At 40.8% G+C, this 144,179-nt stretch overlaps 1 protein-coding gene across 1 annotated transcript; it reads left to right on the top strand.

Moving 5' to 3' along the window:
• Window positions 1-10,225: 10,225 nt before the first annotated feature.
• Window positions 10,226-76,230, top strand: LOC126481857 (outer dense fiber protein 3-like). The gene is made up of 4 exons (XM_050105815.1): window positions 10,226-10,295; window positions 41,672-41,890; window positions 42,644-42,845; window positions 75,969-76,230. Exons 1-4 carry the CDS (start codon window positions 10,226-10,228, stop codon window positions 76,228-76,230), a joined length of 753 nt encoding a protein of 250 aa, XP_049961772.1.
• The last annotated feature ends 67,949 nt before the right edge of the window (window positions 76,231-144,179 follow it).

Genomic DNA, 144,179 nt, shown 5'->3' on the forward strand with positions numbered 1-144,179 from the left:
TGAAGAATGGACAAGGAGGCCAGTCTCCCCTCAGACGTAGGCACGGTTCCAGTCTTTTAAGAGCCAAAAACGAGCATTCTGCCGAACAATTTGTAAGCGCCATACATAGAAATATTCTAAGAGCAATGTCATCACTCGGAAACATGGACTGTAACCTCTCCTTTCGTAAAAATTTACTCATTTCGACTGGTATGTACCTATGTCATATGAGACTAGGAGTTTTGCTGCACGTTCAGCAATATCGTCAGGTGAACTGTTCTTAAGATAACTGTAAACGGTGAAGGAGTCCAACAGTGTTCTATAGCTTTCCTTCCTCCTCACTAATTCTGCGTACAAGTTGTCGATTACTGGGAGAAATGATTCGACTCTAAATTTTTTCCTTCCAGTCAGAAAAACTTCTTCAGAGTCCACTTCTTCGTCATCATAAAGTTTGCGTTTTCGTGATATTTTATAGGTGCATTCATAGTCTACATCAGTCACAATGTCCAAGCGTTTATTTTTATAATAGTCGAACATGCCATGAATAGATGCAATAAATCCTATAAGTGATTCATGTAATTCATGCACTATTTTAGTATCAATATTTACACTTTGCAATTTCAGATTTACACTATTAAATTTCTGGAGTATGCCCTTCCAAACTTGTCATCGTGAATACTGTTTCGAGTCTGCTGAGTTGCTTCAATAAAGCTGAAGCCTCATTTCGCACAAGTGGTCTTTCAAATGTATTATTGGCAATATGTGTGATAACGCCCTCCCAGTTTTCATATAGACTTACCCACGCTTCCTCTCTTGCTGACAAACGTGCTTTTGATAAATTTTTTACCGTTTTGCTTCCTGGTTTCATGAAAGAAACAAGTTTATCCCAGCGCTGTGTAGAAGCAGGGAAGAAGCTATAAAGGTTTTGCACTACATTGAAAAATGAACATGCTTTCCTACAACAGCTTGCAGAACTAGTGCCGACTAAATTCAAAGAATGTGCTGCACATAATGCGCTTTCAGATTTCGTTCTTTAATGCATGCCTGCAAACCAGTGTAGGTTTCCGGCATATTGCTGGCGTTGTCATATGACTGGCCTCTACAGTCAGTAATATCAATGGAATTTGTAGAGATGACTATACTACGGCCTCAGCTGAGCTTTTGGACTTGTGTCCCGGATCTGGTAAAAACAGAAGGAAACGTTCAACAGGTTCACCATTCTCGTTCACATAATTATCTTAATATAAAAGGTAATTGATCAATATGTGAAATGTCCGCCATAGAATCTACTGTTGTAGAGAAATATTTGGGCTGTTTTATTTCACTTATGACAATTCTTTTTATCAGTTCAGAAAGAAGCTCTATTATTTCATCACCGATTGTTGAAGAAAGATAACTTGTATGTCCCTGCCCTGGTTTTCCATATCGTTCAATGTTCTCTGAGAGGAACGGATCAGACTCGGCTATTAGTTCAAGAGACATCATAAATTGACCATTATATAATGAATGGAATCTTCCAACCTGTCCACGTGGGTAAGTCCACGACTTGTTAGCTTCTTCACTACTGCAGGCACCCCTTTTCAACACATTACGCCAGTACATTTTTTCTGTCTCAACATATGACTTGAAATGTTTATCTATTGTTCCAAGTGACTTTTTGCTTGTAAAGAGCGGTAAGTCATAGTTTTTGTGTTCAAGTGAATTCTCATGATGAGATATTTTTCCAATCACAATACCATTAGTAGCAATCGTGGCCTTACCTCTGAACAATTTACATGGTGCACAAAAAACAGCACCGGTGGTACAGGAGTATACTAGAAAATCATGCAAAGTTGATTCACCACTGAAAAGTTTATAATGAAATACACTTTTGTTCAAATATCTGGTCTCATCGCCTATTGGTCTTCTTGAATTAGAAAAATTACTTATAATTCTGATTAATGCCACCCATTGTAAGAGAATGTCGGTTGTTGATTCATTGACACACCATTCTGCAGGATCATCGCTAATGAGGTTATTTCTTTTTGTAATGTCTGACTCGACACTTACTTTTTCGTAAAACTCGAAATCAGTAACAATTTGCTTTTAATCTTTGTTTCATGTGCATTTACTTCTTTTACAACAGCTGCAGTGCCAGAAATATCATCCATAATACTTGAACTTGAAGTCGAACCAGCAAAATTTTTTGCACAAAATTTATCTACTCTGCCAAACGTTTTTTAGAACATTGACTCCTCGTTCTCGCCTTTCCTACGATACCGGTAATTTCAGAAATGCCGCCCCACTTGATTTTGCAATTTGGCTTTTTTCACTATTATTCATGTTAAGGCACTTACAAGATTGTCAACCAAAAGTCAAAACAGAAGAAAAAATTATTTTAAAAGGAAAGAAAGAAAGACTGTACCCAGTTCCAATCGTACTACAACGCCCATGAGCACAAAGCTTTTTACTTTACACACGGCACACGAGCAGAAAGATTTTTCCTTTACACACAGAGCGATGAACTGACCAACTGGGATTACTCGACGCAACTGTGCTATGAAAGAACGATAATGCAGAATAATTTAATTTCATTGTCGCCTGTTTCTCTTTTGTCGGTGAACAGCAGAAGCACACCTGCCGGCTGGAATTCGTCACGTGCAGAAAATGGGACAGTCCCTTTTTTAGCTTCTGTTTCCCGTGTCGCCGGGATTTTAGCTGGGACGCAAATATGTTCTGAATTTTCCTGACACTGTCTTTCTAATTTAAAAAGCAAACAATTTTTGCAGCTTCTAGCAGTGATGTGTGCTGGAATGACTCTCATAACATTTCAGCAGTTTCTGTGGGGAGAAGGCAGACTACAAAGTGTAAGTAATCTTATTGGCAGTTGATGTGGTGTGTTGTCATTTGTATGAATACTGCTGTTATTTCTACATGCAAATGCACCTTTTGTTCCAACATAAAGTAAAAATAACCTTTCCTAGAAGGAAAAAAATCTTACTTAAAAAGTGTAATACAAAATTTGCAATTGCAGGTACTACTCAATTGCACAGAGTGAGAATTTTGATATTGTGCAAGCTGCAGCACAATAAATGAGACAAATGAAGTTGGTTTCTTCTTCTTTTTTCACCAAAAAAGTAACGAAGTAAACAAATAAAATTTTTAAACTTTTGTGAAGTGTAATTCACACATTATTAGATATTTTGCTTATGTTCTTTTCGTACAAATGTGTGTTCAAAAATGTAAAACATTCCCAGTATCAACATGTTTTGTTAAACGGATGTCATTAAATCAAGTTCAGATATTGAAGACCACAGAGATTGCACATTAATTACAGTAATGGAGTGTTGACTTGATACCTCCCCATAATTTTTACGAGAAATTTAATTAGAGTCGGGTTTTACATACTGAGGCCCACACATGTTACAGTATTTAAGAAACTGCTGTTTAGTTAATCACAGTTTTTCTCAAGGGTCAGAGGTCCTGTTATTTTCATGGGGAAAATACAATATGGTTAAATAGAAGTTTACAACATTATCGGAATAATACCGTTTTAAACATTGTATTGTAGACTGCCGACCTGACAGCTTACTTCAAAACATTTTGAAGAATCATGAAGATGATACCAGTCAGAAACCCAATGTTAAATTAACATTCAGTCACCAAGTAAACTATGAATATTTCCGAGCTTGTATTGTCGATTATCGTTCTTAAGGCGTATTTAAACTAGCAAGTTGTTTAACAAAATTAAAAAATTTTGTCGTTTGTAAGCACAGTTGTTTTAAAACATAAAAGGTTAAAATGAGTACAGAGCAAAAAATGCCACCCCCGGTAAGGTGCCGCCCCTAGGCCCGTGTCCATTGGACCTATAAGTAAATCCGCCATTGTTAGTATTCACACAAACAATATGTTTTGACTGTCAGTGTTTTCGTAAAGAAAGACTGTAACATTGTTTTGCTCATTTGTTTTAATGATGTTTGATGAAAAACTAAGGAATTTCTTCCCTAAAATTTAAAATAAAGAAAACACATATTTTTGAAAATTTATTTTTGAGTGTGTACTCTTCATTTCAGAGACCACATTGCCCTTTGGTTACACTTTAGAGCAGAGGTTTTCTACCTGGTAGTAATTACCCTGAGGGGTAAAAACCATACGAATCAGTTCTGTTTCAGTCAAGAAACTAAATTATTTTCAAAAGATCATTACTATTATCACAATTTTGTAAGACTACAATATTGATTATATAAGTTATCAAAATTACTTTTTCTCAGGTAATAGCATTAATGCAGTGGTGGTTACAGGTGCCTCACAAAGTCTGCCCGCTACCTAGATAGTACCTGCATTACCGGTAGTCCACAAACTGCTACATTACTTGTTTCCAAACAGATGAATGAATTAATTGACAACGCGGCACAGCAGTAACTACAAAGGGGCTTCTATAGTGCTGTTAGTGGCTGTGGTCAGACACAAAGCATTAACAATCTGAAGTCATCCAATTCCTGCCAGTTCAGAAGTGGGGAGTGCAACAATCAAGGGATTTACAAACAGTAAGCTTAGTGCATTCATTTTAACTTTGTTGATTTTAAATGGGATTACAGTGTGTATGTCAAACAAGTGCAGCAATGAAGAAGAGTGATGCAGAGGAGATATGTTTTGTAACACCTTCACTGTGGATAGTTAGCTTTCTTATCTGAGAAGGAGTCGTGAGTAGCACTTGTGATGCACCCCAAATTCTTTCTTCATTCAAACACACACACACACACACACACACACACACACACACACACACACACACACACACGCACATGCGTGCTAAATATCATTCATCTTTCATCATTCTGAAAATAAAAGTGTTCCGAGAAAAGTCTTTTATTCCATGGTTTAGTAAGGTGCTAAAGTTGGTGGTATTGTGGTGGAGGGAGGCTGTACTAGTTAATGTCTGATTGCACTCAGGGATAATGGTCTAAGAAAGGTTGTGAACAACTGCTTTGGAGTCTTCCTGAACATAACGTTAACGTGGTGACATCCAAAATACCAATAAAACAATGGTTTCATACTGTAGATAAAAATGACCCATGTGGCTATTCAAGGAATACGTGAAATCTGGCACTTCTAGCGTTAAAACGTGTATTTATTACTGCTAGCTACAGTAGTTAACAAATTTTTGTAACCTTTAATACTTTGGTAAAAGCTGTTGCATGTTACAAATTTCAAATTACGTGTGCGTAATTCTGCTTTCACCATATTGACACACAGTTTGCTTCTAGTGTCGAACCAAAAATGATTCATGTCACTGAAGACTCTTCCACATAGGCACTATTGCATGGAACCATCATTATTCTTTTCATAATTCAGTATTATGAATGGAGTTCTAAAAATACCGAACCACTCACACTTCGGTATCAAATACTGAACACTGGGCTGATATACCGAACGATTCTGTAAAAAACCAAACACCTCACAACCCAGGCCACCATCACGTTGACAGGTTTTCGGGAGCGGCAAAGTCTATTTATTTATTTATTTATTTATTTTATCCATCTTTCAGCACCTACATGCAATCGATGTCGTCAGAAGAGTTACAGCTATTTGTACATTATGTTTTACATACCAAAATATTACATAGTAAAAATATGGCAATGTTGTAAACTATTAGCTTACAACAGCCTCTACACCTAGATCCATACATAACAGTAAGCCATAATTTATCAGCATTAACATGCAATCAATGTTGTCAGAAGTATTACAGCTATTTGTACATTATGTTTCATATAGCAAAAATATTACATGGAAAAAAAAAGATAGTGTTGTACCCTATTAGCTTATAGCTAGCTGCCTCTACATCCATAACTATACATAATAGTAAGCCTTAGTTTATCAATAAATTAGATCATCTTTACAACTATTCTGAAATTCTTCTACACTGTAGAAAGTATTTTTCTTCATCCACACTTTGGTTTTAGTTTTGAAAATATCCATTGAAACCAATTGAGCCTGTACGGGTAAAGTGTTGAATAATTTTATGCCTATGTATTCATAGCTCGATTGGGTTTTCTTAAGCCTGGTTGTGGGTATATCAATCATATTTGTTTGTCGAGTATTGTGTTGATGAACCGATTTCCTTATAGTGTAGTTGTTTAAGTTTTCTTTTATGTTTAATAGGCAACAATATACGTAAAGAGATGGGACTGTGAGAATTTTTAAGTCTCTAAAATAAGGTCTACATGAGGTCTTGTTGTCTGTGATTCCGTACAAACGTCTAATTGCTTTCTTCTGCCAAGTGAAAATTTTTTTGGCTCCTGGAGAGTTACCCCATAAAAGAATGCCATATTGTAGATGGCAATGAAAGAAGGCATAGTATGACTGAAGCAATAAATCTTGTGTAACACATGTGTGTAGTTTGGCTAGTAGGTAGATAACTCGTGATAGCTTTCGACATACATAATCTGTATGTGTGTCCCAAATTAATTTTGAGTCAATGTGTATTCCTAGTAGTTTAACAGATGATAACTCCATGTTACTGTTTGATAAACTGAAGATTATCTTGACAGTCTTTTCATGGTTCATAGATAAGTCATTAGCTTTAAACCACATATTAGATATTTTGAGACACTCTTCACTTTCCTCCTTCAATATGTTTATATCCTTTCCAGAATTAGCTAATGTTGTGTCATCAGCATAGAGGATAGATTTACAGGGTAAGTTGTTCGGAAAGTCATTTACAAACAATATAAATAGTAGAGGGCCAAGCACTGAGCCCTGAGGAACACCTCGTTTTATACTTAAAGTCTGTGACTGTTGGTCATTATGCTTTACTATTTGTTTTCTATTGCTGAGGTATGATTCAATTAGTGAGAGTTCCAGGTGTTTGATTCCATAGCAAGACAGTTTATCTAATAATAATTTGTGGTTAACTGAGTCGAAAGCCTTACTCAAGTCAATTAGAATGGCTTCAGCAGATAATTCTGACTCAAATGCACTTAGTACAAAAGAGATAAGGTTTTCAACTGCTTTGACTGTTGATAAGTTTGACCTGAATCCATACTGAGAATCATTTAATATATTATTGTCTGATAGGTGTATGCATATTTGCTGCATTATGCAATGTTCTATTATTTTTGAAAGAATAGGCACAAGTGAAATTGGTCTATAATTATTGATACAGGACTTGTCACCCTTTTTGTATAATGGTATGACAACTGTTTTTTTGAGACATTCTGGAAAGTGTCCACTCGAGAGCATCCAGTTTATCAGTATGCAAAGGGGGTATGTTATGAGATCTACAACTTTTTTAATTACATAGTTTGACAGGCCATACACATCTTCAGATCTAGAGTATCCTAATTTAGAGGTTGCTTTAATTATATCAGTTTCTTGTACTTCTCTCCATTTACAAGCTGACACTATGTTTGTAATGTTTTGTTGAAAATTTCTGCCAGATATGGGGTGAGAAATAGGTGTATGTGTTGAATTGGAATTCTGGTTGCTATGGGTTGGAAGGCTAAGATTGGCAGAGTTGACAAAAAAGTGATTGAAATCATCAGCAGTGACGTTAGCAGCATTTGTGTTGTCTTTGTAGTTTATATCCATACCTAGCTCTGCTTTTATTACTTTCCATGCAGCCTTACATTTATTGTGTGATTTTTTAATGAAATCACCATTTGCCTTATACTTGGCTATTTTAATTTCAGATCTATATTTTCTTTTCAGGTTTTTGTAAGTTTCTTTATCTACTGCTCCCTTTTTGACCTTATCGTGACAAGTAATTACCAATAGTCTCAGTTTTTGTAATTGGGGTGAAAACCACTTCTGTAAAGTTGAGTGGCTAGGTTTCCTAACATTTTTGTTTTTTTGTTTTTTAACCAGTGGACAGCATGTGTGGAAGATTTCAGAAATGATTTTGAGGAATGTGCTGAAGGCTTCATCAACATTTCTGGAGGAATGTATAACAGTATTCCAATCTATAGACTTAAGTTCTTCTCTATACTTGCTAATATTTGTATCTGTAGATAGTCTGACACACTGAGTTTGTTCCTCATCTTCTTTTGGTTTTTTAGTAATTAGTTTCACCCATATACCTCTATGGTCTGACAGGTAATCGACATTAAGTAAGCCTAGCTCAAAATCACATTTGTATACATTTGTTATTAGATTGTCAAGACAGGAGGAGTGCCTTGGAGGACTTTCATTAGCACAAAAGAGATTATAGGATCTTAACATATTTACTAAATTAACATTTCTGGCTGTCATTTTCCTAATGTCTATGTTTAGATCCCCAAAGATTAAAATTTTGTATTTAGTATATTTTTGTATACTGATCACAAGTTTTTCTAAACGTTCTATAAATTGTTCTACATTACTTTCAGGAGTGTGATATAAAGACACAGTTATGAGCTGTATACTAGGTATAATAAAAGCAGCTGCTTCAAAAACACCTTTAGTGCATAGGTCACTAACTTCAAGAACAGAAAACTTTAGGTCTAGATCATTGCTAATATATATGGATGAACCCCCATAGGATTCACTGGGTCTGCAGAAGTATGTAGCTAATCTGAAACCTGATGGTACATGCAATTTTATATCCTCTTCCTTTAACCAATGTTCGTTTATACATAAAATCATTCTTTTGTTACTTTTTAATAGTATACCAAGCTCATCAGCTTTATTTTTCAGAGACCTGACATTTAAGTGCAGAAATAAGATAGAGTTACTGTCACAGGAGGGGAGGAGTACAGTATTATGGGGCAATGGAGAACATTTAATTGTTTTTTCAGCCCTGGAATCTACGTTAGGTGGCGGTTGGACTTCCTTGGGGTAAACCATAAAAAATCTTCATTTCTCTTAGGTAATTTTTTGGGTCTGTTTGAAACACGGTTGGAAGTTTGTTTCACTTTACTGTCCACAAGTTTTATAGGAGCGTGTTTTCCCAAATCATTTGGTATCACTTCATCATGAGACAAAGATGATACTTTACTTACTGTGACTGGTCTATTCTTTTCTGCTACTCTTGAAGGTGATGGAGGAGGAGCTTGTACTGTGTCTGCTGTTGGTGAAGTTGGTTTAGTTGCTGCTGGTGGAGGAGTTGTTTCTGCTATTACTGGTAAAGGAGTTGGTTCTACTACTGCTGGTGTGGGAGATGGTGCTGCTGCTATAGGAACTAGTTCTACTGCTGGAGGAGATGCTTCTGCTCTTAAATTTTAATATGGCTCCAAAATGATGAATTAAACAAGACAATGAAACTTTTGCATAAATGGACAAATGTGAGAATAAGTTAGAAATACAAATCATTCACAAAATCTAGTGTCTTACTGGAAATTATCTTCAGTTTTATGAAACAGATGACATGAAGCACTGAGTGAGGTATCGCAGTGGTTAGCACACTGGACTCACATTTGGGAGGACAACGGCTCAGACCTGTGTGGCCATCCTGATTTAGGTTTCCCATGATTTTCTGTAACCGCTTCAGGCAAATGCTGAGATGGTCCTTTGAAAGGGCGCAGCTGATTTCCTTCCCCATCCTTCCCTCATTCGATAGGGTCAACGACCTCGCAATTTGGTCCCCTCCCCCAAACCAACCAACCAACCACCATATGAAGCTCTGGACCTCGGCTGTGTCTTTCAAAACATAAAAGGTTTCTAGTGGCAGTATTGCCAACTGAGTTTCTACCATGTGCCTACACAACACTTGAAATGTGCCTACATCAGTTTGAATGCCCTTGCAGAATTGGTAAACTTTAAAAGAAAGAAATAAAGGTAGATGTCAGCATATGATGGCGTAACAGTTCCTATACAACAGCCTTAAACACTTCGTAACAAATAAATAAGTAATAAATTAAATATGAACTGCCCATCGCCTGCTAGTAGCGGGCATTGGCCATTGTCTTTTCAACGCACATAAAGTGATTAAGCGGCATTTACATTGCATTTATGCAAGTGAAGTGTGATGTAGTGGCAGAACTGTGGTTTGCGTCACTGATTAATCTCTGAACATGCTGTACTTGTTAGAAACATATTTCATTTGCTACACACTTTATTTATATCTATTCACATGGAACAATAATCATGTACGTGAAGAACATTATGTCACTGGTTTTATCACACCTTTTGTAGGCTGTCCAGTAAAGAAGATAGCAACTATTGTTAAAATTAATATTTACACGTTCTGCTGACAGTATTCAGGGTTTGGTGGTTTAATGTGAAAAGGGTTACTCACTGTGCTGTGACATGTTTTCATTAGACTATATTGCGAATGTTGTAAACTCTTAGAATGTCCGACGGCAGGAAGCGATTCAAAGAATGTCAGTGTAGGAAACGGCTCGCTGAAAGAGAAAATACAGGTAAAAAAAAAAATTGAAATTTTCTATGGAAATCTTTTTTTTTTCCGACCTAAAGAATCTTTTGATCTAGATGGTCCACGCGCAAATGCAGATGAAGCCTTTGATACTTGAAAATGTAGCTTCAATGTCACGTCGTAAATTGGACATTATGTGCGAGCTTTCTAATGAATGCGAAACTGTTCCAGCCCCATCCAGAAAATGTGCATCTCACACTCCAATTGGAAGTTATGTAGTTGATGCAGACTCCGCAAAATGGCCTGACATATATGATTTTGTTAGGACTACTTTTGTCAAAAGAGGCCCTCCAAAACAAATAACTGAATTTGACAGCTGTCCTAAGGATGGTTCTAGTCGTCGCTTTACTTCTAAAAAAATTGTACAATGGTGAAATTGTTCAGAAAAAATGGCTACTTTATTCTAAAAGTGCAGATATTTGTTTGTGTGTCTTCTGCAGACTCATTCCTAACATAAAATGTTATTCACTTCAGGCGCTTCCAGTAACAGGAGACACACACCTGAGACATTAACTAGCCACGATAGACCCCAAGTGCACTTACAATCGCACGTAAAGTGAGCGAGCTAGCCAGAAAATTAAAATTTGGCGATACTGTCGATGCAGGAACTCGGTAGACATTAAATGTGGAAACCAACACAGAAAGGTATAATCGAAGTCCTTATAGCAATTCTTTATTTTTTTGGCTGGTAGTATCTTCTTTTAAGAATAATTTCAGACAAACCGTTTACTTGCTACAGTGGAAATTTCGTAGTTGGTCCAATTATTTGGAAGATTTAATTTGGTTCTACGAGAACACACTCATGGTGAAAATAGATCTCGTCATTATCTGGGGCAAAACAAAATGAAATAATTCTCAGTCAAAAATTTAAAATCAAAATATTGTCTTTTCTGAAAGCTACTAAATATTGTGGTATAATTTTGGGCTGTACCCCAAATATTTCTGGCGCTGAGCAAAGGTAGTGCATATCGTTAATTTGGATTCTACTGATGTTGACTCTTGTCACACAAATAATGATGAATTTATTTGGCTTCGTATCTCTTAGAAATACATATTGTTCGGGGCTTGCAAAGGTGGTTATAAAACAGTCAGAAGAATTGAAAATACTGTGAGGACATGAGGGGAGGCAAGGCTATGATAAGACTAGATGTACACGCGGACAAAAAAATTCTCGGATTTTTCTTGGATTTCCCGATTAGAAATACACTTTTTCCCAGGTGAAAATACTCTATACCCTGGAGGAAAGTACATTTTTTTCTGTGTTAAGTGGCAATATATTTTCCCTCAGAGCCGTAAAATGTATCAGGCCTTTGAATGGTAAAGGTTTTATACTATTGTGTAGAATTTCTCTGCGGTTTAGGAAACGAAAACCAGCAAAAAAAAGTTTTGGAAAGATATATGATGCGCAGCAACATGTACAGTGCATATTTTCGTATTACGAAAGTACAAATACGAATTCTACCAAATTTAGCACGGTAGCTTCCGAAGCGCTGAAATCGAGAGTGCGATGCGCTTTTGCCAACCAATCATAGCTCACGTCACGCGATCTTGCCAGCCAATGATCGCAGACGTTCAGAGTGCAGGACCACGGCCGCCAGGCGGCCGTGGTAGGACACGAGACCAATAGCAATACCACTGTTAAGCAGTGTGAACTCACAAATAGGAAAAGTTAATGGCTTAAATTAATATACATACTGTATAGTTACAAGAAAAGCTAGATTTCACAAATAATTTTGCCCGTTAAAAATTTTTTGCTGTTTTTTTTTTCGAGTGTGTGGGTAAGAATGATCCTAAGAGCACAGCTTAAATTGCAGCAGCTGAATATTTCTGACAAGCACGATTACAAATTTCACAGCTCTGCACTGAAATTTCGTGGGTTACCTAACTGAATACATGTTTCGTCCAGCACTTTAACTTTTCCATAGAAAACCAATTACGTGTGAAACTGCTTCTGAGGTCACCTAGAAATTTTTTACAGGATAATTACACTTTTTACCATCGTTATTGCATAATTTGTAATCTACGAAAGAACTAGAATAAATTTGATAAACTAACCTTCAAGCTTGGTCTTTTTCAGCCTGTGTTACCCTTTAAAATATATCAAACACAATTGTACAGGAAAAATTTTAAACAATGACATAAAGAGCTGGTCTTCTGTGCCTGAAATTTTTGTAAATGGCTGATCCTTGAAGTGTTAACTTTTGAACGAGAGTCACATGATTCGTGATTTAAGAAGTGCATCTTCCGTAAAAGGAAATTTACTTTAAAAGTAACGCGTCTCACATTTTGCTGTCGTAGGCGCTTGTGTGTGCCCTGTTTTCTGTTACAACTAAATTTTTATTTTGCTGTTATTTTCTTGTTTGTGTTTTATTGGTCCAGTATTATTCTGCAGTAACAGGCTACAGTAAAATTCATTGTTAGAGTATCAATTCTTACCGGTCAGAATTACAAAGATTTAACCGATAACTAAAACAATCAAAAATTCCCGGAATTCTAAAAAAAATCCGGTCCGTTTCCCTTTTCTCACGTGACATACTGAAAGCTTGAGATAAAGGCAGTCAGGTAGATGCTGTATTTCTTGATTTTCGAAAAGCATTTGACTCGGTACTACACCTACGCTTATTGTCAAAAGTACGATCATATGCGGTGTCAAGTGAAATTTGTGACTGGATTGAAGACGTTTTGTAGGGAGGACGCAGCATGTTATCTTGGTTGGAAAGCCATCGTGAAATGTAGAAGTAGCTTCGAGTGTGCCGCAGGGTAGTGTGTTGGGACCCGTGTTGTTCATGTTGTATATTAATGACCTTGCAGACAATAGTAATAGTAACCTCAAGCTTTTTGCAGATGATGCAGTAATCTAGAATGAAGTAGTATGTAAAAGAAGCTGCATAAATATGCAGTTAGATCTTGATAAGATTTCAAAGTGGCGCAGAGATTGGCAGCTTGCTTTAAATGTTTAGAAATGTAGAATTTTGCCCTTCACAAAACAAAAAACGTAGTATCCTATGACTATAATATCAAGGAGTAACTCTTCTAATCGGCCAACTCATACAAATACCTGGGTGAAGCACTTTGTTGGAATATGAAATGGAATGATCACATAGGTTCAATTGTGGATAAAGCAAGTGGTAGATTTCGGTTTATTAGTAGAGTACTGGGGAAGTGCAATCAATCTACAAAGGAGATTGCTTACAAATCATTCATGCGACCGATTCTAGAATATCGTTGAAGTGTGTGGGACCTGTACCAGATAGGACCAACAGGATATATTGAACGTTTACAGCCCAGGGCAACATGAATGGTCACAGGTTTGTTTAATCTATGGGAGAGTGTCACAGAGATACTGAGCGAACTGAACTGGAAGGCGCTTGAAAATAGACGTAAACTGTCCCGATAAAGCCTGTTAATAAAGTTTCAAGAACGAGCTTTAAGTGATTACTCTAGGAATATACTACAGCCCCCCACGTATCGCTCTCATAGGGATCGTGAGGATAAGATTAGAATAATAACAGCACGCACAGAGGACTCAATCATCCTTCCCGCGCTCAATACGTGGATGGAAACTCTAATAAGTAGTAAAATGGGACGTATCCTCTGCCGTGACCTCACAGTGGTTCGTGGAGTATAGATGTAAATGTAGATTAAAAGATTCCCGCGGTTTTCCCGGTTGTCCTGAGGCATATACATCCCGTTGTTCCAATATAAAAGGCAAGAATGTAGGAGTGCAAATGCGGATTTTAGATATAAATCATAAGGCATTTTATGTTCCCTTCAATAGTCATACCCTAAATCTAGCTGTGGATGATACTGCAAAGGCATCAGAATCTGCAGTTTCATTCTTTTGTTTGGTGGGAAAAATTTATGATTTTTCTGCGTCTACGTGACGCTAGGCAGTCTTTAATACTCATCTATTTCCCCTGAAGTCAAGCCACTGAGTACATCAAGATGGGAATTAGGGTTGGTGCAATCGGCCCTCTTAGTATAACGTAGGAGAGGTCTGTGATACACTGATTGAAATAAGCGTAGTTGCAACTACATGTAGGATGGTTGCACTTACGGCAGGCAGTTCAGCAACCCTTATCCGTGATTTTAAGTTCCTTTGATCAATGGTGGTATGGTATGATACATTACTCTATTTTAATATTGTCAGCTAAAACCTACAAAGTATTACCACAGATAAATCGAAAGCTATTGACTTACTCGAAAAGACAACAGAGTATTTCACAAACTGCAGGGAGTACCTCTGATTCCTAATTACGTACTATAAGCTAAGGAACTGACAGCCCAGCTCGACGTAGAAAACCCGACTGTACGTGGACCAACGCAGATACGGAACATACGAAAGAAGACCCAGAACTGCCGCGAAAAATAGATTTTTACTTTAAATTACTGGATGTTATATTATGTGGTGTGAATGAGAGATTTCGACAGCTTTAAAGTCACATTGAGCTACCTGATTTTTTTGTATGACGTCAGTGAAATTAAAGACATGTCATCTGACATTGGTACTGACATTCTAAGTGGTACGTGTTCAGACCGTGCGACTGTTTTATAGTCATAGCCAGATTAAGGACATCATTTTGCCGACTTAAAAGATGAACCTAACTTGGTCTGAACATTGGTTAAGAATGGTGGCTCATCAACCTGAAACTTTGAAACTCATACAAGAGTCTGACTTAGCGCCCAACGTAAGCTTAGCCTTACGAATTTTGCTAGCGCCCAACGTAAGCTTACCCTTACGAATTTTGCTAACACCACTGTTGACAGTGGCAAGTAGAGAAAGAAGTTTTTCGAAGCTTAAACTGGTTAAAACGTACTTGGGGTCAACAGTGGGTCAGGCACGACTGAATAAGCTCACAACGGTGTCAACTGAATATATATGCCACCCGAATGTTTGGATTTCGACGAAGTCATAGAGGAGTTCGCTGAGTCAAAGCAAGAAAATGTCTGTAAATTAAGGTAAGTCTGTAAACTTACGTGTATCATTAATTTAAGTTTTGATTCATTTATGAATGTCTTGCTTTTACATTCATTTACTTTATTAGGATTTGCCAGATATCACCCGCCCGCGCAAACCCATTGTTGGAGGTGTTGTTGCACATACTGAGCTATTTCACATACTGTGCTATTTTACATACCATATAGTCTATTTACGTTTTTTTTCTCTGAGACTCACAGTTCTGGTCGGAATTACTTAATTCAGAACGTTTCATGACTATCGCAAAGTATGCGATCTACCAGTTCTCAGCGCTGCAGTTAGTCGTCGCTGAATGGGCAGTGTACAGGTGTGCGTTTGTTTCTTTGTTTTTGTGGTGTGCTACAAACATCTACCACATGTGATGATAAAGGTGTATGTAAATTCTCGTTTTCACAAAACCTGTCTCCTCTCATTTACACCAGAGCAAGCAATCTGTACAAAACGCAAACTACGCAAGGAACGAGAAAAATTGACCAGATCTAAGCTATATACAGGGCGTTTCAAAAAGAAAGAGCAGATTTCAAACATTTATTTCTCAAAAACTACAAATGATAGAAACACAATTCAAACGTTTCTTGTCAGAGAAAGGTTCAAAGTTTTTCAATGGTCCGCGCAGAAGTTCCATGCAAATCCGCAGTGGCGCTGGCGTTTGTTTGTAGGAAAATGGCGACGACACCACAGGAACGATCATTTTGTGTGCTGCAATTTGCAAAGTTAGAGTCCATTGTTGGTGTGCAACGTGCATTCCGCCGTCAATTCAACAAACAGCCGCCTCGTCATAAGCAAATTTATGAGTGGCATCACAGATTCGTAGAAGATGGTTGCATCTGCAAGCGAAAAAGCACGGGTCGTCCACGCACATCGGATGAAAATGTCGAGCGTGTCCGTGCAGCTTACGAAAGGAGCCCTAGAAAATCCACGACACGGGCAAGTCACGAACTAAACATGTCTAAAACAACGGTATGGCGCGTTCTGAGTAAGCGTCTGCACATGAAGCCGTACAAACTGCAGTTATTGCAAGCATTGCGTCCTGACGACCACAACAAAAGGTTCGAATTTTCAACTGCAATTCTACAGGACATGGAAGAGGACAATTTTGCCGAACGATTAATTTTTTCAGATGAATCAACGTTTCACATTTCTGGTAAAGTTAATCGGCATAACGTACGAATTTGGGCGAGTGAAACTCCGAGGGACGTTATTCAACATGAAAGAGACTCACCAAAGGTTAACGTCTTTTGTGCAATTTCGGTAAACAAAGTTTATGGACCTTTCTTTTTCATGGAGAAAACTATCACAGGAACCATTTACCTGGACATGTTAGAAAACTGGCTATTTCCTCAACTTCAGGAAGATTCAAATCACTTCATCTTCATGCAAGATGGCGCCCCACCACACTTCTCTGAACCTGTACGACGGTACCTAAATAACACCATTCCAGGACGGTGGATTGGAAGAGCAGGAGCACAAGATCAATGTCATCGTCTGTGGCCTCCCAGGTCACCAGACCTTACTCCCTGCGATTTTTATTTGTGGGGGTACATAAAGGACTGTGTTTATGTCCCACCTATGCCCGCTACTCTTCAAGAGGTACAACATCGAATTGTTGCGGCCGTGAATTCGGTAACTAAAGACCAGTTGCGTCGTGTGTGGCAAGAAATGAGATACCGGTTTGATATTTGTCGTGTAACAAATGGTGCTCATATTGAGGTACAGTTTTGATATTTGTTGTGTAACATTTGGTACTCATATTGAGTGAAGGACCGTTGGAATTGTGTTTCTATCATTTGTAGTTTTTGAGAAATAAATGTTTGAAATCTGCTCTTTCTTTTTGAAACGCCCTGTATACTCTACGAGTGATATGATTTATTTTTGTAGTCATGATTCAAAATGTATTACTCTGTAAACGTTTCATTCGTGTTCCAACAACGGTGTCCCTGGTCTTAAAGACGTATTCACGTCAAAAAGACGTATGAATAAGTGCGATATGTGAAAATAAGGCGTCATGAAAAATACTGACTGTGTCTGAAAATGCAAGGATGAAGGCTGAAGGAGAGGGGGGGGGGGGGGCGGGGATTGAAATTTTCGCATGGGATATGGTGGAAAAATCCCTGGAGCTGGCCTGCTAAGTACTAACCATAATATTATACATTCAGAGTGTCATTTTTAGTATTTCAGACGAATACTTATTTTGCATCCTAAATGGCCTGTCTTTACTTTTGAATTTTTAACTATATTTACATAAACATAAATCTACGTTTCTTTATTGTAGTCTCCTTTTCACTGATTAATAAATAGGTTCATGTCCCTGTTGTATTTCATTCTTACAATTCTTCGTTACGGTACCTATAGCACCTTAAACACAAACTCATATATTAAACGAATACTGTTTGGAGTAATTGCAGTATTGTCCACCTAGTCCCAGGAATCTCCTGACAGACATAAGGAGATATTCACAAGAAGTGACAGCAGATTTCTGGAGACTGTCCAGTTCTTGCCTTGTATAACGAATTGTCTCGTTGTTTAATCCTCTTAGCGACAGCAGAGTCTTATACAATGGTCGAACTTGTGCATTCATTTGCATAGTCTACAAATTTTGACAGCAATATCGTGTTCGGGAAATTGTTCCCATTTCATTACAATGTAGGTACTTATTTTATTAGTGTAATATTTCCACCTTTCTCCACTTGTTGATCAGTTTAGTCTAAGTTAGTGTTTGAAAATTTACGATTGCACTATAACATAGCTCTTAAGAAGACGACTGTTTGGCCGAATATTGGTTCTGCAGGTACACTACTGGCCATTAAAACTGCTACACCAAGAAGAAATTCAGATGATAACGGGTATTCATTGGATAAATATATTATACTAGAACTGACATGTGATTATATTTTCATGCAATTTGGGTGCATAGATCCTGAGAAATCAATTCCCAGAACAACCACCTCTGGCCGTAATAACAGCCTTGATACGCCTGGGCATTGAGTCAAAAACAGCTTGGATGGCGTGTACGGGTACAGCTGCCCATGCAACTTCAACACGATACCACAGTTCATCAAGAGTAGTGACTGGCGTATTGTGACGAGCCAGTTGCTCGCTCACCATTGACCAGACGTTTTCAGTTGGTGAGAGATCTTGAGAATGTGCTGGCCAGAGCAGCAGTCGAACATTTTCTGTATCCAGAAAGGCCCGTACAGGACCTGCAACATGCGGTCGTGCATTATCCTACTGAAATGTAGGGTTTCGCAGGGATCGAATGAAGGGTAGAGCCACGGGCCGCAACACATCTGAAATGTAACGTACACTGTTCAAAGTGCCGTCAATGCGAACAAGAGGTGACCGAGACGAGTAACCAATTGCACCTATACCATCACGCCGGGTGATACGCCAGTATGGCGAGGACGAATACACGTTTCCAATGTGCGTTCACCGCGATGTCGCCAAACACGGATGCGACCATCATGATGCTGTAAACAGAACCTGGATTCATCTGAAAAAAAAAAAATGGCGTTTTGCCATTCGTGCACCCATGTTCGTTGTTGAGTACAGCATCCCAGGTGCTCCTGTCTGTGATGCAGCATCAAGGGTAACCGCAGCCATGGTCTCCGAGCTGATAGTCAATGCTGTTGCAAACGTCGTCGAACTGTTCGTGCAGATAGTTGTTGTCTTGCAAACGTCCCCATCTGTTGACTCAGGGATCGAGACGTGGCTGCACGATCCGTTACAGCCATGCGGATAAGATACCTGTCATCTCGACTGCTAGTGATAGGAGACCGTTGGGATCCAGCACGGCGTTCCGTATTACCCTCCCGAACCCACCGATTCCATATTCTGCTAACAGTCATTGGATCTCGATCAACGCGAGCAGTAATGTCGCGATACTGTAAACCGCAATCGCGATAGGCTACAATCCAATCTTCATCAAAGTCGGAAACGTGATGGTACGCATTTCTCCTCCTTACACGAGGCACCACAACAACGTTTCACTAGGCAACGCCAGTCAACTGTTGTTTGTGCATGAGAAATCGGTTGGAAACTTTCCTCACGTCAGCACGTTTTAGGTGTCGCCACCGGCGCCAACCTTGTGTGAATGCTCTGAAAAGCTAATCATTTGCATATCACGGCATCTTCTTCCAGTCGGTTAAATTTCGCGTCTATAGCACGTCATCTTTGTGGTGTAGCAATTTTAATTGCCAGTAGTGTATTATAACTTTATGAATTGCAGCGTTTTCCCATAATTTAATAAACACAACAGATACACATGATAGTGACTTAAAGTCATCAATACTATATTTTCCTTAGCTCTCAACAAAAGTCTGCCAACTCTGTGGTAACTTTTCGATTGCGTAACTATAAAACTCACATGGTTTTGAACTCATCGAGCAGTGTTCTGAGTGCATTTTCATCCAGAAAGGAAGCTCCTTGAAGATTGTTCGTTAGAGAGCGGAAAACCTGAAAATCTGAAGGCGAAAGAGCAAGTGAATAAGGTGGGTGAGTGCGGTATGACTTGTCAACCCAATTTCTGTATTGTGTTTTTTGTCAGTCTGGCAGAATGGGGCGGGCATTATCGTGGAATAGCATCACTTCACGCCGTCTTCCTGGTCGTTGTTCTTGGACTGCGTCTGCAAGACGTCTCAGTTGTTGACAGTAAATATCAGTAGTGATAATTACATCTTGGGGAAGCAATTCGTAGCACACCACATCGTCGGTGTTCCGCCAGACGCATAACATTATCTTTTGTGGATGCGCACAGGGGAGTTGCTGCTTTGTTTGGCTCAACCATTCATTTCTTTCCCTTATCTTAGCATATAGACACCATTTCTCGTCACCAGTGACGATACAGGACAGGAAAGGTCAGTGCTGATCACAAGCCAATTGATGACGAGCAAGCAGAGACGCACACATGGTCACCCGCTGATTTTTATATTTTGGCTTAGAGCGTGCGGTACCCATACACCCGATTTTTGAACATTCTCCACTGCATGCAAATGTGGCACGATGGTGGAATGATCACAGATCATCACATTTGCCAGTTCTCGGGTATAGTGACGTGGGTGATTGTGGGTTAATGCGTTTAAACGATCTCCATCAAACTTCTTAGCTCTTTCTGTACTAAAGTCAAAACGATACTCCTTATAACGAGAAAGCCATTTTCTTGTCGTGCTCCGTCCAAAGGCATTGTTCCCACACATGGCGCAAATGTTACTGGCTGCTTGCAGTGCTGTCACTCCTCTAATGAACTCAAAAAGAAGAATATATCGGAAATGTTCCGGTTTCTCCAATTGGCACGGTTTTATAGCGTCCTCAGCTCCATTCACTGTCTCCAAATGATATAGTGACAATATGTAAACTCAAATAGCAACAGTGAACTACAAATAGAAAATGACAATCGGTATATAAACTCACAGCAACCGGAATACCAACACGCAAAACAAAAAATGTTCAAATTTGTGTGAAATCTTATGGGACTTAACTGCTAAGGTCATCAGTCCCTGAGCTTACACACTACTTAACCTAAATTATCCCAAAGACAAACACACACAAACATGCCCGAGGGAGGACTCGAACCTCCGCCGTGACCAGCCGCACAGTCCATGACTTCAGCGCCTTAGACCGCTTTTTTTTTCTATATTGTTCCTTTAATCTGCTCAGGGCGGACGTCCGATGACACCCGTTCAGTTTGCTCGTTCATCCGTTCGCTCAGTTTTTTTTTTTTTTTTGTTTTTTGTTTTTTTTTTTTTTTTGTCAGAAATGGCAGCTAACGCTCTGACCGAACACGCTGAGCTACCGTGCCGGCAGACCGCGAGGCTGCAAAACCAAAAACCTTTTGAACTTAAGCATCAACTTAACATTTGTGTTCCAGGTAATTTTCACCTGTGTTTGCTGTAAATTTCCGCAATTTTTGAGGTGTTTAGCCAGTCTGTTGGTTAGCATAAACTCCTCAGAACCAAGTTCGGGACAAGGGATTCAGAATAGCTTCCGCGAATTAGCGAAGTTGAAGCCAGGTTTTCCACTTGTCTTATGTGTTGGTAGTTTCAGCTTCCTTCTATCTGACAGATTTTATCTATTAGAAAAATTCCTTACTATGCCCAATAAGACCATAACTTTACAATAATGTACGGTATTTAGGTACAATTTAATATTAAGCACTCCGTCATCGGGCCACAAGTGGCCCATCGGGACCATCCGACCGCCGTGTCATCCTCAGCTGAGGATGCGGTTAGGAGGGCCGTGTGGTCAGCACACCGCTCTCCCGGTCGTTACGATGGTTTTCTTTGACCGGAGCCGCTACTGGGACGTATTAATTAGCTAAGCACGTTGACGAAGTCTGTTTAATTTATTTAGGCCAAATGATCGTCCAGGAATCTAAATCTGAAGGAAACTTGTATTTTCACCATAACAGCTCCCGACTTTAAAAAAGTTCAGCGAGGTTAATTTTAAGTTATTTGTTTACTCTTCACGAAAGCATTACACCACCTTAGTGCAGCCCAAATCTTAATGTTGCTCTTGAACATGAGACGATTTAGTGGCTGTTTGTAAACAGGTGGAAATCACCAGGATTGCTGGCAAGGGATAAGTAGCTGCTGGGAGTGGGTGTGCTGAGACAAGAACTGACGGTCGCGTACCAGAGATACCAAAGTACCTCTTCGAGTATGTCTCCCCTAGAGGCTGTACATGATTTATCCACTGCTGTTCACTTGGCTTTAAGCGGCGTGGCAGTGGTTAAGTCTAGGGACAGCGTACAGGGGGTCAGGAACAAGAGATAACTTCCGGATCTACACCCACTCCCATAACATTAAATTTCATTTGCTGTCTTGCTCTGATACTGAAACTAAGCCTGTGAGACACACTTAATCACTATGTTCTGTATCATTGAGTAGCAATAGGAAAAGGGTAGAGGTGTGTTAATCACGGGCAGTTCAAACTTAAAAGTGAATAATGGTATCCCATTAGTAAATGGCAGCAAGGAATGAGAAGGATCATCTAGTACAGCACTCTGTATCCCTGGACGACTCGTTCAACGTGTTGAAGAGGCTGTTCTCGAGCAGCTAAGGGAAAAGGGTGCAACTAGCAGCAGGTTGTGATGTTGGAACAATTAATGCTTTATTGTTTGCACTACGAGGTTATACTTGGACCATGCCACTGACTGGCAGAGTAGCTTGAGAATCTCACCGATTTTCAATGAAGCTCACGTTCTGCAGAATTGTCCCCAAAGAACCCTAGATATAACGGAGTACTCCAGAGAAAACTTAAGCTCGCTAATATAAGTAATATGTTCCCTACTCATGCCGCCATCACCGGAGGAGACTTTAATTATCCAACGATCGATAGGGGTAATTACAGTTGTGTAAGTTGGTGCTTGAAAACGAATCCTGGTAGACAATAGTAAATTCTTTCTTTAAAAACGACTAAATTGATAGTTTGGAGCCCACTCATGATGGAAATATCTTACATCCAGTGAGAAAAAAAAATGACCTGGAAGATGTCCACATGGAAACTGTTATCAGTGACCATGAGGCAGCTGTAGCAACAATAACTACTAAAGTACGAAGGGCAGCTCAAGCATGTAGAAAGATATATAAATTCAGTGAACTAGCTAAGGAGACAGTAATATAATATCTCAAGGAGGAACTCAAAAAGTTTATTCCTGGGGAGATGTGTGTAAAGAAATTGTGAAAAGTTGACCAATCAATAGATAGAACAGCACATACATTGAAGAACCAAAGACTCAAACGTTTATAACGGGTGGCAGGGACAAAGAATCCAGTGAAATTTTTGAAAGTGCATTATCTGAAAATTACCTTCAGCAGTTAAACAGAGAACCGACTCGTGGCGATAACATATTAGACCTCCTGGTGACAAAACAGACCAGAACTATTTGAAACAGTTAACGCAGAACAGGGAATCAGCGATCATAAAGAGGTTACTGCATCAATGATTTCAGCCGTAAATAAAAACATTAAAAAAGGTAGCAAGATTTTTCCGTTTAGTAAAAGCGATAAAAAGCAGATTTCAGAGTACTTGACGGCTCAACATAAAAGTTTTGTCTCAAGTACAGATTGTGTTGAGGATCAGTGGACAAAGTTCAAAAACATCTTACAACATGCATTAGATCAGTATGTGCCAAGCAAACTCGTAAGAGATGGAAAAGAGTGACCGTGGTGCAACAACCGAGTTAGAAAACTGCTACGGGAGCAAAGCGAACTTCACAGCAAATATAAACATAGCCAAAGCCTTGCAGACAAACAAAAATTACACGAAGCGAAATGAAGTGTGAGGAGGGCTATGCGAGAAGCGTTCAATGAATTCGAAAGTAAGATTCTATGTACAGACTTGGTAGAAAATCCTAAGAAATTTTGGTCGTATGTCAAAGCGGTAGTTGAATCAAAACAAAATGTCCAGACACTCTGTGACAAAAATGGTACTGAAACAGAGGATGACAGACTAAAGGCCGAAATATTAAATGTCTTTTTCCAAAGCTGTTTCACAGAGGAAGACTGCACTGTAGTTCCTTCTTTAGATTGTCGCACAGATGAAAAAATGGTAGATATCGAAATAGATGGCAGAGGGATATAAAAACAGTTAAAATCACTCAGAAGTGGAAAGGCCGCTGTACCTGATGGGATACCAGTTCGATTTTACACAGAGAACGCGAAAGAACCTGCCCCCCTTCTAGCAGCGATGTACCGTAGGTCTCTAGAAGAGTGTAGCGTTCCAAAAGATTGGAAAAGGATGCAGGTCATCCCCGTTCTCAAAAAGGGATGTCGAACAGATGTGCAGAACTATAGATCTACATCTCTAACGTCGATCTGTTGTAGAATTTTGCAACACGTATTATGTTCGAGTATAATGACTTTTCTGGAGACTAGAAATCTGCTCTGTAGGAATCAGCATGGGTTTCGAAAAAGACGATCGTGTGAAACCCAGCTCGCGCTATTCGTCCACGAGAGTCAGAGGGCCATAAACACAGGTTCCCAGGTAGATGCCGTGTTTCTTGACTTCCGCAAAGCGTTTGATACAGTTCCCCAGAGTCCTTTAATGAACAAAGTAAGAGCATATGGACTATCAGACCAATTGTGTGATTGGATTGAAGAGTTCCTAGATAACAGAGCGCAGCAAGTCATTCGCAATGGAGAGAAGTCTTCCGAAGTAAGAGTTATTTCAGGTGTGCCGCAGGGGTATGTCGTAGGACCGTTGCTATTCACAATATATATAAATGACCTTGTGGGTAACATCGGAAGTTCACTGAGGCTTTTTGCGGATGATGCTGTAGTATATCGAGAGGTTGTAACAATGAAAAATTGTACTGAAATGCAGGAGGATCTGCAACGAATTGACACATGGTGCAGGGAATGGCAATTGAATCTCAATGTAACAAATGTAATGTGCTGCGAATACATAGAAAGAAAGATCATTTATCATTTAGCTATAATACAGTAGGTCAGCAACTGGAAGCAGTTAATTCCATAAATTATCTGGCAGTAGGCATTAGGAGTGATTTAAAATGGAATGGCCATATAAAATTAATCATCGGTAAAGCAGATGCCAGATTGAGATTCATTGGAAGAATCCTAAGGAAATGCAATCCGAAAACAAAGGAAGTAGGTTACAGTATACTTGTTCGCCCACTGCTTGAATACTGCTCACCGGTGTGGGATCCATACCAGATAGGGTTGATAGAAGGGATAGAGAAGATCCAACAGAGAGCAGCGCGCTTCTTTACAGGATCATTTAGTAATCGCGGAAGCGTTACGGAGATGATAGACAAACTCCAGCGGAAGACTCTGCGAGAGAGACGCTCAGTAGCTCGGTACGGGCTTTTGTTGAAGTTTCGAAAACATACCCTCACCGAGGAGTCAAGCAGTATGTTGCTCCGTCTTACGTATATCTCGCGAAGGGACCACTAGGATAAGATCAGAGAGATTAGAGCCCACACAGAGGCATACTGACACACTTTCTTTCTACGAACAATACGAGACTGGAATAGAAGGGAGAACCGATAGAGGTACTCCAAGTACCCTCCGCCATACACCGTCAGGTGGCTTGCGGAGTATGGATGTAGATGTAGATAAACTGGTACACGTGCCTAGTATCGTGTAGGGTCCCTGCGGGCACCCACAAGTGCTGGAACTCAACATGGCATGGACTCGACTAATATCTGAAGTAGGACTGGAGCGAACTGACACCACACATCCTGCAGAGCTGTCCATAAATCCTTAAGAGTACTAAGGGGTGGAGATCTCTTCTGAATATCACGTTGCAAGGCATCCCAGATGTGCTCAATAATGTTCATGTATGGGGAATTAGGTGCCCAGCTGAAGTGTTTATACTCAGAAGAGTGTTCCTGGAGCTACTCTGTAGCAATTCTGGACGTGTGGGATGTCGCACTGTCCTGCTGTAACTGCCCAAGTCCGTCAGAAAGCACAATGGACATGCATGGATGCAGGTGATCAGACAGGATGCTTACGTACATGTCACTGGTCAGAGTCGTTTCAGAACGTATCAGGGATCCGGCATAACTCCACCTGCCTATGCCCCATACCATTACCGAGCCTGCACCAGCTTGAGCAGTATCCTGCTGACGTTCAGGGTCTATGGATTTATGAGGTTGTCTCCATACCCGTACGCGTCCATCCACTCGATACAATTTGAAACGAGATTCGTCTGACCAGGCAGCATGTTTCCAGTGATCAACAGTCCAAAGTCGGTGTTGATGGGACCAGGTGAGGTGTAAAACTTTGTGTCGTGCAGTCATCGAGGGTACACGAGTGGGCCTTCGGCTCCGAAAGCCCATATCAATGATGCTTCGTTGAATGGTTCGCACACTGACACTTGCTGATGGCCTGACACTGAAATCTGTAGCAGTTTGCGGAAGGGTGCAGTTCTCTCACACTGAACGATTCTCTTCAGTCGTCATTGCTCCCGTTCTTGTAGGATCTATTTCCGGCCGCAGCGATGTCGAAGATTTGATGTTTTACCAGATTCCTGATACTCACGGTACACTCGTGAAATGGTCGTATGGGAAAGTCCCACTTCATCACTACCTCAGAGATGCTGTGTCCTATCGCTCGTGCGCCAACTACAACACCACATTCAAACTCATTTAAATCTTGATAATCCACCGTTGTAGCAGCAGTATGCGATCTTACAACTGCGCCAGACTCTTATCACACATAGGCGTTGTCGACCATAGCACCGTATTCTGCCTGTTTCCATACACTATGTGATAAAAAGTAACTGGACATCCCAAAAACATACGTTTTTCATATTAGGTGCATTGTGCTGCCACCTGCTGTCAGGTACTCCGCATCAGTGACCTCAGTAGTCATTAGATGTAGTGAGAGAGCAGAATGGGACGCTCCGCGGAGCTCCTGGACTTCGAACGTGGTCAGGTGATTGGGTGTCACTTATGTCATACGTCTGTATGCTAGATTTCCACACTCCTAAACATCCCTAGGTTCATTGTTTCCGATGTGATAGTGAAGTGGAGACGTGAAGGGACACGTACAGCACAAAAGCGTACAGGCCGACCTCGTCTGTTGACTGACAGAGACTGCAGACAGTTGAAGAGGGTCGTAATGTGTAATAGGCAGACATCTATCCAGACCATCACACAGGAATCACAAACTGCATCAGGATCCATCGCAAGAACTATGACAGTTAGTCTGGAGGTGAGAAAACTTGGATTTCATGGTCGAGTGGCTGCTCATAAGCCACACATCACGCCGGTAAATGCCAAACGACGCCTCGCTTGGTGTAAGGAGCGTAAACAATGGGAGACTGAACAGTGGAGAAACGCTGTGTGAAGTGACGAATCACAGAACACAATGTTGCGATCCGATGGCAGGGTGTGGGCATGGCGAATGCCCAGTGAACGTCATCTGCCAGCGTGTGTAGCGCCAATAGTAAAATTCGGAGGCGATGGTTTTATGGTGTGGTCGTGTTTTTCATGGAGTGGGCTTGCACCTCTTGTTGTTTTGCGTGGCACTATCACGGCATGGGTCTACTCTGATGTTTTAAGCACCTTCTTGCTTCCCACTGTTGAAGAGCAATTCGGGGATGGCGATTGCATCTTCCAACACGACCGAGCACCTGTTCACAATGCACGGCCTATGGCGGAGTGGTTACACGAAATTAACATCCCTGTAATGAACTGGCCTGCACAGAGTCCTGACCTGACTCATATATACCACCTTTGAGATGTTTTGGAACGCCGACTTCGTGCCAGGCCTCACCGACCGACATCGATACCTCTCCTCAGTGCAGCACTCCGTGAAGAATGGGCTGCCATTCCCCAGTAAACCTTCCAGCACCTGATTAAACGTATACCTGCGAGAGTGGAAGCTGCCATCAACGCTAAGGCTGGGCCAAGGCCAACAGCACACTGAATTCTAGCATTACCGATAGAGGGCGCCACGAATTTGTAAGTCATTTTCAGCCAGGTGTCTGGACACTTTTTACCACATAGTGTATTTCTGTATTTGAATACGCATACCTATATCAGTTTCTTTGGCGCTTCAGTGTAAAAAGCAACTGAGTGAATAGATCCACTATGAATCTGAACTGGTGTCATGGGACGCCCGCCCCAAACAAATGTAATGAATAATAACGAGCAACATGAGATTAAAAAAAAATGTGATCGTGGTGTTGGACTACAGAGAGAGAGAGAGAGAGAGAGAGAGAGAGAGAGAGATCCGTGTTCAAATCTTACTCGTGCCCAATATATTCCTTTTTCACAAAATTATGAACATTCCGTCCTTGAAGGATTAGGGTTTAACGTCCTGTCGAAGCACGGAGAAGCACGTCATTTGCAGGAAAAGTTAACACAACAGACTGTAGACGGTTAGAATAAGCTCTTCCTTCTTACCGCTCAAGCCATGCCGTTCAGGAAGAAAAAATGGTTCAAATGGCTCTGAGCACTATGGGACTTCACATCTGAGGTCATCAGTCCCCTAGAACTTAGAATTACTCAAAAACCTAACTGACTTAAATACGTCACACATATCCATGCCCGAGGCAGGATTCGAACCTGCAACTGTAGCGATCGCGCGGTTCCAGACTGAAGCGCCTAGAACCGCTCGGTCACTGCGGCCGGCCGTTCCGGAAGAACTATCGTCTCATGTCATTTCATAATACAAAATATTTTGCATGGATCCAATGAACGGAGTCAACGGTTTAACGTTCCACCGGCGAAGATGTCGTTGGAAACGGAGTACAAGCTCGGATCTGAAGCGTCGGCTTAGATTGAAAGCCTCGAATATCAAAAGTAAAACAAAACAAGATTTTTATTGCATTAGGTCTTATTAGGTAGAAAATCTCGTCTCTCAACTATTATTTAAGACCCCTACACACGTACCAACCCACAAACTGACAAACTGAACGTCTGTAGGTGTTTTGCCCGACCGACCGACCGACAAACTGAACGTCTGTAGGTGTTTTGACCTACCGACCGACCATTCCTTGTCTGGATGTAGGAAGGGAAGGACCACCCGACAGCCGAACCCCTCGTCCCCCAGCCCCTCCCCACCACCAAACCATCCAACAAATTGTATGTGTGTAGTGCTGTCGTGCAAGCCTAGTTCGTCTTCGTCACTGCGCGCGGGATTGAATGCTTTTCTCACGACAGCGTGCGAGGCGACTGAAACTTAAAAGACAGAGTTTCTGGAGAAAATTAAAGATTGCAGTTATTTGCGGGACACATCGTGAGAGGAGTATAGCAATACAGATGCAAGAAATGACGCAGTCTTTTAATTTTTTTAACGAATCCATAACAGTTACACGTGGAACGGAAAGAGAACAGAAGTCCGTAGTCTTTCTGTATTTCTGTTTTTACAGTTTATTACCGATTCTTATCGGAGTGAAAGCCAAAAAGCGAAGTATCAACATTCAATGGACGTTAAGAAATGTACGTACTTCATTGTTATAAGTGATACGAAAGTCTAGCCTACATCCAAGACCTCTGCTATGCCGGCCGGTGTGGCCGATGTCTTGTGACGTCCGCCCAGACAAAAACAAAAAAACAAAAAAGCGGTTCTAGGCGCGTCAGTCTGGAACTGCGCGACCGCTACGGTCGCAGGTTCGAATCCTGCTTGGGGCATGGATGTGTGTGATGTCCTTAGTTTAGTTAGGTTTAAGTAGTTCTAAGTTATAGGGGACTGATGACCTCAGATGTTAAGTCCCTTAGTGCTCAGAGCCATTTGAACCTCTGTTATGAACAGCAAAGTGTGGGATTCTTTTTACAGTTCTAACAGTTGCTAAATGCTTCATTTCTTGAATATCTTTTGCCGTATTTGTTAGATAATGTGCGCCAGCACCATGTATAGTCTTTCTTCATAGAATTTGAAATGAGTTTCTTAAACTTTTGTGCTGAGTATATAACTTAATTAATGAAGTTTACACGAACGTGTTGTGTTTTATTTATTTTGCTTTGGCTTTATGTATTTCCTCAGTCAGCTATAAATCACGTTGCAGGTTTCAGGAATCATTTTGGTTAATAATTATGGGGATACAACAGCACTGAATCTGAGGTAATCTTAGCTTCTGCCAGAGGCAAGATATCATAATGTATCTAACGGATTCCCCTCTCAGCTTACAGTCGTTCTCATTTTCTTTCGTTAACAATAGTTTGATGATATTCAGCAGCTCCGAAATGCTTAATTCATCCATTTTTCCATAACTGCGAATATCATTGGCTCCGAGCTGCTTACGTAACAGAACGTGGATGAATTTCTTTCCTTGCATTAGCCACTTCTTTGCCCAAAGCTTTGTCTTGCTGTTTCTGACCTTATATTACGCTCACTCATGGCCTTAGCGGCAGAAATATACCAGTCGGAAGCGTCATTGGTTTGTAGGAGTACCAGGAAGAAAATCGCCTATGCTTTTTGCAAAGGAACCATACAGACATTTACCTTATGCTGTTTAGAGAAACCACGAAAAACCTATGTCTGGATGGAAATTTGAAATGCTGTTTTCCAGAATGCGGACCGAACTTTAACAATTTTGCTTGTTGCCTTATGATCACTGTGCATATAGTACGAAGCAGTGAGCCCAAAATCACTGAACTCACTGTCATAAAATCAGTTCTCTGCTGCGGTTTCTAGTATCATGATGCCTTCAGTTGTTTTCTGCTTTTGTTATTCTTTTTACTTCACGGTCTGCAAAATTAAAAATCGTATCCGCGTCGTAATCGGTACGTGAGTGAAAAACTTTTAGCGAGTCGAAATTACAGCTCATCAAAATGTTTAACAGGGGTATGTAAAAGATCTTTAAAACTGTTTTCTTTTTACATTTGTAGCCTATATTGTAATTTAGGGAGCAGTCGTCTCTACATTTGAGCAGCAATATTGTCCCTATAATGTTTGGACATTTATTTCTATACGGTAACTGTAGTGCCATATGAAATTATATGGCATGTTTCCAAAGGGAATGTCACTGACTACGGCTGTTTGCGGCATTGTGCTCATGTTGACAACACATTATCGCGTTGAACGCCGCTTCCTCACCCCACCTTCCTTTTCTAATATTTTAGCTATTTCACTTCACATGTTAATTTATTTCTAAGCAGACTGCATCTGTGGTAAACAAATTTGAGAAATATATGATGATAGTTCTGTGACACCCAAGAACAGTCATAATATAAACTTCCAAATTTAGCTCGATGCCAACATTTAAATGAGATTTACATTGCTGGCAATAAAAGTTACAGCTACTGAAGGGCCAAAATGAGGAAAATTTGTCTTTAAGTGATAGTAACGACGGCAACAATTTTAGTTTAGTTTATTTTTGGGCATGGATAATAGTTTATAATGATGTTAGAGACGCACGTTATGCACGTTATACAAAGTGGTCAGAAACAATCTGAAAAGCTTGTAAGGGTGTTACAGGGGAGGTTGTGTTAAGAAATAATTGCTACGAAAAAAAAATTCGATTCACTGCGATTTATTTAGCATTCATTTAGCATAGAAGTTAGCCAATCAGGTGATCGTGAGCGCAAAAACAAGCCCCTTTACGTGCTAAAATGCGGTAAGGCACAGACGTCTGTGGGTCCGTGAGTTCTCTCTTGTTCAAATGCTCATTATCAGTTAAAACGCGGCTTTTTGGAAGTGATAAATTTAAGCTGACTGAGAAGAAGCTATATTTCTTCGGTCTGAGAAAACGGAACGAAGAACACTTTTGGCGCCACTGTCTCTGGCAGATTGCTTGAATTTGTTCACGCGACTACCTGATTGGCTACGTTCAATGTTAAATAATTCGGAAAAAGCGCAACGTATCGAATTTATTTCTTAACAATTATTTCTTAGCACAATCTCCCCTGCAACACCCTTACAAGCTTTTCGTGGTGCTTGTGACTATCCTGTATACAGAACTGCTTACAAATTTGTCACTGATAAAAAAAATCAAAATTTTCTAGGTAATAATAATGATAAAAGATGAGCAATAGTAACCAGATATTGTGCATACTTCGAAAGCATAGCCTTTTAAGTAAACTAATAACCTTTATTTGTCAACACACAATCTTGCAGACATAAGGACAGCAGATAAATTTAATTTACAGGGTGGTCCATTGATCGTGACCGGGCCAATATCTCACGAAACAAGCGTCAAACGAAAAAACTACAAAGAACGAAATTGCCTAGCTTGAAGGGGGGAAACCAGATGGCGCTATGGTTGGCCCGCTAGATGGCGCTGCCATAGGTCAAACGGATATCAACTGCGTTTTCTTAAATAGGAATCCCAATTTTTTATTACATATTCGTGTAGTATGTAAAGAAATATGAATGTTTTAGTTAGACTACTTTTTTCGCTTTGTGATAGATGGTCCTGTAATAGTCACAAACATATGGCTCACAATTTTAGACGAACAGTTGGTAACGGGTAGGTTTTTTAAATTAAAATACAGAACGTAGGTACATTTGAACATTTTATTTCGGTTCTTCCAATGTGATACATGTACCTCTGTGAGCTTATCATTTCTGTGAACGCATGCTGTAACAGCGTGATTACCTGTAAATACCACATTAATGCAATAACCGCTCAAAATGATGTCCGTCAACCATAATGCATTTGGCAATACGTGTAACGACATTCCTCTCAACAGCAAGTAGTTCGCCTTCGTTAGTGTTCGCACATGCGTTGACTATGCGCTGACGCATGTTGTCAGGCGTTGTCGGTGGATCACGATAGCAAATATCCTTCAACTATCCCCACAGAAAGAAATCCGGGGACGTCAGATCTGGTGAACGTGCGGTCCATGGCATGGTGCTTCGACGACCAATCCACCTATTCAGTTTAAGAGAAGCCTAAAGGATTTATTGGTGGCCAACTCCTTCTACTCCATTGATGAATTTCTTAGTAAAACCAACTGATTTGTATATAAGTACAACATAACTTCTGCACCATTTCAGTGCAGTAATGTGTTCATTGTAAATAAGTATTACAGTAGTTGTATTACATGTTTATTACCTTATAAATACACTCCTGGAAATGGAAAAAAGAACACATTGACACCGGTGTGTCAGACCCACCATACTTGCTCCGGATACTGCGAGAGGGCTGTACAAGCAATGATCACACGAACGGCACAGCGGACACACCAGGAACCGGGGTGTTGGCCGTCGAATGGCGCTAGCTGCGCAGCATTTGTGCACCGCCGCCGTCAGTGTCAGCCAGTTTGCCGTGGCATACGGAGCTCCATCGCAGTCTTTAACACTGGTAGCATGCCGCGACAGCGTGGACGTGAACCGTATGTGCAGTTGACGGACTTTGAGCGAGGGCGTATAGTGGGCATGCGGGAGGCCGGGTGGACGTACCACCGAATTGCTCAACACGTGGGGCGTGAGGTCTCCACAGTACATCGATGTTGTCGCCAGTGGTCGGCGGAAGGTGCACGTGCCCGTCGACCTGGGACCGGACCGCTGCGACGCATGGATGCACGCCAAGACCGTAGGATCCTACGCAGTGCCGTAGGGGACCGCACCGCCACTTCCCAGCAAATTAGGGACGCTGTTGCTCCTGGGGTATCGGCGAGGACCATTCGCAACCGTCTCCATGAAGCTGGGCTATGGTCCCGCACACCGTTAGGCTGTCTTCCACTCACGCCCCAACATTGTGCAGCCCGCCTCCAGTGGTGTCGCGACAGGCGTGAATGGAGGGACGAATGGAGACGTGTCGTCTTCAGCGATGAGAGTCGCTTCTGCCATGGTGCCAATGATGGTCGTATGCGTGTTTGGCGCCGTGCAGGTGAGCGCCACAATCAGGACTGCATACGACCGAAGCACACAGGGCCAACACCCGGCATCATGGTGTGGGAGCGATCTCCTACACTAGAAGTACACCACTGGTGATCGTCGAGGGGACACTGAATAGTGCACGGTACATCCAAACCGTCATCGAACCCATCGTTCTACCATTCCTAGACCGGCAAGGGAACTTGCTGTTCCAACAGGACAATGCACGTCCGCATGTATCCCGTGCCACCCAACGTGCTCTAGAAGGTGTAAGTCAACTACCCTGGCCAGCAAGATCTCTGGATCTGTCCCCCATTGAGCATGTTTGGGACTGGATGAAGCGTCGTCTCACGCGGTCTGCACGTCCAGCACGAACGCTGGTCCAACTGAGGCGCCAGGTGGAAATGGCATGGCAAGCCGTTCCACAGGACTACATCCAGCATCTCTACGATCGTCTCCATGGGAGAATAGCAGCCTGCATTGCTGCGAAAGGTGGATATACACTGTACTATTGCCGACATTGTCCATGCTCTGTTGCCTGTGTCTATGCGCCTGTGGTTCTGTCAGTGTGATCATGTGATGTATCTGACCCCAGGAATGTGTCAATAAAGTTTCCCCCTCCTGGGGCAATGAATTCACGGTGTTCTTATTTCAATTTCCAGGAGTGTAAATAAAAAACTTTTTTTATTTTAAATTCAGTGCATTAGTATTTGTAAAATGACTCATAGTGTTCATTAAAAAATGACGATCATTCCACTTGGGTCCTGTGGAATGATACATTAGCTTATTTGTTTTAGTTGTAAATATTTGTCATGTATTGTTGTTTTTCTGACATGTTCCACATCCTGGAGGACCTCCTCACTACGGATCAATTGGAATGAAAGTAAATCTAATCTATCATGAAATATGCTATTCAATACCGCTTCAACTGCATGGGAGCTATGTGCTGGGCATCCATCATGTTGGAAGTACATCGCCATTCTGTCATGCAGTGAAACATCTTGTAGTAACATTGGTAGAAGATTACGTAGGAAATCAGCATACATTGCACCATTTAGACTGCCATCGATAAAATGGGGGCCAATTATTCTTCGTCCCATAATGCCGCGCCATACATTAACCCGCCAAGGTCGCTGATGTTCCACTTGTCGTAGCCATTGTGGATTTTCCGTTGCCCAATAGTGCATATTATGCTGGTTTGCGTTACCGCTGTTGTTGAATGACGCTTCGTCGCTAAATAGAGCGCGTGCAAAAAGTCTGTCATCGTCCCGTAAATTCTCTTGTGCCCAGTGGCAGAACTGTACACGACGTTCAAAGTCGTTGCTATGCAATTCCTGGTGCATAGAAATATGGTACGGATGCAATCGATGTTGATGTAGCATTCTCAATACAGACGTTTTTGAGATTCCCGATTCTTGGGCAATTTGTCTGCTACTGGTGTGTGGATTGGCTGCGACAGCAGCTAAAACACCTACTTGGGCATCGTCATTTATTGCAGGTCGTGGTTGACGTTTCACATGTGGCTGAACACTTGCTGTTTCCTTAAATAACGTAACTATCCAGCGAACGGCCCAGACACTTGGATGATGTCATCCAGGGTACGGAGCAGCATACATAGCATACGCCCATTAGTCATTTTGAACACAACAGCCATACATCAATACGATATCGACCTTTTCCGCAATTGGTAAAGGGTCCATTTTAACACGGGTAATATATCACGAAGCAAATACCGTCCGCACTGGCAGAATGTTACGTGATACCACGTACTTATACGTTTGTGACTATTACAGCGCCATCTATCACAAGACGAAAAAAGTTTTCCAACTAATACATTCATATTTCTTTAAGTACTACATGAATATGTATTAAAAATAGTGGTTCCTATTTTAAAAAATGCAGTTAATACCCATCTGATCTATGGCAGCGCCATCTAGCGGGCCAACCATAGTGCCATCTGGTTTCCCCCTTCAAGCTAGACGAATTTCCTTCTTTGTAGTTTTTTCGTTTGATGCTTATTTCGTGAGATATTTGGCCTGTCCACTATCAATGGACCACGTTAAAGCCGCAACATAAGGTTGCAGCCATGTATTAATTATTACGAAACACGGTTTCAAAACTTCGTTTCATTATGTAATCAATCTGAAACCTTCTAGTGATCCCAGGTTTCTTCCACAATACAGCCTTGTTTCATGATTCTTTGATCATTTGTTTCCTATGATTAAATTGTACTCTGTGTAAAATTATATTGGGAGCCTTCCTCTTTCATTTCCATGACTGGCAATGGATCACCCTGTGTATGCTCCACCATAAACTGTGTGCTGATTGCAGAGTACTGTAATTAGGAAGATTAAGATTTTAATATCCTGTGAACTACAAGTGCATTACAGATGAAACATAAGCTAGGATACGGGAAAACACTGGCAGACTAAAGGAGGGGGAAGGCAGAGGGGTTGACCTACCCGGGCCTTTGGTCCTGGGGGACCTCCGAATCTTGAGGCCCTTGAGATTTGGAGGCCCCAAGGATCAGACTACTTTTAATCAAATTCCAAACAAGGGCAAAATATGTACATTAAATAAGGGGCAGACTGGAGTTAGAGGCCCCATTATCAGACCATACCAATTATCAATGGGAGCATTCAAAATTTTTAGAATTTTTGTGAAATATTGCAAGACACCATTTAAAAAAAAAAACTGTAGAATGATGAGCATTTAAATCACCAATGCACATTTTGTGTAAAGACCATGAAGAAATTAGGGCCTGTTTAGAGGCATATAGATAGTCATTTTTTGCTCACTCATTTTATGAGCAGGAAATGACTAGTACTGGTACAACGTGTCCTTCACCATGAACTATACATTGGCTTGCAGAGTACATAGATTTAGATAACCAGTTGTCAACAAGACACAGCTATTCTACATGAAAAGTTTTTTGATATCTGCATTATCTGTACAGTTGTATGGTAAGTACTGTTACGTTATTATAGAAGAAAATTTTGTGGAAATTCGAGAAATCTTCTTAAGTTATTTTATGTTGGGAAAGACTGAAGGGAATATGTGGAAAGATATTCAATAGCAGCTGGAAAAAATGGGTTGGATATCGCTTTATGTATGGCTCAATATTATGAGAATGCCGCATCAGTGTGAGGTGTAAAGAGTACAATGAAAAATTCGGGAAGTCAATGCAAAAACTCTGTTCAGTCCCTGTGCTAACCATTCTGTAAATCTTTGTGAAATTCATGCATACTTACGTTTTCCCTTTGTTATCACCTGTTTTGGAACTGTGAGGAGTTATATTCATTATTCTTGTCCTCTACATATAAATGGGAATTACTCAATGGAGTGCTCATTGCAATTTAGTTTAAGTCATAAAAGAAAATGCAGAAATAATTGTGAGAAATTTGGAAGTTATGCAAGATCCAATTTAGAAAATCTTGATACCAGATCGTCAGCAAGCTTCCTCCTCCAAGCTGTACATCATTTTACCTCTCTGACCTACATCAATATTTTCCACACAGTACTGGAAGAAGTTATGTTTAGTCCAACAATATCTACAGACTCCAAAAATGACTTTTAATGGAGGATTCACCAAATTAAAAACCCTGAATGAGTTTTTAGTGGCAGAATGAACTACAGTTCTAGAGAATCCTGTTATTTTTGCCACTAAAAAAATGCAGTGGTATGTACATTAACATTGACCGATGAGGAAGAAGGAGGTCAAATAAAATAATCAAATGAACTAAATCATGTCGTGGATTATTGATTCAGAAGCAGTTCAACAGTCAATGTTTGAATGCCTGGACTGATTTATACAAGAATCATCGCAATAATACACAGGCATGAAGAAACTCACCAAAATTTTCCAGACTGTGGAAACAAAGTTTATGCTTCAATCTTCCGATGACATTTTGGATGTAGCATTAAGTTATGTAGCAGATGTGTATGATGTGTTTAATAAGGTGCAGGTGTTGCAAGAAATAAAAATGTATCATAGACATCTACATACAACAGATGTGAGTGTGGAAATTCCAAGGAGTTCTTCAGTTTATAATTACATGGGACTTCTGAATCATTACCAAGTATATCACTTATAATCCAGTATTTCTTGACCATTTATGCCTTAGTTGCATCATATGAGAGAAGTTTTTTTGAACTGAAATTAAAAAAAAAAAAAATCTTTCCTCAGTGATGAATCAAAAACAGTCAGCCAATCTGTACATTTCCTCAATTGAAAGAACTGTTTAAAATGAAATAGAGTTGAACAACATTGTTGAAAACTGCAGTAAAATAATAGCATAAAACATCTAATATAATAATTATTATTAATAACTAACACCTCATGCTAAGATTACAAAACAAACTGATATTGTTATTGCACAAACGTCGTCTCCATGCCTTGAACGATTTAGCAAAGGGAAAAAAGGTCAGGGGGTCACTATAAAGGTAGCAGATATTTACTAATAAATGCATGTCCATGCCTTTAGAATGCTGAGCACTGTTGTAATATAAGAAGACTCATGAAAGCTAGCCTTCATGTTGGAATCTATAGAACACATTCTCTCTCTCTCTCTCTCTCTCTCTCTCTCTCTGTGTGTGTGTGTGTGTGTGTGTGTGTGTGTGTGTGTGTGTGTATTTGTATGCATGCACAAATAAGTTAGACAGAATACCAACAATGTAGGAAAAGACAGATTGCTATTTACCATAAAGAATACACATCAAGTTGCAGACGGACACAATTAAAAGATACTTTGTTTTATTTTAGACAAAATGCCTGCAGATAGCCACTTTAGAAGAGACATTTTCAGAGGCAGTTGTACAAAATGAACATGCAATAACTGATAATTTCAAGATTCTGTGATAAATGGTATAATGACAACAGCAAAAATTTTATTACAATCTTCTTCTTCTTCTTCTTCTGTAGTGGTCAATCCAAGGACTGGGTTTGCAACAGCTACAATGGCAGCTTGTCTCCATTCTGTGCGTCTTTCAGCTTTTCTCTTCATTTCTTTATAGGTGTTACATCCCATATCTTTCACTATTTGATCCATGTACCTCAGTTGTGGTCTTCCTCTTGGTCTTTTTCCCTCGACATATCCCTCTATGATTGTGTTCAGGAGTCCTTTATGTCTTAATAGATGGCCTGTAAATTGCACTCTTCTTTTAACAATGAAACTCCAGAAGCTTCTCTTCTCACCTGCTCTTTCCAGAACCACTTCGTTTGTGACCTTGTCGATACATTTTATTTTGAGCAAGCGTCTATAGCACCACTTTATAGAAGAATTTAGCTTCTGGTCTTCCTCTGTCCCGAGAGTCCATGTTTCACACCCATAGCATGCCACACTCCACACATAATGATTTCAAAAATCTTTTCCTGATTTCAAAGCTGGTGCTCTTAGATGTTAATATGTTTTTCTTCTTGTTAAATGCAGCCTTTGCTTGAGCTATTCTACTTCTCACTTCTGCCTTGCTCCTTCCATCCCTGGTAATATTACTGCCCAGATAAGTAAATTTATCAACTTGTTCAAGCAGTTCATTGCCTACATGAACTACAATCTAAGCAGTTATAAGACCTGACAGATCCACCTACTCACCAAGAGTTTTTACCCATCTCAGCTGAAGTTCATATCTATCTACACGCATTAATTACAGATATAATTCATGTTTTACTTCAGCCTTTTCTTACTTCAACTGTCTAGTAATAAACATTATGCTTCAAAACACCCACACACTATTATACAGACCTTCAGTTTTAGCACCATTACTGAAAATGTCCTCACATCAGAATCCTCACAACAAGGATCCACTTGTAATTATTTAAGTATACAATTTATAGAATAAAGTTAGATATGTGTATTTGACAGATAAAAATATTTCTATAAGCCTTGTCACAATAAGACATCGTTTTGGATAACAGACTTAACAATTGACAGCTTAAATGCACATACAGAATCACAAAATAGTAATAATAAAAAATACTATATAAATTTGCTACTACTGGTAGTGCTACTATTTCATATGTCCTTTGCTCATGTAAGCACTTATTTTTTGATCTTTGCAAAGCTAGGTTTATAGAAAGTGTATGCAAAATAAATATTACTTGAAAAGCAACCTATGGCTGCTGAAAAGTATTTCTATTTATATTATTGTTTACCTGTGCAGACAAAGCATTCAAGTAACTCAGAGACATGTACTAAAATAATTTTGGTCTTCTGATGCTAGATAGTGTCACAGTTTTCACAATAACGTAATAAGTAAGCACAAATTATCTATGACTTATTAATTTAAATAAATTCACATTATAATAAAGCTAATAGTTCTCCAAAATGAATACTGGGAAGTTCAATATACGAGGGCGGTTCAGAAAGTAACCTCCGATTGGTCACAGTGCGGGTTGTGGGGGGAGTAGCGACGCCATCTGTGCGTTCACGCACTCAACAGGTCAGTTGGCATCAAGCCGTGGTCGAGTGAATGTCGTACCTGCGCTAGTTTAGTTTTTGTGGCAGTTTGAAATGTGTGCTGCAATAGAAAACCCCGCCAAATGTGAAGTGCATGCTGTCATAAGGTTTTTTACAGCCAAAGGATATTCTGCAGCAGCTATTCATTGTGAGCTTTGTGCCGTGTACGGACCAAGAGTTATGAGTGAAGGAGTTGTCCGTAAATGGGTACGTTTATTTAAAAGTGGACGAGAAAACATTCATGATGAAGAGAGGAGTGGTAGACCATCATTGGTGACTGACGAACTCGTTCAGACAGTTGATGCAAAAGTTCGTGAAAATCGATGTTTCTCAATGTCGGAGTTGTCTACTGGTTTTCCACAGATTTCTAAGACTCTCTTGTACGAGATAGTGACAGCAAGATTGGGTTGCCGTAAGTTCTGTGCACGATGGGTGCCCAAAATTCTTACCGACCACCACAAAACTCAAAGAATGGCCTCTGCATTAGACTTTCTGTCACGTTATGAGGACGAAGGAGAACCATTGTTAAACAGAATCGTGACCGGTGACGAAACCTGGATTAAGTACGTGAACCCTGAGACAAAAGAACAATCAAAGATGTGGGCACATTCAAATTCGCCTACCAAACCAAGAAAAGCCTCGCAAGATTTTTCAGCCAGAAAACTGATGGCAACGGTGTTTTGGGATGCCAAAGGGGTGTTGTTGGTAGAATTCATGGAACGTGGTATGACCATTAATCAAGACGTGTACTGTGAAACAATAAAAAAGTTACGACGGGCTATACAGAACAAACGCCGTGGTATGCTGACTTCCGGTATCGTTTTTCTGCACGATAACGCCCGTCCTCACTCTGCTCGCAGAACAACGGCCCTTCTTGAGTCCTTCAAGTGGGACGTTATCAACCATCCACCTTACAGCCCAGGCCTGGCGCCAAGTGATTATCACCTCTTCATGCATTTGAAGAAATGGCTCGGGTCACAGCGGTTTGATGATGGCGAAGAGCTCAAAGATGCGGTCACAGGCTGGCTCCAGGCACAAGGGGTGATTTTTATGCAGAAGGAATTTCAAAGCTTGTGAAGAGATACGATAAGTGCCTCAATCGCTATGGAGACTATGTAGAAAAATAGTGCAAAGATGTAGTTGTAAGATGTATATATTAAAATATTTTTATTTAACTTGGTGTATTTTTTTAAATCAACCGGAGGTTGCTTTCTGAATGGCCCTCGTATGTAACGTGTTACAGTTAGCTTGGTTGTAGTTTCATGTTATATCTGTATTTTGCCTGTATAGTGTAGGCCACCTTTTGTTTCCTTAATATGGGAAATTATTAAGAAGAAAGGAGCTGCTGTTAGGTTAAGAATATAGGCTAAATCAGACAATAGAAACTCCAGGATGTAATCCTGTGTGACAGACAGGCACAAGAGAAAGACTGCTAAATAAGTGAGCTTTTGGCCAAAAAGCCTTCTTCTGAATTAGACAAACACACACACACACACACACACACACACACACACACACACACACACACACAGTTCAAAAGAAGGCTTTTTGGTGGAAAGCTTACTTATTTAGCAGTCTTTTTTTGTGCCCGTCTGCAACTCAGCATACCCAGTACATGTGAGTAGTATTCTATCCTCTTCATAATATTCTCATTGTTTGATTATGTAGGTGTGTGTGTATTTGCACTTTTCATATTTTTTAGGTCCTGGTTCTGGAACGTATATGCTGCCACCACTGATTGGTTTCAAAAACCATGATGCTACAAAATACAGGAATCCAGCCTACACTATTTCAGGCTACATTAAACCAATAGATAAGAGATTAAGCCCAGGTCCTTGTTATGGACTGGAGAGAAACTTTACACAACATGGGAGAGATGGGATACCTGCATACACAATGGCTGCACATATAAAGCCATTATGTAAGTAATAAACACCATATTTAAAGAAAAAATTGTACAGCAATTAACAAATAATATTTAAATATTTTGGACATCATAGATGTATTCATTATGTAACAATTTGCAAAAATTTTAATGAATGTAAGAGTTGATGGACAGAAATTAGGAAGCACCATTCAATCTAAAGTTTCTGGTAGCATCAGACATTTTCTTAATCATAAAGGAAAAAGTAGGAACAAGCAAAAACAAAAAAGAAACAATAAAATTTTTAGATTCTGAGGGGATATTAATCACTCCAAAACCCAGTATCTGGAGAGATGCTTGATGGAATTTAATTCTGACTGTACAATGTATAAAATTCAGTCTGGTGTATGTATAAGAAGTGCACCTCTGTGCCAGATCAGTCAGCAGACCTTGACTGTTTTATTAAGGGCTCAAGTTCAGTCCTTGATACTATCAAAGAATTCACTTGTTGGGTAGTTGGGATATGGTCAGATATGCCTCATAACAGTTGAGTTACTGTTTAATTTGAAAAGCAGTAAGTCTTGTATGAGAGTGTTTTACTGAAAAGATGCCATTTCAGTTTCCTCATCCAATGATACTTGAGGTAATACAAGAAGATGCAGTCAGGTGGTGGGACGACGATGTTCTATTAGGCAAGAGAGCTACAGAGCTTGACATAGTTCAAAAACATCTAAAGTGACCTGAAATTAATGTAATTAATGTTTTATGCATTTTCTGAAAGCTATATTTGATCTGTACCTTTGGCTTCAGCTACATGTCGTGTTCCTGGACCTGGAGCATATTGGGTGGAGAGGGTCCCTCCCATGAAGGAAGATCGAGCTCCTGTGTATACAATGAAAAGTAGAACCAAGCAACGACCTGGAGATAAGATACCAGGTCCAAATGCTTATGGTTTACCACCTTATATTGGTCCAAGGATACCAAACAAAACTTCTTTTCCAGCATATACAATGTGAGTTTGTGATGTAGTACAAGTAGTATTTCTATTTGCTCATGGATTATTTTGTACACAGTAGTATAGCTACTAACAATCCGGCATATAGTCAAACATCTGCCACTAGTTGGAGCTACAGTTGTCAAAAAAGACCAGGGTGAAGGGAAATTTAAAAGTGCTAGATGGTGGGAAATTCAAAAAATCAAAATAGTATTATAGTATTGGTGGGGATTTTTAATCAATGCAGTGTGGCATTGGTGGGAAATAAAAAAATCTAAGTTAGTGGAACTAGCCTAGTTGTGCTAGTGGCCATTATGGTGCCCTGTTCAAAAGTATCTGAACAGCCTGTATTATTCATCAAAAAGTTTAACTCAAGTCATCTCACATATGTACACACAGTATCAAAAAAATGAAATTTCACCTGGAATGTTTCAAATGGTACTATGTTAAAAACATTCACACACACACACACACACACACACACACACACACACACACACACACACAAAATAATCCTTCTCCTGTGCCAACCACCTCATCTCAGAGTAGCATTTGAGCACTTGCAACCTACGTCCTCAATTATTTGTTGGATGTATTCCATGGTCCAGTGTCCTATTCCCTTGCAGTCTGTCATCTCTGCACTCCACAATAAGTGCATGGAGTTGTGGGAGGAAGAATGGCTGGCAGTGACGGCCAATGAACTGCGGTTGGTGAAGTCAACAACTCGGCCATGGCGTTCCTCCTGCCGGTTGCTCAGGCGGGATGACCCTCACGCGTCTTCGGATTGGGCATTATCCTCTCACACATAGCTTTCTATTACGGCAGGAGGATCCCCTGTTTTGTTATGCTTGTGGTGTGCACATCTCTGCCCACCACATTTTAACAGACTGCATTTTATACTGTGATGCAATGGCAGAAGCACAAGTTGATGGGGATGTGCCCTGTGTTTTAGCTAATGATGAGACATGTGTCTAGGGTTTTAAAGTTTTGTGATGTGTCTGGACTCTGGCCTAAACTTTTGGGTTGTAGTTTTTAGTGTGTTGCAAAGTGGCTGGCTCCTCCCTTTTTTCCTTGCGGTCAGCCAGCCACTTCCATCTGCTATATTGTTTTAGCTCCCTCTACTACTTTCTTCCTGTGTTGTCCATGTATTACTGCTGGCAGCATGCTTCGTCCCATGCTTCAATGTGGCTAGGCACATATTTTTCCAAGCTTGTTATCTGTGTTTTACTCTCTGTTTTATCTTACTGTTCTGAGTCTTTTCTTGACACCCGTCTCAATCTGTTACTGAGCGGTCTCTGAAGACCTTGCCATCATGCACCCATACAACCCTCTCCATCTCCATCATCATCATCATCTACATCAGTCTCTGTAGTCCTCAGCAGTTTTTACACTCTACAGCTCCCTCTAGTAATATGAAAGTTATTCCATTATGTCTTAACAGATGTCCTATCATCCTATCCCTTCTTCTTATCAGTGTTTACTGTAGAATATTTCTTTCCTCTCCAGTTCTGTGTAGACCTCCTCGTTATTTATCTCATCAGTCCACCTAATTTTCAACATTTGTCATAGCATCACAGCTCAAATGCTTCAATTCTCTTCAGTTCCACTTTTTCCACAGACCATGCTTCACTACCATACAATGCTGTGCTCCAAATGTAGATTCTCAGAAATTTCTTCCTCAAATCAAGGCCTATGTTTGATACTAGTAGACTTCTCTTGGCCAGGAATGCCCATTTTTCGAGTGCTTTTTATGTCCTCCTTGCTCCATCCATCATTGGTTATTTTGCTGCCTATATAGTAGAAGCCCTTCATGTACTTCCTGACCATTAATCCCAATGTAAGTTTTGCACTGTTCAAATTTCTCCTACTTCTCATTACTTTCGTCTATCTTTGATTTACTCTCAGTCCATATTCTTTACTCATTAGACTTCATTCCATTCAGCAGATCATGTAATTCTTGTTCACTTTCAAAATGTGTATGAATTCCTAAGGGACCAAACTGCTGAGGTCATTGGTCCCTAGACTTACACTCTAATTAAACTAGCTTAAAGTAACTTATGCTAAGAACAAAACACACACCCATGCCTGTGGGAGGACTCGATCTCCAATGGGAGGGGCTGCGTAATCCGTGACAGGGTGCCTCAGACTGCATGGCCATTCCATGCGGCCTTCTTCACTTTCACTGAGGGTAGCAATGTCATCAGCAAATCGTATAATTAATATCCTCTCACCTAGAATTTTAGTTCCAATTCTGAATGTTTCTTTTATTTCCATCACTGCTTCTTTGATGTAGAGATTGAACAGTAGGGGCAAAAGACTAAATGCCTGTCTTACACCCTTTTTAATCCAAGCCCTTTGTTCTTGGTCTTTCACTCTTATTATTCCCTCTTGGCTCTTGTACATGTTGTACATTACCTGTCTCTTCCTATAGATTATTCCTATTTTCCTCAGAATCTCAAACATCCTGCTTCATTCGACATTATCTAATGCTTTTTCCTGATTGGCAAAGCCTATGAACACGTTCTGATTTTTTTCAGTCTTGCTTCCATTATCAACCACAACATCATAAATTGCCTCTCTGGTGCCATTACTTTTCCTAAAGCCAAACTGATTATCAACTATCACATTCTCAATTTTATTTTCCATTCTTCTACATACTATTCTTGTCAGAATCCTGGATGTATGAGCTGTTAAGCTAATTGTGCAATAATTCTCACACTTGTTAGCTCATGCAGGGTTCGGGATTGTGTGGATGATATTTTTCTGAAAGTCAGATGGTATATCACCAGACCCATACATTTGACACACCAACATAAATAGCCATTTTGTAGCCACTTCCCCCAATGATGTTAGAAATTGTGATGGAATGTTATCTGTCCCTTCTGTCTTACTTGATCTTAAGTCTTCCAAAGTGGTTTTAAATTCTGTTTCTAATACTGGATCCCCATCTCTTCTTATCAACTCATGTTTCTTCTTCTATCACATCAGGCATACCTTCATGCTCATAGTTGCCTTCAATTTACTGTTTCCACCTCTCCACTCACTCCTCTGCATATAACGATGGAGTTCCCAGTGTACTCTTTATGTTACCATTCTTGCTTTTAATTTCACTGAAGGTTGTTGTGACTTTTCTACATGCTGTCAGTCCTTCTGACAATAATTTATTTTCAGTTTCTTCATATTTTTCATGCAGCCATTTAATCTTAGCTTCTGTGCACTTTCCATTTATTTCATTCCTATGTGACTTGTATTCCTGAATTTCCTTGAACTTTTTGTATTTCCTTCGTCCATTGATCAAATTAAGTATTTTTTCTGTTACCCATGGTCTCTTCGTAGTTCAAGTAAAATGACATGATACATGATTTCATGTCATATAACATGTCACATGCCATAATGTCATCCAACATGGCATTTGTCTTGCTGTGCACTATGACACAGGTTAGGATGCATGTATCCCCACTCTGGGATACTTCCTATTATAGATGGACCCCCATTCTCAGATACTTCTTGTTGCAGATACATCCCACTCCCTAGAAGCACATAAATTTGTGTCCATTTGTTCTTACACCCCTCACCATACATGTAACATGGGGGCATTTGAGTAAGCAATGATCCTCTCAGAAGAAAATAACCCATCCCCAACACAGAAATAACAATAATAATAATAATAATGATAATAATAATAATAATAATGATAATAATAATAATAATAACAAAGTTTTAGAGTCTCCCCTTATACAAATCCACACCCAGGAATTTTATCCTCCCAGAAAAACTTCTGTAGCTGTTACATGTATTCTCTTCAGCCATATGTTATGATATATTGTTTACTATGGCTGTAAATCTTATGGATTTTGGGCACTGTATCAGAGGCTTAACTTATAAATTGCAAGACTGCAGCTAAGAGAGCTCAATGTGTTGGGGAAGTGGGATTAATGTAAAAAAGCACGAATATCTGAAGATGGTTGATTTAAATGTATGTGAAATTGCCAGATAAGTCGGAAAGCTAGTTCCCTTCTTTTATATCCCTAACTCTGCCCACGATATATTAAACTTTTTTCAGCTAAGATAGGAGCATTTTTCAATCTACTTCCTAACTTCTACACTACCATAATTTTGACATTAGACTTCCATAGCCTGGCAACTAATGTAGATTTTTGTTGACTCTGGTGATGACTGATCTGGTACAGGTTGTTTTATTGTCTTTCAAATCATGTTGTTCAAGATTGGCACATGTAGCCTGGCTCCTCTGTGGTTACCTGCCTGGTATGGTTCAACCTGTTCAGTATAGTCTACTATGTCCTCATAGCATGTATGCCTCACCAGACATCAGTGTGACATATCTGGTGGAGGTTTTTTTGTTTTATTTCTTTTATTTTTTCATGTTTTAAATTTTTAATCATTTTACAATTTTTATTTTGTTTTAAATTTTTTAAATTTTTTGTTTATTTTTAATTGGTTTTTTATTTTTTGTTTTATAGTTACACACATTTTATTCATGATGCGTGAGCCTGTATATTCAAACCTATGAAAAATAACCATAAATACTTAACACAGTGAACAAACTAACAGCAAACATAGGCCTAAACGTGATACTGAAGTAAATATTAAATACAGTGCAAATTTTATGATAAAAACACATGTAAATAGTTTATATTATATAGATAAACTTTCAAAATGGCCATATTACCTAGATAAAGTAACTTAAAAGCTTACTATATTGCAAGCTGCATGGCTTATGGAACAAATAATAAACTATTGAAAAGCATACATCTTGTTATTATCTCTTATCTTAAAACTCTCATTGTTATAACCCTGTATGTAATACTTAGATATGTGTTGTGGCACCAGGCTGCCGGCACACTACACTTTGAATATTCTGTCAATGGCATCTATGGGGGCTGTGTACCGGAGGCCACATGTAGTGGGCCACATGACTTGGGCACATGGCACAGCATTTGCCGTGTGATCTACCAGAGGCCTTCTCTTTACAAATGCAGTGCAGCAGGCTCCTGCCCACATATTGTGTCCATACTTATTGTCAGCTATTACTTGTAACAGTACCTGCATGGTTTCTGTGTTTGTGTCTATGTTCTTCACTGTTGTTCCCTTGTATGGGGAAGAAGAATAAAGTTTGATTCATTGTGGGCATGCTGTTGCTTGTGTTTTACAGTATGATACAACTGTCGATGAGCATAATATTCACTTCCATGTACTCACTCTATTTGTTTGTTCCTCTGGTTTTTCTGTCCATGTAGAGAGTGTACCAATCTCTCCTCAAGTAGCATCAGGTTCTTACAATTGTTGTTACAAACTTGTCAGCCACATTAACGATGCAGGCTTCTAGAATGTTGGCATACCTGTCACCCTTTCCCCTTGTGATGATGTGGCCAAAGACTGGAAGGCTTATGAGAAGCAACTTTGGCAACATGGATGTTAATTGTGTGTCTACAGTCCTCATAAGTCATACAAACTGTTTTGAAGTGTGAGTGATGGACAGAGTGCTCAGACTAGATGTGGACATGGGTGCAACCCTAATATTATTGAACTGACAAATTTTTATGGAACTGGGATACTTGGCACTTTCTCTGGTTACTAGACATTTGGTGAGCTGCAACATACAGCATACTCCAATTTTGGGATAATTTGTGGCTCCCACTATATATAAATTTGTGGTTCATTCCTTGCCTTTTTTTAAAATTGTGATGATGATGGTACTGCAAATTTGTTCAGTCTGGATGCTTTTAATGCTTTTGGTTTTTCCGTTTGGATATGGTGCACCTTGTTTCTGACCAGGTCCCTTAAAAGCAGTTAGACTCTCTCTGCTCCTAGTTCTGATCTGTTTGCTTGGACAGGTTTGGTTGTGCCACTAATTTTGCAGCCCACATTATCTTGAAACTACAGTACAGCCGCACCGTGCACGTCCTATTCCAGTGGCTTTGTGTGACCAAGTGAAATCAGAATTGTACCGGCTGACATCATTGAGGATCATATAGCCCATTACATTGAGCGAGTGGTCTACTCCTAATCATTACTAAAAGCTGATTGGTCAGTTTCATCTCTGCAGCAATTTTAAAGTTTCCCTTAACACTCAATCTATTGTTGACACCTACACTTTGTCCATTCCACAAAAGTTATTGGCTAAGCCCATCAGGGCCCTATTTCTCTCAAAAACTGATTTATCGGAAGCCTATTTCCAGCTTCTATTGGATGAGGATTCTGAATGGCTCCTTGTAATTTACTTGCCCTTTAGGTTGTGTCAATAACAATGCCTCTTGTTCAGTGTGGCTAGCAACCCGACAAATTTTCAGCAGTTTTTTGGAACAACTGATGATATACCACCTGTGGTGCATCAGCTATCTTGATGACGTTGTTGTGATGGGTGCATCCACAGAATAGCATTTACATAACTTTTGCACCTTGTTCATGGTCTTACATTTTGCAGTGTTGTTATGCAACTTTGCCACCTCACACCTTTTTCAGCGAAATGTTGTGTATTTGGTGTTTGAGGTTTTATGACATCAAGTCACCAAGGTCACAGCTCTGCCTCACCCTCCAAGCATCAAAGAACTCCAAGCATTTTTTGGTAAAATGGCTTACTATCACAAATTTATCCTGGATATGGCTGCATTGTCCCACTCCATCCACAAGTACATTCCTTTTCAGTGGGTGCCAGCCTATGAGTACATGTACACTCTCTTTAAATATGAATTACATTCTGCTCTTCATTTGGTTACTTGACATCTTGAACAGCAGATGGTTTTCACTATGGATTGACCTTTACCTGTGAGCTACGAGTTGTGACCACCTACCTCAATGAAGTGGTGTATTATGGACTCTTTTTGACAGTGCTAAAGTTATCTCATATCCAGCAAGTCTATGCACAGAGCTTAGCCCTCTTCACCCTGAGTTTTTCCAGAATGGTTACTCTGATAAACATATTTGAAAAGCATTTCAACCAGAATGCACTAAACCTCAGGAACAGCCAGAAGTAATGGAGGACTCCTTGAGGATGGTTTTTCTACCCTATGTTGGTGGTGTGTCATTTTCAGATCAGCAGGCTACTCAAGAAACACCAAATAAAATGTGTCTTCTGCCCTCCAGCAACAGTCCTAGGTCTAAGGAGACCAGAACATATAAAATCCCATTCCAGTGTGGGAAATCATACATGCACTGCACTTAGATGTCACACCAGAATGGGTCATCAGAAAAGTCTGTTGTTGTTGAACACTGTCATGACACAGGGCATATCATAGCCTATGGAATGCAAAGATCCTTTCATCCACTTCCACATACTGAGAATCCCTCATCAAAGAAGCCGTCATCTGAAGATGACGAGCAAATATCTTGTTGAAATACTGTGCAGCCTTCACAGCATATCTGATATGATACCTGTGAACCACTGAGGTTGATATGAGGACAATTCCAAATGTTCAGTAGCTTATGTATCAAAAATGTTCAACTTCACTCAGCAGTAATACTCCCAATTTGAAAAGGAAACACTTGCTATCATCTGTGCCCTCGAAAAGTTTCATGTGTTCTTGTATGGGTCCAAGTTCAACCTCATTACTGACTGCAAGTCCTTTGTTTTATTCTTTTTGATCCTTCTGTTTCATTTACCAACAAAGCAGCACACCGAGCGAGGTGGCGTAGTGGTTAAACACTGGACTCGCATTCGGGAGGACGACGGTTCAATCCCGCGTCCGGCCATCCTGATTTAGGTTTTCCGTGATTTCCCTAAATCGCTCCAGGCAAATGCCGGGATGGTTCCTTTGAAAGGGCATGGCTGACTTCCTTCCCAGTCCTTCCCTAATCCGATGAGACCGATGACCTCGCTGTCTGGTCTCCTTCCCAAACAACCCAACCCAACCCAACCCCCCAAAGCAGCACATTTCCTCCAACATTGGACCTTGTTTCTGTCCTAGCTACAACTGTGAAATACATTTTCAACCTATCATGCAACATGCCAACACCAATGCACTGTCCTGGCTTCCAGTAGGGCTGGATCCTACTTTTGATCAAGATGAACATCTTTGTTTTCACACACATGTTGAGGCACAATGTTTAGTAGAAGGGTTTCCTGTTACAGGCTCCTGGCTCCTGGGTCACAGCTGCTGTCACTACTGATTTAATTTTGCTTCAGGTTGTACACCTCATTCAGCATGGTTGGCCTGCCAGGCTGCCAGGCAGAGCTTCTAATCCTTTACGTAACTATTTTGCCCTCTGTCTCTGCTTTTCAGTATTTGATGGCATTGTTCTCTTAGCTGCACAAGGGCTATTGCCTAAGGTTGTGCTCCTGACGACCCTATGACAGGATGGGCATCAGCTCTTACATCAGTGACATTAAGTGGAGGTCTCACATACCAAACTAATGGCTTGTTGGCACATTTTTTGACCTGGCATCAGCAGTGACACTGTAAATCTTTTCGTGGCCTGCTCTCAGTGTGCTAGACAAAAGGCAATGCTCCATGGCCTGTACTGCACTGTCCTTGGGATCATTTTGAGTCCCCAGGACTCTTCTAAATCCTTCCTGGTTGTTAGCTGCTAATGCTAAATTTCCATATGTTAACTGCTGTCCTATGACTGGTGGCAACTATGATTCAGGCTCACTTAAATTTTTTTTCTATGGAAGGATTGCCTTGTATGCTTGTGATGGATAATGGTCCACAGTTTGTGTCTCAGGCCTCGCACCCATGAAGACATTCCCAACAAGATTGCTCCTTCTTTTCACCCCAATCTAACAGTGAGGCAAAAGGTCTCATCCACACATTCAAGGTTCAAATGAAGAAGTATGTCAAGGACTCCTCCATGGATGATGCCTTGACAAACTTATTGAGTTCATACAGGCTTACACCAGTGGGAGATTGAAGTCCAGTTCAGAAGCTCCATGGTCACTAGCCACACATCCTCCTGCATCCACTCATGCTGCCACACCAACACCTGTTGGTGCGAAACTCATCGCATTTCACTCATGGCTCTGTGGTCTGGGCTCAGGGGGTTGGATGCTGACTGAAGTAGATTCCAGCCACAGTCCACAACTGCTGAGACTGCTGCCTCTGTAAGATGTGCACCAATGATGGGCTGGTGGCATGCCACCATGACCAACTGTCCCTTCATGTCACGGTGAGGGCCGCAAGTCTGCTATCACTGCCTCCACCTCCTCCATCTGTTCCAGCCATGTGGGGTGGCCCTGCTGGAAAGTGAATTATAAAACTGAAGCTGCCACTGAAAGCAAGGTATTGATGTCATTCCATCAAAGACATCATTATTGTTTGATACTTGTCTTCGGCCATGTATGCAGCACAAATGTAAGTCTGACATATGTTATTAAGAAGCTTTCATCTTTCACCCACTGATTACTTGCTGTAACTCAGGGAAGCTTCTCATTCTATGTTGCAGAATCTAGAAAGCAGCTGGAAGGCAGTGGTGGTGAGAGAGCAATGGGAGTCATTTAGTACCTGACTAGAGCAGTGGTTGAAGAACAGCAGTGGCTGTCTTCTCTCACCTGACAAGTCTCAGTATGCTGAACATCATTGACTTTTAAACTGACCTAGTAATACTATTGTACTACTGAAAAAGCAATGATTTGTGTTAATGAAGTGTCAGGTTCACAATAATGAACAAACTGTCTCCAAAGCATGATAAACCAAACACAATGATACTGGATGGGCTGTTGCTGAATGTTCATCTTTGTCAAATATGTACAGGTGTGATAGCTGATTGGGCTGAGTTTAAGGATTCTAGGCACTTCTTGTCTTTGAGAACAGGTGGCATCAAACTAACCAACCTCTTAAAATCAATTTTGCGCTATTCTGCAACTTCCTCTTGTCCAGGTCAAGTGAAATAAAACAAATGTACCTAAATACAAAGAATGTGAACCATCCAAAATTAGTGATGAGTGGTACTGAATTAATGTTTCTGTGAAGCAGTTAAATAAATTGGAGACTTTTCAAGAAAGAGATTACTGTTGTGTATTGAAAGAAATAGCTCAACTGCATTTTAACATTAAAAAAATGAAGTGTTTTAGGCAGAACCATACACAAAACTACCAAATGCAATAGCAAATGAAATTGCAGCAATAAACACTGACCCATATGACAATACCTATTTCAGGTGGTCAGTTCTGGTAGATTCGTATCCAATAAGTTGGAACGCAGACTGTGAAGCTGACTATTTTTTGTATGCAGACAAGTTAAACTTTCCTGATGTACTGTTTCCTAAAGAGGCAAACCACGTTCTCATATTCGAAAAAAAGAATGAAAGCATGTCTCTTAATGTAATGGCATCTAGTGTTCTGGTTATGTGTGATCATGAAAGATGTGAGATGAGAAAGAATTTCGAGTTCTCATGAGGAACAGACATATTGGTGTTTCAGGTTGCTATTACATATACATAGCACATCCATTGCATAAAAAACTGTCTGACGCTAGAACATATTAGCATTATTCCTCATCATTATATTGTGTTATGTAAGCATTGTCTGTGCTACATGTATTTTCATTCCAAAGAAAAGTTTGATGCACATTTAACTGACTGCACACAGTTTAAGTCAGTCAACAGTATAATGTCTAGTGGTAGGACCAAGTTTATAAAATTTACCAAGTTTAGCAACAAGCTAAAGCAGTTGTTTGTAATTTCTGCTGATATGGAATGCATGATAGAACCACTTGCTACTTGGCAGTTGTAGTACTTATTCTGGGTCTTATTCTAATCAGGTACATTTGTGTACCCCACTCAGCACAGCTGTTATGTACGCTATGGCTATAATGAGCGATACCTTGAGTCTAAATTATGGAAATGCCATACTGAACAACTATACGTAATTGCTAAGACTGTGAATGAGTTTTATTACAAAATAAAAAAAATAAAAAAGAAATGGCCACAGAACAAGAATCAACATTTCACCCAGCAGAGGTTGGTTATATTTGCCGAGAACTGCCCAAGCAAGTTAATGTTAAAGACTGAGACCACTGCCATTACACTGAAAAACTTCAGTTTATAGAGAGAGGCATTAGTGGTGACACTGCTCACTGTTTATGCAAACATACAGTTACAATCAACAGGTTCATGGCTAGTTACGATGGCAAAACTGCCAAATCTTACATTATATGTCTTGGTGTGAATAGTCTTTACAGGTGGACAGTATTACAATATCTTTCTATATCCACTTATCTAATTTTGTATGACTTTCTCTAGAGAATTTTGAATTTTTTTGTGTGAAAATTGTACCAGACAGTTCTAACATAGAATAAATTTTAGAACTGGATCTCAAATATCCAGAGCATATTCACAATTTTTATTCAGATATGTCTTTACAACCTGATGAAGTGTGACCACCATCCAATAGTAAAAAACCAAAGGAATTAATTTTGACTAAATGTGATAAGAAAAACTATGTTGTTCACTGCAGAAATTTGAAACAATTTTTTCATAATTAACTTGTATTAAAAAAGATTCATGAAATTTAATCATTTAGGCAAGATCCCTGGATGAAACCATACAGTGAGATTAAGTACAGAAATGTATGAGTGCAAGCAATTTTTTTTTCCAAACTGATGAATAGCAGTGTGTTTGATAAACCTGTGCAAAATGTGCAAATTATGTGAGGCATAAAACTAGCAATCCTGGGGAGGTAGACATACAGGGTGTCCAAAAAGTCTTTCCCTGATTACATAAATTGATAAATCATTCTAGAAGTGAGATACAAATATGAAACTGGTGTCTAATTGTTTACAAACTATCAAAGTTTTTTTCACACATCAGCAAACTTCCACATGAACACCCTTGGTAGCATGTAGCACATCTAGGCGATATTCAATTTCCGTCCACACATTAGCCAACATCGCTGGAGGGATCGATTCAACGACTGTGGCTATCTGTTGCCGCAGGGTTTCAAGATCTGGTACACGTGTTCGGCAGACCTCGTGCTTGACATAACCCCATAAAAATAAGTCTAATGGGGTTATGTCAGGAGAGCATGGAGGCCAAACCATTGGCCCATCACGACCAATCCATCGCCCAGAAAAGGTCATATTGAGATAGGCACGGACGTCCAAACCCCAATGAGGCGGTGCACCGTCTTGTTGAAACAAGACATCAGGGTGATACTGAAGCAGCTGAGGAACAGCATACAGTTGCAACATGTCCAGATACACTGCAGATGTGATGGTAGCCTCAGCGAAGAAGAATGGCCTGATAATTTGATCGTGCAATAGCGCGCACCAAACATTCACCTTTGGACTGCCTCTAGTGCACTCTATGACCTCGCCAGGGGGTTGTGAACCACAAATGCACACATTATGGTGATTCACTACTCCACTGACAAAAAAGGTCACTTTGTCAGAAAAGGCAAATCGTCTGAGATAACCATCATCGTCCTCAATACGTGATAGCATTTTGACTGCTAAGTCATATCTACATGTACTGTCATTGGACAACAAGGCCTGAATGATATGCACTTTGTATGCATGAAACAATAAAGGTTGTGTAAAATGTCATGGAGAGAGCTTTTTGGCATCTGTAATTCATGTGAGGCCCTGTGCACCGATTTCTTTGGACTTCGCAGAAAAGACTGCCTTACAGGTTCCACCCTGTCTGTTGAGGTTCTCGGTCGACCAGACCTCGGAAGGTCAGCAACTGATCCTGTGTTCTTGAACCTCCCATACCATGCTTTAATACTCTTGACATCAGGTGGATTCCTTCCAAATGTTGTCGGGAAGCGTCTCTGCACTGTGGTTGGTGATCATGTCTCATGGTACCACAGGACACACTGTGCCTTCTGCTGATTGGTTAATGTGGCTACTTGGGCACTGCATCTCATCCACTACTTACGTACTGTGAACCTAAAACAGAAAAAAACTTTGATAATTGTAAACAATCCAATACAAGTTTCATATTTGTATCTTACTTCCAGCCTGAGATATCAATTTATGTCATCAGGGAAAGACTTTTCGAACACGCTGTAGAACAGCTACATTGATGGCAAAACCTAAGTTTCAAAGAAGTGCTATTTTTAATGAAAACTAAGTTGCTATGGAGTGGAACAGGCTTAATGTAGTGTTTCATAAACCTAAAGCAGTATGTATGATTATTCTGTGTGCTGTGAACACCCTTATTATAGACTTTCATTTTAGATGTATACTAAACACTTAATTTATCATATTAAAACTTCAAATATTTGTGAGGATATCAGGAGCAATGTAAACAGATGGTTTGTGGAAATTCCAGGTTGGAATACTTGTAGTAAAGTACAGAGAACAGTACAAAGTATCTGATGCACAATTTATTGCTGAACATGGAGATACAACAAAATGGCTGTACATGATATGATAGCATACAGCAAACTTCAGGTGTCTAAGATACTCTCCTTGTGGGAGTTCAAATACACAGCAAAGAGTCTTATTATCTTGTACTTGGCGTATTGATGATGAGTTGCCCACAGCTCCATATGTCAGCTTTCCCTGTAGATAATAGACAAAATAGTCTGCTTGTAAATATAAAGGAGGTTATAAAAATGAAACATGAGTGGGCTGGTGAACCTGTTACCAAACGTGTCAGTCTACAAATTAAAATGTATGCACTTGAGACTGAATCAGAACGGGCTGAGAGGGTTGAGAAGACATTGAAGATGATGACTCCCCTGGACGACCTAGCACATCAATTACTGATGACAATGTGAAAGAAGTAAATGATGATGATTCTGAAAAATCACTGAACCACTCTCAGAGAGGTTGATAATGATGCTCGCATACCCGGCTCATGCTAAGCAATTTTTTTCAGATTTTTTGGGCATGAAACATGTAGCGGCAAAGTTTTTTTCTGAGATTGTTGAATTTCCACCAGAACTGACAATGTGTGGAAATCACTCAGAAATTGTTGTATGAAGTTTGATGATTATCCAGAATTTCTAAAAAAGATTAAAAAAGCTGGTGAAACATGGCTATGATGTTGAAACAAATGCCCAGTCATCCCAATGGAAACTGCCTGAACAGCTAAGACTGAAAAAAATTCGCCAAGTTTGATCACTTGTGAAGGTTCTCCTCACTGCTTTCTTTGATTACAATGGGATAGAGCATGGTAAGTTCCTGCCTTATGTTGTTATGCACCATTTTGCATGAAGCAATCCAAAGATAATGGCCAGAATTTGCAGCAAAATGACTCGTGGAAATTGCATTATGATAGTGCTCTCGCTCACACCTCAGTGCTTGTTTGTGTTTTTTTGCTATAAGGCAAAACTGTTGTGTAGTCTCAGCCACTGTATTTGCTGTGCATGGACTCTGTGACTTCCTTCTATTTCTGAGGCTGAAGGAAACCGTGAAGGACATCATTTTGTCACCATTGATGAGACAAAGACAGAATCACTGAAGCAGCATAATGAAAACTGAGTTCCAGAAGTGTACTGTATCTGAGGGGAATTAATTTGAATGGGACAAAGCTGAGGTTGATGAATAAATAAAGATTCTTTAAGAAAAACAAAAATTCCCATTACTCTTTGAGCACATCTTGTATATGTGAAAAATATAAAAAACATGAAATGTGATATGTAACTGGGACCACTACTGCCTAAAAAATGATTATGACAGATTTTATATTGTTTGTGTGGAAAGTGTAAAATATGATTTGCAACTGATTTTAGTGTATTTGTGAAAAATATAAAAACATTTATGTGAATTGTAAATGATGTGTATTCCTTAGCTTGAGGTCACTACCACTTGAAGAATATAAAAACGTTAAATGTGTTTTGTACTGTTTTTGGTTTCTGTGTGACAAAATACATCTGCTGTAAATTGTAACTGAAGTGTGAGGTCACTACAGCCTGAAATATGTAAACATATAAATTTTTGTGTGAGAAAATGTAAAAATAAAATAAAATAAATGTGATTTGTGACTGATGTCAATTGTAACTGATGTCAGTACTTTATCTTGTGGTCACTACTACATGAAAAATATAAAAATATTAAATGTGACTTGTAACTGAGTTGATGTATGTGTGAAAATGCAAAACCATTAAATGTGATTTGTTAGTGATTTTAGTGTCAGTGTGGAAAATGTAACTAATATGAATTGTAACAGATGTGAATACCTAAGGGAGACAATCCACAACAGCTATAGTATGTACCTGTCAATATTGAAACTACAGACTTCATTAACACTCAGTGAGAGATGCATGAACCAATACAACAGCATTCACTCAGATGAATGCAAGTCAACACGGCGGGAAGACAGAGACCCAAAAAGCAAAGATATTTTACACATCACTGCTTCAGAGATAGGTTTTGACTAATTGTGTTTCCACACACTTGTACCCCCTCCCCTCCCCTTGAAGAGTGGAGCTCCTGGAATGAATGGTTATTTCTCCATCTACATCCACACTCTGCAAACCACCATGAAGTGGATGGCAGATTGTACACCTCATTGCATCAGTTGTTAGGATTTCTTCCTGTTCCATTGTGGAGTGCAGGAAGAAAGATTGTTTGAATGCCTCTGTGCATGCTGTAATTATTCTAATGCCTATGTGAGCAATATGTAGGGGTTGTAGTGCACCCATAGAATCATCATTTAAAGCCAGTTCTTTAAACTTTGTTAGCAGACTTTCTGAGAATAGTTTATGTCTATCTTCAAGAGTTTACCAGTTTATTTTCTTCAGCACCTCTGTAACACTTTCCCATTGGTCAAACAAACCTGTTACCATTTGTGCTGCCCTTCTCTGTACATGTTCAATATTCCCTGTTAATCCTATTTGGAATGAGTCCCACACATTTGAGCAATATTCTAGAGTGAGTCACACAACTGATTTGTAAGCAATCTCCTTTGTAGATTGACTGCACTTCCCCAGTATGCCAGCAATTAACTGAAGTCTACCACATGCTTTACCCACAAATAAGCCCATGTGATCATTCCATTTCATATCCTTACAAGCAGGTATTTGTGTGAGTTGGCCAATTCCAACTGTGACTCATTGATATTGTAGTCACAGGATACTACACTTTTTGTTTTTCTGAAGTGCACAATTTTCAAAATCTGCACCACTTAGAAATCTCATCAAGATCTGACTGAATATTTATGTGGCCTCTTTCAGACACCACTTCATTATAGATAAATGCATTGTCTGCAAACAGTCCTCAATCCAGACTCAAATTTCACTTGACACCCCTTATAATCAAACTTTTGACAGTAAGCATAGGTGTGGTACTGAGTCAAATGCTTTCCAGAAGTCAAGAAATACTGCATGTATCTGACTGCCTTGGTCCAAAGCTTTCACTATATCATGTGAGAAAGGCATGAGTTGAGTTTCACATGATCAATGTTTCCGGAATCCAGTCTGGTTGTCACGGAAGGGGTCATTCCGTTCAAGATACTTCGTTATGTTTGAGCTCAGAATATGTTCTAAGAATGTAAAACAAATCAGTGTCAAGGATATTGGGCTACATTGTGAATCACTTCTACTACACTTCTTATTGACATGTGTGACCTGCACTTTCTTCCAGTTACTGGGCATGGTTTCCTGTCTGAGGGATCCATGATAGTGTAGTGTCTACAAAGCATGCATACTCGGATCATCAGACAGTCAATCAAACAAGTCATATTAATGAGTTTTATTACAATAAGAAAATTACAATACTTAACTTTGACAATTATGCAGATTTGTTGCAAGCGAAGGACGACATATGAAGTAATCAATCTTCTTCGGTACAGACAGTCATAAGTCTGTGCTACACAGAGAGTACAAGCAAAGTGACTAGAGTTGACGCTGCTATCCAAGTCACTAATCTTGAAGCTGTTATTCAACAGGGCTGCACCAGTCAGTCGTGGCACTTATGTCCTCTCCACATATGGGCCTCTGCTGTTGTGTTATCATCCTGGAGTGACATTCCTGCCACCCCCCCCCCCCCCCCCCCCCCCCCACAAAGTGATGGACCTTTGTTGTATAGGGAGCATGACAAAGGCAGGGAAGGCAGAAGTGTGGACACAGGGACCAGAAGCTGTGGCTGCAGGGGACACCAGACTTCTGATCATACCCTACCATCTGGCCTTCCCTCTGGTGAAAATGTACCCCAGGAAATGCCCAGAAGGGTACTGATCCACCTCCTGAGGCCCACACCAAGATGTAGAAAATATCGGCTGCTGCAACATGGGCAGGCGCAGCTCCATCGGTAGGACGAGAGGAGGCAGAGCAGGTGAAGGCTCCATCTCCATGGAATTGTCCTGCGGTGTCGTGATGACACTTTTCAGGATCCATGAATCTGGGAGAAAAGGTACAGAAGGATCACCATGCATATGACATTGGCACATTTGATTGTGACATTAGTGTTGCAATCCATCTGGGCCTGAAATGCACACATCAAGTCGAAGAAGGATCTCACCTCATGCCCACCGTCTGCTGCCACTACAAACCCTGAAAAACACAATATCATGTAGCATGAAGTAACGCTTGTGGCCTTCCTTTGGCGCCAGATGCTGAGAAGTGTGGAGCAGGTGGAGCAGTGTCCGATAGTGGTGGACGCGAAGTAATTCCGCCGGTGATGGTCCATCTTGTGGATGCAAACCATAGGAGGTGAGAAACAGTTGCAATGCTTGATCCCTGGTGTGTGCGGTGCAAGATTTGGCCATCTGCTGCTTGGAGGTTCTAACAAAATGATCCACTTCACTGTCTGACTGTGGATGGAATGGTGCACTAGTTAGGTGCTGTATGCCATTACGTTCACTGAATGTTTCAAATTTATTTGACATGAACTGAGGGCCGTTGTCTGACACTATGACGTCTAGCCAATCTTTGAGGCAAAAAATAGAGGACAATGCCTGAACTGTATTACATGAAGTCATTGAGTTCATGGGCACAGCAATAGGAAACTTGCTATAAGAGTCTACCACAATCAACCAATGAGTGTTCTACAAAGGTCCTGCAAAGTCGATGTGCACACGTTGCCATGGTGATTGGGAATTAGGCCTAGCAGAGAATTTTTGTGGCAGAATGGACTGATTTTCCACACATGCTTGACGCTATGACACATCTGTTCTATCTGGGTGTCCATGCCCAACCAAGTACAGTACTGACATGCTAACTTTTTCGTACAAACAATCCCCCAGTGTCATTAGTGGAGTAACTGGAACACTTCTTTTTGTGAACCTTTGGGAGTCAACACATGTGGCTGTCTACTGTCATTTTGAATGAGAATAACACCTTGCCATACAATGAGGCTATGCTAATGTACAAAGTGTCGGTACACTACAGAGTTCATTATGCTATGCAATGACCAAGGCCAAGATGTGCAAATGTATTTAGTGAAGTGTTCAAATCTGAATCTGCTTCCATGGCCTGTGCAATTTTCCTATAGTTCAGAGGAGAGCATTGAAGCAATTCAGAATCCTGAGCATTAATGTGACAACAAGATGCAGCAGAAGCATCAAAGTATGTATCAGGGCCAATTGGAAGAAGTGAAAGTGTGCCTATGTTACATGTTGAGCTGTTGGAAAATACACAATCTCATACTAGAATTGAGACAACAGCAAAACCCATTTTTGCAGTTTTTGGACAGTTCATACAGGAACCAGCATAAGATGATGAAACAAGGGCTGCAACTGCTTGTGATCCATTACTAAGTAGAATTTTCTGCCACAGAAATAGTGGTGAAATTAAGAGACACAATGCACAATAGTCATTGCTTCTTTCTCTATTTGTGAATAGTTACATAGAGCTTTGGACAACACTTTTGATGCAAAAACAATGGGCCTGTGGGAGAAAAGTCAGTGAACTTGCCCACTGACTAGCTTGTAAGGGCACAATAGCTCTGCTTCTTGCAATTCTTTAAGGTCAGCAGCGACTTTGTCTCATAATGCAATGGGAACAGTTTTGGCCTGGCAAAATATCAGCTGAGCATAGTGTTTCGTAGTAATATGTGCAACAAAATTGTTAGCCTTGCCTAAAACTTCAGAGAAGAAGTTCAGGAATTCATTCAGCAAGCTAGCTACACTGTCTTTGGCATTGAATGCAGTCACTGACAACACATTGTCCTGAATTTCAAAGCCAAACAAATCAAATGAAGCAAGGCCAAATATGTCCTCAAAATCACATGACTGTAGCACAGTGAAAGGCATAGTCTGCTTATGGAAGCAATACATGGTAGGCAGAGTACATTTTCTGAGAACGGGAATGTCTTGTCCATTATAAGCCGTCAGGTGCATTCTAGTTTTAGACAGGCATGGGGAGCCTAACAGTTCATATATTTTATGTTTCAGCAATGTAACAGAGGTACCCGTGTCCAACTGAAATTTCACACATTTTCCACTAAGATGCAAATGAACAAAAAGTTTGTTCGGCTGCCATAGAACTGAAGAAACTGTTCACTTGCTAGGTTTGCTAATGCCTGCAGCAGGCTTTTAATAGACTGCACTGATTACATGAGCCTTGTGATTAGATTTTTGTGAGTGGGCAGAATTCCTATATTTGTTCCCTTGCAAACATACAGATTGTATGTGGCATCTCTTTCCACAAACATAACACTGTGCTTGTCTGGACAGGCAATCTTGGTGATTGTGCTGTGAATAGCACTGAGGGCATGACTTAGTTCTGTTCACCTGCTTAAAGAACTGTTTATGCAGCTTGGCACATGCTTGCTGTTGCTGCCTACTGGACCAGTCGTAAGCAAGGGACAATTAAACCCGACAAATTGGTGGCTGCTCAAATTTATTGCCAACACAACAACTTGAATCATACTGATCTAGAATTTGCACTATGTGCTGGAATGATGGATCTGACTGTTGCAAAATCTGTTCTCTAAGTTTGACTTCAGTTACATTGTACATGACCACATCATGCGACATAACATCTGAATATAAAGCACCACAAGCACATCTGAATTTGCATTTCCTCATCATACTCTGAAAATCTGTTACCCACTTGTGATAAGTTTTGTCTGACCTTTTCTTGCAATGAAAGAACTGATACCTAGCTGCCACTACAATCACCTGTTGGTCATAATAGTTAGTTAGCAAATCTACAACCTGATCATACGAAAGTTCACTCAGAGTGGCATTAGGGAACAATTTCTGAATGAGGCAAAAGACTACACTCCCTACCATTGACAAAAAGTAATGTAGTTCCACAGTACCTGACACTTTGTGAGCAATGATGTGGGCTTCATACTGTTGCAACCACTCGAGCCATTCCTCTACTTTGTCATTAAACTGGCAAAAAAGTGGTATAGCACTTGGAGCTACAGTTGTTGCTTGTGGTGCTGTGTTAGATATTTGGTTCACCAACAACTGCTGCACCATATTGAGAAGGGTAGCAATCTGCTGCATCTGAAACTGAAAATATCTGTGTTAGCTGTGGTGCATCTATCGCTTGCAGCAAAGGTGCCTAAGCAGGGGGTGGGAGAGGTAGGTTGCTCATTGTGGAATAGGTAAATGTAACAAACGGGCAATGCAAGCAAAAAAATGTGCACACAAGCAAAGAAAATTTCTGCAACTCCGACCCAAAAACACAGAATAGAAAAAACACTACAAGAGTCACTGTTAAAATATGTTAACACACCCCTGCAAAGAAAAGACAAGGCAGAATTTAGCTGTCAGCAAAACAGAAAATCCCATGACAAAACAAATTTGTGGCAGCCAGGCTCTGTGTTGTTGCTGTGGTATTTGTTCAGCCTTGTCTATTCAGATTGCTAGACAAGCAAAGAAGTTGTATTAATGAGTTTTATTACAATGAGAATATTACAACACTTAACTTTGACAATTACACATATTTGTCACAAGCAAAGGGTGACATATGTAAAAATCAATCTGCTTCAGTATAGACAGTCCCAAGTCTGTGCTACATAGAGATTACAAGCGAAGTGACTAGAGTTGACACTGCTATCTGAGTCACTAATCTTGAAGCTGCTATTGAACTGGGCCACACCAGTTGGTTGTGATCCTTATGTTCTCTCCACAAAGGGGCCACTGCCATCATGTTGTCATCCTGGAGAGAGGTCCAGTCAACATACGATTGGCTGATTTCTTCGCACAGACTACTCTTCCCTGCCATTCCCGACTGGGGTGCCGACGCTTGACTTTATACTGTAACAGATATGTTATAGTTGGAAGAGGGGCTAACTCAGCTGCTAATTCAGTATAGAATCTGACAGGAATTCCATCAGGCCCTGGAGCTTTGTTCAGTTTTAACAATTCCAGCTGTTTCTCAATACCCCTGACACTGATTTCACCTGTCCATTCAGTGGTATGAGAATTAAATTGGGACAGTTCTCCTGCTGAGTTTTCCTTCATAAAGGAACATTTGAAAACAGAGATGAGTATTTCAGCTTTTGCTCTGTTACCTTCAGTTTCAGTTCCTGTCTGATTCGCTAAGGACTGGACACTAACTTTGGAACTTTGGCGCCACCAACAGTCTCTAAATTCCACCAGAATTGTTTTGGGTTTTGTTAAAGATAGTTTAACAATATTTTGCTTAACATATTGCTCTCGTGACATATGATTCACTGATTTTTTTATCTAGTTTACTGAAAATATGCATCTTTCTACTTGTTTTCATTGTCCTTTGTACTCTGTAAATCATTGTTGCCACAACCACATCATGGTAACTGATTTCAGTTTTGCTATGGGCAAGATGTCTTATCATTCCCACCATCACTAACAAAACAATAATTTTCTCAATTGATTGTCTGGTGATTAAAATCTTTGCCTATGACTACACTTTGATTGGAAAGCTTACAAGCAAACTGAGGTTTCCTCTGAAGTTTTTGGTTACATCAGGAGATGAGTCTGGTAGGTGATAGGAGGGTCCAGTTACCATTTTATGCCCATCCTTGATACTGAGTCTTGCCCAATCAATCTTATACGCAGTTTCAGTTTCATCTTCTGTCTTGGTGGATTCGAATTTATTGTCTACTGTGACAAATATACCATCTCCATTTCTGATCAGCCTATCCTTTTGACATACAATTAAATTTTCCTCAAAAATCTCATTGATATTAGTTTCAGATTTCAACCAGCTTTCTGTACCAATAATTATGTGAGCTTCACTGCTTTTCAAGAGCACTTTGAACTCTGGAACTTTGTTGCAAATGCTTTGGTAGTTAACCACTAGGATTGTAATATTCTCATCTTTAGGAGGCATTCCTTTCACTCTTACACTGATACATCTACATTCCACAGCTATCATTACCTAGATTGTCTGGACAGTTGTCTAACCTAAAAAACTCTTCTGTGCACCCCACACAGTCATCTACCTGGGTAACAGCCTGTAATCTGACCTATTTAGGGGGACCCTACAATTCTTGATCCTATAGTGCAAGTCCAGAAAGTTGCAGCCCAGCTTGTCACTAAGCCTCTGAGGTCTTTGGTTCAGTCCTTCCACTCAACTCAAAACTGAAGGGCCATGATCAGTTCTGGGGACAATGTTGCAAATTGTGAGCTTTGTTGAAACTCCATGTGCAAGGCTGGTCTTCTCAATCTTCTCTCCCAATCACTGGAATGATCCAATTAGGAGCTCAGAGTCTAGATGACAGGCATCACTTGTTCCAACATGTGCCACAATATGCAGCTGATTGCACTCTCAATGGCGACCCCTACAATATGTTCGGTGAGGCCCCCAGGCATACACGCTGACTGCACCTGGTGTCCTTTTCTGTCTCTTACTGCCATTTCTTGAAGGGTTCCATCATTCAGTGCATGTTTGAATTGACAGTGATTAATAGACCACTACCCTTTTGCATTTGCTTCCTCTTGACACTGGATATAACAGGTTTCCCCAAAACTGGTGAAGTGATTTCCACTGGCTCAGTTTCAGTTTCAGTGAAAGGCAGCCCTTTAAACTTGTTGGCTAAGGTGGTTGCTATAACACACTGAGTCCTCCATGGTCCCCATCCACCCTGCACAGGACACCTACATCAACCAGTGAAATGTCACTCGCAGTCAAGTGGATGAGTAATAGCAGATCCCGTACATTCTGCAGAGGAGACAGGACCCACAGGAGTGGATAGTACCTAGGATATCTTTGGTACCAGTACCACAGGTACGGTTGACTCTCGGCAGCTCTTTCAATACACTGATTCACAGCAGCAGCAGCATTTCACAGTAGTAAGGGAGATTTCCAGCTGTTAATGAATGTCAACCAACTCATCCTGTTTTCATGAACAGCATTCACAGTGGGGCTGCATTTTGGCTGGTCTAATGTGTTATAGGACAGTGAACAAATAACTTTAAACTAATCGTGCTAATTATGTTGAGCTGAAAATTAGTAATTCCCTATAAGAACTGCAGAAAATACACAAAATGAGACTTTTAATAAGGCAACAGAAAAACCACTGGTAAAAATATTCTAAGTTTCTAAAACTTTTTGAGGTTAATTGTAGCCACTAACTATTTACACTATTCAGGTGAAGCTTACATAATTTTAAAAAATGGTGTGCTACTGGCAATACTTTTCTGAACAGGATGCCATTTTTATGCATTTTGTGTGAAGCTTGCTTATATTATTTTAAAAGTAAAAATAGTCTCCTGGATTGAACATGTCATTGGCATGTACAAAATAATTCCTTGTTTTATTAGTGTTTTTCTAATTTCTCACCAACATGTCATAGAAAAGTGCATGGCTTGTGATGACATGATTGTGATGCCATTGATAAAGGGTGATGATGAAATTGAAAGGGGTTGTTGCTTTTGATGATGTCTTGTATTCAAGGATGTTTAAGTGCAAAGTGACCCAGATAGTTGGTAGCTATACTACTGTCCACCAACATCAGACATGTCAGATTATAAGGGAGTACATGATATATGAACATAAAAACAAGCTTGAATGTCTTACGTATGTTGAGTGGCTATAAAAATCTGGTCGTAACGCAGTAATGACCTGCCTATTTTACATTTAGTAGTGCTGAAAAATCTGGACATGTAATGCTGCAGTGTTATTCACTGGTGAGGTAAGTGAAGTATGGAACTTTCATATAAGTGAAGGGAACATGGAATATGTCAAGTTTACATAAGTAGATTCCACAGTTACTTTTCTTTACAACATTTGAATAATGGAAAATACTAAAAACTGATTATTATATTCAGTTTTGTTATTAAGTTAACCATAATTTTAAAATGAGAGAATGATCTCTGCTGACAGAATATTCAGTATTCTCATAATAATGTTTGATTTGTGGGGCGCTCAACTACGCGGTCATCAGTGCCCGTACAAAGTCCCAAACTTTACAAGTCCAATTTTTATGCAATCCAATCTAGCCACTGTCACAAATGATGATGATAATGATGAAAATGATAAGAACAACACAAACACCCAGTCCCTAGGCAGAGAAAATCCCCATCCCGGCCAGGAATCGAATCCGGGATCCCGTGATCGAGAGACAGCAACGCTAGCCACTAGACAATGAGCTGCGGACCCGGTATGATCATCAGCATCATCATCATCATTATGTCAATACTCTATCAGTTACCTCAAGTGCTCCCTTGTCTTCCTTGTTGCTTATGTTGTTATCATGGTAGATACATTGTAAGAATTCTGAGAGACTGCAATTGCTCATCCTCTGAATACTGATAGGTGTTGTCTTAATGTACTGCAGCACAGATTAGAATATTTGGAAATTCTTTCATTTCTTGTTTTTAAACAAATTGCAGAATGGCTTATCCTTCTTAAGTTTGAACAAGTGAAACATGTGTTATAATTTGCTGGGTCCACCAAATCTGCAGCCAGTTTATCTGTGTAGATGCTGAATATTATTTGCAGCATATACTGTATTTGCTTTTTCTTAGAGCACAGTTGGTTTCGAAAGATACAAGTTATTTATTTATTCAGACTGTGATTGCTGTTTAAAGCAGTAATTGATATTTCCTTCAGCTACAGGGTGAAGTACACCTTGAGCACTTACAATAATTTATAATCCTGTGCACTTAAAATTAATGCACTGTAATTTTATTTATATTTCATGAGCTTTTAAGTTGTAATGATTAATATAATTGGATATGAAAACAAAATTCAGTAATTAGTTAATTATTGACATACATATATTTGTTGTTGTCTTCAATCTGAAACTTATAAATAATAATCTGTGTAGTGTACAGTGTGTCAAGTGATTTATTTTTATTTTCAAGTATTTAGTCTGTGTTGCAATGCTTGATAAGTGTGGATGTTGTTGTAGGGTGGTCAGACAGGGAATGATATGTATAGAATTCCACTTGGTGACTCAATGAGGCTCTCCCATGAAACTGTAGGCTGTTTGAAAAGGACAAGGCACCCGGAATTGCTGAACAGGAAGCAAAAATTTGTGCCCTTTAGTCTAAACTTATATGAAGTGAAATGGGAACTAGATAGGTCAAGGAAGGGAAAAGTTCATGGGAACTAGATAAAGGTAACAAGTATTGGATGAAAGGGGAACAGATATTCAACTTCTTAATTAAATTTGAGCTTACAGTATCTTATGAATTTGACTAATTATCTGAAATAGAAGAATGAGAATTCATTGAGCTGCAGGTAACAGTAGGGTGTAGCAGGCCTCTAACATAGAAACTAAGTGTAGGCCAATAACAGAAGGGATTACGGGAAAAAGGGTGTTGCTGCTAGGTAATAGCCATGATGAGGGTATAGGCCAGATAGTGCAGGACAAATTACAAACAAGGTACCAAGTCACAAGTAGTGTGAAGCCAAGTGCTAGCTGTATCCAGGTGAGAATCAGATGATCATAGTAGTTGGAGCAGGAAGCAACCTGGCTGAAGAAAGAAGCTTCAGCATTGGAGGTGATCTGAATGGTATAAGAGAAGCAACTTCACGCACCAGTGAGAGTTTTATGGAGGTCCCACAGTGCCATGACCAGCCCTGGGTTAACATTGGTATGAGCTAGGTAAATACAAAGTTAAGTAGGCTGATACTGACTGAGATGAAGTTCCATATGCGTGCAGTGCCTTTTGTTACAATTGGGAGATGGGGGTATACTAGACATGGCCTACACATGAATAAGGGGGGGGGGGGTGATGTTTTTGCAGAATATGTAACAGAAGGGTCACTGTCACACAAAGTGATATCAGAGGGGTCCTTTTTTGGTTCAAATTACTAATCAACCAACCCTGTTGTGAAAGAAGTTAAAACAACAACATGCTCAATAATGCACAGAAATGTAAGATTAGATTAATGTATCTGCATATTAGAGGCTTGAATAATAATGTGGAAGAACTTCTTGTGTGTTTGGAAAGCTTAGAGAGTTCTGAAAAGGAAGACATCTTGTGCCTATGTGAGCACCACATAACCACAGGATTACAGAAGTTAAATGTAAAAGATTATACTGTGGCACCCTAATCATGTAGAAGTAAGATGGGTAAAGGAGGAGTTGCTATGTATATTAAGACAGAACATAAGTTCAAAAGCTTTGAAACAAGTAGCTTTTGCAGTGATCAGCACACAGAAGTGTGTGCTTGTGAATTAATACTGAAAACTAGTTCACTTTTAGTTATAACTCCCACCAAGAAATTTTGAACTATTTATAAGGTGTATGGATTCCTTGATGCCTCAGAATTTGTCCTACCAACCGATCCCTTCTTCTAGTCAAGTTGTGCCACAAACTCCTCTTCTCCCCAATTCTATTCAATACCTCATCATTAGTTATGTGATGGAGGGCAGCGTGGAGGGTAAAAATCATAGAGGGAGACCAAGAGATGAATACAGTAAGCAGATTCAGAAGGATGTAGGCTGCAGTAGGTACTGGGAGATGAAGAAGCTTGCACAGGATAGAGTAGCATGGAGAGCTGCATCAAATCAGTCTCAGGACTGAAGACCACAACAACAACAACAACAACAACAACATGGATTCCTTATTCCTGGCTGGCTCAGAGACTTTCTCTATTTAGGGCTATGTGTTGTGTTGTTATCATCACCATTTTACAATTGTCGACACACAAGTAGCCCAATGTGGCATCAGCTGAAAGGACTGGCAATCGGCCAGCTGAACTTCCCCAGGTGATGACTTCCAGCCATCTATGCCGTCCAGTCATTTCATTTCGTATCATTTCATTTCATACACACAGCAACAGAAGACTTGGAAAATGTTCTTAAAGATATTATTGAATGGTTTTCTGTGAATAGTCTCATTTTGAATTTCAAAAAGACACAAAATATTCAGTTTTGCAAATATAGAGGTAATACATTGATGATATGTGTGTATTTTCATTTAATAATGGCATATGAAATAATGTTCTGGGGTAACCCGTCTTTTAGAAAGAAAGTGTTCATTACTCGGAACCACAATGTAAGAATAATATGTGGTGGTCAACCACAGTCACAGTGTAGACATCTATTTAAGGAGTTAGGCATTTTGTCTGCTACCTCACAGTGTATTTATTCCCTCAAGAAGTTTGCTGTAAATAACCCACTGCAGTTAAAAAGGAACAATGATGTACATAAATACAATACAGAAGGAAAAATCACATTCATTACACCACACTAAGGTTGTCTTTAGCACAGAAGGGGTGCACAATGCTTCACCAAAATTTTTGATCACTTACCAAATAATATAAAATGTCTGACATAAAAGCAAAGTTAAATTTAAAAACAAACTGAAAAATGTTGTCCTTGACAATTTCTTCTTTTCTGTAGAAAAATTTCTACTTTTGTAATGTTCAAAAGATGGTGGTTGGGAATTACTAACATTCTCACAAGTGCATAACAAAAAAAATATAAATGATCAGCCTGTAAGCATATTTGCCTATTGATGTATAACGTGAATATAAAATGACTCACTCCACATCATTACAACTAATCACACAAATGATCTTTGATGAAACTCTCCATGCTAGTGTATGCTGTGGAAGCTTCTTCTTCTCTTAATAACAAGTGCAACCTACAACCATTTAACTCTGCTTGCTGTGATGATGGCTGGGTCTCCCTTACAATTCCCACCCCTCCATGCACATGTGCGAATGCACACGTGTGCTCGCTCACACTATGATCCTGCTGCAGACAATTCAAAGCAGGTCCATGCACTTTGATCTGTGCTCTGGAGCCAGTTGCTTTGTCACCCTCCCGGCCTTCCGGAACAACAGGTGCTACAAGAGAATTTCATGCAACAAGAAGTTGCACTTCTGTGGGAACTCACTACTGAGTACCATGACTGTGAAGCAACAATTCTCCATAATGCATTCTCACAAAGCTTCAGAAGGTCACCTGTAATCATGAATGGTCTGCTGCTGCACTGCTTATCATAAATAATTTGGCAACCTGCTGCAAAATCTCTGCACCAGCAATGCACCATCTGCTTGCTTATGACATTAGGTCCATAGACCTGCTAACTTATAATGAATATCAATTGGTGCTATGTTCTGTGCATTCAAAAACTTTTATTACCAACCACATTTCTCAGTGTGGGAGCTGGAATATGAGCCTCCATTTTCAATCTCTTCTACAGACCTACTGTGAGACCTTGGGAAGTTCTGTTAAAACATGTGCCATGCCACATAATTGCTCTGTTGTGTATATTCAGTCATACTGTGCAACATATGATTTGCTAGCTGTGGTGTGAATGGGAAACTTTCTTAATGGACACGTCTTGTACTTTTGTTGGTGTTCATCTTATAACATTTATTTTAACATATTTTGTATACAACAACTGGTGCTTTAAACAAGTAGGTGGGGTTCCGCTGAGAACCTTCTGTCTTCCAATGTAGCCTACTAGTCTTGGAAGCCTGAAGAGACATTTCTACAGCTGGCCATCTTAAAACCATTTTGGTAGCACATAGGTGACCCATTCGTGGTGTGGCCTCATGGAGTAAAAATATTACCTACATTTCTTGAGCACCTACATTCCCTGTGTCTAAATAGTCAGTGATGGAGGTGGAATAAAAGTGCCCATTATACTTTCCAGACATTTTGGTACCAATGAAGGTCAATGGAATGCTGGACCATAATGTCTACCAAAAGCCCAAACACACTGGTGCATATCTGCAGGCAGCAAATTGTCATCAGCATGCATAGCATGTTAGTGGATTGTGCACTATGATTCAGATAGCACAACTCATTACTAATCCTGACACACAGCTGCTGCTTCAACATATGAGAATAGGTTTCATGCAGAATGACTATTCAAAGAAACAAACTCATTTTGCATTCCAATCAAAATGAGTTCATACCAAACAACATTATGAAAAGTAGTGATCTCAACTATTAAAATCTTCTTGCCATACTTTGGACATAATTATTCAAGAATCAGAAAAAATATTTAACAGACATTACATCAGATATGTGTTTCATTTGCCTATAAGAAACTGAGGAACTTGTTAGATCCTGTCACAGATGATCTCTGTCCCGGAAAAAAAATGACATGTTAAAAATTCCTTGGGGATGTTGAATGTCATACATCAACAAGCTGCATCACACAGTGTAATGCAGGCATTTGTTTTGAATACTTCTTCATTAAAAATTAACAATGCTGGAAAAGACAAATTGCCACTTACCTTAAGGAAGACACATCACGTTGCAGACAGGTACAATTAACACACTGCCACAGTGGTGTCATGCACGAAATAGCGGTCAACAGCCAGCGACACCACAGTGGTGTCGAGTGCGTGGTATTGCTCAGTGGTCAGTGACACCACAGTGGTGTCATGAGCATAGTATCCCACAGTGGCCAACGACAGCACTTTAGTATGTTTTGCATTCTGTTGGTGCTTTGATTAGGTAACAATAAGTTACACATGTCAATAAGATTTTTGTTTTTATAATATTTATGATGAATGTGCAGATGTCTTGTCTAACATGCAGGATGACTTGTTCAATTGGGGAGAAGACATTGGGCATCGAAAAAATGGAAGTGAAGCAGAAATGTCAGAAGAAGTGAAATACGTCCATGAAGAATTCGGCAAACACTATGGTTGCCAACTGATTCAGACTGGTCAGACTTTGATTACTGAGGACCAATAATAAATTTGAAGGACCTCCAGGTTCAAACATATTTCCCAAAGATACACAGAACTTCAAAGACATCGTAGAATTATATATTGGGAATGATCTATTTGAATATATTAGCAATGAAACTAACAAGTACCACAGTCAAAATTGCAATAGAAGAAAACTGGATAGAAATATGCCAAATTTGTCGACGTTATGGGACCCAAACATTGAAAATGATTTGGGCTTGCTGTCCTTACGGAAATTGTAAAAAAAGCAAGAATTGACGATTATTAGTCAACAAATCCATTGATAGACACACGGATATTTCACAAAATGATGTCCCACAACTGATTCAGACAAATATTATCATTTTTACATTTTTATGATAACAACAATAAACTGATTAATGTCGACCAGCTTTTCAATTCATAATTTATTATTTTTCTAAAAAATTTAAATAAATATTTGAGACAGATTTTGTATTTATTTACATATGTATATCTTCAAAATTTCTTGAAAGTAGGGGAACAGAGCTGAAAACTTAAGAGAACTAATGATGAGATTAGTAACACTTAACAATTTATAATCTCCCAATAATGTCTATAATGGCCGGTGACAAGCCAAGTAATCTGAATTAGCGCTGCGAGCACCAAGCAAATCAATTTGTGCAAGACGCGCGGATGGCAAAGTGTTAAAAGACACTCACATATAGCTTTTGGTCACAGCCTCCATCAATAAAAGAGAAACACAAACACACACACCATTCACAGACTCACACAAGCAAGCACACCTCATGCACACATGCCCACCAACTCTAGCATCTTGGGCCAATCATAATCAAGTCTCCACTGATTCATTAAAAATTATTTTTAGTACTTATTAAACACTGGAAAGTCCAGGTTGGAATATCAACAATATGGAAAGGATATATTGCTGCTCACTGTAAAAATGACATCATGAGTTGCAGGCAGGCATGATGAAAACACTGTTGCATATAAGCTTTTGGCCAAAACCTTCTTCACGTACACACACACGACCACTACAACAGAAACACATTGAATGAGAGCAACAATCTGGAGCAGGGTAGAGAAGGGGGAGGGATGGCAGGGTATGGGTGGGGGAAGAGGAATTGCACTGCCTGGCAAAGCACGTAGGGACTAGAGGTAGGAGGACAGTGCTGACGGGTGCAGCATCAGGAGGCTCTGGGGGAGGGAGAGGAGGGGAGAAAAAGGGACCAGAAAGGAAAGGAGCAGAGAAGGAGAAAAGACCAGTGGGTCCCAGCAGTAGAGTGCAGGGCACAATGAGGATGAGGGGAAGTGAATTGTGAGGACCTGACAGGATAGAGGAGATAGAAACATTTGGATGGAACATGCGGGGACAGTAAGTTACCATGGGTTGAGACTGGGATGGTTTTGGGGATAGAGAATATGTTATAAGTATAACTCCTATTTGAGCAGTTCAAAAAAGCAGATGGTGGAGAGGAGGATCCAGATGGTTCAGATATTTAGTAAGTATGATTATTATACAGTACAAGATGAATGCTTATTAAGAATGAAAATTGCTTCCCATACTGCTTTTCCATGGAGAAGAAATAAAAACTTTGAGGTTTGCCGATGACATTATAATTCTGTCAGAGACAGCAAAGGACTTGGAAGAGCAGCTGAATGGAATGGATAGTGTCTTGAATGGAGGATATAAGATGAACATCAACAAAAGCAAAACAAGGATAATGGAATGTAGTCGAATTGTGCTGAGGGAATTAGATTAGGAAATGAGACACTTAAAGTAGTAAAGGAGTTTCGCTATTTGGGGAGCAAAATAACTGATGATGGTTGAAGTAGAGAGGATATAAAATGTAGACTGGCAATGGCAAGGAAAGCATTTCTGAAGAAGAGAAATTTGTTAACATCGAGTATAGATTTAAGTGTCAGGAAGTCATTTCTGAAAGTATTTGTATGGAGCGTAGCCATGTATGGAAGTGAAACATGGACGATAAATAGTTTGGACAAGAAGAGAATAGAAACTTTTGAAATGTGGTGCTACAGAAGAATGCTGAAGATTAGATGGGTAGATCACATAACTAATGAAGAGGTATTGAATAGGATTGGGGAGAAGAGAAGTTTGTGGCACAACTTGACTAGAAGAAGGGATCGGTTGGTAGGACATGTTCTGAGGCATCAAGAGATCACCAATTTAGTATTGGAGGGCAGCATGGAGGGTAAAAATCGTAGAGGGAGACCAAGAGTTGAATACACTAAGCAGATTCAGAAGGGTGTAGCTTGCAGTAGTTACTGGGAGATGAAGAAGCTTGCACAAGATAGAGTAGCATGGAGAGCTGCATCAAACCAGTCTCAGGACTGAAGACCACAACAACAACAACTGCTAGTACATTTTGTTTTATTTTTTATCTGGTTCTGATGATTGCATTTGTACAAGTAGTGTACTAGCAATAAAAAGACAAGTCAAGTGAAATAATATATAGTAATATATATTATGTATCATATAATAATATATAAATATATATTTGAAAACTCTAAATATATTTCTGTAGGTAACACTTTCCAGTATTTTTCTTCTGGATTACTCACCAAAACCATTTACACCAACCCAAAGCACTTAATTCTGTGTCTTGTATAGGAACAAAAATAATTCAAATTTTTGTCTCTTGTTTTGCAGTTCAGTATATCATAGTCAATTTGAAACTAACTTTCTTGAACAAAAAGCAACCAGATAAATAAAGAGAGTTTTCATTTGAGAATACAGTCATTTGTTGATTATTGAACATATCCCTGTAATTACAGAACGTGTAGTCTACTTACTTGTTCTCTGCTCTCATAAAATAATTTTCAATGTATTCTTTCTTTTTTTACTCTTTTCACACTGTATACAACTAATCATCTTTTTTAGTTGAGCCTTTTGGTGATCCATTCACATTTCCTGTGTACATCCATATGTTGCTAATTATAATTTATATGTTATAATATTAAGCAATATTTTTGGTATATCCTGTAATTTATCGCGTTTAATTCAAAGAATATTTGTAAAAGCAATATATACTTACTACTTCTCATTCTTGCTTTTGTTAAATGAAACATATGATATCCTAGTATTTCTATGATTATCCCTTTGAGAGTTTGATACACTTTTGAACATATAAATTATGCGTTTCTTGCAACTGTAAATGAGAGCAAGCTATACATCTAGATAATTTCATGACATTTGTTTTGCATGTTTGTGGTATTTAATATATTTTTCCTTTAATACAACAGGACTGGAAAGCCAATAGAGCTGAAAAGAGATCGTATGCCAGGACCATGTGCATATACTCCTGTAAGTTTAAATAACTTCAAGAAAAAATACCCGCAGTACACCCTAATTGGTAGAAACTATCCACCTGGAGATAAAAGCAAAATTCCAGGTCCTCTTGCATACAACCCTATGTACAGAGTGCAAACAAATCCTCCTAGGTTTTCTTTTGGCATTAAACATTCACCATATACAACTCCCATAATTTTGCCAAATGATGTTTGACAGTGGTTTATGCAATTGCAGATGTGAGTGTGTGAAATGTGTGTGTATTGTCTAATGTCTTTTATTGTGTTGTCTAAATAATGTCTTTTGTTTTTTAAAGAATTTTTTGAATAAATAATTATGAAAGAAATTTTAAATTTTAAATAATAGTAACAATAAGCACAGTTTATACTTAAAATATAAAATACAAATGGTGGATAGGAACACAAAAGAAGATTTACAAGTCTGTTAATCTACAATTGATGGGCTCACATTATTTATCATTACTGATTTCTTAAATCACAAATTAACCAGTATGAGTGGCCATTTCAAGTGAGAAAGGAAAGAAAGGGAAAGTCCAGGAGAGTGCCTAGCCTCTGAAATGGGAACATTGTGGAAAATAGGAAACATTAGAACGAAATGGAAATGCCACATTGAAGAGAAAAACAGAAGAATGGTGAGGGTCAACAGAGATGTTTATGTAGAGTGGAAAAATCTGGATGAAGCAGACATACTGCAGCAGATATAGTTGTCGGAGGAACAAAGATGGTAGTTACTCACTCCTCATCTACAAAGTTTCCCCAAATGACACATTTTTTACCCAGCATCAACTTGAACTGTTTGGGGAATATTTGCCCAATACCCCCCAACTATTGTTATCAGCAGTATTGTCATAAAGTAGCAATCACAGCTTCATTACTGAAACTTTCTAACTTTATTTTAATTGGTTCAACATTGGGTGTTTGGTGAAACATTTTATATTGTACTAACTAAAAGAAACACTTATTTAGCATTGTATCACAAACTTTATTATTATTGTATGAACTAAGTTTATAAGCCCATTTTGTAAAACACTCTCAAAAATGGCAACCAGGCAAAGATAGAAATGTCAATTTCTAAAGTCTTCAGTCCTTGACTTAAACTATAAAGGTTATTTATGTTGACAATTTTGACAGTTACATTTTACACAGTATTCTGCAGCATTCATTAGGACAGCATTTACGATAACTGTAAACAGCAGACAATGAAGTAGAGCTATATTCATAGTTATTGTAAATGCTGTCCTAATGAATCTTGTAGGATACAAATGTAACTATGTCGAAATTAACAACAGAGAAAACCCTTACAGTTTGAAGTCAAGAATCAAAATATTAAGAAGTTTATGTGTTTATATTTTGTTTATCTTTGCTAGGTTGCCATCTTTGGGTAAGATGTTTACTGCAAAGTGGGCTTATAACCCGAAACTTGTGTCATACAATAATATCCTCTAAAGGGGGAGGGGGGTTGTTTTACCGCATAGAAATTACCCAAATGGGACAGAAATCGGTAGATGTAATAGATGTGATGTACATGTAGAGACAAATAAATGATTACAAAGTCAGAAAAATTTGGTGATTTATTCAGTAGAAAGAACTTCACAAATTGAGCAAGTCAATAACACATCCACCTCTGGCCCTTATGCAGGTATTCAGCTTGGCATTGATTGAAAGAGGTGTTAGACGTCCTCCTGAGGGATACTGTGCCAAGTTATGTCCAGTTTGTGTATTAGACCATCAAAATCCCAAGGTGATTGTAGGGCCCTGCCCATAATGCTTCAAACGTTCTCAGTTGGGGAGAGATCCAGCAACCTTGCTGGCCAAGGTAGAGTTTGACAAGCACAAAGCCAAGCAGTAGAAACCCTCACAATGTGTGGGCAGGTATTATCTTGCTGAAATGTAAGCCCAGGATGATTTGCCATGAAGAGCAACGAAATGGGGTGTAGAACATTGTTGACATACCAGTGTGCTATAAAGGTGCCATGGATGGCAACCAAAGGGGTCCTGCTATGAAAAGAAATGGCACCCCAGACCATCATTCCTGGTTGTCAGGTTGTATGGTGAGCGACAGGCAGGTTGGCATCCCATTACTGTTTGGGGTATCTCCAGTCATGTCTTTGCTGGTCATCAGGGCTCAATTTGAAGCAGGACTGCCGGCCGAAGTGGCCGTGCAGTTAAAGGCGCTGCAGTCTGGAACCGCAAGACCGCTACGGTCTCAGGTTCGAATCCTGCCTCGGGCATGGATGTTTGTGATGTCCTTAGGTTAGTTAGGTTTAACTAGTTCTAAGTTCTAGGGGACTAATGACCTCAGCAGTTGAGTCCCATCGTGCTCAGAGCCATTTTTAGAAGCAGGACTTATCACTGAAGACAATTCTACTCCAATTGATGACACTCCAGACTGCAGACATATCTGGAGATGCCTTGGATCAATTCTCAGAATTTCATTAAAAATATTGTCCTTCAAGTCTTCTAACATTATCAGTTAATTGTGTACACTTTTCCCTTTACACTGCCTCAGATAAAAGTCACAAATGGGTAAGTCTGGTGAATACAGTGGTCACAGCCCTCTGCTGACAGTCCATTCTTCTGTGAATCTTTCAAAAATTCATGAGGTTGATTTGTGTGAAGTGTGACAGGTTGCTCTTATCATACATACATTTATGAGGGTTCAACTATTTGGGAGTGACCATGAACAACCTAGTACTCAGGCTGGGTTTACATGTGCCACCCTGTACATTATTGTATTCCTATGCAAAATGAACAATAAAATAGCTTTCTTTGTAATTAATGTTGAAAATAATTAAGTAAGGAAAAAATCAATTACATCTTTGCATTTATCAGCTTTGTGAAAATACTTGGAAACTTTGCCCCCCCCCCCCCCCCCCAATCTGAAATGAACAATGAAAATTTTTAGAAAAGCCTCACACACACCCACACACACACAGTAGGAACCGTGCTTACAAACAGTATACAAACGTTAAATTATCTCCTTTATGTATAGGGTATTTTGGTATGATATTTAAAAAATATGTTTCCTCAAAAATTTACTGCTTGCAGTTATCAAGTTTTGAAAAAATATGTCTCAGTTGGTTCTATAACTGATGGGACAAAGAGATGCCTACCACAAGTGGAGCCATAGACAATGGGAATACTACTAGTTTGTCTCCATTCTAATGTTATTATTGAGATGGTGTGGCTATTTCCTTTGTATCAACAGCTGTATCTTTTGAACAGAATAGTAACACCTGTGGAAGATGCCAAATGCAGACAGGTGAGTTTACAAGCAGATGCGAAAAAACCGGATATCTTCACATTTTTTTTAGTCATTCTCGTTGGTCCTCTGGTTTTATACTGATTCTGAGTAAGTGTGAACCAAACAGCTAAAATCATCAGTGCCCTATAAACTCTTCCAGAGCAGAAGCAGTGCCACCAAATCTGTCTGCGTATAGAGTCAATTTTGTGTGCATGATGTATGAGAATGTGTTCCAAATGTTTGTGTAGTGGGTATCTGAGACAGAAAATGGGAACCAGACCAGTATTCATCTGGTGGGAGTGGGAAACTGCCTGAAAACCCACACTAGGCCGGTCAAGCACTGTACCCACCTCATTAATCCACCACTCTGATTCAGTCTGGAGGTGGTGAGGGGAGAGGCCTACTCCAACGGAATCTTCAGTACAGTGGAGAAAGGAAGACAAAATCATATGACCCATCACCATCTAGGATCCATCTGTGCTTGTTTTGAAGTAGAGGTGGCAGCTATGTGGAAGCTACAGTGTTGAAGTGCTTATACTAGCTTAACAGCCATCAATCAGTGGCTCGCACTGCCTGTCAGAAACTTGGTTAGACAAAATGGTTATCACTTGAGGAACGAGGTCCACTAATGTTAGCCTTTTACAATGTTCATAAGTGGGTTTTTAGACGTGACACGATGTGTGCGGAGGTATCCACTCTCATTATATATAAAACAGGTCCCTATGTGTTCTATGTAAATTATATGTACCCAGTATCAACACAACTGCAAATAGCAGGGGACATTCTGTTTTACCACTTTAACCGTGGATCGAACACCGCATTAAACTTGTAAGCAATGTTGAACAGACCAGTATTCCCACTAGGGGACGCGGCAAGAACGGGGGTATCTGCCCCGGGCGGCAATTTCAGGGGGGCCAAATTCATATTCTCGAAGAAAAAAATTTGTTTCACAAAGCGCCTGGCATCCAGCGCACGTTGGTCTATCGATTACTCATACGATTTTGAAACGCATTCCAGTTCAGTTTTTGAACATTTCTGAACACATTCTAAGCTGATTTCTGAACGAATCATGAGTTTATTTTGAATGCGTGGATAGCGTTCGTGATGTGTCTGCGAGGGGAATTACACTCGCATCTACAAATAAAAAACTTTCCTGCAGATAAAAGTGAACAGGGCTGTAGGCTTACGAGCTGAGCCGAATACACGCAAACACATCGATGTTTGTTTATGTGGTTGATTGGATGTGCGAATGATCAGCGTTGTTGTAAGTATTAGCGAAATCCATAGATTCAGACTACCAGAGTGGAAATAAACGACTAACAGGAATAACAGGTGAGAAAGATTATACATTCTCGATGCCTCCACGTAAATGAAATTTTCACAGAACATTTTTGCCAGATTGCTGCCCTACCACTTACACAGTCCCCAGTTAGCAGCCGCTTTAAGTTCTATTCTCGGAATAGCGCGGAAAACGCGTTGTACGAACACGTAATAACGCCTAACTGGAGAATAAAAGCGGAGTAACTGAACCTGTGATTCTGGCAGGGTTAGTGAAGTTAACCGGTGAAAAATTTTTGACAATGGCGGGAATAGTTACAGAATTAGTGACGACGAGATTGTTTGCTCGAACGAGATAGGGGTAGAAACGGAGACATTATTTGGAAGAATACGACAATTCCAAATTTATATAAAATTTCATCATACTACTTTTCGATGTCATATTTGAGAAACTGGAGCATGTGAATGAAATGTGAAACTATCTTCTAACATTTTGCATATAGTAGACCTAATAGTCATTTGGTATTAGCACTTCGTGTATTATGTTCTGTCATGTTATTTATGTAAATGAGGGACATAAAAATGACCATTTGTACCAAAACAATCTCGTTTATTTGGTATGTGCTACAACTGCTGCAATTTCGTTTTATCTAGCAGGCAGTGACAAAATAGACGTAATCAAATCGAGAAACCACACCAGTGTTGGGAACTATTCGTATGAACAACTTTTTCAGTATTAGACATTTCGATATTTCATGCAATAAAACGTTTGAGCTATTTGAACCATTTTTAAAGGGGATAAGATATCAAACTGGCCGACCGTGAGCATGAAAGGCACCACAGGATATTTTGATTTCCACTACTCTCCTGAATATAGGTTTGATGGGTTCCATTACAAAATATATTGATTTGAATTCCACAGAGCGAAACACAGTGACGTGCGATAAAAGAACGCTGTGTGAAGAGGCGAGCCACCGTGGCACACTTGAGACCGAATAACGTCTTACATTTCCTCGAATATATAAGTTTTACATATCAAACTCTTCAGAAAGATGTGCGCTACAATATGAATATGTTTCTGAAAAATCAATTTTTTAAAATATTTTTGATTTCCTATGGTATCTCAAACTCTCGTGAACTGGAAAGGTGGGGGGGGGGGGGGTCAATATCAAGTTTTTGGCCCGGTTCGGAAATATCTTAGATCCGGTGCTGTATTCTGTATGTCCCCAACCAAAAGTAGGATGATCTTGAGCAAACCGTCATCAACTTTGGGCGGAAGGTTAAACACTCTGACATTTGTATAGACCATCTCCGCTTTTACCAGAATAACCATACTATTAGAACTATCGCAATGAGTGAAAGGGACTTCTTGTCCGTGCCGCAAAAGGAGCCTGTGAACCGGAAGTGTGTCTACAAACTTGACACAAACAAATACGATTCAGAATTGAAGTAAGGCGTGCGCACCTGTTCTGAAGTTACCTTGATCAAGTCTAAAGGCCAATCACGAATTTATAACGGACCTGGCTGCACATGCCCCGTGAAATCAAAACTAAAACTGACGGTACCTGTACGTGGAATGTTCCTGGGAACCATGGACGACATAATGGCGCAAGAAAACGTCACCTCAAAATTGAGGCACAAACACGAGACGCTGAGAGACAACGATGCGACAGACACAAGGACTCGCACGAGACCGAAAAGAAACAAAGGAGCTCTTTCGGCACTATGGCATGGGCGGGAACAGGCAGAAGCTACTCCCCCGACCACGGGTGCTGCAATAACAGTATAATGATAGTGAAATCTGTTTACACATTCGCAGATGTTTTCCCGCTATTTGGATTATTTTCTGGTAGTGCTGCTCCAAGCCCTATTCTCTCAATTAATTGTTTTCCTGTTATTAAAATTTTCGGTTCGGTAACATTTCCCACATTTTGCGCTTTTGAACCTCTATCACGTTTCTACAACGGTTTTAAAATCGATTTATGTGGAAGCTATATTGTGTCCCCACTTACGCACAATATGTAGAATAATGCAAACATAAAACTGATGTTTCGGAATCTAAATCACTCGAGTTTATGAGAAATATCAGTGGCATCTCTAGGGGCACTTTCAAAATGTTTTCGCAGTGTCTCGTCACCTGACTACTCTAAACTGTAATACATGATCAGAAACAGCATTTGAATTTTAACGACTTTTTAACTGAACCTAATTCTATTAGGAATTCATGCGCATTTTTTTTTGCAGATTCGTGGTACTTTTTGAAATTGGTGAATGGACTATTCATGAATGCACTACGACGTCTGCCAAGCGTTACACATAGCAGGAAAAACACACAACTTACAAAGTGCAGCCGGCCTCTGTGGCCGAGCGGTTCTAGGCGCTTCAGTCTGGAACCGCGCTGCTGCTGCGGTCGCAGGTTCGAATCGTGCCTCCGGCATGGGTGTGTGTGATGTCCTTAGGTTGGTTAGGTTTAAGTAGTTCTAAGTCTAGGGGACTGATGACCTCAGATGTTGAGCCCCATAGCGCTTAGAGCTATTTGAGCCATGCAAAGTGCACTTTTAAGTGCTTTAGCATATACCGTCGACGGATATAATGACAACTAGTCCACGTGAAATGTTGTCTTCAAAATCTGCGTGATCCCTGAAGTTATAATATTTTGCCAGATTACCATGAACTCAATAATATCTAATAGTTTAGGGACTCGCCAGAGTCATTTTTTTTTAACGTAATTTCCCACATCGGAAATACTAATCAGTAGACTGTCCTTTTCATGAAGCCATTTGAAGCCAGCAGAGGCGCTAGCTGGAACTATTCCGATGAATACAATTACTAGGTTTTTAATAAAGATATTGGAATCTGTCTCACGTTTTTCTCGTAATATTTCATCACATGTGTTATATTATTCTTTGATTCAGTCACTTTTGGTATTCATTCGTTTATGAGGTACAAATATCTTGCGACTATCGGTAATTTTCTAACTCTTTCACTACTCTTTTATACCTCACAGCCCACAATATTTCAAGTTAGTCACGTTTTTGCAACACTGCTTACAGCTAATTGCTGAAAATGGACAAAAAATTGAGATATACATTTATTCAATGCCGACAACACTCTCGTGCCATACTGGTCAGCTGAGTTTCGTGATAGCGCAATATAGAGACGTTCAAGCTCAAATATGGTGCTTATTCGAATTAATGATTATAAAATTAATGTCATGAATGCTGTACAACAATTAATCAATGAACGCCACCCACTGTTAGATCGCATAGGTCGGCAATAATTGGACACCGACGACTTCCTACCAGTACCGATCAGCGGACACACAGTATAAGTAAACGTCCTGTCAGCAAATGAAAAGAAGTATGCTTTTGTCGAGTGTGTTTTGTCGTACAACTGTTTTGTTACAGCAATTGTTGGTAAGGCGGATGCCAGGTTGAGATTCACTGGGAGAGTCCTTAGAAAATGTAGTCCATCAACAAAGGAGGTGGCTTACAAAACACTCGTTCAACCTATACTTGAGTATTGCTCATCAGTGTGGGATCCATACCAGGTCGGGTTGACAGAGGAGATAGAGAAGATCCAAAGAAGAGCGGCGCGTTTCGTCACAGGGCTATTCGGTAAGCATGATAGCATTACAGAGATGTTTAGCAAACTCAAGTGGCAGACTCTGCAAGAGAGGCGCTCTGCATCGCGGTGTGGCTTGTTGTCCAGGTTTCGAGAGGGTGCGTTTCTAGATGAGGCATCGAATATATTGCTTCCCCCTACTTATACCTTCCGAGGAGATCACGAATGTAGAATTAGAGATATTCGAGCGCGCACGGAGGCTTTCCGGCAGTCGTTCTTCCCGCGAACCATACGCGACTGGAGCAGGAAAGGCAGGTAATGACAGTGGCACGTAAAGTGCCCTCCGCTACACAATGTTGGGTGGCTTGCCGAGTATAAATGTAAATGTACCCATTTGAGGTATATGAAGGTCTGCGCACCTAGTGACGTGGGAAATGAGAGGGTGACTTTAAAAGATCACTATGAAGGCAACATTTCCGCGATGGAATTCTGCCCTTTGACAAGCCTTCTTCATCTTTGTCATTCAACCATTTTGCATCTGCATTTAATTGTATTATAGCAGGAGAGCTTCTGTAAAGTTTGGAAGGTAGGAGACGAGGTACTGGCAGAAGTAAGGCTGTGAGTACCGGGCGTGAGTCGTGCTTCGGTAGCTCAGTTGGTAGAGCACTTGCCCGCGAAAGGCAAAGGTCCCGAGTTCGAGTCTCGGTCGGGCACACAGTTTTAATCTGCCAGGAAGTTTCATATCAGCGCACACTCCGCTGCAGAGTGAAAATCTCATTCTGGAAATTTAGGGTTCATCACGTTACTGTCAGTAATGCGTCATGTACTGTTCTTCACTTTTTTCCAAATATGGGTATTGAAACAAAAATATAGATATATTAACAAAAATAATGTCCACTTGTGGAATGTTTATATTCTTGTGTCGGCTTTTTTAGATTCGTTTTTGAAACTAAAGGTAAGTATAGGAGTGCGAGCACCAGTCGTTCAGGAAATGTTGGAAATGATTTTCTAACTACAGACAGATGTTGTCTGACAACAGATGTTCCATCACTTTCGAGAGCCTCTGTAGTGTGACTGTCAAACACCGAAATAACTCTAAGGATGGTTATAAGAAAATTTTCATACGTCTTCAAAGAACTAGATTGCTTAAAGAAAAACGTTGCAATTGAAACCACTTAACCTTCTTTTTTTAATTTCAGTTCCAAACTCCTATAACATATTTCACTACTCTATCGTATTTTATAATACACTTTGCTTATGCTTTATTTCATTTTACGTCATGTTATAGATATCTTCAGATCATTTAAGTGATAATTTTCTAGGTATTTTAGATTAAAAATCCAGGACCTACAATTATAGGCCCATTTTCATATTCACAAAGTAAATGAATTCTAACTAGGGGCAATTACCCCCACCGGTCCCCCTCTATGGGTGCCCCTGGACTGATTCCCAATATTACAGATGGAGTAGACCACCTAGAACAGTGTCAGTACTTTACAACAACGTACCTGAAAAGTGGTTATTATGAGCTAGAGGTAGTCCCAAAAGGTAGACGAAAAACTGCTTTCATGGTCTCATGGCGACATTACCAGTACAAACAGATGACACTTGGGCTGAAAAACGCCCCATCCATGTTCCAGAGGTTATTAAATGGAGCCCTACATGGTTTACAGTGAAGGACTTGCATGGTTTATTTGGATGATATCACCGTAACCTCAAAGGATATGCCAGAGCATGTGAAACCCTTGGGATACATATTCAGCAGGCTATGACCTGCATATCTAATGCTTAGCATAAGTTAGTGCCATTTTGCACAAATACAGGCAAACTACTTTGGCCACATCGTTAGGAGATAAGATTTCCCCGCTGATCCATGCTCCTCATAGGCAGCCCGGAACTTCACAGATGCACAAACCACGGGACAACTACAGTCAATCCTGATGCTGTGCAATTATTATTGCAAATTTGCAGATTGTAGAACTCTTGAATCGATTGTTGAAGGGCATGAAATTCCAGCGGTCAGCAGAATGCCAAGCAGCGTTTGAGATATTGAAAGCAGCTTGAGTTTCTGATCCATTGCTAGTCTTTCCTGATTTTGGTAAGGAATTTATCCCCTTCTGTAACGCCAGCAGTGAGGCAGTTGGCTGTATCTTGAGCCAGAATATGGATGACCAGAAATATCCAGTACTGTATGCATCAAGGCAACTGAACAAAATGGAGCGTAAATACTCCGCTACGGAAAAGGAAGTGTTGGCAGCGGTATACGGAATAGCATACTTTTATGGTGATTTATATGGGTGAAAGCTTAAGGTCGTCACAGGCCACGGTTTTTTAAAATGGCTATTGAGGCTGAAAGACCCGTCGAGTAGATTAACAAGATGGGCACTCGAACTCAGCGAGTGTGAATATGTGGTGGTCCATAAACTGGGTAAAAAGCACATAAATGCAGGTATGTTAAGTAGGAAATTTTCATTGCTAAACACGCTAGGTATAAGTTTAGTGGAGTGGCAGAGAGCACAAGATGCTGACAAGGACTGTCAGGCATTCAGGTCACAATCACAGTTCATGACGCATGAGGGCTTGCTCTGCAGAACAACAAAATGCAGATCGCACATAGTGGTTCCGGCAGCACTCAGGGACCAAGTACTGTGACAAGCACATGACTATGTGCTGTCAGGTCACGGAGGATGCTGAACGACAGACAGACTAATAATGGAAATATTCTGCCGGAGAGCAAGCAGACATGGTTCAAATGGTTCAAATGGCTCTGATCACTATGGGACTTAACATATGAGGCCATCAGCCCCCTAGACGTAGAACTACTTAAACCTAACTAACCTAAGGACACCATACACATCCATGTCCGAGGCAGGATTCGAACCTGCGACCGTAGCATCAGCGTGGTTCCGGACTGAAGCACCTAGAACCGCTCGGCCGCTGCGACCGGCCAAGCAAACATGACATGCTGTTGAGAAATAAGTGAAGGACTGTGTGCCTTTTGCACATAGAGCTGATCGTCGTATTCCTAAAAAAATCCCTTTGTAAATCCATTTCAAATGATAGAACTTACGTTTTAGGGCCTTTTAATACGATAACCGCTGGAAATAAATAGTTATCGACAATTATAGAGCACAATATATTGAAAGTCGCTGCCTGGTAACGGCAGATAAATACGACATAGCAGTGCCTGTATTGTTAAGAAGTACAATGCATTGTACTTCTTAACAACATGGCTGTTCGCGTCCGTAGCATACGATAAGTTACACGTGTCTCCCGGGTGGTGCTAAGGAACAGTCACTTTGGGGCGGCCAAACAATTATCGATCTTGATCGCTGATCTCCTGGCTAATTGTACATCGCATATCACAAATATGAGTCAAACCGTTGAGACTGGCCATAGAAAAGGCTACTCTCAGAGCCAACAGACGAGGCCCCTTGGACCTGTCTTCAAGATGTGCCATATCAATATACAGGGTGAGGCCTGTAGATGGATCAGTGATCTGAAAAGGATCCATTTAACGGAATATACAGGGTGTTACAAAAACGTACGGCCAAACTTTCAGGAAACATTCCTCACACACAAATAAAGAAAAGATGTTATGTGGACATGTGTCCGGAAACGCTTAATTTCCATGTTAGAGCTCATTTTAGCTTCGTCAGTATGTACTGTACTTCCTCAATTCACTGCCAGTTGGCCCAATTGAAGGAAGGTAATGTTGACTTCGGTGCTTGTGTTGAGATGCGACTAATTGCTCTACAGTACTAGCATCAAGCACATCAGTACGTAGCATCAACAGGTTAGTGTTCATCACGAACGTGGTTTTGCAGTCAGTGCAATGTTTACAAATGCGCAGTTGGTAGATGCCCATTTGAAGTATGGTTCAAATGGCTCTGAGCACTATGGGACTCAACTGCTGTGGTCATAAGTCCCCTAGAACTTAGAACTACTTAAACCTAACTAACCTAAGGACAGCACACAACACCCAGCCATCACGAGGCAGAGAAAATCCCTGACCCCGCCGGGAATCGAACCCGGGAACCCGGGCGCGGGAAGCGAGAACGCTACCGCACGACCACGAGATGCGGGCATTTGAAGTATGGATTAGCAAGGAGCAATAGCCGTGGCGCGGTACGTTTGTATCGAGACAGATTTCCAGAACGAAGGTGTCCCGACAGGAAGACGTTCGACGCGATTTATCGGCGTCTTAGGGAGCACGGAACATTCCAGCCTATGACTCGCGACTGGGGAAGACCTAGAACGACGCGGACACCTGCAATGGACGAGGCAATTATTCGTGCAGTTGACGATAACCCTAATGTCAACGTCAGAGAAGTTGCTGCTGTACAAGGTAACGTTGACCACGTCACTGTATGGAGAGTGCTACGGGAGAACCAGTTGTTTCCGTACCATGTACAGCGAGTGCGGGCACTATCAGCAGCTGATTGGCCTCCACGGGTACACTTCTTTGAATGGTTCATCCAACAATGTGTTAATCCTCATTTCAGTGCAAATGTTCTCTTTACGGATGAGGCTTCATTCCAACGTGATCAAATTGTAAATTTTCACAATCAACATGTGTGGGCTGACGAGAATCCGCACGCAATTGTGCAATCACGTCATTAACACAGATTTTCTGTGAACGTTTCGGCAGGCATTGTTGGTGATGTCTTGATTGGGCCCCATGTTCTTCCACCTACGCTCAATGGGGCACGTTATCATGATTTCATACCCGTGCTGCTAGAACATGCGCCTTTACAAGTACGACACAACATGTGGTTCATGCACGACGGAGCTCCTGCACATTTCAGTCGAAGTGTTCGTACGCTTCTCAACAACAGATTCGGTGACCCTTGTATTGACAGAGGCGGACCAATTCCATGGTCTCCACGCTCTCCTGAGCTCAACCCTCTTGACTTTCATTTATGGGGGCATTTGAAAGCTCTTGTATACGCAACCCCGGTACCAAATGTAGAGACTCTTCGTGCTCGTATTGTGGACGGCTGTGATACAATACGCCATTTTTCAGGGTTTCATCAGCGCATCAGGGATTCCATGCGACGGAGGGTGGATGCATGTATCCTCGCTAACGGAGGACATTTTGAACATTTCCTGTAACGAAGTGTTTGTAGTCACGCTGGTACGTTCTGTTGCTGTGTGTTTCCATTCCATGATTAATGTGATTTAAAGAGAAGTAATAAAATGAGCTCTAACACGGAAAGTAAGCGTTTCCGGACACATGTCCACATAACATATTTTCTTTCTTTGTGTGTGAGGAATGTTTCCTGAAAGTTTAGCCGTACCTTTTTGTAACACCCTCTAGAAGGAGTAAGCTGGGCTAAATGTCAAGTATTAAGTAAGATTTTATGTGATGACAACATTGATCTCGTTTCATTTCAAGAAACTCACGCTGAAGACGAAGACTATGTGGCTACGTATGTGCGATCATCGACTGGAGATGTGCACTTGTGCTCAGCAACAGTGCATGGCAACATACTTGAAGTTGCTGTCAAGATAGAAGATCTGTCGGTGAGCAATGTGTACAAACCACCAACCATTCTCTGGCCTCAAGATGTGCTGCCATACCTGCCACATCCAGCAATATACGTGGGGGATTTTAATAGCCACCACTCTCTGTGGAAATATAGAATAGCTGATGGAAATGGCGAGGCTCTTAGTAATTGGGCAGAGAGTAACAACTTGTTCTTAGTTTTCGACCCAAAGGACCAAGGAACATTTAGGTCAGCAGCTTGGACAAAGGAATATAATCCAGATCTATGCTTTGTGACGACTGGCAATAACTGTAACCACTAAGAACTACAAGACGTGAATTAACAGACTTCCCTCATAGGCAACACTGCCCAGTCTTAATTGAAACTGGGATCAATATCCCACTAATAACAACCGTATAACGCCCAAGGTGGAATTTCAGAAAGGCAAAGTGGAATACCCACGTGGAAAAATTGGATAAGTGCTTGGGATGGATTCACCCATCAGCGAGTAATTATGACGAACTTATAGGTGCAGTTAAAAGTGCAGCGAAAGCTGCCGTCCCAAGGGGGTTCCGTAAACAGTATGCACCAGGATGGGACAAAGAGTGTGACAATAAGTATTAGAGATTCCATGAGAGTGGAGACCTTGAGATTGCAGACGACCTGCTGCACAGCCTAAACAACGCATGGCGAGGGAAATGGATTGAAACCTTTGAGTTGCTTGATTTCAAGACACCTAGTAGACAGGCATGGTCTCTCCTCAGAAAACTAGGTGGAGCTAACAAACTACATCATACCTCAACAGATATTTCTGCAAGTAGGATTTCAGCTCACATACAGGCAACATCTAGAGCGCAAAGGACAAGAAACATACAAGAATAATACGTCGTGAACTTAGTGCTCTTAAGAAAAACAGCACACCTTTGGACCAGTATTCCTCGAAATTTATCACCAATGAAGTCAGAGAAGCGCTGAAGAGTGTCAAGGCGGGAAAGGCACCTGGGTTAGATGAGATACGCCCAGAATTCCTTCTTCACTGTGGGGAATATGCCAAAAAATGGCTTTCGAATTTTACTCAAATATAATGGCAACAGGGAACATATCACAGAAAATGAAGAACTCAAAGACCATTGCACTGCTAAAACCAGGGAAACCAAGCGATCAGCCGAAGAGTTATAGGTCAATCGCACTGCTCAGCGTCATATACAAGCTGATAGAGAGAGTCCTGTGTAACAGACTGAGTCCAAAAGTACTGGAATCAATTCCAGACGAACAATCAGGATTTCGACCCAATAGAAGCTGGAGTGATCATGTACTTTCCCTGACAAACATATGGAGGCAGGCTACCAGAAAAAAACCATCAGTTGTATTCATAGACCTGAGGGCAATCTATGACACTGTCTGGGACAAGGCCTGCTTTACAAATTCACACAAATAATCCCATGCAGCAATATCATCAGACTCGTCAATAACGTGCTTGCCGGGCGAGCTTTTCAAGTGATTACTGGAGAACAAATGAGCTCTTCCGAAATTCTCAACAATGGGCTACCACAAGGCTTAGTCCTTGCTCCATTGTTCTTCAACCTTTATACACACAATCTAGGAAGTTTGGCTGTGCAGGCGATTGGGCTATAGCTGCGCAACATGAATCATTCGAGGCTACTGAAGACATGTAGTGCTCCGATTTGAAGCTGCTGAGTAGCTATCTCCGCAAATGGAGACTGCAGCCGAATCCGACTAAGACTGAAGTATCATGCCTCCACCTTGAAGTATCATGCTTCCACCTTTGCAACCACTCAGCAAGACGAGAGTTTAATGTCATCTTTGAAGGGAAACGCCTTAGACATAGCAACTACCCCGAATACCTAGGAGTCACATTGGACAGGACGCTCTCTTACAAGGAGCACCTGACAAAGACTGCAGATAAAATAAGGACAAGAAACAACATCATCTATAGACTGTATGGCACCACTTGGGGCTCCACAACAAGCACACTCCGCACATCAGCAGTTGGGCTTCTGTACTCGGTGGCAGAATACTGCGCACCTGTGTGTATTAACAGCCCGCATACAAGTAGGATTGATGTAGTAATAAATGACACCATGTGAATTATCAGTGGCACAATAAAAACTACGCCCACTGTATGGCTGCCATCCCTGAGCCACATACCACCCTCAGAAATGCGGCGTAAAAACGCTCTTTTCAGTGAGTTCAACAACATAACTAATAACCCATACCTGCCCATACACAGCGACGTAGCTGACTTGGAGCGCAGATGACTTAAATCGTAAAGACCAGCATTACTCTCTACTAAAGACACCATGAACTTTGATGTCGACAAACAGTGGAAACAACACTGGCCACCAAAATGCCAAAGTTTCATGACAGCTGAGAAACCACCTGGCTTCAACTTGTCACGCAAAGTGTGGACAACTCTAAACCGCATACGTACTGGCCATTGAAGATGTGTTGACGCCCTCTATAAATGGGGAACGATACCAACACCAAATTGCGACTGCGGCACTGAAAAACAAACAGTCCGACACATAGTGGAAGAATGCCCGGTTGGCGCCTACAAGGGAACCTTCAACGATTCCCTCGCTGCAACAGAGGAGGCAACTGATTATATTAAATGTCCTGATGTGAGTCTGTAGTTAATTTATGTATAAAGTGTATAAGGATTGTGATGTATGCCATACGATAAATAAATAAAATAACAACATAGGAGCTGTTGTATCTTACAAAAGTTACACGGATTGGTCCGACTGTCAGTGGTAGGAATGAACGTGCAGTATCGATGTTACACTGTTCACCCTTATCCAGTGAGATGGGCATTGGTGGTAAAACGAGTACAGGTAAAGACGCGAGAGATGATAATAATTTCTGAGCATGGGGAAGCTCACGCTCTTTGCGTCCACTCTGTGACAGCACCCTTGGCGGCTTCCAGTCTCGCCGTGGTCTCGGTACGGCCCTAAGTGTGAGCACACCATTATTTCGATGGCGACGGTGACGGCCGTTCGCCTTACGTCCAGTGTGAATCAGCCTTTATATTTCATCTGCGAAAAGCGTGTTCTGTGGAGAAGCAGAAACGAGGAGACGCCCCTGGCGAGCGCACAAAGTAACCTTCGACCCTGGGAGGCGGCGAGTCTTCCCACGCGGGCGCATCGCCGCATACTGACTGCCCGCTGCCATTCTTGCAGGGCCGCGGGCTGCTGGCCGTGGGCCTCGCCCTGGCCAAGGTCACCGCCAGGTCAGCGACCCCGCGACCACAGTGCGCCGCGCTGGGGTCAACGCGCCCAGCTGATCGCGTGCCTTACCTGCTCGGAAGACTTGCCACTTCTCTTCCTCTTCATATCCAGCTACCTCGGTTCCTCTCCGCTAGTGCCGTCTGTTGTAATTTGTTTTTATCTAAAACTTCTCTACATATCTCAGCTTCATCACTTTCCTCGTCTACTTATTCTACAAGGGCTAGTCATAAAGTTTTAATTAGCACCTCAATAAAACCAAGTTGCGACCATAGGAACTGATTATTCTAATAGCCCTTCTCTGCATATTCATTTTTCAATGCTACACATTTCTCCCAACGATAAATGATTTTGTGCAGATCTTGGACTGCAGAAGTCGCTATTTTACCTGCTGATGAGGTGTTCTACCTGAAAAATCACCTCGTCGTCATTCTGGAAATTTCTGCCACACAGTGGTCTCTTCACGTGATGAACGAGGAAGAATCAGCGGACGCAATGTCAAGAGAACTTGGGGGATTGAGGAAGGGGAGGGATACAAAAATTAATAGCTCACAGAAGCAGCGTGTGTGTAGAATGGCTAGTGAGCTGCGGCGTTTTCGTGGAGCAAAAACACCACGCCGGACCGTCGCTTCGTCTTGGCAGTTGCTCCATACGAACGCAATCTGTTAGCACGACAGTATGGCAGCCACAGAATAAATTCATCATCACATTGACCAATGATGGTCGGTCTTTCGTCTTTTTTGGCAGTGGTGAATCCACATGTTTCCACTGCTTTCTTCCCTCTTCTGTTTTGGAGTCACAATGTCGTTGAAATCTGATCCATGACTGATTTTCATTTTTTCTTCTTTGCCTCGACCGTTATACATTGTCTTTCGAGCACCAGGGCCACCATTTTTCTTTCAGTTCCTAATTGTTTATGGAGAGATGGTACGACATTTCGTCCTTCATCGCTCAGATGTATTTGAGCACACTAGAAGCGTTTGCATCACCTAACTATTTTGTCATATTTTAACGTAAGAACATTATATATTGCTTATTCCATGAAGTTTCGGGGTTGTAGCCGGATGACATCGACTTCCTGCCACGATATTTCGGCTAACAACCATTCAGCCATCTTCAGATGAGTGTTTAGAACTGGAGGTCGGGGACTGCTAGCTTTTTTTCTTTATTGTTATTTCAATTCCCCACAACGCTTGAGAGCTGGCAGCGGACAAAAACCACTCTTCAGCCAAAAGTTACATAAACTTACGTTAAAAATGGTAAAAAAGGTGACAATAACAGATGATTTTGTGAGAAATACATAATGAAACTGACGATTTTTAAATTTAAACAAAGTGACAATAAATGAGGATTTATAAAATACTAACTAAACTCCGTCCGAACAGGTCTCGGGAGACCGTAACGGTACTGACCGACCTCCGCCTCATCCTCGGCCTATGGGCATCACTGGATGAGGATATGGAGGGGCGTGTGGTCAGCACACCGCTCTCGCGGCCGTTTTCATTTTTCGTTACCGGAGCCGCTACTTCTCAATGAAGTAGCTCCTCAACTTGCCTAACAAGGGCTGAATGTACAGCTCTTGCCAACAGCACTCGGCAGACCGGTTGGTCACCCATCCAAATGCTAGCCAAAGCCGACGGCGATTAACTTCGGTGATCTGATCGAAACCGATGTTGCCACTGCAGCAAGGCCATTGCCATTTATAAAATACACATAGATGAAAATACTGATGGTTTCTGAAACTCGAGTAAAATTACAGTCACTCTTGAACGTGAATGATGCCGTGGTGTAATGGCGATGCACGGTCACACACGAAAAACTTGTCATCATGAAGTTGCGTTGATGAGTATGACTATGGGGCCCTGTAGAACCGCGCTGGTCGAAGTGGCCGAGCGGTTCTAAGCGCAGCCGGTACGGTAGCTCAGCGTGTTCGGTCAGAGGGCCAGCTGCCCTCTGTAATCAAAAAATTGAGTTAATGGATCAACAACTAACTGAAACGGGTGTCTTTCGACGTCCGCCTAGAGCAGATACAACGAACGAAAACTAACAAAATGAGATAAAAAAAAAGGGCACTACAGTCTGGAACCGCGCGACCGCTGCGGTCGCATGTTCGAATCCTGCCTCGGGCATGGATGTGTGTGACGTCCTTATGTGTGTTAGGATTAAGTAGTTCTAAGTTCTAGGGGACTGATGACCTCAGAAGTTAAGTCCCATAGTGCTCAGAGCCATTTTTTGTACAACCGCAGGTAGCGTCTAGAAGTCAGTAAGGTGGATGAAGGGGTAAGGAGAAAACTGGAGGATGGTGTGAGGTTGAATGTTGTGATTCGGGTTGGAAAGAGGGGTATGTCTTGGGACGGAGTCCATCGTTGGGGTGTGGAGATTGGTTAAAATTCCGGCGGGAGAGAATCGGTAAGGCATGGAGGTGCACGGAAGCGTCTCTTTTTTCACATGAAAGGCAGTTAGTAAAACTTCATGATAGATTCTGTTAATGAATTTTACTCAAATCAATCCACAATTTTTGCCCTCCATACTGGAGACTGAATTCTGTACCAGATATGTTTTCGGATGGAAAATTCTCAAGCTAAGGTTCTGTTTTTCGTTCCACTATTGAATAAAGTACTGTCGTTTAGTGTTGTCTCGTAGTCATTTCAAAAATGACAGAGTGCAAGGACATGACACGACATTCGGAAGTTAACGATTCATTTAATAATCACTACAGTTAATAAAACGTTAAGAAAAAACTAAATGAAAATAAAGTAAGAACAAAGTAGAGTGACGTTACATAGATCGTTCGAGTACATCGTTCGCCTGGTGGTAGTCTTATTAGATGACGCCATTTCGGTTGTTTGCGTGTCGAAGAGGATGGTATGATGGTGGGGGCAGCACAACGCCCTGTCGCCGAGTGGAGAAAATCTCTGACCCATCCGTGATAGAACCCGGGCCCTTTGCGTGGCATTACGCCATGCTGACCACTCAGCTATGGAGGCGGACAACATGAGGGTGAATTGTTGCAGGTTTGTTCCCCTTCAAATGTAGGGAACGAATTAGCGCACGAAACTCCGTCTTATCAGTGGACTGTGCCACTTTATTTTGGATACTGTAGGGCAGTGGTCGTCAAACAACGGCACGCGGGCAGCATGTAGCTCGAATCAAATGTTCGTGGCGTATTTTATAACAATATGCATCTAGCAACCAGAGTCCGCCCAGGATACAGGGGCCGATGCAGTGACCAATTTTCGTCCAAAGTGCTGGTCGAGTTCATTCGTTTATTCGGAAGGGAAAGCCACCGCTGTCTGCCACCTTTCGACCCGTCGGCGTTGACAGAAACGAGGCGCAGGCCCTGCAATCTTTCTCAAACGATTTTACAGAGACTATACGGTAAAATATTTCACTGCTTGGTTTGTAGATTTATATGTCAGGTTCATTATGATGTGCCCATCGTTTCGTTTTTGTGACCTTTATGTGCTAATAAGACACTGTACGAAATTTGAAAAAAATTGCAATGAAAAATAGGGTTTGCTATGATTTTGCGTTTGGTGCATGTTACATAATATGTTGCTGCAAGTTCAAATAGCTCTGAGCACTATGGGACTCAACTGCTGAGGTCATTAGTACCCTAGAACTTAGAACTAGTTAAACCTAACTAACCTAAGGACATCACAAACATCCATGCCCGAGGCAGGATTCGAACCTGCGACCGTAGCGGTCTTGCGGTTCCAGACTGCAGCGCCTTTATATGTTGCTGCATATTAAATTTGTCTAACATATAGAATTTTTCTTTAGACTCTATCTGTCACCAGTCTCAAGAAAATTGATCTGACATGGCACACTCATTTGCTATCGCGCCTTGCCAGCGATAAAGTCAGAGTGAAATATCCACATCGTTTCTCATATTTCATAAACTGTTTGAGATATCGAAATGAGATTTTGGCAAATGGCAGCATGTAAAGGGGAGGGATTTTACCGTATGGTTATTATGCATAACTTCATTATCTACCATGTTATTCCAGTAACTACAAACTTTTTTGATGAAAGAATGTACTACAATTTTTAATGGCCATTGATAGCTGGGAAATGCTATGGGTTTTGGGGCGATGTAAGTGAAGACATTACACGTTAATTTTGTACCAAGGATGTGCTTTTTCATAAGATATTAACCCTACATTTCCTCAGTTCCTCACTAAATGAAATTAATAAACCACTGTTTCAGAATTCTGTCGCAGTTGCGCCTGCGCAGCATGTTAGTGAGGTGAGACGGTGCAAACTCTGCCGTGCTTCGGCAAAAGAAGGAAATTTTAACGTATCAGCCAGATAAATGCGTAGGTTTTACTCACAATTCGACACTCATGACACTTCTCTGAAAGTTACAAATGGCTGCATTTTCGGTGGAATTCTTTTTAGATACTAACCAAAACAGAGGTGACATATTTTCGAGTGGTCGCCATGCAAGTGTGGGCTTGGAGGGACCACGTCCAATATTTGCAAAGAATGGAAGTTTAAGGTTCAGTTTAAAATGGTACTTCCCCTTCAGCACTCGGCATTTCCCCCACAGCGCCAGTCCGCAGCCCCCACCACTACCGCTCACACCACGTGTGACCTGCCGTCTGCACATCTACTGGCCGCTTATTCTGCGCGGACTCTTAACAACTGAATCCAAAAATGTCAGCTAATGTTAAGAGCTTTTAGGAGTGTAATTCTGCTCAGTAACAAAAAAAAATACTTAGAGAAACAGTAATATTTTAAGATGTGGTTAATATTAATTGCCATTAGTGTATTCAGCGGTGAAGTGTGGCTGCTAACCCCAGGGGCAGAGGGGTAAGTAGCACCGACACTGTTGGGTGAGGGGACATGGTAAGAGGAATGTTTCACTGTTTGTTTTCCAGTGCTGAAAACTGGGCGCATGTGCCTCATATCGATCAAATCAACTGAAATGTTATAAATTTCAAATTGAAGTAAAATGGATTTGTGAATGGGCATTATAGAGATGGTTATCTTCAAATGTGATACATAGTTGTTGCCAGGAATATGAAAATAAATGACACCTAAAACGTTTAGCAAACATTTGAGATCGTGTCTCGTGCTGCATAATGTGTTTAAATGTAAGTACAGTTACTGTTATTAACCAATTAATCATCCGCAAACACAGACAATACAACAACACTTGGTCGGGCAGTTACAGTGCCAGAGCATCAGGGTTGCTGAGGGTGGCAGCAATCTGAACCAGAGAACAGTCGACACGAAGTGTTCTGAATGTTGGCAACTTTTAACTATGAGTGAGTGGGGACCGGCGGCCAACTTGGCATACCTTTTCTACAGCTGATTTTTTCGCGACTCATAGCATATTAACTTATTTAGGTTACCAATTAATAAAGAAATCAATACCGAACAATGCCAGTGGATGCAAAAAAGTTTGGCGACCACTGCTCTATCGGCAGTTTACGGGGAGCTCATTCTGTACCAAGACTGCAGAAATGTATCTGCGAAGAACACAAAATTAATTGTGTAACTTGATGTTTTCGAGGTTTAAAGTTAAAGAAACTGAGTGTTCAGCAGAAGAAGTGAATAATGTAGAAATCCTAGGCAATGGCACGCTAAAGTCAAAGGATTTGACGCTTACATACATTTGAGAGCATCGCTGCCGTCCAATAGCAGTAGCACAGTTGAAATAAATAAAGAAATAGATAAAGGGAAAAGAACAAAAAGACAAAGCTCCAGAATAACATACAACAAAAAGGATTAAACACATTGTCTATAAATCCTTTGTGGGGAGTGTTACTATATATGGTGCAGAGACATGGAAACTGAACAAGACGCAGAGAAAGAGAGAGAGAGAGAGAGAGTGGAAATAGATTTTTGGAGAAGAAGTGCCATTTAGAGGATACACTTGTTAAGAATATTACAATTAGGACAGAGGATAATTGGTGCTGCAGAAACTAAACAGCTATGTTGGCTCGGAAATCTAGAACGGATGGAAACGACAAAATATAGAGAAAGAATTTGGACTCCACAAGGGTGAAGTAAAAGAGGACGCCTACACAGAGCATGGAAGGAAGGAGCCTTCGGGGTAGTGGCAGCCATCCGAATAGGTACAGGTGGCATGTAAGTTGTGCGATGCGCCGATAGCAGTAAAAGACACTTGAGATATGGTAGTACAATTTTTAAATGAACTGTTCCGCTCTGCTAAAATATGACACTGTAAAAAGCCGCTTCCTCTTTTCTTAACAGCGCTTTGCCGTGAAAGCATCTGTATTGCGGTCCGAACTTTCAAGGACTATGAGATGACGGAGATTCCAGTACGTAACTTAAGTGCGAGGGAACTATCGATCGAGAGCTCCTGATCATCTCTACTCTGCTGTATATTATTCAAATAATGTTTGATAAGGATTGCCAGCCTGTGCGGGAGCAAGTTAAAGAACCATGCTGTCACAACTGGTCTCTGCCCTGTAGCAATCCAATTCAGCTGAGAGAAATTCCAAGTTTCGACAGACTACAAACATACATCGTTGAAAGTACTCTTCTCAACTCACAATTAGTTATTAGCGGTATGTTAGACATATATAGCAAATGAAAAGTCTCAAGATGAAAGTTTAGAAACAAGAAGTAACACTAAAATCAAACAATTCACCTTCTGCAGTAGCACAGCAGTTAAATCCCACGCTAATAATTCTTGTCAGGTTCGCGTATCGTAGCCATCTCCTCGAGTTTTTATTTCTCCGATTTAGCGCAAGGCAGCGCTCGAATAATAACATCCGAAGGAAGAAAGCAGGATTAAGGTTTAACGTCCCATCGACAGCGTGGTGATAAGAGACAAGCTTAGATTGGGAAAAAGTGTTAATTAACAAAAATTTCGCAGAGGGCAGTTATACGATAGTTAAAGTACACTCCTGGAAATTGAAATAAGAACACCGTGAATTCATTGTCCCAGGAAGGGGAAACTTTATTGACACATTCCTGGGGTCAGATACATCACATGATCACACTGACAGAACCACAGGCACATAGACACAGGCAACAGAGCATGCACAATGTCGGCACTAGTACAGTGTATATCCACCTTTCGCAGCAATGCAGGCTGCTATTCTCCCATGGAGACGATCGTAGAGATGCTGGATGTAGTCCTGTGGAACGGCTTGCCATGCCATTTCCACCTGGCGCCTCAGTTGGACCAGCGTTCGTGCTGGACGTGCAGACCGCGTGAGACGATGCTTCATCCAGTCCCAAACATGCTCAATGGGGGACAGATCCGGAGATCTTGCTGGCCAGGGTAGTTGACTTACACCTTCTAGAGCACGTTGGGTGGCACGGGATACATGCGGACGTGCATTGTCCTGTTGGAACAGCAAGTTCCCTTGCCGATCTAGGAATGGTAGAACGATGGGTTCGATGACGGTTTGGATGTACCGTGCACTATTCAGTGTCCCCTCGACGATCACCAGTGGTGTACGGCCAGTGTAGGAGATCGCTCCCCACACCATGATGCCGGATGTTGGCCCTGTGTGCCTCGGTCGTATGCAGTACTGATTGTGGCGCTCACCTGCACGGCGCCAAACACGCATACGACCATCATTGGCACCAAGGCAGAAGCGACTCTCATCGCTGAAGACGACACGTCTCCATTCGTCCCTCCATTCACGCCTGTCGCGACACCACTGGAGGCGGGCTGCACGATGTTGGGGCGTGAGCGGAAGACGGCCTAACGGTGTGCGGGACCGTAGCCCAGCTTCATGGAGACGGTTGCGAATGGTCCTCGCCGATACCCCAGGAGCAACAGTGTCCCTAATTTGCTGGGAAGTGGCGGTGCGGTCCCCTACGGCACTGCGTAGGATCCTACGGTCTTGGCGTGCATCCGTGCGTCGCTGCGGTCCGGTCCCAGGTCGACGGGCACGTGCACCTTCCGCCGACCACTGGCGACAACATCGATGTACTGTGGAGACCTCACGCCCCACGTGTTGAGCAATTCGGCGGTACGTCCACCCGGCCTCCCGCATGCCCACTATACGCCCTCGCTCAAAGTCCGTCAACTGCACATACGGTTCACGTCCACGCTGTCGCGGCATGCTACCAGTGTTAAAGACTGCGATGGAGCTCCGTATGCCACGGCAAACTGGCTGACACTGACGGCGGCGGTGCACAAATGCTGCGCAGCTAGCGCCATTCGACGGCCAACACCGCGATTCCTGGTGTGTCCGCTGTGCCGTGCGTGTGATCATTGCTTGTACAGCCCTCTCGCAGTGTCCGGAGCAAGTATGGTGGGTCTGACACACCGGTGTCAATGTGTTCTTTTTTCCATTTCCAGGAGTGTATATAGGAATGAATAATGTTGATGCTGCTTTCGTAGTATGGTTTTGGTGGAGTATAAGAACGTCAGTAATTATGATTGCTATCATTGGCCTGAAAGATAGTTGAGAGTACTTTGAGGGTGATTCATGGTAAAGCTGAGGAAGGAGTGTGGGCCGAAACCTAGGACTGCATTAGGAGAGGGTATTCTCGACTGCAGTTAGAATTTTTTTTTTTGTTATTTCATACCCTAGCTCCTAACGGAACTAACGGCCTTGCCCCAGTGGTCACCGGTTCCCGTCAGATCAGCGAAGTTAAGCGCTGTTGGACTGGGCTAGCTCTTGGATGGGTGACCATCCAGTCTGCCGAGCACTGTTGTCAAGCGGGGTGCACTCAGCCCTTGTGAGGCAGACAGAGGAGCTACTTAGACTGAGAAGTAGCGGCTCCGGTCTCGGAAACTGACATACGATCGGGAGAGCAGTGTGCTGACCACATGCCACTCCGTATCCACATCCAGTGACTCCTGTGGGCTGAGGATGACACGGTGGCCGCTCGGTACCGTTGGGCCTTCATGGCTTGGGGGAGTTTAGTTTAGTTTAGTAGCTCCTAACGGGCACACGTTCCACTCTTCAGCCATCGGTTATACAAAATTGACAGTGTACAGCTTCTTTTGGAAATATAAAATCAATGTGGATCAACTGTTTTTATTGCTTATGTGGATGATGATGTGAAGGCTCCTGGTAACTGTGGAGTAAACTTTCGATGGCGGTGGGATTGATGCAGATGTTTTGTATAGAAGAAGGCGTCTACCTAGTCTTTGGAGATGGATGTGGTGTTGGTGTCATGTTATGGACATTTTTATGGTTGTATAGAGGTGTATGGGATGGGTAAGGAAAACTCATAAGTGATAGGATGAGTAGTTTTCGGGGTTTCGTTTCTGCTTACAAAAGTGGAAAACTGTGTACAGTGGAAATGATGATCCTATTTAAAATGAATAAGAACAGGCTGCTTTAGGTGGTATAATCAGTGTTTCTCAACCTTTGTCAACTCAGGGCCGCTTGCTGTCTTGGAATAATGGACGGGGCATTCTCCCCTGCTCTCTTTCCTCACCGCAAGTCTTCGTACTTTAAGCACAAAATTTACTGTATACACAAATCACATTACGTACTTACTATTGTCATAATAAGACCTGGAGAAATGGGCAAGTTTTATACATAGCAGACAATAATATAAATTACACTTTCTTTTACTCATTTCCAAAACTTTTTCTTTTAACAAAACCAGTGAAATTTTTCAGAAATTTGCTTTATAAAACTAATTTATTTATTTCACGGTACAGATTAGATTGTGATAGTGCGGCTCGTTTGTGTTATATTGGTTGTACAAATATTATTGTAATCAATGTTATTGGATTCAGCTGGCATGTATTGTCATACCAGTATTCAGGAAATTAATTACACATAAATTTTATTATGATTCGTTTCGGTTCATCATCAACAGATGATGGCCGCCAAGTGAGATCTCTGATATTTTCTTCGTCCGCTAAAAGAACTTATTTAAGAGGAAATAGTGTCACATTTAAATTTTCTTGTTTTGTATTCTTGCTGCAGTGTCCGTTCTTGTCACACAACTGAAAGGTTAGGTTAGGTTAGGTTAGGTTAGGTTAGGTATTAGCGTCACAGCAGAGCTTGTTCTTGAAAAAACTTCGTGTCATCTGAAGTCCCGATAGTCGGGACATAACGGGAAATTTTGCTAAGGGGTGGCCACCGGCGCGTGGTGGCGTCCCGCTGTTTGCCCTGGCTTGTGAGACATGTCGCCTGTACTGGTAGATGGCCGGGCTGCGTGACGTAGGCGCGTCACCTGGCCGCGGCCCAGGTCCCCCATACCTGGGCTGCCACAGCTGAGAGTCATTACGGCTGGCCGCTCGCTTCGTCCTCGCTGGCTGGTGTGGGTCACGGAATCTGCACAATCCTCAAGAGTGGTCAAGTGCCATATTCTCTCACAAATGTCATTACATTGATATAATCCATTTCGATAAAAAGAAAATACTGATGAATACAAAATTTTTCCTTTACTTAATATAATTATTTATTTTATTACTAAGGAAGCAAATCCAAAACTAACATTAATGACTGCAGGGCCCTGTTAACGTTGTATGGACGTAAATTATGTGGTGTGAGGTCTCTTTCTTTGTGTGTGCACGTGTTTTGTGTTAGTTTTTGGTTAGTTCTACTCCTGTCATGCACTCTAATTTTACGCTAGCGCTACCTCTATACCTCCACCAAACATGCAGACTTCTCCTAATACTAAATACTGATTTACTGTACTACCATATGCCTTTGCTAACACTACCGAAGCGAATTTTCATGCATTTTATTCCTTGTATATTCCTCTTTTATTCTTCGATGTCCATCACCGTTGTCTGCTGACGCTGAAGTGGCCGGGAAGTGCTGGTGATTTGCCTGAAACCTTTGAAGGCATTTTATGATTGTGTACTCGTAATTGTACATCCTCAAAGTAAGCCTCCTGCCTCCTCTGTCAGGATCACTGCTGCTGAAATGAAACAGAAGCATCTGCCTTATTTATATACACAGTCGCTGACACCATTGGGCCTGAGGGGGCCCGACTCCCCTCAAAAATTCGTTTCGGGGGGGCGGAGCCCCCAATAATTTAATAAAATTATTAGTTGTATTATATTTTGTCAAATTAAAAAATTATGTTGGAATTTTTTATTTTCGTTGTTTGACGATAGTTACCTTTTAAAATGCATTTAGTAATGAGTTAAAACAAATAATTATTACGGAAGTAAGCAGGTTCACTGAAAGCCAGTGGTGTGAATCATGATAGTGTTACTGTGCTGCAGGCACACGTAGAATTTGTCTTCAGGCAAAGTCTGGCACCGGCAGGCCAGCGCTGCCGCCACGGCGACATCAAAAGGACTGGAGCAGAAGCGCCTGGAACCCTCAGCCTCGCGTCGCCTTGACGCTTCGAGACATTACGACACCGGGGCTCTATAAAGCCCATCCTGCCGTCGTAGTCATTCAGCATGGATAGTTTCGTTCAGTGCATGCTGCAGACGAGTCTAATGTTCCGACTTTAGTGTCTAGTGGACTGTTTTATATGACTATACTTTATTCGCTTACTTTAGTCTCTTAGTGTACTGTGAATTAACTTTGCAATGGATAAATCTGTTACCAAAAAGGCGCGCTTAGAAGTTGATGATACTGCAAGTCAACCTTTAGCAATTATTGTGTTGTCAATTGCTTCGTCGTCTTCAGGCCAGGATCGTTCACAGCCGAAACCTGGACAATCCGGTAAGGCAAAATCATTTCGGAAGTCTTAGTTGATCAAATATACTTGGCTAGAATATAAGCATCTACCGAAAATGTTTTTTACAAAACCTGCAAAGAGGCAAATGCTAAAAATCTTGTACAATTTTCTTCAAAAAAAGAAGATGCATTTGCCTCTGTAGGGTTTTCTAACTGGAAAAAGGCTTTGAAAAAATGCCGTCATGAAAATACGTTTACACGTAAAGAAGGTGTCCTGTAACTAAATTCTATCACTAACCGAAGTGTGGCCTCCCAACTGAATGAACAGTTAGACAGTGAAATGAAGGAAGGCCGTTTAGCTATTGAGACAATTTTTACTACTGTGCAATTTCTATGCCGACAAGGACTACATGAAGATGTAAACTCAAATTTTTTTTCAATTGTTGGAACTACAAAAGAATGACATAGCTGAGTGTAAAGATTGGCTAGGACGTTCGGGGTATAAGTGGAAGCCCCACGATATTCAAAAAGAGATCGTTGATATATTAGGAAAGTCTGTGTTCAGAAAGGTTTTGGCTTCAATAAAGAAGATTGAACATTTTTCTATTATGGTTGACGAAACAAGTGATTCTTCGATTCACGAACAAGTGTCATTTTGTATTCGTACTGTCGATGATTCCTTAATCATCAATGAAGACTTTATTGGTTTATATGAGACCCTCAACACCGACACACGAATTCTGTTTAGTATTTTGAAAGATGTTTTTACTCGTCTTGATTAGTTAATGTTTAACAGTGCTTTGATGGTGCCTCGAATATGAGAGGTAAGTTCAAAGGACTAAAAAAGTTAGTTCTGGATTACAACCAAAAGCACGTTATGTGCACTGCACTGCTCACAGTTTAGACTTGGCAGTTGTAGACACTCTCCGCCATCTTGCGTCTATGAGGGATATTATGGCTTTAGCCAAGGACTTAATAAACACCGTAAGGGAATACAACAAAAGGATGGGACTTTTCAGAAGCATACGCTGTGAGAACGCCAACAACCAAGCTCGTCTATGACCCCTTTGCCCGACTCGATGGACTATGCGAGCTTCTAGTATCTTGACAATATTGAAAAACTTTGAAGAACTGCTAGAGTTTTTTGAAACATTTTCTGCAGAGGACAAAACAGAGGCAGGTCACCAATGTGCAGGCTACGTTGAGTCAACGTTACAATTCAAGACTTATTTCTTTTTACGTCTTTATCGCCATGCAATGAACCCAGTAGAGGATGTCAATGAAAAAATTCAGTGCCCTGATCCAAGTGCTGCTGATCTGTAAAAAATATATGAGGGCTTGATTTGTAGATTGAATGGAAGGCGTGATAGTTTTGAACAGTTTTGGGAATTGTGTTTACAAGAAAAACCGTCACAAGTTGATGATCCTTCACTTCCTCGGAATCAAAGTATACCAAAGAAGTATGAAAACAACGAAGCCAGCTCACCGCACACATTCAAAACCCTAAACGAATACTGCAAAGCTATTCACATAGAAGTTTGTGAAATGGCGCGATCTTGCATTACTGATCCGTTTTCTTCAACTGGACTCACACAGATCATTGCAGTTGAACAAGTGTGCTTGCTTTTAGTAAACAGAGGTGAAACAAATTAGGGAAACTCAAATGAGTTTTTCAAAAATAACCTAGGCCTGTCCGGCAAGATTTACTGAGGGATGAGCTCGCTGCCACTTGCTTTCAACTTCCAACATGCCGTTTCTACGAACTCAATAATGGTTCAAATGGCTCTGAGCACTATGCGACTTAACTTCTGAGGTCATCAGTCACCTAGAACTTAGAACTACTCAACCTAACTAACCTAAGGACATCACACATATCCATGCCCGAGGCAGGATTCGAACCTGCGACCAGAGCGGTCGCTCGGTTCCAGACTGTAGCGCCTAGAACCGCACGACCACTCCGGCCGGCTTCTACGAACTAAGAGCCATAAAAATACCTCATACTTTTAGTGCACCACCAGGCTCCATCAACGCCTGCTGAGGCCGTTAACTGTCTAGAGTCTCGCTCAAGTTGTGTAACGTTGTAACAAAATCTTTATGAAAAATAGGTGAGAGAGTAACTTGTCCCCCCTTAGCCTCTATAGACTGTGTAACAAATGCAAAATTTCTAGGGATGAATATTGATTCTCAGTTGAAATTGTGTGAGCACACAAAGGTACTTGCAAACAGAATGTCATCAGCATGTTATGCCCTTAGAATCCTATCATCAGTGTGTTACATACAGTGTCTTTTAGTTAAATACTGTTCATATGTACACTCAATTCTTAGGTATGGTATTCTTTTTTGGGGAACAAATGCACGAAGTATAAACACAAGTTTCAAACTCCAGGAAACAATACTGTTCATATGTACACTCAATTCTTAGGTATGGTATTCTTTTTTGGGGAACAAATGCACGAAGTATAAACACAAGTTTCAAACTCCAGGAAAGAGCCATAAGAATAATAACCAAAAATAGCAACCGACTTCATTGTAAAGATCTGTTCAAAACACTGGGTATTTTAACTGCTCTGTGTAAATACATTTACCAGTCAGTTGTAAACGTCAAAACTAACATTGGTAATTACTGCATAAACAGCTCTATCCATAACCATGAAACAAGAGCTAACTCAACTTATTTACAAAAAAAAAAAAAAAACATAAAACTCAAAACAATAATTTCTACCAAGGAATAAAACTGTACAATAAATCACCAAAAGAGTTTAAAGAAATTGCAAAAATACACTTATTTAAAAAGTTAGCTAAAAAGTACCTGTTATGCAATACATTTTATACAGGGTGACACAGAATAACGGGGATGTTTGAAATGAGCAGTGGCAGCCATGTGCAGGTGGCAGCATTGCGTGTTCGTGACAGCGAGGAAACAGTCCGCCATTTCAGTAATCATGGATCAGTGCAACGGACAACAGCGTGCGTTAGACATAAAAACGATTTATAAAAACAATGATAGTTTTGTAGCGGGGCAGAGGGAGTTCCGGCATTTTTATAATTTAGGACGTCATGATGCCGATCCGTCGAAACACGCGATAAAATGTTGGGTTAATAACTTTGAAGAGACTGGATCTGCCCTCAAGAAGAAACCAACAGGACGACCAAGAAGTGTACGTTCTCCAGCGAACATTGATGCTTTACGCGAGTCTGTCTTAACGGAGCCCACGGCGTTCAGTTCGTAAGCAAGCAGCAGTGGCTGAAATGTCCCGAGAGAGTGTTCGCAGAATTCTTCATCTTGATTTAAAATCTCATCCGTACAAACTGCAGATGGTGCAACAATTGAAGGACAACGATTACCGGTTACGATTAGGATTTTGTCAACAAATGATTACAAAAATAAATAATGACGATGAATTTCTAAACATGTTGTGTATGTCAGATGAGGCATATTTTCATCTCACAGACTATGTGATTAAACAGAACTACTGTTACTGGGTAAACACAAATCCTAATGGCGTTCATGAGCGCCCTTTACACGCTAGTAAAGTGACAGTATGTTGTGGTGTTTCATCACATGGGATTATCAGACCGTATTTTTTCGCAAATGAACAGGCAAACACAATAACTGCCAATGCCGATCGTTAAGTGGAGATGTTACGAACTTTCGTTATACCTGCATTGAACAACTTTCCAAACGTTCAATAAGCCTGGTTTCAGCAGGACGGAGTGATATCACACACTGCACGCTAATCAATGTCATATGTGTGAGAACTGTATGGCAACCGTGTGATCTCTCGATTCGGTAACATTTCCTGGCCCCTTTAGGTTGCCAGGATTCACAGTATCCCAGCTGACATGTTGCAACGATCAATGAGGAATCTCAACAGCAGATTTCACAAATGTATTCGTACAGGAGGACGCCATCTAAAGGACGTAATTTTTAAAAATCTAAAATGCCATCAATGTTTCGTAAATGGCAAAGTTTAAGGTTTCAATTATTATGAATGCAATTTATTTCCTTCATCACTTCTAGTTTTATTGGATTGTGGAAATGTTCCCGTTTTTCTGTGTCACCCCGTACATTGAAGGATTACTTAGATAAAACAGCGTAGGGGTTTGGTAAAAAAAAGGTTATACAAATAAATAATAATAATTATTATAAAACATCAAACATTCCATATAACACCTTCACGCTAGGCTTTCTCTTTCGTTTTTCCTTTTCTAGAGAAACTTACCCATAAGTTATGCATAGCACAGTACTAGCACATCTTCCTCTTTCTGAGCTCAACATCTCACTCAATATAGAGGGATGCTGACTAAGTTTTTTAGGATAGCAAATGGGAAGTAGGGGTACAGAAAATGGCCCAGAGATCACCAGTGTGTGTGTGTTTGTGTGTATTCTGAGCGAAGTGTTATGAAACAATATACGTATAGTGTGTGCAGTGGCTGATAGTGAGATATGAGTGAACAGTGTGGCATTACATTATTTAATAAGTTATTCGTAAAAAAATTGTATACCGGGAGTAAATTTAATGATTGTCTCTAACTAGAAGTTTGTAAATGTATGTGTATATGAATTAGCTTATTTTGAATTGGTCAAAACTTGTAAATACTTTGACATGTCCTATATCCTTTTAAAAAGAGATCTATGGATGAATAAAACTACTACTCTACTACTGCTATTACTACTACATTGCCGTACCAATCTTTTTGAAATTAATTACGTGTCTGTTGCCTGCTGGTAACTCGAGCAATCCGTGGTCCGTCTTTGATTAGTAATCAAAACGTCCCTGGTTGTAACCCAGCCACTGGTTAAACTTTGAATAAAAATAGTCAGCAATGGCGGCCGAAGGCTTCCGGTATAAGAAGTCACCTTCGTTCTGCGAACTGCCTTGTCGAAAAGGACGGAGGAGCGGACTGAGGTTCAGGGTACTCTCTTGTCCTTCGAGTGGGAAACTGCCCCAAAAAGGCAGAAGAATAGGCTATGGTCAACGGCATGAGTTTGCAGAAGGCAGAGGAAGCCACTGCGTTAAAAACAGATAAAGTAGTTCTACAGAGCGTACGGCTTGTAATTGAAGAAGTGTCATGATCATCCCTCCATTGACAAAATATTCCGCACTAGTCCACCACTTGGAACTCGGAAAGGGATTGTCATGGGGGGGGACCTAGAGAAGAAGCTGGAACAACCAACAAAGTCACAGCACAGAAGTTTAATCGTAGTAGGAAAGCTAGGAAATGTGAGAAGGGGAATGCGAAGGCTCAGTCTAGATAATGTGGAGGCAATGAAGTGAAATGGAATGAAGATAAGGATTTCTGGTCAGAAAAATATAGGGAAACATCAACGGTAACAGAAAAGATAGTTCAGGTATACTCGTACATGGCGATGTCACAAGCAGAAGATGAAGAGACAGAGAAAGTGTATGAGCGCATTGAACGGGTTATTTAGTATTTAAAGGGAGATGAGAATGTAATAATCATGGGGGATGGAACGCGGTTGTAGAGGAAGGAACAGAGGAAAGTGTTATAAGAGCATACGGGCTAGGCAGTAGGAATGAGAGAGGAGGGACTAATTGAGTTCTCTAATAAATCTCAGATGATAATAATGAATAATATGTTCAAGAATTACAAAAGGAAGAGGTAAATTTGAAAAAGACCTGGATACACGGGAAGATTCCAACTGGATCATGTGATGATCAAACACTGATTTCGAAATCAGATATTGGATTGTAAATTGTAGCCAGGAGCAGATATCGACTCAGGTCGTTATTTTGTAATGATGAAGAGCAGACTGAAGTTTAAGGGAATTGCGCGGAAGAATCAGTGCGGAAACAAGTGGGATACGGAAATACTGAGGAATGATGAGGCGCGTTTGAAACTCGCAAAGGATGTGGATACTGCGATAAAGAATATCGTACTAGGCAGTTCAGTCGAAGAGCAAAAAGCAGACTAGCGCAGGCAAAAAGGACATTCCTGGCCAAGAGGTGTCTGTTGGTATTGAACAGAGACCTTAATTTGAGGAATAGATTTCTGGAAATGCGCGTGTGGAGGACGGCATTGTATGGTCGTGAATCGTGAACTGTGGGAAAAATGTAACAAAAGAGGGTCGAAGAGTTTGAGGTTTGGTACTACAGAAAAAAAATGTTATTGGCGAAGAAAGTTTCGTATGGAAAACACTGCAACAAGAAGGGATAGGATGATGGGATGTGTGTTAGGGCATCAAGGAATAACTTCCAGTGTACTAGAGGGAACTGTAGAGGGCAAAGACAAAACTGTAGGGGAAGACAGAGATTGGAATACATCCAGCAAATAACTGAGGGCCAAGACCTAAGGTGCAAGTGCAAATAAAACTACCACTTAGAGCCTTCTTTTTCCTGCAGCGCATCAATCAGTGGGTGACAACGACCTAGGCTGAGAAACACCACCTGAAAGCAAGGTAGTCCCCCGATGTCTAATCTGTTCTTTTTCAGAAATACAAGGGATACTCATAAATTTTTAATTACACGTCCAAAAATTATGTGACTTTATTATTTTTTTAATTGTTCACAGACACATATCTGCATTCCTGATACACATTGGAATTCCTGTGTCACGGTGCCGAACCACACCTTTAGAGGATACTGAACAAAACGCCGTAGCTCATTGTAAAGTGGATATCGTGCGGTAATTCGTTTTCTGCATTCGGAGGTAAGGAACAGTGCAACAATCGATACTGAGTTGGTGGAAGTGTATGGCAACAGTGCGCCATGATACAGTGTTTAGGTGACGAACAGCTTCCAAAGGAAGAAATGGCAGACCGTCCCTCTGTGAAGAACTCGAAAGGTCAAGGAAAAAATGCCTCTGTGTCAGGGTTTTTTTGCAGCTGGCAAGGTGTGGTGCTAATAAATTAGGCTCGTAAGGGGTAAACCGTCACATGAGCGTACTAGCGAAATCTCCTGATAAATACTACGTGAGTGTGTCAGGACTGTGAGCGGATTGCCTCTGCTACACGACAACGTCCAGTTGATTTTCTGCACAGACCGACCGAGCTGGTGCAGTGGTTAGCGCACTGAGTTCGCGTTCGGGAGGATGACAGTTCGAATCCTGTCCGGCCAGCCAGATTTAAGTTTGCAGTAATTTCGCTAAATCGCTTGAGACAACTACTGACATGATTGCTTTAAAACTGGCTCGGTCAATTTCCTTAGCCACCATTTCGTAATCTGAATTTGTGCTCCGTCTCCACTGACTACTCTGTCGAAGGGGACTTTAATATCTGATCTTCCTTCCTTCTTCATTCTGCACAGGGCACAGTCACGTTATGCTGCTTCTTTTGAACTATCAGATTTGGCCTTACCGCCTCATTCTCCTGATATGACACCCCAGTGACTTCTTCCTCTTTCGCCAGATGAAGAAACCATTTCGTGGCAGATATTTCCAGAATGACGACGAGGAGGTAATTTCTGAGGTGGTGCTTTTCCTCAACTACCAAAATATATACTTAAACAACCAAGGCGTGCGCCAAGTTATCCACCGTTGAGAAAGAAGTGTCCATTGCAATAACGAGTTTTCCGATATTATGTAAAAATGATTCTTGGAGGTTGGTATTTAAATAATGTACTCTTCTAGCATTTGTGACTTCTGTTTCAGTACGTATTTGTTCTGCTAGGAAAGAGTCAACATTAACAAAATTTTTGATGAATAATAATGTAACTAAATATAGTACTCATCATTTAAGCACTCCATGATTCAGTTTCCTCATACTCTCTCTCAGGGTAGATGCCTAGATCAGAGGTCCTGGGTCTTAAATAATCAAGTGAAAAATCGTCTTCACATTATCACTGCACAATACTTATTCCACATGCTGACTTATCACGACAGTAAGCAATTACATTATTCATCATTTAGCACTAAAGAGAGCTTCTTCACATGTGCCTTTCTCACAGTCATAAAACAAAGATTAGTTGCGAAATATATTAGCAGTCTGAGAAAGAGCCCACAAGACGTCTGCAGTGGGGAGTAGAACTGAAATGATTGCTTTGGCGTGAATTCAGATCTAGATACTAGACCATGAGCCTCTAGTACAGTGGTAGTCAAACTTGTTTTGCTTAAGAGCCAATACTGACACTGGAGAGCGACGCCTCGGCCGCATAGGAAATGAGGTGTAACGAGGTCACTCAAACAGAAATTCAGTTTTCACCGAACCTTGGTTTTTGATAGAAACTCACCGCGTAAACATTTTGAATCTACATAATAATATGTAGATTCAAAATGTTTACGCGGTGAGTTTCACGCCAAATATTTTTGAGTGAAAAAATAATACACTGGAACTAAGGCGATCAATTTTCCGTACCTAAGGGGACATTGTGGCTAGTGCCCTAGCAACAGGGTCCCATGTTTGTAATTGTGATTTGTGAACACGTTTTCTTGTCATTTTCATGCCCTAGTACGAAAACTGTTTACAATCTGACTCTGTATTAGGACAAATATAAAAGAACAGAAATGTTTTAAAATAATGTAACTTAATTAATTCAATATTGTCACAAAGGGATAGAATGGTGGAGGATGGCTTTGTACATAAAAGGGTTTAGAAGTCAGTTTTATCTGTGGTATTATGCGTGTTTTTTGGAAGCAGCTAATTCTTACTGGTGTGAACAATTTGGCCACTTTACCCGACAAGTAGTGTGTCAACTTTTCCCGATCGGTTGCCAAGTCAGCATTACTGGTTCACAGAAGAAGAAACTATCAAAGTGAAATAAATAACAAAGTACTGTATGGAATGCCAAAACACTTTGTTCAAACACTGGCATTGTAAAAAATTATTACTCTCCATACAACTGAGGTAACAAGAATAATATACATGACTTATCTTACATGAGACGACTCAGAAATACAAAAATTTTTACTAAAAAATTGCAAAACAAAGTTGCTGTCAGCTTCACTGGCGACAATGGCTATGTATCTTAGAAATAGCTACGGTCGCAGGTTCGAATCCTGCCTCGGGCATGGGCGCTTGTGATGTCCTTAGGTTAGTTAGGTTTAAGTAGTTCTAAGTTCTAGGGGACTGATGACCTCAAATGCTGAGTCCCATAGTGCTCAGAGCCATTTGAACCATTTTGTCAGAAATAGTCTGACCACTTTTCTGGAGGTAGCAACACCATTCAGGGCAAAAAAATATGCAATGCCACTTTTCCCGTCCTGACAACTTTGCCACACTTTCCATTACCGACTTTACTACAAAGTAACCTACAAAAAATAGTATGTTGTATCAATTAACAACAGTAACTGCCAGGCCCGGATAGAATCCCATTTTGGTTTTACAAAGAGTACTGTAGGGCACTGGCCCCTTACCTACCCTGTATTTATCGTGAATCTCTCGCACAGCACAAAGCCCCAAGTGACTGGAAAAAAGCGCAAATGACTCTAATATATAAGAAGAGTAAAAGAACGGACCCGCGAAATTACAGAACAATATCTCTAACTTCGGTTTGCTGTAAAATACTTGAAAATATTTTCAGTTCGAATATACTAATCTTTCTTGAGACTGAGAAACTTATGTCCACAAATCAGAATGGTTTTTGAAAGCATCGCTCGTGCGAAACTCAGCTTGCCCACTTCTCACATGATATACAGAGTGATTATAATTAAAATTTCAATACGCTGTAGAAATAACACCACTGGTCAGAATGATGTCAAATTGCAACGGAATATTATTGGAGAGGGGGAAAACGTATGGCAGAAGAAGAAAATAGTAGGAAATTGATTAATAGATGGTGCTGTATGTGTCAGAACACGTAAATGAAAACACCTGTCATGTGTGACCCATTGAAGTTGGTATAAACACGCCGGGTGCACGGCTTTTCCTCCTTTCGCGTCTGCGACGTTCGCCATGACTGTCTCAATGCAGGATCGCTGTATGCTTGTAAAACTGTATTACAAGAATGATGACTGTGCACACGTCGCTCTGCAGAAGTTCTGGACACTGAATGGTCTGAAAAAAGGCGTTGGTCTGATGACTGCTGTGGGTCTGGAGAAAATGATTAGGAAATTTGAAAAGACGGATTCTTTTGGTGTGCAACCTGGTAGAGGGAGGAAACGAATTGATTCGACGTCATTGGAAGCAGTGGCCCACAGCTGTACAGGAGGAGACGAGTGTTGGTGTACAAATGTGTAGTGCACGGAGAATTGCCCGAACATTGAACATACCCGTGAGCACAGTGCGTAAAATGCTACGAAACATCCTCTTTTGCTATCAAATCTAAATTACCCATGTGCACGAGTTGCTTCCTGTTGACCTGCCAGCAAGAGAGACCTTTGCTTTAGAATTTCTTGCTCGCATGGAAGTGGACAATGATTGGCCGTGGAAGGTTTTGTGGACAGACGAAGCCTACTTTCATCTGACAGGATATGTCAATACACAGAATTGTCGAATATAGGCAACGAAAAATCCACAGGCAAATCAACCAGTACCACTTCATCGTGAAAAGGTCACTGTTTGGTGTGGGTTTACGGCATAATTTATCATAGGGCCATATTTTTTCGAAGAGACAGATGCTTCCGGTCCTGTTACCTATACCGTTACTGGTAAGAGCTATGAGTGTCTTTTGCGCAACCACGTCATTCCAGCTCTCCAACAGCGTGGATGGGATCATTTTTATGTAAGATGGCGAACCTCCGCACATTGCAAATCCAGTTAAGCAGCTACTAAAGCGCCATTTCGGAAATGCTAGAATTATCAGCCGCCATTTCCCTACAGCCTGGCGGTCCCGATCACCTAATCTTAATCCGTGTGGATTTTGGCTGTGGGGCTGTCTGAAAGTTGTGTTCGGTGTTCCGCTTGCAGACTTAGCTGCATTGAAAGCACGCATTGCGCAACACATTCTGAACGTGACCCCGGAAACACTTCGATCAATTGTAGACCATGCTATTTTTCTGGATTTCAACTTGTTGCAGAAAGCAGTGGACAGCATACTGAACATGTTTTGCGCCAGTCACACGTAAATTAATAATCCGATTTGATTTTGATTGATGTTTTTTATGCGATATTTGGCCTCAGGACAGTTAAAAACCGATGTGATTGATGCTATTTATGCGGTTTTTGGCCTCAGGACAATTAAAAACCGATATTTCCCATCCGATGTGAGATGGACCTTGCTGTGGTGGATGGGCTTACATAAATAACAGTATCACACCTGTACCCCCATGCACACTGAGCTGTGCAGTTTGTTTAACGTCAAACATACGTCTTAGGAATTGTTGTATGATTCATTTGTCATTTGTAGTCGACCACTATTAAATTATGATGCTTACATTTACTACATTTTGTAACTATTTATCTACATCTACATCTACATGGTTACTCTGCAATTCACACTTAAGTGCCTGGCAGAGGGTTCATCTAACCATTTTCATACTACTTGTCTACCATTTCACTCTCGAATGGCGCGTTGGAAAAGGAACACCTAAATCTTTCCGTTCGAGCTCTGATTTCTCTTATTTTATTATGATGATCATTTCTCCCTACGTAGGTGGGTGTCAACAAAATATTTTCGTATTCGGAAGAGAACGTTGGTGACTGAAATTTCGGAAATAGATCTCGCAGCAAAGAAAACCGCCTTTGTTTCAGTGACTGCCACCCCAATTCGCGTATCATATCAGTGACACTCTCACCCCCATTGCGTGATAAAACGAAACGAGCTGCCATTCTTTGCACTTTTTCGATGTCCTCCGTCAATCCTACCTGGTAAGGATCCCACACCACGTAGCAATATTCCAGCAGAGGACGGACAAGTGTAATGTAGGCTGTCTCTTAGTAGGTTTGTCGCATCTTCTAAGTGTTATGCCAACAAAGCGCATTGTCGCCTTGGTCTTTCCAATTTAAGTTGCTCTTAATTGTAATTCCTAGGTATTTAATCGAATTGACAGCCATTAGATTTGTGAGCTTTATCGTATATCCGAAATTTCTCGGACTTCTTTTAGTACCCATGTGGAGGACCTCTCACTTTTCTTTGTTTAGTCCCAATTGCCACTTTTCGCACCATACAGAAATTCTCTCTAGATCATTTTGTAATTGGAATTGATCGTCTGATGATTTTACTAGACGGTCAATTACAGCGTCATCTGCAAACAATTTAGGGGGGCTGCTCAAATTATCACCTAGATCATTTATGTAAATCAGGAACAGCAGAGGGCCTATGACACTACCTTGCGTAACGCCAGATATCACTTCTGTTCTACTCGATTATTTACCGTCTGTCACTACGAACTGGAACCTCTCTGAGAGGAAATCACGAATCCAGTCACACAACTGAGACGATACTCCATATGCACGCAATTTGATTAATAGTCGAGTGTGAGGAACGGTATCAAAAGCCTTCTGGAAAACTAGGAATATGGAATCGATCTGAGAACCCTTGTCAACAGCAATCATTACTTCATGGGAATAAAGAGCTAGCTGTGTTGCCCAAGAACGATATTTTCTGAATCCGTGTTGGTTATGTACAAATAAGTCATTTATTTCAAAGTGATTATTTTTCTTCTGCCGTACGTTTTCTCCCTTCTCCGATAATATTCCGTTGCAATTTGACGTCATTCTGACTAGTGGTGTTATTTCTACAGCGGTTTGAAAGTTTAACTTTAATTATAACCACCTTGTACTGTGAACTATGGATGGAGGGCAACAGGCAAATTCCACATTTCTACATTTCCGCAAAGCATGTGACACAGTGCCCATTGCCGGCTGTTAATGAAGGTAGGAGCATATGGAATAAGTTCACAGATATGTGAGTGGCTCGAAGACTTCTTAAGTAATGGAACCCATTACGTTGTCTTCGATGGCGAGTGTTCATCAGAGACAAGGGTATCGTCAGGAGTGCCCCAGGGAAGTGCAGTAGGCCCGCTGTTGTTCTCTATATACATAAATAATTTGGCGGACAGGGTGGGCAGCAGTCTGCTGTTGTTTGGGGACGATGCTGTGGTATACGGTAAGGTGTCGAAGTTGAGTGACTGTAGGAAGACACAAGACGACTTAGACAAAATTTCTAGTTGGTGTGACGAATGGCCGTTAGCTATAAATGTGGAAAAATTTAATGCGGATGAGTGGGAAGAACAAACCTGTAATGTTCGGATACAGTATTACTAGTGTCCTGTTTGACACAGGCAAGTCGTTTAAATATCTGGGCATAACGACGCGAAGCGCAATGAAATAGAACGACGTTGTGAGAACTATGGTGGGGAAGGCGAATGGTTGACTTCGATTTATTCGGGGAATTTTAGGAAAGAGTGGTTCACCTGTAAAGGAGATCGCATATAGGACACTGGTGAGACCTATTCTTGAGTACTGCTCGAGCCTTTGGGATCCGTACCACATCGGATTGAAGCAAGATATCTAAGTAAATCAGAGGCGGGTTGCTAGATTTGTTACCGGTAGGTTCGAAGAACACGTAAGTGTTAAAGAGATGCTTCGGGAACTCAAATGGGAATCCCTGGAGAGAAGGTGTCGCTCATTTTGAGCAACGCTACTGAGAAATTGAGAGTATCGGCATTTGAAGCTGACTGCCAAACGATTCTTCCGCCGGCAACACACATTGGGCCTAAGGATCACGAAGACAAGATACGAAAAATTAGGGCTGATTCGGAGGCATATAGTGAGCTGTGAAACAGGAAAGAAAATGACCGGTAGCGATACAGGGTACCCTCCGCCACGCACTGTAACGTCTCTTAGCAAAAGACATATTATGTAATAAAGAGAAAGCATTATGTGTCATGTTTTGTTCTTGTATAGAATTATGTACTTTTTTATTTAGATAATATCTGTGTCGGCGAGTACTGAAACCGCCACAGACGATACTTATTAAATATCAAACAAAGATGAGAATATGTGACTACTATAAATAGTACAGAACGAACATTAATTTCTCTGTCGTCTTCTTGGAGTTACGTGAGTAGGAAGAGCCTGTGAAGTTATATTGTACGCTTGAGTAGCATTCTTTTGTCAAGATTGTGAGAGGGGCGCCATTAGACATAGCTTTGGAAAGGTGTGTAATAACTTGATTTTTTTAAATGTTTTGAATAGAGTTACTTAGTGAAACCTTGCATTATGATTTGTAATAAGCTTGCCTGGTATTTTATCCCATCCCTTTAAGAAATTTTCAGTTATTTAAATACACTCCTGGAAATGGAAAAAAGAACACATTGACACCGATGTGTCAGACCCACCATACTTGATCCGGACACTGCGAGAGGGCTGTACAAGCAAAGATCACACGCACGGCACAGCGGACACACCAGGAACCGCGGTGTTGGCCGTCGAATGGCGCTAGCTGCGCAGCATTTGTGCACCGCCGCCGTCAGTGTCAGCCAGTTTGCCGTGGCATACGGAGCTCCATCGCAGTCTTTAACACTGGTAGCATGCCGCGACAGCGTGGACGTGAACCGTATGTGCAGTTGACGGACTTTGAGCGAGGGCGTATAGTGGGCATGCGGGAGGCCGGGTGGACGTACCGCCGAATTGCTCAACACGTGGGGCGTGAGGTCTCCACAGTACATCGATGTTGTCGCCAGTGGTCGGCGGAAGGTGGCCGTGCCCGTCGACCTGGGACCGGACCGCAGCGACGCACGAATGCACACCAAGACCGTAGCCGGCCAGTGTGGCCACGCGGTTAAAGGCACTTCAGTCTGGAACCGCGCAACCGCTACGGTCGCAGGTTCGAATCCTGCCACGGGCATGGATGTGTGTGATGTCCTTAGGTTAGTTAGGTTTAAGTAGTTCTAAGTTCTAGGGGACTCATGACCTCAGATGTTAAGTCCCATAGTGCTCAGAGCCATTTGAACCATTTTGATTTGAACCAAGACCGTAGGATCCTACGCAGTGCCGTAGGGACCGCACCGCCACTTCCCAGCAAATTAGGGACACTGTTGCTCCTGGGGTATCGGCGAGGACCATTCGCAACCGTCTCCATGAAGCTGGGCTACGGTCCCGCACACCGTTAGGCCGTCTTCCGCTCACGCCCCAACATCGTGCAGCCCGCCTCCAGTGGTGTCGCGACAGGCGTGAATGGAGGGACGAATGGAGACGTGTCGTCTTCAGCGATGAGAGTCGCTTCTGCCTTGGTGCCAATGATGGTCGTATGCGTGTTTGGCGCCGTGCAGGTGAGCGCCACAATCAGGACTGCATACGACCGAGGCACACAGGGCCAACACCCGGCATCATGGTGTGGGGAGCGATCTCCTACACTGGCCGTACACCACTGGTGATCGTCGAGGGGACACTGAATAGTGCACGGTACATCCAAACCGTCATCGAACCCATCGTTCTACCATTCCTAGACCGGCAAGGGAACTTGCTGTTCCAACAGGACAATGCACGTCCGCATGTATCCCGTGCCACCCAACGTGCTCTAGAAGGTGTAAGTCAACTACCCTGGCCAGCAGGATCTCCGGATCTGTCCCCCATTGAGCATGTTTGGGACTGGATGAAGCGTCGTCTCACGCGGTCTGCACGTCCAGCACGAACGCTGGTCCAACTGAGGCGCCAGGTGGAAATGGCATGGCAAGCCGTTCCACAGGACTACATCCAGCATCTCTACGATCGTCTCCATGGGAGATTAGCAGCCTGCATTTCTGCGAAAGGTGGATATACACTGTACTAGTGCCGACATTTTGCATGCTCTGTTGCCTGTGTCTATGTGCCTGTGGTTCTGTCAGTGTGATCATGTGATGTATCTGACCCCAGGAATGTATCAATGAAGTTTCCCCTTCCTGGGACAATGAATTCACGGTGTTCTTATTTCAATTTCGAGGAGTGTATTATTCGTGGTGCAGAGCTGCGCTACGAACGAACGAGCCGCTGCCGCGGCGCATTCAAACTGCATTAAATGAAATCAATCATACCGCAAAGAAGCGGGCAGGTAATAGTGAACTAAAATTATTTCTTTCAGCTTTCGAAATTGTAGACCAGAGCAGCAGATTTTATGATGTGTTTTACAGGTTGACGCGGGCTGCTGATAATATATTATTAACAGTGCAAAACGATAATTTACCTTCATAACATAAAAGAAATCTTGCTGTGCGTAGTTCTGGTCTGGCCAAACTTATAGTAAAAACATCTTTTTCTATGACGATAGTCTCATGTTCTCGTGTTAGTCGTGGTACATATTGGTGTCTTACTTTTAATAAAAATCCACTGCAAAATTTTGATGTTGAATAATCATTGCGTACTGTAATATCAGTATTGATAACGAAATAATTTTCATTAACCATTTCAACAACTGTAAAGTAAGGAAGATATGTTGAACTTTATGGCGAGTTACGGTAACGAAAAAATTTTCTTTTAATAGAAAGCCAGATCCAGAACAATAAGAACGTAATATATTTTGTTTTGTTGAAAATTAATGATCCAAAGAAAGTCACAGCACAGCATCACTAAAAGGTATTTCGGGGCTCTTTTCGCAGCAACATATTTTATCTCATATATTAGTTGTTACGTGAGTAATAATATTAAATGAACATTTTTTCGTTACTGTAACTCGCCATAAAGTTCAACATATCTTCCTTACTTTACAGTTATTGAAAAGGTTAATGAAAATTATTTCGTTATCAATACTGATGTTACAGTACGCAATGATTGTTCAACATCAAAATTTTGCAGTGGATTTTTATTAACAGTAAGACACCAATAAGTACCACGACTAACACGAGAGCATGAGACTATTGTCATAGAAAAAGATGTTTTTACTATGAAGTTGGCCAGACCAGAACTACGCACAGCAAGATTTCTTTTATATTATGAAGGTAAATTATCTTTTTGCACTGTTAAGAATATATTATCAGCAGCCCGCGTCAACCTGAAAGACACATCATAAAATCTTCTGCTCTGCTCTGCAATTCCGAAAGCTGAAAGAAATAATTTTAGTTCACTATTACCTGCCCGCTTCTTTGCGGTATGATTGATTTCATTTAATGCAGTTTGAATGCGCCGCGGCAGCGGCTCGTTCGTTCGTAGCGCAGCTCTGCACCACGAATAATGTTTAAATAACTGAAAATTTCTTAAAGGGATGGGATAAAATACCAGGCAAGCTTATTACAAATCATAATGCAAGGTTTCACTAAGTAACTCTATTCAAAACATTTAAACAAATCAAGTTATTACACACCTTTCACAAGCTATGTCTAATGGCGTCCCTCTCACAATCTTGACGGAAGAATGCTATGCAAGCGTACAATATAACTTCACAGGCTCTTCCTACTCACGTAACTCCAAGAAGACGACAGAGAAATTAATGTTCGTTCTGTACTATTTATAGTAGTCACATATTCTCATCTTTGTTTGATATTTAATAAGTATCGTCTGTGGCGGTTTCAGTACTCGCCAACACAGATATTATCTAAATAAAAAAGTACATAATTCTATACAAGAACAAAACATGACACATAATGCTTTCTCTTTATTACATAATATGTCTCTTGCTAAGAGACGTTACAGCACGGTGGCTTGTGGAGTATCTATGTAGATGTAGATGTAGATGCAATAGGAGACACGATCACTTACGTTTAGTAAAGCTTTTGGATGTCATTTTTCTTTTACTCATTGCATTGTATTACAACCGCCTTAATTTGATTTCATATTACTTGCAACAAGTAGGTACCGTCTCTATAATTCACGTTTGCGAATCCAAGTTACTTTCAATTTTATACCACAGCAACTGGTCGGCGATAGTTAGGCACGCTCGTGAATTGTCTTCATTAAGAAGACAGTAAAATATTCCTCTCTCGCTTCTATTAACCCCACAGTGGCCGCGCTATATAGCACTTTGCCCCTGACGCAAGCGCGAACTTTACTTACCTCTCTGCCGAATTCACCAACATCAATTGAAACTAAAGGACGTTTTAAAATATTACTGTCTCTGTATGTATCTTTGTATGTTACTGTGCAAGAAAAATGCGCTCTTAAGAAGCTTTTAACGTTAGTTGACTTTTTTAGATTCTGCTGTTAGTTGCTACAAGCATATTGTTATAAAGTACGGCTGAGAAACGCGGGCCGTACGAACACTGATTCGTCAGTTTGACGGCCATTACTGTGTATATTCTATAAGCTGTGATAGTATAAATTAATAATTACATGAACTTCCTGTTGAGTAATTGAACAACTTAAACAAAACTGAATTTCGATTTAACAAAAATGTAAATATTGTAACAAATTGATTTAAACAGTTCTGAAATGTTGCCGCGTGAGGTAGCCGTGGGGTCTGTAGCGCCTTGATATGGTTCGTGCGGCCTCCCCTCCCCTTTCCCCGGGGGAGGGGGGGGGGGGAGGTTCGAGTCCTCCCTCGGGCATGGGTGTGTGTTGTCCTTAGCGTAAGTTGTGTTAAGTTATTTTAAGAGATGTGTAAGCCTAGGGACCGATGACCTCAGCAGTTTGGTCCCATAGAACTTACCACAAATTTCCAATTTCTGAAATATTAGACTGCTTTTGAAATTATGGGAGTACCACGTGTATCAGACAATAAATATTTAGCTATCTGCAAAATATAAAGGTATTTATGAAGAAGTTAAGTAGGTTTTCTGTTTATTGAATACTAAACTTACATGAAATGTTACATAAACTTTATTTGGAAAAATATTCTAAATACGAGTATGTCGCATTTGTTATGAATGATTTTTTTTTTTAAAAATAACCAGACCTCGTTTTGCATAAGATTAAAATTTGAATCCCTTTGATTACAAAATGCGGTGTGCATGATAACTAATTTTTGTAGCACAACGTTATCTTATAGAAACATGCAAAAATATTATTACGTTATATACAGATTTTGAAAGATATAAAATTTCTTAAATGCGCCAGTATATAGCCTATCTATTTGAGAAACATGGAGCTCGCTCTTTGTAGCCCAATCTCGGAATAAACATTACCGAAAATAAAGTGGAACTGCAAACTTTGGTTAACCAGGAAGTTGTCGCAAATTTGGTATGTTATAACATTGAAGACTGAATATGTAGATGGAATTAAGCATCGTCGAGCTTTAGAGTCGCAACTTAATTTTTTCGAGGTGATAAATAAAACGTTATGGTTATTACTTGTATGCCTACCATTGTTCTCTTACGTATTCTTATGGCCGTATCGCGTACAAATTATCTGCACTTTGTAATAATTTTTTTTTGGTAGCTAGCTGTTCCATCTTGGTCGTACTTTCTATGTATACTAATCTAATGAAGATAGACTGCGGCCTAATGGCCGCTTTCGACTATGGAGCAGCGCTGAGTACGGGTAAGGTTGGCTACACGCGCGACGCGTTCACCTGCTGCACCCTTCTGCTGCCCTGATGCGGGAAGCGCCTGAAATGACGTAAGCGCGATACGTCACGCGGACGTCACGCCGTGGCGTGCCCCGTGATTGGCTAGCGACAGGTCGCCTGGCCAGGCGGGCAGCAGGTTCCAGGAGGCGCCCAGAACGGCGCTCACAGCATACGGCGACTCCGCGACGCGCACGAGAAAATACGTGAATACACACCCGGACAGACCTCGTTTAAGATCGCGTGGAGACCCAGCTCAGCAATATGCGCAAATATTTTTCTTATTTTACTTCCGTATAGAATGTGAAGATAACGTATGATACAATTAATTTATTTCGGTAATTTATACATTAGCTTGCTTTTTACCAACAAATCTCTCAATCATACAATCGATGTACAATTTTTAGACCACTAGACAACTTCGGTCGTGTATACAACGGAAGGTAGTAGTAACCAGCGTGTCGTTTTGCGGTGTTTATTCTGAAGTTAATGTTGGTGCTTTTTGTAGTGTTTAGAAAAATATATGCGTCCCACTATAAGGAAACTCGATGAAACACCACTCGTCTGAAACTATTGTGTACTAACATCTTCAACTTGTATAGTCCTGTCTTCCTCAGTTGCGTGTAATATTACGGTATATTGATAATTTTTACTTATGGACCGTCTGATAGCAACTGAATAAAACACAATTTTAGTGCCATACGCATTTCGCCTTTATTTTCTGCAAGGCATCATCAGTGGCCTGGAATATGTACATATGTTAGCTATTTTATTTACACTTTAGTCACTGTGCCTATAGGTTATAAACAGTTCTGGTGGTTGGTATTTCCTATTAAGTAGTAATGTTTTGAACTGTACTTACAGGTTGCGTGGACAATTTCTTACATATATAAAAAAAAAATTATATAACACCAAAATGCAGACACACACACACACACACACACAGCACAAAAAAATTTATATCACACCAAAACACACACACAGAGCACAAAAAAATAATAAAATTAATATCACACCAAAAAACACTCACACACACACACACACACACACACATACACAAACGCATACACAAATGCATACACGAACAGACCACAGATCAATAGTTACACTCATAAGTTTGGCAATAACATTCGATCTCTGGCAAAAACATTTGACAGTCGGCAACAGATTCCAGAACATTGCATTAAAACAAGCGTTCAGTGCATAGTGCTGTGGAATGTGGAAAAAACCGCAAATCGGCGTTCATAAGAAGAACAACACTAAAAATGCAACAGGAGCGTAATATGTAAGAAATTGTCCACGCAAACTGTAAGTACAGTTCAAAACATTACTACTTAATAGGAAATACCAAACACCAGAACTGTTTATAACCTATAGGCACAGTGACAAAAATGTAAATAAAATAGCTAACATATGTACACTCTTTGACATAAAACTTGACCGGCGGCCGGCCGCTTCAGAGGCTAAGTCCGCGCCGATCGCGACATGGGACAAAAAAACTGGCCAACTCGCTAATTCTCTAAGTCCGGTTATCTGCACAATCTGGCAACACTGTAGACTGCGGCACTTCCTGGAGGAAAACTTGTCCCATGATAGAGAAACTCTAGGCTGATTACGCCTGTGGTCTAGCGGTAGCGTGCGTTGTTTCTGTTCATAATGTCAGTGGATCGAGAGCAGCTGGTATAAAGTATTTTTATGGCCTCTTCTGTCTGAATGCTGAAGACGTGAATGTAATGGTAGCGCAGATTCAATCTATTTCGCTTTGTGACACACCGATATCAAAATTTTATCCAGTAACGATTTTGCGGCAGATTTCCTGCAGACTGTCCTCCTCTGGACGCCGTATGCGGCAAAGCTCCGGGATCCATTTGCTGGCTACTGGCAGCGGCCGTGGCGACAGCAGCGGCGCTGCACTCCCCCGTTCTTTATCGAAAGCGCCTGCTACCGCTCATCGCTTTTGATGATTTAAAACGCTTTATTACTAAATGTTGCTCCACAGAAAATTTCTACAATTTCCATTCACGCTCAAAAGCAACGGAGACAGACGCCCTGATTAGTAGGTGGGTATTATATTACATTAATCGGCAAGAGCTGAGCATGGCCCGAAATTAATTTTATAGACTGGGACGAAATGAAACCACCTCACTACATTCGATGAATTTATAAATGCTTCATACCTCGTTTCTTTTCCTTTCAAACTCAATTATTTGTGCAACTTTTGGTCAATGTTTGGATGTTTTCGTCAAGCCAGAGTGAGCGTCTGTGGTGTAAAGTGTATTACAGTTCTTGTTTCATTCCTTATGGTAAGTCTATGCGATAAACTGTGTGAATACCTTGCAATGCATGCTCTGTAGCAGTGCAGGAACACTGCACATTTGGAGTTCCATGTATGGGTTCATGAAGTATTTATTGTTGATCGGAAGTGATAGTTAAGGTCATCAGATTTAAACCAGAAAAATTTGTCGTTTTGAGGGTTTCAGAGAACGGAAAGGAATTGCTAACGCCGGTGTTAGAAAACGTCTACAGTTAAATGCTATTGCAAAAATTTAGAAGAAGGGAACTACATTAATGAACATGTGCACTTCATAAACAACCTTCTGACATGTTAGACCTATATGACGAACAAAGCTCAAATTTATATCGTTGACAGTCGGTTTGAATCTTTTCAGGGTCTATTTTACAGTGAAGCACCTTGGAATTCGCAAAGCAGAAATCCATGATATTAACTTAATTTACTAAGTCGAAATCGGACGAAGATTGATGTTTAAAGGCATTCTTCAGATTTCGCATAAGAAATTTTTACTAGCAGTTTGCAACTCCATTAATTAAAATGGAAAATAAAAGGTTGTAGTCAGCGGCTTCTACCGTGATTCGAAGTGCTATGTCTTATAGTACAAGCACTGCAACGCACAAGGGAACCTCTGAGCTAACGACACACTGGCGGCCAGAGGCGGAATATAGTCACTGCGATGTTGCCTGAGCCTCGAAACGCAACCTTAAACACACGAACAGAGGAGGTGGAGATTACTGTTTTAACGTCCCGTCGACAACGATGTCATTAGAGACGGAGCACAAGCTCGGATTAGGGAAGGATGGGGAAGGAAATCGGCCGTGCGCTTCCTAAGGAACCATCCCGGCATTTGCCTGAAGCGATTTAGGGAAATCATTGAAAACCTAAATCAGGATGGCCGGGCGCGGGATTGCACCGTCGTCCTCCCGAATGCACACACAAACAGGTGTTACTTATGTGAAGAACGCCATTCTTGGAGTCCAGAAATTAAATATACTTTCTAATTGTGTCATCTTGCAGTGGATTATATCGTACGAGTCTTCGATGTGGAAAACGAATGTCAAGTGAATTTAGCGAGGTAACGCCGACCTACACCCGGGAGTAAATGCACTATCAGAGTGTTGACAAATACTTGCTACGACGCTGCCATTTCTAGGCTCTCTGACGAGGCAGCTCTTCAGCGAAATGCTTGCCGTGATTCTCCGATACGGTTCTTCAGAGTGGAGACGCGCGCGCACGTTTGGTTTTTATGCGGCGTTCTCCCCTGATGGTTTCTGACGTCGCCTTCTGGGCTATGTATACATATGAGACATTCAATTATCATTAATCCAGAATGATACAAGTTTCAGCTTCCGGTGTGGAAGAAGGCTGTTGACGCCGACATTATATCATTTCATCGTAGGGAAAGCAAAACGGATCATTCAATGTTTCTCATTCAACATAAAGCATGTGAGATAATTTTCCGTAACGTTCATAATCATCTAAAAATACAAACGAAGTAAAAATACACCGGAAGCTTATTCGAATTGAATATAACGCTTTGCACCTCGATGTCGAATTTGTCCACTTGCAATCTTTTGCAGCATACACATAGAATGTCATGATTACCACGAGAATGAAGAAATATGTTGGTAAGGATGGAAGCAAGAAGAGACGCAGTCAACAAATATTCTATTCCTCATGGCATTCATTTCATTTGGCACGTAAGAAGAGGTAAAGCGGGAATTTACTTTCGTTAACACGAAAGATATGCCGCACATATTGATAACGAGGAAGTCTGCGTCTTCATACGTTTCCTCCTTGAAATCTGTATGCTCTATTATATACTAAGTAGCCCGATCATTGTTTCAGTAATGTTACCCTCTTGTTTGACCCCGTAACGATGAACAGATACCAAATGCATGTCTCCCTTCCTGGGTTGTTTTTTGTGTTTTATTGCTTGGAATTCCTGAAGCAGACCACTGTGCCTTCCCCCCTCGTGGGTTAGGTCTCAAAACTAAACCGCTTTGTATCCAATGGCATAATTTATTCAGACAGCATCAGCATAAGACTATCAAACAAAGCCTTCCATTTACAGTTGCAGCACTCTAACCAGCACTGACCAAAGTGTAATCCACGGTCATGGTCCTAAATTACCAGCTGTCTGCTACTGTGGCAAAGTCCGTACTACACTGTCGATTCCGCAGCACCATTTTATCTGGTAACACTGTGTAGTTGCACAGTTGTGCTACCAGGTCTGTCCTCACACTGTCAACTTTATGTATCTCACTTCTCCTGTAGCGTAGATCACGAGGAGCCGAAGTAAATGAGTGTATTCTGCATGACGTAACATTCAGTATTCCCTTCTTTCATAGCCACTCTTCATGTGCATCGATACCAAATAGGAATGCGAAAACTCTTGCGAGTGAGAGAATGACAATAACAATCGTAACAAGAACAAGCAAATAATGAATGATGTTTATTCCAACGCAGAACGAGAATGGCTTTAAATATAAAAATCTGTATCTATATCTATATCCATATCTATTGATCTTTGAGTTGGCACAATGCAAATATGTTCTTAGCATTTAGTTACTGAATTTAGTTCTGGATGTTTGCAGAGAAAAGGAAAAGTCGGTACTTCTCGCTAGTGTAATATAATGTGAACCAGCAACTACCCTTTCCTTAGAACACGACTCAAGCAGGTCCTCAAGTAGGTAGCAAGGCACTGCTGCATTCTGTTCCCTGACATTGCTCTGATGACGGTTAATGCAGATAGTTCCGATTATGAAATACAAAACGTATTGCAGGTTAGTTCCTAGGATAGTAACATTAAATTTGCGTTGTAGACGGCACATGAACGTGACGACTATCCATATTACTCATCAATATAAAAAGACAATATTTTGGGAATTTAGCAGGAATACTCAAAATGAATTCTGAAATTGGGTGACTGACTGCACAGGTGCTAAACGTCGTCAAGAGTATACGATGTCCTAATCGCATTAGGAATATGAAGATCGTCTTCGACAGCTCGCAACTTTCACATTGCTATCTCCACCCTACTCCAGACAGCCCTCGGTGGAGTTGCACGACGTTGCCGATGTTATGGAAGGCCTTCAAACGACAACAGACCACATATTGAAAAATACAAGCGAATTCTCTTGCAGCGTAAGCTTATTGTAACTAATCTAAAAATTATTGGAGAGGAACATTGTCCTATTCAAAAAAAGTAAAATGTTACACACTGTTGACGTCAAACGGACATTATCTATGTCCTGTCTTGTGTCCTACTCATCTATAATATCAAGTGTACTATGAAAATGATTATATATAATGGATGATAGGGTAATGCATTGATACCAGATGGTGGGGGCCAGCCGGTGTGGCCGTGCGGTTCTAGGCGCTTCAGTCTGGAACCGCGTGACCGCTACGGTCGCAGGTTCGAATCCTGCCTCGGGCATGGATGTGAGTGATGTCGTTAGGTTAGTTAGGTTTAAGTAGTTCTAAGTTCTAGGGGACTGATGACCTTAGAAGTTAAGTCCCATAGTGCTCAGAGTCATTTGAACTATTTAACACAAAATGACATTAAAAATTAAAGTTATTCACGAGCAGCTAGTTGAGAATATGTATGAACATTAAATGACACGACGAACTGAAATAATATGACGAAGAGTTCAGCGCTCACTGGGAATAGAGCCCCACACATATCGTTGTTGACTACACACAAAGAGACGTCAGCTACCGAATTTTTCTCCACCAGCTGCTCAGAATAGCATCTTGAACTTACAGTCATCTCGCAAATAGTTCTGTGTCTCACTGGGAGTTAAAAACGTCAGATATCGTTAGTGTTGACAACGAATGAAAATACATTAAAAATCAAAATTATTATCCACCAGCAGATAGGTGTTCTCCTGATAGAGCTTGATAATACATAATTAAATCTTTAGTGCCGGGCCAGGATTCGATCCCATTCACGCGTAATATGTGAAGTTGTTGAGGAATCTGCAGTTTTGAACAAACAACGAATTGTAGCCGAGCTGTATTGCCACGAAGGGATCAAATTCCGCGTTAAGGGCGGTCTGAGTTGCATTCCCAGTTTAGAACCAATTTTATAGACATACAGAAGCTCAAATAAAAGATGGAATAAGTGTCCTGTGACCATACATAGCGTTTGTGTCGTCACTTGAAATAAATAACTAGTATAAGAAAGGTTACTGGTGATAGAGTTTCTACATGTCGCCACTCCAGACTTTATTGTGGTTCAACCTACCGTCTACGTGGTAAAGAAGGAATATCATCTTTAATGTGAATTTTCAGACCACGCAGCCATTATATCTCCTTCACTTGGTGTAGCCAGGAGAGAATGGAATCTGTCTCTCCCTATCTAAAATCATTGACGGAAGTGGGAATCGAACCCAGACCATAGGTATAACAACCTACCATCCGTCCAACAGACCACGAAATCCTCTTCTCTGCGAGTCATTTTTCTATCGTAACGCAGTTGCGCCACACTGGATGAGAATTCTGACACACAGGCTCCCTGTAGTAATTTGCAGCATGTTCAGTAAATTCATTTACTTGGTTGATCGAATCACCATGAACTAGCTGCCTCGGCTACCCAGTGCATACATTCGACTATTTTGTAATCACAGAAATAAAATCACGTAACTGCCACCTACACACAACTGCCAACACTGTAGGATGCAGAAGTTTAAATGGGAAGTGTTCCTTTCCACTTGGGCTATTCTATTGCGCTATCTGTTACTAGAAAACGTCGTTCAGTCCAAAAGAAAAGCTGTAACTGTTTGTCTCTCAGAAGTCAAGACCTGGCCATATGCATAATCTCACAGTGCTGTGGAATCCAAAAGTTCTGGAGGAATAGTTACCGAGCTCTGGAGCTGCTGTAGCTACGTGTCAGCTTGTAGCATAGATAAGATGTCGCGAGTTCGAATACATTCAGTGCTACATTTTTTAAAACGCAATTCTGCTCTCTGCTGAAGGTATCAATCTAATGGAACTTTGAACATAATTCCCTTCACTTCTCAACCCAAAGTAGTCGCACGTGGAAAAAGGGCTAACTACTGTGACATTTCGTTCTATTCAGGTTTAATAGACAGCAGGCAGCAGATGCATCTCGAAGATGTGCAGGGAGAGCGCATCGTGCCATAATATGTCAGAAAAGTATTTTCTATATTAGCCGTCGTGTGGTAGTGATATTTTATTCTTCTTCAAACTTTGTTTGACAGCTTTAACTCAGAACAAGTTTTCTACATGCATGTAATCAATAAACTGCATGTGCATTGTCAGACTGTCATAGGTAACATCTGAGAATTCGCATATATCGTTGATGATTAATTTCTCTCTCATGTTTACTATTGTTTTAACAACACTAAAGGAAACCTTACGAAAATTGTGCACTGTATTATAAGAAATGAAATAAAACTAACCATGGTAACCTTACGACGAAAGTATCTGTACACAAGCATGCCTCTATCGACACGAATTAGTAAAATACTACTCACTTAGATTTTGATTGGGTCTGTGTTTAATTGGTATGCTGTGTCATACTCAAGAGGTATGCAAATGTGGCAATTCATAAATATAGTTACGTATTCCTAGAAACCCAAAATTCGCTTGTCAGCAGCGGAAAGAGGCCTTACCTGTTGTGCAGCATTGTAAGTTTTTCAACATTGCACTATGAGCTGAAAGCATTTTCTTGCGATTTCCTTATTGATGTTTGATCTGACTGTTTGTAGCTCTTTCACAGAAGGGATAAAAACGTTACAGTCAGTGAGACTGCAACTGCGAACCGTAACAGACGCTTTTTCACAGCTCAGCACGTTACCACAGAGCTGGCGTGGAGGTATGGGTCTTAGCTTCCTATTACGACGGCAATAGTAACTAGAACTCGTAAACCGCTATTTGAATGTCGAGATTAGTTGCGGTTTCCACCTGCAACGACTTTCCTGGGCTGGAAACCGTAAATTTTCAATCTTTTGTTACCCTGCAAGCGATAATAACTCGGATTATTCAATGGAAATGACAGGTAAAATCAAGTGAACTTTGAGGCTTAATTCCGTGCACACCAGGAAGTAACTCGTCGATCACAGAGTTGCCAAACATACGTTGCCTTGTTGCCAAATCTCAGTTACAGTACCAGCAGGAAGAAGACGAACCCATGTGATCCTACAGCGGTCTGGGAAGTGACCATAGCTGGTGTCTCCAAGTCACGGCTGCTACGGCCTGGAATACGTAATGCGTCTGATTCGCTTTCTGTAACTAGGTTTAGGGACTGGAGCGTAGTTACTAATAATACTCAGAACTGACTGCAAACTGAGCATCGTAAATCAGTAACTCTCATTGTTGTTTTTATATTTCTTTCGTAAGTGTACTCAAAACTAAGAAAGTCATTCAGAGGCGTTTTCGTGCCTCGCCGATAGTCGAGCACAACATACAAATAAAAATAAAAAAGAATGTGTGTATGTGTGTGTTTGTGAGAGAGAGAGAGAGAAACAAAAAGCAATGAGAGAGAGTGTAAAAAATTGTTGTAAAGAAATTGAATCAAGGTATTTAAAGAAATCTTTCATTAAAATGACACGTTCCATATCATTACGAAATGTCGTATTCATGATCTATGGAACAAGAGTTAATCTAATCTAATCTAATCTAATCTAATCACATCATATTGATGATTAGCCATGAAGAGTCATGAATTACCGAAACTTTGGCCAATACCAGTAACCAAATCTAAACTTGAAAATAAAAGACGACAATTTTTGTAATAAACCGTGACTCCTATCAAGACCCTTTCGTCCCTGTTATCGAACCACGAAAGATGTCTGATATACCTCCATTCTGAAGTAACAAAGTGTGCATGCATTTAAAGATGAAGTGCATGATGTGAAGTTCTGTGACGGAGATACGAACCCAACACGTAATCCGATTGTTAACTAAGAAAAATCAAATGTTACGTATCGGTTTTTCTTACGAGCCGCTAGGTGTCTGAATCTAAAATAAGGATACAAACTTTTGTGCCTAAGCGACAATGGAACTGCACACCTACCGTGCATCCACGAATATAGCTTAAGTTTCAGTTGCTTACTCATGAACAGTAAGATGTGTGCGTGTTTGACCAGAAATAACGACACCTGTTGCCATTGTTGGAAACACATGAACAGACATTGAAATTGCGCGTTAATTTTCACTAGCAGGTGGGTGTGCACTTGATAAAGCTAGAAATGAAATTATGAATATTTTTGTACTGGATCAGGTTTCAGACCCACATACTTACCTTTGGAGGAGACCTAGAGAAGATTGCAGTCTTGGGAAAAGGAACGAAATGACTGAACTATACTGTTCTGAGAGATTCAGATCCTCGAAAGAGGAGATACGAATTCGAATCACAGTCCAGCACCAAATTTTTAAACGTCTCTAGTTCAATCAAGTACAAGTAAAATAAGAGCCCTGTCCCTTTAAATGGCTATCGGTTCATCAAATAAAATAAAATTTTCTAATGTAAGTAAGCTTACTGGCGACTGTATTTCTGTTTACCATGACTTCCGCTGTGTCATTTCCCAACGTAAACCGGCTCTGCCCAGTTGGTAAAGAAGGAACGTGATGTTTAATGCGGATTCTGGATTATAACGTCTTTCTCTTGAGGTTACCAGAGGTAAAATAAATCTGTTTGTGCCTCTTAAAAGTAAATGCCTGAACCCACGCATTGCACCTGTGATAGCTCGTTCCACCATACCATTGTGGCCACATTACCCAGCCCCAAGAGTGTGCTGTAACGTATGATGTGCTTAGCTTACAAAATTAGTCACGGTGGAAAAAATGCGAGTCTATTAAATGGTCGAGTAGAAGCAAGCTTCTGACGCAGAGATTATGCTATTCTCTTGTCATCAGGATGTAAAGACTCTTCTAGGCATCATAGGCTGGATGTGAAACCATTTTGATTTTTCACAAATTCAGCAAATTTCTTAGTTCGAGAAAATCCACTGTGAAGTGTGAAGTTGCCGGATAATTCGATTATTACTGTTATTATTACTATCATTTTATTCAAACCGCTGCTGGAACACGACCGTAGTCTTCAGGTAAAACGCGAGACCAGCTAATATGACGTCTGGCGACCGAAAGCACATATCGATAAAATATTTATCGCCCCTTTCCTCTCGGTGCTGAAGCTATGAGTGTAATTCAAGCGAATCTACAATATCATATTAGCTGGTCTCGCGTTTTACCTCAAGACTACGGTCGTAGTCAAGAGTAATGTACTAAGACTGGAGTCAAGACTTCCTCTGGGAAGTGCCGCAGTCTACATGTTGCTAGATCGAGCATATTGCCAGACATAGAATTCTGAGAGGAGCACGACTGTATTGTCCACCTTACGTGAACGACTCGGCGGTCAATTTTTTGGTCTGAGACTGTATCTACAACACATATTGCACGCTGAAGACCCAGAAGAATTAAAAGAAAAAGTAGTTTATGAGAGCAACGTTAACCATAGCGTTCGAAGTATTCATAGTATTGTATACGTGTGTGTAAACGCCTTCCAATGACCACTCAAGAAAGACAAGGATACACAGTCTAGCTCCAATATTATAAATATGCCTTAGTTTGTGGATGAACTCAGACTTAGGTTGATAATAATTGTGAAAATTTAGCAGCACTGTACCCATTGGTGTTAAACTCGTTTTCAACCAATGATTCCCAGAGCTACAAGGATACTACTTGTGATACCTCTTAGACAAAATACTTAAGCAGTGTTATCAGACGAAAAGATCAACCTGACACAAACTGTGGGAAGTTTGTTTTACAACCTTCGTACCTGGATATTCAGCTTTTTCCTATTTGAGATATCTGTGATTGTTGCTGCTTAAGGCGATTTAAGCAGAAACTAAATTCCCTCAGCTTCGACAATGTTTAAAGAAATCGTCTTATTGGCACTAAATCGTGGTTTGTGAATTGTTTACCGGCCGTACTCTGCCGTATTTTGCCGGTTGGAAGGCAAAAGCTTACTGACAAATTTCACACAGAAATTACTGTTACAGTGTACTTATGGAGCCAAATGAGTGAATTGCGTATTTTCCGGTGAGAAAGAGCACTGGCAAACAGTCTTCACTACATTAGGTTATTTAAACTGGTGTCACTCTGAGCTAGAATTTATGGTCAGCGACTAAGTGTAAGGTCAACGTTTCGGATGCGAGTTTTGCGACTGTGAAATACTTTCCTACATTATAGAAGCGAATATTAAATTTGAACCAATATTGCGAAAATTTTGTACTTGGGCAGCTTAGAATGAAAATACTTCTGTTTATTTCAAAGGGAAACAATAGATTTTCTAAAACACTGTCTGTCATACACAACTTGAAACAGGTCATGTCGACCAAATCATGTGGAAGAACTAACAGCAACGTATATCGGAAGGCAGTAAGATCTCTTGCCTTTTGGTTTGTCAGTACTCGATAGCCATTTCTAGGCGAAAGTAAGTGAAGAAAGGCAGTGCGTTTTTGTTACCAAGTAACGTCTTCGTCAATTACTTTAGTTTTAAAGTAATCTACGAGTAATTGCTGGTGTTTGATATTAACATGAAAAGGATTCCGTAGACAGGGAAAGAACCTGTTCATGGGAAACTACATCTATAGTGACCAAAAGGCATTAAATGATGTTCAAGCACTTGTGTTACAGCAGCGGTATGAATAAAATGATATTAATAATAACAGCAATAATCGAATTATCCGGCAACTTCACACTTCACAGTGGATTTTCTCGAACTAAGAAATTTGCTGAATTTGTGAAAAATCAAAATGGCTTCACATCCAGCCTATGATGCCTAGAAGAGTCTTTACATCCTGATGACATGAGAATAGCATAATCTCTGCGTCAGAAGCTTGCTTCTACTCGACCATTTAATAGACTCGCATTTTTTCCACCGTGACTAATTTTGTAAGCTAAGCACATCATCCGTTACAGCACACTCTTGGGGCTGGGTAATGTGGCCACAATGGTATGGTGGAACGAGCTATCACAGGTGCAATGCGTGGGTTCAGGCATTTACTTTTAAGAGGCACAAACAGATTTATTTTACCTCTGGTAACCTCAAGAGAAAGACGTTATAATCCAGAATCCGCATTAAACATCACGTTCCTTCATTACCAACTGGGCAGAGCCGGTTTACGTTGGGAAATGACACAGCGGAAGTCATGGTAAACAGAAATACAGTCGCCAGTAAGCTTACTTACATTAGAAAATTTTATTTTATTTGATGAACCGATAGCCATTTAAAGGGACAGGGCTCTTATTTTACTTGTACTTGATTGAACTAGAGACGTTTAAAAATTTGGTGCTGGACTGTGATTCGAATTCGTATCTCCTCTTTCGAGGATCTGAATCTCTCAGAACAGTATAGTTCAGTCATTTCGTTCCTTTTCCCAAGACTGCAGTCTTCTCTAGGTCTCCTCCAAAGGTAAGTATGTGGGTCTGAAACCTGATCCAGTACAAAAATATTCATAATTTCATTTCTAGCTTTATCAAGTGCACACCCACCTGCTAGTGAAAATTAACGCGCAATTTCAATGTCTGTTCATGTGTTTCCAACAATGGCAACAGGTGTCGTTATTTCTGGTCAAACACGCACACATCTTACTGTTCATGAGTAAGCAACTGAAACTTAAGCTATATTCGTGGATGCACGGTAGGTGTGCAGTTCCATTGTCGCTTAGGCACAAAAGTTTGTATCCTTATTTTAGATTCAGACACCTAGCGGCTCGTAAGAAAAACCGATACGTAACATTTGATTTTTCTTAGTTAACAATCGGATTACGTGTTGGGTTCGTATCTCCGTCACAGAACTTCACATCATGCACTTCATCTTTAAATGCATGCACACTTTGTTACTTCAGAATGGAGGTATATCAGACATCTTTCGTGGTTCGATAACAGGGACGAAAGGGTCTTGATAGGAGTCACGGTTTATTACAAAAATTGTCGTCTTTTATTTTCAAGTTTAGATTTGGTTACTGGTATTGGCCAAAGTTTCGGTAATTCATGACTCTTCATGGCTAATCATCAATATGATGTGATTAGATTAGATTAGATTACATTAGATTAACTCTTGTTCCATAGATCATGAATACGACATTTCGTAATGATATGGAACGTGTCATTTTAATGAAAGATTTCTTTAAATACCTTGATTCAATTTCTTTACAACAATTTTTTACACTCTCTCTCATTGCTTTTTATTTCTCTCTCTCTCTCTCACAAACACACACATACACACATTCTTTTTTATTTTTATTTGTATGTTGTGCTCGACTATCGGCGAGGCACGAAAACGCCTCTGAATGACTTTCTTAGTTTTGAGTACACTTACGAAAGAAATATAAAAACAACAATGAGAGTTACTGATTTATGATGCTCAGTTTGCAGTCAGTTCTGAGTATTATTAGTAACTACGCTCCAGTCCCTAAACCTAGTTACAGAAAGCGAATCAGACGCATTACGTATTCCAGGCCGTAGCAGCCGTGACTTGGAGACACCAGCTATGGTCACTTCCCAGACCGCTGTAGGATCACATGGGTTCGTCTTCTTCCTGCTGGTACTGTAACTGAGATTTGGCAACAAGGCAACGTATGTTTGGCAACTCTGTGATCGACGAGTTACTTCCTGGTGTGCACGGAATTAAGCCTCAAAGTTCACTTGATTTTACCTGTCATTTCCATTGAATAATCCGAGTTATTATCGCTTGCAGGGTAACAAAAGATTGAAAATTTACGGTTTCCAGCCCAGGAAAGTCGTTGCAGGTGGAAACCGCAACTAATCTCGACATTCAAATAGCGGTTTACGAGTTCTAGTTACTATTGCCGTCGTAATAGGAAGCTAAGACCCATACCTCCACGCCAGCTCTGTGGTAACGTGCTGAGCTGTGAAAAAGCGTCTGTTACGGTTCGCAGTTGCAGTCTCACTGACTGTAACGTTTTTATCCCTTCTGTGAAAGAGCTACAAACAGTCAGATCAAACATCAATAAGGAAATCGCAAGAAAATGCTTTCAGCTCATAGTGCAATGTTGAAAAACTTACAATGCTGCACAACAGGTAAGGCCTCTTTCCGCTGCTGACAAGCGAATTTTGGGTTTCTAGGAATACGTAACTATATTTATGAATTGCCACATTTGCATACCTCTTGAGTATGACACAGCATACCAATTAAACACAGACCCAATCAAAATCTAAGTGAGTAGTATTTTACTAATTCGTGTCGATAGAGGCATGCTTGTGTACAGATACTTTCGTCGTAAGGTTATCATGGTTAGTTTAATTTCATTTCTTATAATACAGTGCACAATTTTCGTAAGGTTTCCTTTAGTGTTGTTAAAACAATAGTAAACATGATAGAGAAATTAATCATCAACGATATATGCGAATTCTCTGATTTTACCTATGACAGTCTGACAATGCACATGCAGTTTATTGATTACATGCATGTAGAAAACTTGTTCTGAGTTAAAGCTGTCAAACAAAGTTTGAAGAAGAATAAAATATCACTACCACACGACGGCTAATGTAGAAAATACTTTTCTGACATATTATGGCACGATGCGCTCTCCCTGCACATCTTCGAAATGCATCTGCTGCCTGCTGTCTATTAAACCTGAATAGAACGAAATGTCACAGTAGTTAGCCCTTTTTCCACATGCGACTACTTTGGGTTGAGAAGTGAAGGGAATTATGTTCAAAGTTCCATTAGATTGATACCTTCAGCAGAGAGCAGTATTGCGTTTTAAAAAATGTAGCACTGAATGTATTCGAACTCGCGACATCTTATCTATGCTACAAGCTGACACGTAGCTACATAAGCTCCAGAGCTCGGCAACTATTCCTCCAGAACTTTTGGATTCCACAGCACTGTGAGATTATGCATATGGCCAGGTCTTGACTTCTGAGAGACAAACAGTTACAGCTTTTCTTTTGGACTGAACGACGTTTTCTAGTAACAGATAGCGCAATAGAATAGCTCAAGTGGAAAGGAACACTTCCCATTTAAACTTCTGCATCCTACACTGTTGGCAGTTGTGTGTAGGTGGCAGTTACGTGATTTTATTTCTGTGATTACAAAATAGTCGAATGTATGCACTGGGTAGCCGAGGCAGCTAGTTCATGGTGATTCGATCAACCAAGTAAATGAATTTACTGAACATGCTGCAAATTACTACAGGGAGCCTGTGTGTCAGAATTCTCATCCAGTGTGGCGCAACTGCGTTACGATAGAAAAATGACTCGCAGAGAAGAGGATTTCGTGGTCTGTTGGACGGATGGTAGGTTGTTATACCTATGGTCTGGGTTCGATTCCCACTTCCGTCAATGATTTTAGATAGGGAGAGACAGATTCCATTCTCTCCTGGCTACACCAAGTGAAGGAGATATAATGGCTGCGTGGTCTGAAAATTCACATTAAAGATGATATTCCTTCTTTACCACGTAGACGGTAGGTTGAACCACAATAAAGTCTGGAGTGGCGACATGTAGAAACTCTATCACCAGTAACCTTTCTTATACTAGTTATTTATTTCAAGTGACGACACAAACGCTATGTATGGTCACAGGACACTTATTCCATCTTTTATTTGAGCTTCTGTATGTCGATAAAATTGGTTCTAAACTGGGAATGCAACTCAGACCGCCCTTAACGCGGAATTTGATCCCTTCGTGGCAATACAGCTCGGCTACAATTTGTTGTTTGTTCAAAACTGCAGATTCCTCAACAACTTCACATATTACGCGTGAATGGGATCGAATCCTGGCCCGGCACTAAAGATTTAATTATGTATTATCAAGCTCTATCAGGAGAACACCTATCTGCTGGTGGATAATAATTTTGATTTTTAATGTATTTTCATTCGTTGTCAACACTAACGATATCTGACGTTTTTAACTCCCAGTGAGACACAGAACTATTTGCGAGATGACTGTAAGTTCAAGATGCTATTCTGAGCAGCTGGTGGAGAAAAATTCGGTAGCTGACGTCTCTTTGTGTGCAGTCAACAACGATATGTGTGGGGCTCTATTCCCAGTGAGCGCTGAAGTCTTCGTCATATTATTTCAGTTCGTCGTGTCATTTAATGTTCATACATATTCTCAACTAGCTGCTCGTGAATAACTTTAATTTTTAATGTCATTTTGTGTTAAATAGTTCAAATGACTCTGAGCACTATGGGACTTAACTTCTAAGGTCATCAGTCCCCTAGAACTTAGAACTACTTAAACCTAACTAACCTAACGACATCACTCACATCCATGCCCGAGGCAGGATTCGAACCTGCGACCGTAGCGGTCACGCGGTTCCAGACTGAAGCGCCTAGAACCGCACGGCCACACCGGCCGGCCCCCCCCATCTGGTATCAATGCATTACCCTATCATCCATTATATATAATCATTTTCATAGTACACTTGATATTATAGATGAGTAGGACACAAGACAGGACATAGATAATGTCCGTTTGACGTCAACAGTGTGTAACATTTTACTTTTTTTGAATAGGACAATGTTCCTCTCCAATAATTTTTAGATTAGTTACAATAAGCTTACGCTGCAAGAGAATTCGCTTGTATTTTTCAATATGTGGTCTGTTGTCGGTTTGAAGGCCTTCCATAACATCGGCAACGTAGTGCAACTCCACCGAGGGCTGTCTGGAGTAGGGTGGAGATAGCAATGTGAAAGTTGCGAGCTGTCGAAGACGATCTTCATATTCCTAATGCGATTAGGACATCGTATACTCTTGACGACGTTTAGCACCTGTGCAGTCAGTCACCCAATTTCAGAATTCATTTTGAGTAATCCTGCTAAATTCCCAAAATATTGTCTTTTTATATTGATGAGTAATATGGATAGTCGTTACGTTCATGTGCCGTCTACAACGCAAATTTAATGTTACTATCCTAGGAACTAACCTGCAATACGTTTTGTATTTCATAATCGGAACTATCTGCATTAACCGTCATCAGAGCAATGTCAGGGAACAGAATGCAGCAGTGCCTTGCTACCTACTTGAGGACCTGCTTGAGTCGTGTTCTAAGGAAAGGGTAGTTGCTGGTTCACATTATATTACACTAGCGAGAAGTACCGACTTTTCCTTTTCTCTGCAAACATCCAGAACTAAATTCAGTAACTAAATGCTAAGAACATATTTGCATTGTGCCAACTCAAAGATCAATAGATATGGATATAGATATAGATACAGATTTTTATATTTAAAGCCATTCTCGTTCTGCGTTGGAATAAACATCATTCATTATTTGCTTGTTCTTGTTACGATTGTTATTGTCATTCTCTCACTCGCAAGAGTTTTCGCATTCCTATTTGGTATCGATGCACATGAAGAGTGGCTATGAAAGAAGGGAATACTGAATGTTACGTCATGCAGAATACACTCATTTACTTCGGCTCCTCGTGATCTACGCTACAGGAGAAGTGAGATACATAAAGTTGACAGTGTGAGGACAGACCTGGTAGCACAACTGTGCAACTACACAGTGTTACCAGATAAAATGGTGCTGCGGAATCGAAAGTGTAGTACGGACTTTGCCACAGTAGCAGACAGCTGGTAATTTAGGACCATGACCGTGGATTACACTTTGGTCAGTGCTGGTTAGAGTGCTGCAACTGTAAATGGAAGGCTTTGTTTGATAGTCTTATGCTGATACTGTCTGAATAAATTATGCCATTGGATACAAAGCGGTTTAGTTTTGAGACCTAACCCACGAGGGGGGAAGGCACAGTGGTCTGCTTCAGGAATTCCAAGCAATAAAACACAAAAAACAACCCAGGAAGGGAGACATGCATTTGGAATCTGTTCATCGTTACGGGGTCAAACAAGAGGGTAACATTACTGAAACAATGATCGGGCTACTTAGTATATAATGGAGCATACAGATTTCAAGGAGGAAACGTATGAAGACGCAGACTTCCTCGTTATCAATGTGTGCGGCATATCTTTCGTGTTAACGAAAGTAAATTCCCGCTTTACCTCTTCTTACGTGCCAAATGAAATGAATGCCATGAGGAATAGAATATTTGTTGACTGCGTCTCTTCTTGCTTCCATCCTTACCAACATATTTCTTCATTCTCGTGGTAATCATGACATTCTATGTGTATGCTGCAAAAGATTGCAAGTGGACAAATTCGACATCGAGGTGCAAAGCGTTATATTCAATTCGAATAAGCTTCCGGTGTATTTTTACTTCGTTTGTAGTTTTAGATGATTATGAACGTTACGGAAAATTATCTCACATGCTTTATGTTGAATGAGAAACATTGAATGATCCGTTTTGCTTTCCCTACGATGAAATGATATAATGTCGGCGTCAACAGCCTTCTTCCACGCCGGAAGCTGAAACTTGTATGATTCCGGATTGATGATAATTGAATGTCTCATATGTATACATAGCCCAGAAGGCGACGTCAGAAACCATCAGGGGAGAACGCCGCATAAAAACCAAACGTGCGCGCGCGTCTCCACTCTGAAGAACCGTATCGGAGAATCACGGCAAGCATTTCGCTGAAGAGCTGCCTCGTCAGAGAGCCTAGAAATGGCAGCGTCGTAGCAAGTATTTGTCAACACTCTGATAGTGCATTTACTCCCGGGTGTAGGTCGGCGTTACCTCGCTAAATTCACTTGACATTCGTTTTCCACATCGAAGACTCGTACGATATAATCCACTGCAAGATGACACAATTAGAAAGTATATTTAATTTCTGGACTCCAAGAATGGCGTTCTTCACATAAGTAACACCTGTTTGTGTGTGCATTCGGGAGGACGACGGTGCAATCCCGCGCCCGGCCATCCTGATTTAGGTTTTCAATGATTTCCCTAAATCGCTTCAGGCAAATGCCGGGATGGTTCCTTAGGAAGCGCACGGCCGATTTCCTTCCCCATCCTTCCCTAATCCGAGCTTGTGCTCCGTCTCTAATGACATCGTTGTCGACGGGACGTTAAAACAGTAATCTCCACCTCCTCTGTTCGTGTGTTTAAGGTTGCGTTTTGAGGCTCAGGCAACATCGCAGTGACTATATTCCGCCTCTGGCCGCCAGTGTGTCGTTAGCTCAGAGGTTCCCTTGTGCGTTGCAGTGCTTGTACTATAAGACATAGCACTTCGATCACGGTAGAAGCCGCTGACTACAACCTTTTATTTTCCATTTTAATTAATGGAGTTGCAAACTGCTAGTAAAAATTTCTTATGCGAAATCTGAAGAATGCCTTTAAACATCAATCTTCGTCCGATTTCGACTTAGTAAATTAAGTTAATATCATGGATTTCTGCTTTGCGAATTCCAAGGTGCTTCACTGTAAAATAGACCCTGAAAAGATTCAAACCGACTGTCAACGATATAAATTTGAGCTTTGTTCGTCATATAGGTCTAACATGTCAGAAGGTTGTTTATGAAGTGCACATGTTCATTAATATAGTTCCCTTCTTCTAAATTTTTGCAATAGCATTTAACTGTAGACGTTTTCTAACACCGGCGTTAGCAATTCCTTTCCGTTCTCTGAAACCTTCAAAACGACAAATTTTTCTGGTTTAAATCTGATGACCTTAACTATCACTTCCGATCAACAATAAATACTTCATGAACCCATACATGGAACTCCAAATGTGCAGTGTTCCTGCACTGCTACAGAGCATGCATTGCAAGGTATTCACACAGTTTATCGCATAGACTTACCATAAGGAATGAAACAAGAACTGTAATACACTTTACACCACAGACGCTCACTCTGGCTTGACGAAAACATCCAAACATTGACCAAAAGTTGCACAAATAATTGAGTTTGAAAGGAAAAGAAACGAGGTATGAAGCATTTATAAATTCATCGAATGTAGTGAGGTGGTTTCATTTCGTCCCAGTCTATAAAATTAATTTCGGGCCATACTCAGCTCTTGCCGATTAATGTAATATAATACCCGCCTACTAATCAGGGCGTCTGTCTCCGTTGCTTTTGAGCGTGAATGGAAATTGTAGACATTTTCTGTGGAGCAATATTTAATAATGAAGCGTTTTAAATCATCAAAAGCGATGAGCGGTAGCAGGCGCTTTCGATAACGAACGGGGGAGTGCAGCGCCGCTGCTGTCGCCACGGCCGCTGCCAGTAGCCAGCAAATGGATCCCGGAGCTTTGCCGCATACGGCGTCCAGAGGAGGACAGTCTGCAGGAAATCTGCCGCAAAATCGTTACTGGATAAAATTTTGATATCGGT

This window comes from Schistocerca serialis, chromosome 5 (genome assembly GCF_023864345.2).
Source record: "Schistocerca serialis cubense isolate TAMUIC-IGC-003099 chromosome 5, iqSchSeri2.2, whole genome shotgun sequence".
Classification (NCBI taxonomy): Eukaryota; Metazoa; Arthropoda; class Insecta; order Orthoptera; family Acrididae; genus Schistocerca; species Schistocerca serialis.

What these genes read in the sequence shown, in the direction of transcription:
- LOC126481857 (XM_050105815.1), top strand. Translation starts at nt 10,226, where the DNA reads ATGTCCGACGGCAGGAAGCGATTCAAAGAATGTCAGTGTAGGAAACGG. An exon ending in CGCTGAAAGAGAAAATACAG is followed by an intron (nt 10,296 to 41,671) that starts GTAAAAAAAAAA and finishes CATATTTTTTAG; the next exon opens with GTCCTGGTTCTGGAACGTAT. An exon ending in TCTTTTCCAGCATATACAAT is followed by an intron (nt 42,846 to 75,968) that starts GTGAGTTTGTGA and finishes TTAATACAACAG; the next exon opens with GACTGGAAAGCCAATAGAGC.